Raw genomic sequence first — 112115 nt, 5'->3', positions numbered from 1 at the left:
ATTTCAAACATTGATCCTTGTTTTCAAGCCCCAACCTTTGTCACCTATGCTGTTACTCTCAGCCAATATCATCTCCAACGTCACAAACGAAACAACAGTTTTGCAGAAACTATTCCATATACCTGCTTCTCAACCCAAGCATTTCTATGAAATTTATCTGTATCTAGGTAAACTCTTATTTTTTCCCCCTCTTCTCAACTGAAGAGATTTCCCTCCTCTTGTCTAAGGATAACCCTTGTATCTATTCCGTAGATCTCACACACTTTGAATTTCTCAAAAATCTTGTTCCACCAATTATCCTTCCTCTTCCTTGCATTATCAACCTCTCCCTCTGAATGTGCTCTTTCCCCTCAAAAGTAATATCCCAAGTCACCCTAAACTCTGGTGATTATTCTGTGTCTTTCTCTAGGTACCATTATTAACTTTCGTTTTCCTCTTATAGCTAACTTTCCAAAAAGATAATGGCACACTGTCTGCATTACCTTCCTTGTATATTACTGGCATGGCTTCTGTTTTCTTGCATTCCACTGAAACTCCCCCTGCCAAGGTCACCAGTGATTTAGCTGCTGAATACAATGGGCACTCTCTTAATCACCCAGCACTATCAACCACTCCTTCCTCTTTAAATTTCTCCATGTTTGGATTCCTTGATTATCATTTAATCTTGGTTTTCACCTACTTTTCTGGCTCCTCCAATTTTCTTTTAGTCCCCTGTTTCATTAAGATATTGATATTCCCTATATTTTCAACATAGGTCCACCATCCTCTCTCTTTTAGCAAGCTCCACCATTCATATGACTTCATATAACACCCGAGGGCAATGCAATCTGTATTTCTAGCCCAGAGATTCAGATTTATATGGGCAACTGCCTATTAGATATCTCACCTGGATGTCCCACACACTTAACCAAATTCAACACATTTGAACATGTGTTCACCGCTCCCCAGACCCCAGTCCTAACTTCCACCAATTCTGCCCAATTGGTCTCTCCTCAATAATTAATATCTTGAGGAACAGAATCACAATTTCATTAAAAAATCTACATAACTTTTTTGACTTCTCTCTTTTTTGCATTTCTCACAGCCAGTCACCAGTTCAGTCAGACTCCTTCCCCAATATCTTTCAGATCTGTATCTTCTTCTCCATCCCTACTGGAAATGCTTTAGTCAAGCCATTATTTTTGGCCTGAACTGTGACCACAACTTCCCCACTGGCTTCCTGCTTCCAGTTGGCAAATGGATTAATCTTTCTACTGCACAAACAAGGTTATTTGGTTTTCCTATACTCAGGTCCTCAGTGGTTCTCCAAATAAAATGCAAACTCTTCAGGTTTGTAATCAAAGGTCTTCATGACATCTCCTATGCCTGTGTGGCCTGCCTCTTCTCTCCCTTATGTTCCAGCCGTACCAAACAAACAACTGTGCAGTAATAATCTGTAAATCCATGTAAATAAAGAATTTTCTTTTTTTCTTACTTTGCCTCTCCTTTAACTTCGCCATTTCCCTGCACTCCTGCTCTTCTCAGCCCTGGCCCAATGCCATGACCATTTCTATAAGCATTGCCATATGCGTATAGTTTCACTTTTTAATTGAGGCAGGCTTTTGATTAATGTGTAATAAGCCGAGTAAAAAAGCACCTTAATTTTGAAATAGGGGTAAGGAGCAAGGATCTACAGATAATTTGCCAAGGGAGGGCAGAGTTAGGATTGGGGTTTGGAATTGAAGTTGGAATATATTCACTATTCTTTCCTATTAGCCTAAATCTATCAGGTGTCTCTCCTCTAAATTATTCAAAGGTTTACTCTAATCCCCGTAAGACATATATATAATATATAATATTATATTCCTATGACACCCCTACATCACAGCTGACCAGGCAGGCATTATGATTCACATTTTATGTCAATGTTAAGGGGTTTTGCCTAACCATGGTTAGTGGTATGACTGAGGCAAGCACTGAGGCTCTGCTTCTTAAACTAGTCTTTGAGAATTCACGCTCTCTCCACAATGTCTCCTAGACCTCAGAGCTTACATATCTAGAGGCTGGATCTCTAATGGTAGAATTTCAGGCAGTGAAAGAAGTCTGAGGGACCAACCCCATATGCTTGCCATACCTGACTTCGTTACTTATACATGCAGCCCAGGACTCACTACCACAGCAAATGTGCTGTCACTTAGCTTCCCTTCTCCAAGCATTGTGTCTCTCCATGAGAATTTCCTTCCCAGCCTCTACAAACCCAAAGCAGCTACTTCTTCCAAAGCTCCTGAATCCTCCTGGGGGGAGCAAGGAGGGGGAAGCAGGCTCAACACCCGTGGCTCAGGAAGTTCGGAAGACTCTGGGGACAGCCCCAGGCATTTTCCTGCCACAGGAACTATTGGCATTCTGGCAGAGAGCAGGTAGATGGGGATTCATAAAGGTAGAAAGTCTCTCCTACTTAGAAACCCTCCCTACTCAGCCACTTTTTTTTATCAAACACAATTTTAGGATAATTAAAATCCAGGCTATTATTAAAGACCTTAATGATCATATACCATTTCCCTCTCCACAAAGAGATGCCTCTACTGTCTTCCCAATCCATCACTTTCAGCTAGCTTCCAGAAGTACCCTATCTGTTAATTCTTTCCTTGTTTTCTCCCCGTGAGAAAGGAACGTCTTGCATTCGACCCTCCCCATCTGTTACACACACATACACACACACCTCTCCTGTCCAGTCAGCCTGTGACTCCAGGCACTATCTCATCCCCACTCCTCATAGTCTCTGGAAAAGGAAGAAAATATCAGGTCCAGAAGAAAAGTGTGAGTTGTCCAGATCATTTAGCAAAGCAGACAGGGACATTTAAAAGAAAAAAAGAGCACTACTTATTTAAAGCTACCATGTGCATGGAGAGAAGTACTCACCTCATAGCCGTATCCCTTTATTTGCTGTGTCTATCCCTCAGTAGTTCTTGAGGAACACTGAGCAAAGGTGACAAGGCTGATGTAACCAGCTTCTGCCAGGATCGATTTATTGCCCTGTAAATTTGATGGCGATTGGAGGATAGGAGTGCATTTTCCAGCTAACCATAAAGGGCCCTTGCTTTCCCTGTGACTTAGAGAAAGCTCCATTTGTTAATAAAAGAGGAAGGTGGGGTTTTATTCTAATAGTTATGCTTCTTCTGTGTTCCTGTTCATATCCAATTACTTTGCTTGTCACACTACATTATACTTGCTTGTCTGTCCACGTAGCCTAAAGTGTTCAGGGAGCTGGCCATCTCCAGTCATACCTACAGCTCCTGTGCTTAGCACTCTGCCCAACGTAAACATACAGCTATTTGTTGAATAAGTAAATGAAAAAAGGAATAGCTCTTGCTTGGTTCACCCACATTGTTCCTTTTTCCATTTTGTCTCCCAAAGTTCTCTTGAGTAACTCAGCTTTCCATTAATTTAAATAAGCATTCCCACCAATTATTCTCAATAAAATAAGTACCATCAAACTAGACATTATATAATCTTGAAGTGGGAAGACACCTCTACTGGAAATTTGTCATGCTCTTTGACTTTTCGGCACCTTTAAAAAACTTCTAATATTTAAGGAACTTTCCACCCTGGGAATTCTGCCTCCCCACCCCCCTCCCCTAAGTAAGAGGTTAGAAATTCTCTTTCACAATCTCCCTTTCAGCCAAGGTAGAGGCCGGTGGTCTGTGCTCGGCCAATGAGATGTGCCTGTGGAATCCAGGATGGTAAAGAGGCACTGTTTCGGAGGCAGCAGGGACTGGGGACCTAGCAGCATCCTATGCTCAGTACTGGGAGTACAAGCTGCCAGACATGTGCTAAGGGCCATGGCAGTGGAACCTCCCACAAGGTAATCAGGCTGGTGTACCTAGCCACATAGCCTACAAACCTGACACTCTAGCCCTCCTGGAGTTTCAGTGAGTCACCAATATCTTTCAAGATTCATTTTTGTTCTTAAGCTAGCTAAAGTGTGTTACTTTTGTAATGAAATATAACTCACATGCCATGACATTCACCCTTGCAAAGTATACAGTTCAATGGTTTTTAGTATATTCACAGAGTTTTGCAATCATCACCACTAATTCCAGAACATTTTCATCATTCCAAAAGAAAGCCATCACTCATTCAAGGTCACTCCCCATTCTCCTCTCCCCAATCCCTGCAACCACTAATCCACTTCCTATCTTTATGGACTTGCCTATTCGGAACGTTTCATATAAATAGAATCATACAATATGCAGCCTTTTGTGTCTGACTTCTTCCACTTGGCATAATGTTTTCAAAATTCAACCATATTGTTGTAGGTATTAAGCACCCTCAGGTATCCGTGTTTTATTCTTTTTTATGGCCGGATGATATTCATTACATCAATACATTACATTTTGTTTATATACTCGTCAATTGATGTACATTTGGGTTGTTTCTACTTTTTTTGCTATTAGGAGCAATGCTGCTATGAACATGCATGTACAAGTTTTTGTGTGAACATATATTTTCAATTCTTTGGGGATACACCTCAGAGTGAAATTTCTGGATCATATGGTAACTCTATCTTTAACTTTATGAAGAATTGCATTTTCCAAAATGGTGGCAGGCAACATATTACGTTCCCACCAGCAATATATGAGGGTATACAGTTATGTATCCTATATATAACAATATATGAGGGTACACAGTTATATATCCTATATATAATAATATATGAGGGCATACAGTTATATATCCTATATATAACAATATATGAGGGCATGCAATCTTTCAATGGCATCCAAGATCCATAAGTAATATAGTAGCCATAATAGTCCATGTTTACTTTAAATGCTCAGTGAATGGCAAGCATACACACACACACACACACACACACACACACACACACACACACAGAGAAACTTGGTTTCTACTTCAGGAACTTCAGGAATGACATAAGCACCTTATCTTTTGCTCCAGTAAAAGAAAGCCTTTGTTAGAGGGAAAATGTACTCAGATCTCATTTCAAATTGGGACAATATCTTGGCAAAAGATAAAGAAAGGAGATTTATTACTACATAAGATCATTCTATTCTTTGTGAGATAATTTACCCTTAGCTCCCCACATCCCATGCTCACTTATGACATCATTCACATTTCAGTGCTAACTGACAATCCCAGCTATAATCTGTTTCCTAAAGTGCAGAAATTAGCTAACTTTGCCATCCCTTCTTGCTAACTAGCAACTGGAAGATTTTGCGTCACATGCTTGTGTTGACCAATGAAAAAGAGACATTCTGAAGAAAAGAAACAAGCATGCAACCCAGTATCTTCCAGTTGTTTATTAGTAAGAAGGCATGGTGAAGTTAGTTCTTGGCAGAATTTATAAAGTAATCAAAGCAAGCAGATGGTTGAATCATCAAGTCAGAAACCAAAAATATGCATGGCCCTTAACTTTCAAAGCACCATCCTCCAAGGCAAGATGCAAAGATCTCAATGATATTGCAGTAATGACAAGAAGGGAAAGGTACTGACACTTGGACCATATCTGCCAAGGCCAACACAACCTTGTCTTTGTAGGTATCTATGATAATTAATATTACAACAAGGATGCTTTTAATAAGAAAAGGAATAAATTTTCGTCCTCATAAAGGGTTTCAGATTATTTTTTTTTTTATTTTGGCATACCTACAAAGAGATAAAGTGAAATTATGTGGTCTTGGGGAGAGAGAATATCTCAAAAAGACTCCAACCTTTCCCGTAATAGCTGGCCAGGAGTTACAAGTGTAGGTCCATGTTACAAGGTCTGCTTCAAGGTAGCCACAGTGTATATGGCTCCGTGTGTAATTGTTCTTATTCTTTTCCCAAGTTTTTATTTAAATTCCAGTTGTTAATATATGTATAATATTAGTTTTGGGTGTACAATTAACTATTTTGATTTTTAATATGATAAATATCGATAAAACCCCATGAACAAAAGCTTTGGAATCCTCAAAAATTTTTAAGAGTATAAAGGCGTTCTGGAACCAAAATATTTGTGGAACTGCTGATTTGGTGTACTGATTTTCAGATGTCTTAATTAAATATGATGTATGAAATGTATATGATATATATACATTCCACATGAATAAAAAATTTAAGTGTATATATTATATAGACTTTTATATATTAAGCATATATGTATATGTATATTACATATATACTTAAAATTCTTTTTTAAATTTAAATTCAATTAGCCAACATATAGTACATCATTATATTTTGATATAGTGTTCAACAATTTGTTAGTTGCATATAATACCCAGTGCTCATCACATCACGTGCCCTCCTTAATGCCCACCACCCAGTTACCCCATCACCCCACCCACCTCCCTTTCCACAACCCTCAGTTTGTTTCCCAGAGTCAAGAGTTTCTCATGGTTTGTCTCCCTCTCTGATTTCTTCGCATTCAGTTTTCCCTCCCTTCCCCTATGATCCTCTGCGCTATTCCTTATATTCCACATGTGAGTGAAATCATGATGTAATTGTGTTTCTCTGATTGACTTATTTCACTTAGCATGATACCCTCCAATTCCATCCATGTAGATGTAAATGGTAGGTATTCATCCTTTCTGATGGCTGAGTAATATTCCATTGTATATATGAACCACATCTTTTTTTTTTTTTAAAGATTTTATTTATTTATTTGAGAGAGAGAGAGAAGGAGAGACAGTGAGAGAGTATAAGTGGGGAGGAGAGGAAGAAGAGGGCTCCCTACAGAGCAAGGAGCCTGATGCAGGGCTCAACCCCAGGATGCTGGGATCATGACCTAAGCCGAAGGCAGACGCTTAACCGACTGAGCCACCCAGGCACTCCATGAACCACATCTTTATCCATTCATCTGTTGAAGGACATCTCGGCTCCTTCCACAGTTTGGCTATTGTGGACATAGCTGCTATGAATATTGGGGTACAGGTGCCCCTTCTTTTCACTGCATCTGTATCTTTGGGGTAAATATCTAGTAGTGCAATTGCTGGGTTATAGGGTAGCTCTATTTTTAACTTCCTGAGGAACCTCCATACTGTTTTCCAGAGTGGCTATACCAGCTTGCATTCCCATCAACAGTGGAAGAGGGTTCCCCTTTCTTCATATCCTCACCAATATTTGTTGTTCCCTGCCTTGTTAATTTTAGCCATTCTAACTGGTATAAGGTGGTATCTCATTGTGGTTTTGATTTGTATTTCCCTGATGACAAGCGATGTGGAGCATTTTTTCATGTGTCTGTTGGCCATTTGTATGTTTTCTTTGGAGAAGTGTCTGTTCATGTCTTCTGCCCATTTCTTGACTGGATTATATGTTTTTTGGGTGTTGAGTTTGAAGTTCTTTATAGATCTTGGATACCAGCCCTTTACCTGTTATGTCATTTGCAAATATCTTCTCCCATTCTGTAGGTTGTCTTTAGTTTTGTTGACTGTTTCCCTTGTGGTGCAGAAGATTTTTATCTTGATGAAGTCACAATAGTTCATTTTTGCTTTTGTTTCCCTTGCCTTTAGAGACGTCTTACAAGAAGTTGCTGCAGCCAAGGTCAAAGAGGTTACTGCCTGTGTTCTTCTCTAGGATTTTGATGGATTCCTGTCTCACATTTGGGTCTTTCATCCATTCTGAGTTTATCTTTGTGTATGGTGTAAGAGAATGGTCCAGTCTCATTGGCAAAGAAATCAAACTCTCACTCTTCGCAGATAACATGATATTTTATGTGGAAAACCCAAAAGACTCCACCCCCAAATCGCCAGAACTCATACAGCAATTCACAATGTGGCAGGATACAAAATCAATGCACAGAAATCAGTGGCATTCCTATACACAAACAATGTGACTGAAGAAAGAGAAATTAAGGAATTGATCCCACTCACAATTGCACCAAAAACCATAAGATACCTAGGAATAAACCTAACCAAAGAGATAAAGGACCTGTATTCTAGAAACTACAAAACACTTATGAAAGAAATTGAGGAATACCTAGAAAGATGGAAAAACTTTCTATGCTCATGGATTGGAAGAATAAACATTGTTAAAATGCCTATGTTGCTCAGAGCAATCTACACATTCAAAGCAATCCTTATCAAAATACCACTGACATTTTTTGCAGAGCTGGAATAAACAATCCTAAAATTTGTATGGAATCAGAAAAGACCCCGGATAGCCAGGGAAATGTTGAAAAAGAAACCAAAGTTGGTGGCATCACAATGCCTGACTTCAAGCTATATTATAAAGCTGTGATCATCAAGACAGCATGGTACTGGCACAAAAACAGACACATAGATCAATGGAACAGAACAGAGAACCCAGAAATGGACCCTCAACTCTATGGTCAACTAACCTTCGACAAAGCAGGAAAGAATATCCAATGGAAAAATGACAGTCTCTGTATCTAAAATTCTTTATTCAAATAGAATTCCAGTATGTAACTGAGTAAATGACTGAAGCCAGGGTGGGGAGCTCAGATCCCTGCCAATCCGCCTTCTTCCCTCTCCCAGAGAGCACTGCAGAGCCCCTTTCCAGAGTTTGGATATCACAGCTTTACTCTGACACTAGAAGTTTGCAGATGAGGAGGCATGATCCCAGAGTGACAAAGTGACTTAACCAAGTCCCTGACCCTAAAGATTGCTTCTGAGTTCTTTTCATTCAAATGAAAGCAGCAGAAAATGCTCAACCAGTAGACCAAACATATGTGATGGGGTGAGGCAGGATGCAACCATATACTTAGAGGACAGCTCTGCTCAGAAAAAGAAACTAAGGGAGCCACATACCCAATTCCTTCACTGACACTCTTCCCAGAGCTGCTAAGAATCTTTTCAGTCTTACACGGAAAGTCTTCACGTCCATAAGAAACTGGCTGTTTAAAAGTCAAAAGGATGAATGAATTCAAGACAGGTGACTGACTGAGGCTTGGGAACTCTTAAAACTATTACAGCTACATAGGGACCCAGTCACTAAACTGAAGTCTGGGAAGCAGACATGCCTTAATCTAGGAATTCTTGAATTAGGATCCCCAGAACTCCAAGGAGTATAACTTAAGGAATCTGCAAATACTGATGGGAAAAATACCTCTTTGTTCACTAATTTCTAACTGAAATTTAGCATTTCTTAGATTATAAATGTAGATAGCAGAGCATAGTCATGTTAGCAGTACACATGAGTCTCTCAAAAATAGAATCACAGATATTTTCATATCACATTATGAAAACTATAGTAGATATCTCAAAATATTGTTTATGCTGATCATCAATGGAAATTATGACACTATGAAGCCCACTGCTAGATCTTAATTATTTAATGTGATCATTAAAAATGCCTCATGTGCTGGGTGTTATACGCAAACAATGAATCATGGAACACTACATCAAAAACTAATGATGTACTAGATGGTGACTACATAACATAATAAAAAAAAAAAAGCATGAGACTTAAAAAAAAGATATAGTAATAACAATAAAAAAATTAGAAAAAAGAAAAGAACATAGCAATGGTACAGAAAAAAAATGCCTCATGTGTTACTATATTAAATTTTTAAAATATTCATATAAATGTATTTTAATATAATCAGATTTATTTAAAATAGTATGCATTCCTGGTGTTTAAAAAAGAAAGAAAAAGACTTAGGGAAGTATATACACTTGTTTCCAATACACTCATTATTCAAGGAATACTAAAAGTAAATATGCATGTTGAACACTAATAAGTCATTTCTTTATCCCAAATCTTAACCATTTCAGGTTTTAACCAATCGTGATGCAAATTCTGTTTTTGCCAGGTGACATTTTATCAGACATTTTGCCAGTTGCTACAATGAGTAAAACAACCACCACCACCCAAGTACAGGCTTCCACAAACCTGAATCTTAAGAAAAACCCATGCCAGAGGTGTGAGAGAAAGGGTGGATAATCATAAATCTGATTGTTCCATCCGTGGGTTAGACTGCAAGAACTCTGATGCCAAAGACAACAAGACAAACTTACAAGGGTTTTCCCAACAAGATGCCTTAACCCCAAAGGTAGGTTACCCAGGGTAAAAATACCATAAAATTCAAAATCTCTTGTAAATTTGCTTGTTTTATTTTTCTCTGGCATTTAAGTTGCATGCGTTTGTGTGAACTATGGTTATACATGTTAGGCACAGAGCAAAGAAATAAGATTTACACATTTTGAAGCACACCACTGCAAAAATAAGTTACATTTTTTACATTCAAACTCCTTCCTTCAGTTTTGCCTGCTTCAATCTCATCCTCACCTCTATTCCCCTATTCTGTATTTCCCCACCTGTCTTCTTGCATTCACGTGAGTTGGCCCTTCTTGTCTCCTTCCCATGAGGCTACTATTCCTTAGATTTTTGTGTTTTCTTCTTACTTGTCATGATCATTTTTATCACCATCTTCTGTTTCCTCTCATCTTTCCTGCTAACCTTTCCTGTGTTTCCCTGCTTTCCCCTTATATCATGCTCTCAGCCTATTGCTCCCCTCTCCCTAAAACCAACTAGCAGATGTTCTTTCTGAATACTTTCTTGAGGCATTAGTCAACCCCAGGACCTGGAACTGTCCTGGCAAGCTTTTTCTTGTGTATTTAGCAAGAGTGGGGCCCATTCCCTGATTACACACCCACCCCCCACACACACACATACTCACACCCCTTCATCGTGGACCCAGTTCATCTTCAGTAGATATTATATGATGAGCCATCAGTACCATGTTCATCACACAGAGATAGGAAACCAACCCATCGATTTCTCACATTTCCCTATGGCCTATACCACAGGGCCAAGACACAGACAAAATATATGACAAAATTAACAAAATACTTTACCCATACTGAGCATGAATGAATTAACAACACACAATAATTTTATAAGCATAAGATATAAGTAGTTCCAAAGCTGTTTGTAATTAAGATCTTTCTCTAAAATTTCACAGAGTGCTTCTCCACGTTAGTGAAATGAAATTATGGAGGCTGATGTCTCTGCTGGTCATGTCAATGCTTAACACCTGTTGGGAACCAAAGGAAAAGGAGTGGGCATCTGGTGATTGAAATTTCCTGCACTCATGCAAATCAGATACAAGCCAAAGGTCCACATGCACTCTGCTACTTTCACAATTCATTGCCTAGCTGTAAGGGAGCCCTCAAGTTTTCAGGTGAGGAGGCTGTTTTTTGATTCCTTAGAGTACAAAGCTTGTTCAGTGATAGGGAAAAGACAACAGGCCCTAAATAATGCAATCGCAACCACTGCAGAGAAACAACTGCACAGAAAATTGGAGAAGATGTCTTCATTTCCAATCCTCAGAACTCTCCTTTGATTTCCTCCTTTTCCTGTTCCCCCATAGTGACTTGGTGATTGCCCAGTGAAAGTTCAACAGTTCAGCTTTTTTTCTAGGCAAATGCGTTCCATAAAGTGTCACTGCGGGTGCCATTACAACAGCTAGTGTGACAGTGCAGAAGTCGGTCAGCAACAAAATTGGGCAAAGTCCTTTAGGAGCTCTTGGTAAAGTTGGGGAAGTTGGTTGACAAGAAAGCCACAAATATGAGGAAACGAGTTAAAAAAAAAAATACATAACTGAAGGAGAACTTTTGTTTCAGGCCTTATAATCAGAAAGAATTATGAAAGAAGAACAGTCCAGGAAAAAGGGAGAAGCAAGCACACCCAGAAAGATCTGTTTACCACGAGGATAGGTGTTGGAAATGCCACACTGCATTGATCCCAAGGGGCAGGATTTTCCACATTTAACATCCATGAAATCAGAATGTGTCTTGCAGTCAACAGCCTTAGAATTACTGTGAGCCAAGCAGCATTCATGACAATTGCTATTGTCTGTGCATGCATGAACTTCATTGCTATTATTGGTATTATGAATGGATAGACTACAAACCACTTAAGGATTATTTTAGGAAAGAATAGGAATCCTGGCTGATAGTAAGATCAAAAAAGTGCTAGGATGAAAACTTGTATAAAGCATTTGCTACATTTGAGAAAATCCCATGATGCTAGGGAAAGAATTTTTATGAAATGATATATCACCAATGCCTCTGATAGCACAGAGGAAATACCTTCGCCCATTCATGCCACATATTTCTCTTTTAAATAATAATAAATAAAATAATTTATAATATTTACATAAAATTTTGAATAATAAAAGAAAAATCTGTGATACAAATTGGTTAAGGCATTTCTTTCTTTCTTAAAAAAAAGATTTTATTTATTTATTAGAGAGAGAGAGAGAGAGTGAGAGAGAGAGCACGAGCAGGGGGAGGGGGAGAGACAAAGGGAGAAGCAGACTCCTTGCTGTGCAGGGAGCCTGATGTGTGGCCTAGGACCCTGGGATCATAACCTGAGCAGATGCTTAACCCACTGAACCACCCAAGTGGTTTTTGAAATTATGGAGGCACTTCTAATATTTTTTCACATTCAGTCTACCTCATCTAAATTACTTTGATGCAGATTTATCAATGTTCATATGTCTCTACCCAATATTTTCCTCTGTATTATCACTAACATTGAAATGATATAAATCTTCATTTAAAGAAAGCTTGCAAAGCTCTCTGTGTGTTGAAAGTAGAAATTTTAAATGCTATGAAGCATTGTATCATACTTTGTAATCCTTTTTTCCTTCTTTGTGGCACATGGAATAATGGGGCAACTTTAACTGATGGTGTCATATTTGAGGAATATGGTAGTTTGAGCTGTTTGGGAAGTAGATCTCTGAGGCGAGGTGAAGGAGTAAAGACAAAGTTTTATATAAATTTGCAGACAAGAAAAAGCAAGGATCCAGACCCTCAATTCCAAATGATGATAAGTCAGGAATTTCCCTTCATCTCCATGCTGTCCACTGTTGGCACACTGAACACAGAGAGCTTCCTGAAGTGCTCTGCAGGAAAAGCTATCATTTGGAAGGGAGGTGGCCAGAAACTGCCCTAGCACTGGACCGGTAAATACCACTGGGACTTTTCACTGGTCACAAACCTGTGTCACAGGGTCGTTAGTGAAGTTTGGCGTTATCATCATGCTGCTCACAGAGATGCTGACACTGGAAATGGGAACACTGCCCACTCCCCAGATCTCAACGTAGCCCAGTTTCAGTGGGTTTGAATCAGTGATGTATTTGTTGAAAATTATATGACTCTGCATCATGTTCTATCAATTGGAGATAAAAAGAAACCAGAGGTGGGGGGGGAAACATAAACAAAATCCATTTAAATTTTCCCAAACTTTTTAGACACAAATGCAGATCATGAAGTCAGACAATATGAGAGTCACCATCTTGTGCACTTGAATAATGCAGACCATGATTTCATCCCTCTATCTCCTGCTTCCAACTATCATCCAATTTTGCATTGGCTAAGCACCGCCAGTGTCTCTAGACTCACCCTGAACTCTAAGGAGACAAAGAGTCTCAGGTATCAGGAACCTTCTGTTCTACATGTAGACATGTCACTGTGCAGACCATTCCAAGGCAACACACGAACAAGGGCTAGATAACATAAAAACAATCTGTCTGTCTGCACCTTGGTGAACTGGAAGAAATTACTGATGAAATATAAATTGGTTTAATCACAGAAAACTTCCAGAGAGCATACTAAATTTCCTTCTGAAGTCTACAGGAAGGGAAGGATGCAAATTAACAAGAAGGGCAGGGAAGGGATTCTCGGCGGTACTTTAGGCCCTTCCGATATCCAGCATCTAACTGAGCCAACAGAACTCTGTTCTCCCTTCATAGTATCAGTCACACTCACCTGGTTGGCAGAAAAGTTGGCCAGGTAATAGAGTCCTTTTCCATAAGTATCTGCAAACAAGCAACAAGGTAAGCGTGATCTGGAGCTGTGTTCTGAAATTCCAATTGCTTACTTGTTGAGAAAGTAGGGGTGATTTTTATTTTTCATTTCACTTTTCTTCTTTACAGAGTTTGGTGAGATCAGTCAGACTTTGCCCCCAAACTCCATTTACACAAAATGTTTGAAATGGGTGTGTACAGATGCATCTAACAGAGTCACCTCATAGAATGCATTTTCCTGACACCACGCTTAATCCGCTTCTCTTTCTCATGGTCTACCATTCCCAACATCTTCCTAGTCACCTCAGAACTTCTAGATTCCTACTGCTAGAGGCACACATATGTGCGCAAACGTGCATGTACACCCAAATCACAAACATCAACACTGGTGTCTTGGTCAGCTTATTTTGAGAGGTATGAGGCACCTTTTTTAAAGGCAATCTCCAGAGACCAAGGAAAACCATAGAAAAGACTTCTTTGTCCTTTATCCTTAATGTACGCCACAGGTTCAGGGAGAATATGAAGCTTGGCATGTCTAGCATAGGCATCCCCACCCTACCTCCTACCTTTGGGGCTTGCTCACTCTTCCCCATATTCTATCTCTTTCTAATTTGCTTACCACTCAAGCAGAGGGCATTGGCTATCCTCTAGAGCTGTGCTGTCCAAGATAGCAGCCACTAGCAATATGTATCTATTTAAATTACAATTAATTACAATTAAAAATTCAGTTTCTCAGATGTACTTGTCACATTTCAAATATGCGATAGTCACATAGGCCAATGGCTACCATATTGGGCAACGCAGATAGAGTCTATTTCCAACACTGCACTGGACAGCATCGGCTTAGACACAGCTAATGGAATGTAAGCCTTCCTCCCAAGAGTTTACCAGTTCCTGTAAACTCCTAGTGGAAAATCCCCTCAAATAAATAGCACAGATGACGGAGGCATTGCCTTTCTTATTGGGACAGTAAACCATGTGATTAGAGAATGTGCCCTTGAACATAAAGCATATGGAAGTATATCTCAGGTGGCTACTAAGAAACTTTCCCATTGGCTTCTGTGCTGCTGTCTCACACAGTGAATTAGTATAGCTGGGTAATGGTGAGAGATTCAGAGCTACGTTTCATTTGCATGAGGCATAAGGATCATATACAATAGGTATTGTGCACTTGAAATAACAAATGGCTATGTTTAAGAATGCAAAACTGTTTTAATGTGGAAAAGATAAAAAGCAGGCCTGTCCCTTAGTCAGTGGTATTGACACGAATCCAGGGCAACCCTACTCACCAATGCTTTGCCCATCATCCCAGAAGAGCCAGCCATTAGCAGTCCCCTCATCATCCAAGGCAACCTTGAAGCCTATGAATTTCTGACGGCTGCAATGAGGTTGGAAAGATCAATTAGCTAAAAACAAAACCACTACCACAAACCAAGGGTTTTCATAGAAACATAACGGAAGTGTTTCATGGTATAAAGACTGGGTACTAGGATTCAAGAGACTTGTGATCTAGTTCTAGTTCTGATTTCAGGTCAGGAATGAATGAATGAATGGATGAATGAATGAATTAGGAGAATTTTCCTTTAAGGCTCTACAGGTCTATAAGTGCTCTAAAAGTATTATAAGAAACTACAAGCAAACTCACTGGTTCTGTGAGAAAAATCTTGATGTGATCTTTCTTTTTTCACGACCTAATTTCCTAAGCACGTGTAGAGTGAGCTTTGTTTACAAATGTCCAAAGTTCTTTAGTTTTTAACTGAATTTTTTGAATCAAATGAGTATGGCTCTAAGAATTTTAGTTGGACGTCAGACAGACATGGATTTTAGTCCCTGCTCAACTACTTACGACCACTTGAAGACTCTTTGCTTGTCTGTGAAATGGGGATAATCATATTTACATCACAGAGTTTATTTTTCCCTTTTGTTAAGAAAAATAAATAATTTCCAAATAGAAACCTCCATATTAGTATAGTTCTAGGCACACAGCAAGCATTCACTTGATGTTAGCTATTATTAATTATTATATAGACTTAGGTCTAGAATTCTAAAGTCCTGTATGTGAGGAATCTCAGCCTCAAGCATCAATTGCAGTGCAGCTTACACAATTTTTCAGCAATGGTTTTCTTAGCAGAGTCAATTAAGATCCAGAGAGTCTTCTAAAACTAATATGAATTGAGTTGCTCCTTGTTTGACTTCCATTTCAAGTGTGATCAATTAGACCTATCATCTCACCCACTTAAATCTAAAATCTGTTAATAACTGTTCAAAGAGCGCAAAGTCTGAAAAAGTTTAAAACACAAACAAGCCAACAAACAAAAATCTGTAGTAAAATTCCTTTGGGGTCTGAGGGCTCTGCTTACAAATTGGCAGGCTTCATCAGGATCTGAGCTAACTGGCAGGTAAAGGAGAAGCCTTGTCCCTTGTCATTCACCTTAAGTGGGTGTTCTGTGCAGGCTCTTGCCAGGGCAGGATGTAGCCCCCACGGACATGAAGATTAATGTGGTCAAGAGGGGCCGCCAAGGACCTCCACTCTCCCCTTGCTCCAATGTCCACACCCTGTGGGCCAGAAGAAGGTAAGACAGGATGAGAACACACCTCACTGAACAACGCATTTACTAGACACCTTGTCCGCTCTTCTGGACTTGGTGCCCGTCCATGACCCCTCAGCACACAGCTGTTATTACACATCTCCATGCTCACTCAGCTACTGTGTGGACTCTCACGATGCTGCTACAACATCATGTCAGCACCCCTTGTCTTCTGGGGTTTCTACTGTACATACTACGTGAGATCGTAGTGTGGCTCTCAGCCCACCCTCATTCTACGTCCTGTTTCTGTGTCAGAGAGCAGTGCTGCAGGAGGTTGAGCAAGCCTTTTATTTATTCCTTGTTGCCTCGTGATACACACCCTGCAATGGCATTTCTAGACCTTCTCTCACTTTGTCTCTGCCCCGTCTCCTTTCACTGCCCCCATTCCCCACTCCCACCAACTTCACTAAAGCCTTGACTCCTACTTGACAGAAAGAATTAAAATGAGCTGACTTACTCTACAAATCCTTATCTTTAACTCACTACAACTTCCTTTATGTTTAACATCTTTATCTTGCCTCCTGTGTGACAGTTTCTAAGAAACCAGCCTTCCACATTTCTTCAACCCAAGGCAGGGCTTCCTAGCTCCAGCACTGTGGACATTTGGGACCAGATAATTCTTTGTCATGGGGGCTGTCCTGTGTTTTTGGGGTGCTCACCCACGCCTATCCCCTCGATGCCGGTAGCACCTCCCCCGGCCTTGCCCACCACATGTGACAACCAGAAAGTCTCCAGACATTGCCAAATGTCTCCTGGTAGGCTAAATTCACCCATTTGATAATCGCTACTTTAAAGGGAAGGAGGAAAGCTACCATAACATTCCTCTACTTTGGTCCCTTATGTTCATCTTGACCATAGTCTGCCTGTATGAACCGTAGGGGTGGGTGGTCAGAAGGAAGCCCAGTGACTGTTGCCACACTCCCTGGGGTGGACTCTGCTTCATGGGCCTGCCTCAGGACTCCAAAGTCTACAGGATTTAATAAAAATTCCAGCCCTACATCTCTGGCCTTCGGTTTTCTCACTGACAGCATGAGAAAATCCAATTATATGATCTCTAATGACATTTCACTCTGATATCTGATGAACACTGGACATTTCCTCCATTGATTATCCCACCTTCAGGTGAAACTCGACACATGTAAAACTGTCAAGTTATCTCCCTGCCAAATTCTTTATTTCTTTCAATGGTATTTCCATTCTACTACACGTTATGTAAATATGATGTGATTTTAATCTCATGATTTCATTTCTAATACTTGATTAATCACAAGCTTGTTTACTTTCCTTTAAATAGTTTCTGACCAGGCCAGTCTAACAAATTCCTGTTTAAATATCCATTAAGATATGACTGTAAGGTAAAAATCTCAAAGCAGCACTATTAAAATAAGAATAGATAACCCAAATGCCTTTGTAGGGGGGAATTTGCATCAACTGTATCATCATTGATTATGACTGAGAAGCACTGTTTTAAAAACCCAACATATGTTCTACACTGTAAACAAAGAAAATGGCCACAAGTAGATAAAAACTTCAATTCATACACATTGCCTGCTCTTAAGCTTCATAAAAATAGGTAATCAATAAGGTAAGTCAGACTAGTCCCAGGCCTCCCCCTCTCCCAAATAAAGTCTACAAACTGCAGTGCCCAGAATGACAGAAACGAGGGGGAATGGGGAGAAGACACTTCATAGCATACTCAAGCACATAGGCATGCCCGAGACAGGCAGAGAGCTCTAGAAGGAGCTGTAAACTGCTGGTTTTGCACCTTATTTGGAGAAATTAAGATTCAGCGCAGATGAAGACCCAGGCTTACTGAAGTAGACCCACTCTATAAAGCACATCAACCTGTCCTGCCTCAAGGCACCTGCTACTTCATAAAACAAGTGAGACCTAAGGGCCAAGCAATAAGGGGTGCCTCTTGCTTCTGCTGGTCAGATGAGCACAGGCGGGACAGTGTGGGGATGGGAATTCATAGCTACCAAGGCAGCTATGATAGGAGTCATGATCCTTGAGAAATGGGAACCACCAAGATAGGAGTCATACATTCTTCACCTATCCCTTCACTCGAGGCATTTGCTAATTCCCAAGTTCCATTGTACAAACAGCAAAAAAATTGTGCAAAAAGTGGTAGTATAAACTAAGTTGGACTTCCTTATGTTTTCTCCCCTGCTTTTCATCTCTGTTTTTTTGTTCTATTTTCTGGGTGGTTGCTATTATAATTTGTTTTTAAACAAAATTTTAAATTTCTGCATCATGCTTTTAATTTCCATGCTTTTAATTTTGTGAATATGCCTCTTTTATAGCATACTTTCTTGTTTTAAGTATAGCTTCTTATCTCTCTGAGGATATTAATTTTCTCGTTAAACTTTTAAGTAACGTAAGTATACAGCTCAGTACAATTTTACCGGTGAACGAACGCCAACGAGATCAAGAAGTGAATATTACCAGCCCCCCAGAAGACTCTCTCATTCTCTCTCATAATAATCACCACACTGAAGGCAGCTACTATTCTGCTATCACTTTTGCTGTTTTTGAACTTATATGTCATACACGTTTTAACTCTGTTGTTTCAGGCTACTTGCGCTCAATATTATGTTTGTGATGTTCATCATTTTTACTTGTGTAGCAATAGTTCAGTACTTACATTAATCTATAATATTAGTTTTAAAAAATAGAATACAATTTATTTATCTACTTTACTGTTGATGGACTGTCAGTGGGACTGGGTGCTGATCAAACCTTTTTGGAAAGCAATCTGGCTAATATCTGTCAAATGTTTAAATCCAAGAAATTCTACCAAAAAAGCTTATACAGAGATAAACATAAAATGGTGTTTCCTGCAGCCTTGTACCATGACATATAAAAAGAAAACAGGCAAACCTAAATCTTAAATGTCCATCACAGAAGTGGTTTGCTAAATGATTCTATACAATGGAATATAATACAGTTGCTAAAAAAAAAAAAAAAATGGGAAGAGCTTCAAGTTCAAAGAGTTCAAGTTCAAAGTTCTTGGATATACAAAGACCTTCAAGATATATTATTAAGTGAATTAACCAAGGAGCCTAATAGTATGTACAGCAAGATACTATTTGTGTAAATAAAAAAGAATACACATATGCTAATCTATGCACAAATTTTTATCAGCAAAAGTATATAACAGACTGCTAACAGGGACTGAGAGATAGGGAACATGGTGAATTTTATTTTCCTTTCCATTTTCCAATGCTTGTCCTTCTGGATTTTTACCAGAGGAGATAGCTCTACTTTTCTAATGTATTTTTGACACATTATATATCTTTCATGGTACCTTTCCAATCTTATATTCCCCCTGGTGTCTTCCATCCTTTAACCAGTACATCTGTATCTCTTCTTCTAAATTTTGACACCATGTTTTAATATTCCACAGTATTCCTTATACTGAATAATGAATTTGTTCCTTTTCACATGATCAGATGGTAGACTAGGTCTCATACTGTATTTATATCCTCTAGAACTAGAATTGGCAAACTTTATCTAAAAAGGACCAGATAGTAAATATTTTAGGCTTTGCAGGCCAGATGGCCTCTGGTGAAACTACTCCACTCTGCTGTTGTATTGTGAGCACAGTTGTTGTTAACAATAAGTAAACAAATGCTCATGACTGTGTTCCAATAAAACTTTATTTATAAAAAACATATGAATCAGATGTGGCTGTGGGTGATAGTTTGACAGCCTCTGTTCTTGTACAAAAATAGGTACCCAAACATGTGAAAATTAATCAAGGAGACACTACTCCACTAATCCCAACCACGGAATCTTCATTTCAATTTAACAGCAAGACTTAATTGTTTTCTAAATGGCTTGCTCCATCAACTTGAGGCTTCCTACGTGATTTTTTTTTCTTTCCTCCCTCAACCAAAGCTCTTCTGTTTAAAAACCATGTATAAAATCAGCAATCTCCAGGACACTTTTCTTTACAAGCCCTCTCACTTCCCTTTCTTTCATGCAGTGCACACAATTATGTACATAAGCATTAGTGTTCACGACATGCAGATATCAGCTCCAGGTTCGATGGCGTACTCTATGGGGAAACTGTCGCAGTATTCCAACACCCGGAGTTCAGAAAGGTAGCCTGCACCTGGGCCAGGATGGGACAAGAGTGAGACAAGTGAGGTGCCCAGGGGGCATAGTTTAAGGCAGTGTTCACTCTCAGGGTCATGCAAATGCCAGCTCAGGCCCAGGAAGGAGTACCTCTTTAAACTGCATGCCCAGGCACCTCACTTACTGCACCCTAGTGCTAACCCTGCTCCAGGGAATCTCAGTGTACTCAGAATCATTGACTGGGAGTGAATGGAGCAGTCAACGTGCAAATTCAGGAACAAGGCTAGGTAACTTAAAAACAGTTGGCTGCCCCCTCCTGGAAAGCTCTGGTTGGGAAGCACATAGCAGAGTTTTAACGAGAGCCTCCAGAGGACAGATCCAGCCCAGCAAAAATAAAAGGGGTGGGGGGATGGAAAGAAGAAGGTGCCAGGGAAGGACTCAGGGCTCCCTGAGACAGAGGAGGAACAAGATTTCCATTGTCCCTGTCTGGTTTTCACCTAATCCCATCGCAAACCCACTGACTGAAAGGGCCAGAGTATGCTCTGCTTCTTGTCCTCCTTTTCCTGTATTTCTCCTTTTCCTGTATTTCGAGTCCTCTGCTTTGCTCTCCTCAGAGACGTTGGAAGAGTAGGTTTGGTTATAGGGAGAGGAAACACCTCCTTTGATTCTTCCTCAAGAATCAAAGCCTGACTTGTGTCCCTATAAGAGTACATGGCCCTGAGGTTGCTTTGAAAGGCCCTGTTTGTCCAGCTGAGTCTCTGGGGCTCAGACTAGACTAGAATGTTCTAGGACAGAGAATGATGATTCGTCTTGCATTTCGAAATGCACTTGTGTTGCTCCGGCACACAAGGGTTGGGTCTCATACCTCCGAGTGCATTTTACACACCGCCTAAGACCAGGCTTACCTCAGGAGATTACATTTAACATCTCCTCCTGGAGCATCTGTGCTATAAAAGGAGATATTTAATAAAAAGACAGAGAGGAAAGGCCCCTCTACATATGAACTTACAGTCTCGTGAGGGATGATATGAACAAAAACTCTAGTTTACTATACAATTTCAAGTGTTTACTGGTGTTGCCATTATACGCCATTGTGAAAGATAAAAACGAACACATACATAACACTCACAGAATACGTTATTTTATAACAATTCTGTGAGGGAAGTGCTCTTATCCTACTTAGAGGTGAATAAACTAAAGCTATAAGATTAAAATGACTTGTCTAAGATCACACATCAAATGAGTTACAGTGCCAGAACCTGACCAGTGGTGTGTCAGATTTGGAAGACCGTGCACACTACCATTTTCCCAAGTTGTATAAATCATCAGAAAAACTTACCGTGTAGTAATCATACCAGCGGGCTCTAGGGAAATACGCAGTGACATTTCTGGCATTCTAAAATTAAACACAAACAAGGCTTGGGAGGTAGGCTCTTCTATCCAGGGCAGTGTAACCAATTTGTACAGTAAAAGAGTCAAAACAATAGTATCGGCCTTGGACCCACATGCTCATCTTTTTAGAGGCCAGCAATGTTAGGGAAGCCTTTCTTCCCTACCCTTTTGGCAAATGGAAGATTTGCCTACCCAAAAGTAACGGTTTCCCTAAAGCCCTTTGGGATCAGGACTTTGGGGGGAAAAAATCATCATTTGCTTATAGACTCACCCCCTCTCTAAAGAGACAGACTCAGGTTGGGTCTGGAGCAGAGGAAAATTTTGCAGATTTTATGGCGCCTGGTACCTCAGGGATTATGATTAGTGCAGTAAGTTTTGGAGAGGATGCAATTAGCTGGTATTTTAATCAGAAGCCTATACATCAACAGAAAAAGTGAAGAAATGGATTTTCCTGCATGAGAACATATTATAGAAGGAAGGGAAGTGCTAGCCAGAAACAAGATTATACACATTGGTATAAACAACCCTGTAAAATTTGTTTCTGACCCATACTCCTTATTTTAGTTAATAAAGAAATTATTCTATCTTGAAATATAAGGTTCTTTCCTTCTTGATTATCCTGCGAATCAGAATTTGTTATGCTGATTTTAAAGATGAGGGAGCAGAGGACCAGAGCACCTAAGTGACAGACTTCAGCTCAGAGGGAGAGGAAGAGACAGAAGTAGAGTAAGAGACCACATCTCAGGATCCCCAGCAGACCAGGACTCTTCTGCTACCTCTAGGCCCCGGGCCTCATAGCTCTAATTCTCTCTTCATCAGAGGCCTCCATACTCACAGGCTCCAGGACAGGGCTGACCAGGAAGGCTGGGCCCAGCAGAAACTGGCCGTCTACATCCCAGGTCACCCGGTCTGACAAAAATCTGTAAAGAGAAACCAAGGTACCACAATCAGGACCCCAACAGGGCCTGAGGCCCAGACCCTGAAAAAACTCCTCGAGTTCAGACCAAAGTCAGAAATCCAGCTGCATTCTAGGCTTTCCTTTAACTCTTTCCCTAGGTCTCCTTTAATCAGATACATACTTCCTTTCTGTCTGTCATGTTCTTCAAACCCCAGAAATGGTTGGATTTAGACATGTTCTCACCTATACATATCTTCATGTTTCTTAACCATGGCACGTTTTAAATGCGAGAATGGCCTTCAGCCCTCATCTCCATCCCTCACATCTGGCCTTGTTTTGTGACCTGAGCTGCTACAAAAGATCCGCAGCTCTTCATATGCCCAATTTAGAAAGAAAGTATTCCGTGCTATATTGTAATCACTTTGAATTTTTTTTCATTCAGTAGCCTTTTATCGAGGACCTAGGACATGACTGACGCTGTGCTAAAAGGAGTTATAACATATGGTCTGTGCCCAGAAAGCTTCTGGCAAAAGGCAATCATGTCTTTAATTTAATTTGGAAGTACTTCTTTTTTTCAAAAGCCATCACACAGAACGATATTATCCCTTAGTCATTGGGATCATAGCTAGACACTCACTCGTGGAAAAGAGGCCGCACAACAGTGCTGCCTTCCGTGTGGGCCATGTGCATCAGGGTGTAGAGATACGGCAACAGGGTGTATCTGGTCAGCAGCACACTTTTGGAGATATTCACAAACGCAGCATCCCAGGACACAGGGTCTTGTCTCTAAAGGAGAAAAGAAGAGTATTCAGAGCTTACCTCAGGGACCTGGAAACTTAAGGAAGTCACTGAATTCTTATTACAAATGAAGATCATGCATAGCTAAACCAGAGTTGATTATAAATGAGCCTGAGAATATTCTTAATATACTGAAAGTCACTCAAGCTTTCCCAAGACAGCTGATGAAATTTCTCCATAAGACATCCTTTTTGGGATATATTTGGTACAACACAGCCTAAACAAACAAAAGAATCTAAAGAACACTGAGGAATCTGGTTCACTGAAACATGAGAAACTTTCCATGTACCTGTTAGCCATGGGTATGTCTTCTTGGAAAAATGTCTATGTGGTTCATCTACCCATTTTTAAATCAGATTGTTTGTGGGTTTTTGCTATTGCTTTGAATGAGTGCCTTATATATTTTGGATATTAACTCCTTATCAGATATATATATATAGATAGATAGATAGATAGATAGATAGATAGATGATAGATAGATAGATAGATAGATAGATAGATAGATAGATAGATAGATAATTTGGTTTGCAAATATTTTCTCCCATTCCATAGGTTGCCTTTTCATTTTGTTAATAGTTCCTTTTTTTTATTATGTTCAATTAGCCAATTATAGTTAATTGTTTCTTTTGCTATGCAGAAGCTTTTGAGTTTGATGTAGTCCTACTGACTTATTTTTACTTTCGTTATTTGTGCTTCTGGTGTCATATCCAAAAAAATCATTGACAAGAACAATGTCAAGGGGCTTTTCCCCTGTTTTCCTCTAGAATTTTTACAGTTTCAAGTCCTACATTTAAATGACTAATCATTTTGAGTTAATTTTTGTGAGTGGTATAAGACGGGGCTCCCATTTCATTCTTTGGCATGTGATTATCCAGTTTCCCAACAGCATTTATTGAAGAGACTCTTCTCTCCATTGAGTATTCTTGGCTCCCTTGTCAAATGTTAGTTCATAGTAGATGCAAAGGTTTATTTCTGTGCTTTTGATTCTGTTCCATTGATCTATTTTTAGGCCACTAACATACTATTTTGATTACTATAACTTTGTAATATAGTTTGAAATCAGGAAGCATGATACCTCCAGCTTTGTTCTTCTTTCTCAGGATTGCCTTAGCTCTTTGGGGTTTTTTGTAGTTCCATATGAATTTTAGGATTGTTTTTTCTATTTCTGTGAAAAATGCTATTGGAATTTTGATAATGATTGCATTGAACCTTTAAATGGTTTGGGGGTAGTATGGACATTGTAACAATGTTAATTCTAATCCATGAACATGGAATATCTTTCCATTTGCTTGTGTATTCTTCAATTTCTTTCACGTTATGTCCTATAGTTTTCATCATATAGATCTTTCACCTCCTTGGTTAAATTTATTACTAAGTATCTTATTGATTTTTGATGCTACTATGAGTGGCATTGCTTTATTTCTTTTTCAGATATCTTGCTGTCAGTGTACAGAAACACAACTTATGCCTGTATGTTGATTTTTGTATTCTGCAACTTTACTGAATTGATTCAGTCTAGTAATTTTTTATGATATCTTTAGGATTTTCTATATGTAAGGTCATATGAACTGTAAACAGAGACAATTTTACTTCCTTTCTGATTTAAATGCCTTTCATTTCTTTTTCTTGCCTGACTGTTCTGGCTAGGACGTCCAGTACTATGTTAAACAGGAGTAGTGAGAGTGGGCACTTGTCTTACGTCTCATCTTAGAGGAAATACTTTCAAGTTTCCACCTTTGAGCATGATATTAGCTGTGGACTTGTCGCATATGGCCTTTATAATATTGAGGTACATTCTTTCTATCCTCAATTTGTTGAGAGTTTTCATCATGGAAGGAGGCTATGTTTTGTCAATTTTTTTTCTGCACATACAAGATTATCATATGATTTTTATCTTTCATTCTATTAATGTAGTGTACCACACTTATTTATTTGTGTATGTTGAATCATCCTCACATCTGAAGTCAAATCTCACTTGATCATGGTGTATGATTTTTTTCAATGTGTTGAATTTAGTGCTAATATTTTATTGCAAATTTTTGGATCTATATTCACAATATTCACAAGGGATCCTGATCTCTAGTTTCCTTGTAGGGTCCTTATTTGGCTTTAGTATCAGGGTAATACTGATCTTGTGAAATAAGCTTGGGAGTGCTCCCTCCCCTTCAATTTTTTGGAAGTGTTTAAGGAGGTCTTGGTGTTGATTCTTCTCAAATTTTTGGTACAATTCACCAGGGAAAACATCTGGTCCTGGGCTTTTCTTTGTTGGGGAATTTTTGATTACTAGTTCAATCTCCTTATTCAGTATTTATCTGTTAGACTTTTCTATTTCTTCATGTTTCAGTCTTGGTAGGTTGTATGTTCCTAGGAATTTCTTCATTTCTTCTAGGTTGTCCAATTTGTTAGTTTATAATTGTAGTCTCTTGTGATCCTTTGCATTTCTGTGGTATCGGTTCTAATGTCTCCCTTTTTCATTTATACTTTTCTTTATATGAGCCTTCTCTTTTTTTCCTTAGCAAATCTAACTAAAGGTTTGTTAATTTTGTTTATCTATTCAAAGAACCAGCTCTTAGTTTATTGATCTTTTCTGTTGTTTTTCTGGTCTCTACGTCATTTATTTCTCCTCTGATCTTTGTTATTTCCTTTCTTTTGCTTACTCTGGGCTTACTTTGTTCTTCTTTTGCTAGTTCCTTGAGGTGTAAGGTTGGGTTGTTTATTTGAGATCTTTTGTTCTTTCTCTCTTTTTTATAATGTAGGTGTTTATCACTATAAACTTCCCCTTAGAAATGCTTTCACTGCATCCCATAAGTTTTGGTATGTTGTGTTTCCATTTTTATCTGTTTCAAGATTTTTTTTTATTTTTCTCTCGATTTCATCTTTGACCCATTGGTTATTTAACTTCCACATATTTGTGAGTTTTCCAGTTTTCCTCCTATTATTGGTTTCCAGTTTCCAAAGAAGACATACAAATCTCCAAAAGCTACATGAAAAGATGCTCAACATCACTCATCATCAGGGAAATGCACATCAAAACCACAATGAGATATCACCTCACATCTATCAGAGAGCAGAACGGTGGTTATCAGGGGCTGGGGGATGGGAGAAATGGGGAAGTATCAGTCAAAGGGTACAAACTTCCAGTTACAAGATGAATATGTTCTGATAATCGAATGCACAGCATGGTGACTATAGTTAACAATACTATATTATATACTTGAAAGTTGCTAAAAGAGTAAATACTAAATGTTCTCACTACAAAAAAGGAATGGCAATTATGTGAGGTGACAGAGGTGTTAACTAATCCTGCTGTGGTAATCATTTCACAATTCATAAATGTATCAAATAAAAGAACAAGAAACATGTGGTTTGATGGTTTTGAAGATGTCACAGAGAATATAGCTCAAATTTGGAGGTTGTATTCCTAGTGACACAACACTTTTGAGCTATAAGCTAACATCCTACCCTGGTCCCAATGGTGTTGTGGTTCCTCGAAAAGGGGTAAAAGGCCCCCAGTTGCATCCAGCGAGCACACATCTCATATTCAGCATCTTGAAAGAACCCACAAATATCTGCTCCTGTCTGAAACGAGGTAGAATAAAACAAACCTGTTAGTGATTTCTGAAAGATGTCACTACATGCTTGGGGATTAGAAGTGACCCAAAAGACACTTACATAAGATATGCCAAAGAGGCTGAACTCCATCATGCCTGCAACGAGAACATAGCTGTGTCAGAGGCGGCCTTGTGATCTGCCTCCTCCTCCCTCAAGAATCCTTTATCGAGGGTCCTGATCCCCTTCCCACCAGAAGAGGCCCCTAAGGAGAAGCCCACACACCAATGATAGACTTCTTCAGCTGGTCCCAGGCAGCTGTGTTGTCGCCCAGCCAGTGGCCTCCCCAGCGGCCAGAAGAGGGGAACGTGGAGCGGGTGATGACAATGCCTCTCTGTCCCGTCACCTCCTGCACAGCTCTGGTTGGAAGGCAACAAGCAGGTGATTGGGGACAGATCAGGGGCGGAAAGGCCACAGAGCTTCTCCTCCCAGAGTTTCGGAGCCTAAGGCATGGCAACAAAATGTCTCCTGCATTATTTGGGGAAATATGGAAATCTGAGCCATAATGAAGTCCCCACTGACTGACCCTACGTGACAGAGATGATAGTAACAGTTATGCCTTAACCTAGTGTTTCACAGTGCTTTACAACGAACTTTGTAATAAACCTACTGGATCACCTAAAAATAATGACTAATCACTAAGTCTTACCACTTCTTTACTAAGTTTTTATATTTGGGGAGAAAGAAGGTGAATTTCTTTATAAGGCCTTCCTTAAGATAACTCTTATTATTCATTAAGCTCACAAAATGGGACAGCACTAATTCAGCAGAACATCAGTTGGCTCTCCAACAAGAAAGGAAGGAAGGAAGGAAGGAAGGAAGGAAGGAAGGAAGGAAGGAAAGAAAGAAAGAAAGAAAGAAAGGAAGGAAGAAAGAAAGGAAGAAAGAAAGAAAGAAAGAGAAAGAAAGAAAAGAAAAGAAAAAAAGGAAAGAAAGAAAGAAAAAAGAAAGAAAGAAAGAGAAAGAAAGGAGGGAGGGAGGGAGGAAGGAAAAAGAAAAGAAAAGAAAAGGAAGAGAAAAAGAAAAAGAAAGCCCAACAGAGATGAGTCACTTTTGAAATAAAAGAAAAAGATAGCCAGTCCTCCGCATTCCCTTCCCCTCTTGTAATTAATTATAGCATCAGCTGCACTGTGTGATCATTGCTTCTGTCTCTGTGTGTGTCTCCTCCACAAGGACTATCAGTCTCTCCCTAGCAGGACCATGTCTTACTTAAACCTGTCCTTCTTTTTTTTTTTTTTTTTTAAGATTTTATTTATTTATTTGTCAGAGAGAGAGAGAGCACAAGCAGGGGGAGTGGCAGGCAGAGGGAGAGGGAGAAGTAGGCTTCCTGCCAAGCAAGGAGCCTGACACAGGGTTTGATCCCAGGACCCTGGGATCATGACCTGAGCTGAAGGCAGATGCTTAACCGACTGAGCCACCCAGATGCCCCTAAATCTGTCCTAACACTGATCATGGAGCCTGGCTCCATGTTCATGTTTGCTTAATAAATAAGAATTGTGACATAGTTGTGATTAAAATCTTCTTAACCCTTGAGAGGGGGCATGAAAGGAAAAGCAGGGTTCCTTCATCAGTCACTGGCTGTCCCTGCAGGTCAGGTGGACCAGAGAAGGGAGAAGGTGACTCACTCGTAGGTGGGTCTGGTCTGGGCCCATCCGTACAGGCTGTGAACGTCGTAGTGCCGCACCCGCGAGCCATCTGGCAGGACCTGCTCACTCTCCATGCACAGGGTCTTGCTGCTCAGGCCCCTGTCCCTGGACTCCAAATCTGAGGAGAAAGATCTAGTGATGTAAATGCCATGCCTGATCCTGTTATCCCTGACCTCTCTTTAAGGGATTCGACACTGGATCTTAAGACTAATTTGACCCGTGCATGGGTCCCTCTCTTCTCCAGGGGCATGGGAATGTGCTCGGCTCTGAGCTGCAATGGAGCCCAAAGGTGTTTTCAACATCAAGTCCCCTGCAGGGTTCTCCAGGAGAAAGTGGGGGCGAGGGGAGGAAAACACAGTTGTCAAACACCTAACTATTTGACAGGATGCAGTCTAAGCGTTTTTCTTATAAATCATTTCATGTAATTCTTATCATAACTCTATAAAAGAGATAGCATTATCTCCCTTCACAATTAAAAAAAACAGATTTGGAAACATCAAGTAATCTATTGAAGGTCACACAATTCATAGTGAGTATAATTTCTGGAGCCAAGATATGAACACAAGTATAACACCAAAGTCCATTGACTCCATGATAAGGAGAAGCTGCTACTCTCCACCCACTGATGGCACAACAAATTCCTGTGGAGGAATTCACAGAGGCCTGAAGAATTAAGAAACTTAGTTCTAGAATCCTTTGGAGACATAACCACTGTTAAGTGTTTTCAGAACAAATTTGAGAAATTCACCCAACAGGGTCAGTAACTTATACACACTCAACTGGATAAAGTGCTTGATGTGTATTTGTCGTTGGCCCCCCTAAAACCACAGCACCAGTTAAGATGTGCAGGATAAACCCTGGCTGCTGGGCTCTTGTAGGGATCACTCCTCGTAGCCATGGTTCTGCCAACAGAGGAGATCGAGGGCTCTTACATGGCATATAGGGAGGGTGGTTCAGAGTGGCATCCTTGCAGCCTGGAGGAACTGCTCCATTCACAAAACTCGCTGGCTCATTCATATCCTAGAAATGTCAAACACAGATATATCTTACTTTTTCAAATCATTATCCTGCCAACTCAGAGACAAGGAAGTAATGAATAAATCATTCACCTTCCAGCAATCCCATAGATACCAGCCCAGGGAGACTCATCAGATCCAGCTGAGAATTGACTAGAGAGATCAATTAAGCCCGTGAGAATGACTGGCTAGAGGATTAAAAAAAAAAAAAAAAATTCTCCCTCAAGGTATGAGGCAAGGCTCAAGTCCGAGAAATTCTCAGTAATCACGTTGGTGTTTTACAGCAGGAACTTCAGGCAAGGTATAAGATATGAGGAGTATCAGGGATGTTCCACTTCTGACTGGAGGAATTGCAATCAGATGTGTCCAAAGTCTTTCTTGGATGATTATTATCCCTCTTGATTAAAGGTCATCATATATAAGCTTAGAAGATAGAAACACACCCACCCACAGACACAAACCCACACACTCACAATCCACATGCCATCAAATTTCAAGCTTCTCTCTGGATTCTGTGGATTGGTGTAGAGTTCTTGCAACTCCCTCTTCCACCACGTGGTAGTTGAGTTACGGAAAAAGTCGGGAAAGGCCACATAAGCTCGGTATAGCTGTAAAAATTAAATAGAGTTTATTGGTCCCCCCAAATTTTATTAGACAGCAAACAGACATTTCCTGAGAGCATAACTCATGCACACCCCTGTAATGCATGATGATAGATAATCCAAACAGAGCCTAAATAACGTTTGCGGCTTACTTGAACTATAATGAGTGCACAGAAGAGACATTAGCACAAGTTAGACATCTGCTTAGCATCTGGAAAGTATCCATGGACTGTCTTCCTCTTTGTATCAACATGAACGGTAGCAACCAACACCCTACACTCATTGTCTCACGCACTAGATGCTTAACTTTCAACCTCTGTCCTGCCATTTCCGAAGCTTGACTCAGAAACAAAGCAGGAGCCAGGGAGAGACTGCAGCTTGAAAGACATCAGATGGACTGTCAACAGGATGGAAGGCAATATCCAGGCGATCGTCTCCTGTCTCATTCCTACTGCGGAAAGGAGGTGAGGGCTGAGACATCTCACTAGTGTGCATGTGTTTTCTGTAGTTTCAGAAATCACTGGAAAACTGCACTTGTGTGTCAAGTCGCTTGGGAGGAGCTAAAGAGGAAGTTTTAATGCTGCCCCCTTCTCTTTGTCTTCCCCCAAATAATAAAAGCTGTGTCTTTATTTTAACCTGGATCCAAAGCTTAACTATATTATAAGGATTTTGAGAGCAAGGACCTTGTTTTATACTCTTTTGGTTGATCTTTGTACTCACCCACAGTGCTTAGCTTCACACCTGATGTGAAATAAATGCTCAGTGCATAATTGTGAATTCACACCTCGGGGCAGCAACAGCAAATATTTTTTAATTTCTATACAGCCCATGTTGCTTGTGATAGAAATTCATGGTCCTTTGTATGTCCCAGTAAATAGGTGCCTCTGTGTTCCTCAGTGCATTTTTTTTTAAAGATTTTATTTATTTATTTGACACAGAGAGAGAGAGCACAAGCAGGGGAAGAGGCAGAGGGAGAGGGAGAAACAGGCTCCCCGCTGAGCAGGGAGCCCGACGTGGGGGCTCGATCCCAGGACCCTGGGATCGTGACCTGAGTCGAAGGCAGACGTTTAACCAACTGAGCTACCCAGGCGCCCCTCCTCAGTGCATTTTAAGAGTTAAAGAGCTAAGTAATGCTAGTAGTGGGGGAAGGGAGCCTGGGGGAGGGAGGTAAGGAGGAGGGGGGACAACAGAAAGAGGACTTTGTTTAGGAAACCTCCAGTTCTTTTTTTTTTTTTAAGATTTTATTTGAGAGCGAGAGAGAGTGAGAGAGAGAGCACAAGCAGGGTGAGGGGCAGAGGGAGAAGCAGACTCCCCGCTGAGCAGGGAGCCCGATGTGGGCCTCGATCCCAGGACCCTGAGATCATGACCTGAGCTGAAGGCAGATGCTTAACCGACTGAGCCACCCAGGTGCCCTGGAAATCTCCAGTTCTTATACTCAGTAGACAAAAGGCAAGTAGGAACCCATATGTCCAGATAAAAGGCAAAAAAGGAACACAAAGAAGAAAACAGAAACAGAACAGAATGCAGGGATCCAGCTCACAGAGAAGTGAGGGGTAGTGAACCACATCACTGAGAATCTCTTAAAAGGGAGGCACCCCGAGATGCCTTTTTGCTAGAAAATAGATGTAGAAACATGGAACCAGAAGAAGAGAACCTTTCACCAGAAACAGAGCTCTAGCTCAGGCAGGTTAGAAACATAGTGTAGAGGAGGGAGACAGGATTAGGGTAAACAGAGTCAATACCAGCCATGCCTGAATCACAACCAAATCCCATATGGGATACAAGTGAGAAATTTGACCAACTCTAATTCATTAGCCTCACTGAAAGGTACTCTGATGGCTTTTACCCATGAAATACATGCTTTGCCATTCTCCCAGGCATTGGCTCTGCCTCACTGCTGTCTGTATTCAGCTCTTGCCTCGTTACTTCTGCCCTCACTTTCCTTGGGTCTCACCTCATGATGTACCCAACTGCATGTCTGGCCATAGGATCACTTATCACAACCCACTGTGTGCATGCTACCAAAATGCAATTCTTAGCCCCAACCCTAGACTTACTGAACTCAATCTGAGCTTCAGACTCAGCAATCTGCTTTCCACAGGCTGCCTGCTATTTGTTTGTTTGTTTGTTGTTTGTTTTATACTACCCTCAGCCAAGCCAGACCTGGATATCTGTAGCTTCATCCCCACCGGCCTTGTGAAGTGGGTCTTATTAATAAAAGTAGTCATAATTATTCCATCTACTGAGAATCTCTTATATACTATCAAATACATATCATGACTTCATTAGGGTGCCTTCATTAGAGTCTCTAATAAGAAACACAATTGGCATTTGGGGCAAGAGAATTCTTCATGGAACATCCCCTACAATCAGAACTATAAGTGTCCCTAGTCACTCTCCACTAAATGCCATTTGGTGCTCCCCTTGTAATAATCAAAACTGCCCCACAGATTTCCAAATGCCTTCAATGGCTGATGAACTGTAGGATAGCCAACCTCTTCATTACTAAAGTGGTCCCTTTCCCAGTAGGATTTAAAAGTCATGATATTGGCATTAAAAAAAGATACATAGACCAATGACACAGAATAGAAAGTCCAGAAAGAAATCTACACATATACCATCAATTAATCTTTGGCAAGCATGTCAAGAGCACACAGTGGGAAAACAATAGTCTCCTCAATAAATGGTGCGAGGAAAACTGGATATCCACATGCAAAGGAATGAAACTGAACCCTATCTTACACCACTCACAAAAAATTTTCAATCTGAATTAAAGACTTAATTTTTTTAAAGTTCTTTTTATTTATTCATTTTTTTACATAGGCTCCACACCCAGCATGGAGCCCAACGTGGGGCTTGAACTCACGACCCTGAGATCAAGACCTGAGCTGAGATCAAAAGTCAGATGCTTAAATGACTGAGCCACTCAGGCGCCCCAGGACTTAATTATAAGACCAGAAACCATAAGACTTCTAGAAGAAAACAGGCGAAAAGCTCCTTGACATTGGTCTTGGCAATGATTTTGGGGGAGAATCTGACACCACAAGCATAAGCAACAAAAGCAAAAATAAACAAGTGGGACTATATAGAACTAAAAATTAGCTTCTGCACAGCAGAGGAAATAATCAATGAAATGAAAAGGCCATCTAGGGAATGGGAGAAAATACTTGCAAACCATATATCTGATAAGAGATTAACTTCCAAAATACATAAGGAATTTATACAGTAGCAAAAAAACAAATAAACAGATTAAAAAGTTGACAAAGGATCTGAATAGATAAATTCCTAAAGAAAACATACAGATGGCCAACAGCTACAAGAAAAGGCACTCAACATCACTAATCATCAAGGAAATACAAATCAAAACCACAATGAAATATCATCTTACACCTATTAGGATAGCTTTTACCAAAAAGACAAGAGATAACAACTGTTGGTGAGGACAGGGACAAAAGGGAACCCTTGTGCACTGTTGGTGGTAATTTAAATTTGTATAGTCACATGGTAAAAAATATGGAGGGTCCTCAAAAAATTAAAAATAGAATTACCATGTGATCTAGCAATCCCACTTCTGGAAATATATACTGAATAAAATGAAATAAATATCTAAAGAGACATGGACACTCTCATGTTCATTGCATTATTCCCAACAGCCAAGATGTGGAAATAACCTAAGCATCTGTCAGTGGGTGAATGGGTAAACAAGATATGGCATACATACATACAATGAAATATTATTCAGCCATGAGAAAGAAGGAAATCCTGCCATTTGCAACAGCATACCTGAACTCAGAGGACATTATGCTAAATGAAAAAACTATACAGAGAAAAATAAATACTATATGATCTCACTTACATGTGGAATCTAAAAAAAAAAAAAAAGGTTTAACTCATAGAAACAGACAGCAGCATGGTGGTTACTGGGGGGTAAGGGAGTGGGGAAAATGAGGAGATGCTGGTCTAAGGGTATAAGCTTTTATTTTTAAGATGAATAAGTTCTGGAGATCTAATGTACAGCCTGGTGATTGTAGTTAAAAATACTGTATTGTATACGTAAAAGTTGCTATGATTGTAGATCTTAAGCATTCTTACCATACACCAACAAATGGTAAATATGTGAGGTGATGAATGTGTTAATTAACCTGATTGTGGTAATCATTTCATTATATATATATACATATATATATGTATGTATATATATGTGTGTATATATATATATGTGTATATGTATACATATATATATATGTATATATATATAAAATCACCACACTGTATAATTTAAATATGTACAATTTTATTTGTCAGTTATATTTCAATTGTGTTAGGGGAAAAATACTAAAAAAGAAAATGAATGAATCAATGAATGAACGAACAAATGAACATCAAGGAGACCCTGAACTTCTCTGGCCTGGCAGACTCCTGTGTCCATGTGGTCTGCCTGGACCAGCAAACTTCAAATAGTTTCCTGTGAGAAGCAACAGAGAGAAGAGGAAGCTAGATCCTCTCCCTTGAATCCTTACCTAAGATCCATTACAAGTAAGAAGTTGTTCCATGGAGAAAGCAAGTTTTAACATAAGGCTGGAAACTGGGAGGTAAGAGCAAATTAGAGCAACCCAAGGAAGGATGAGGGATTTATTTTTATTTTTTTTTAAAGATTTATTTATTTGAGAGAGAGAGAGCACAAGCAGGAGGGGCAGAGGAAGAGAGAATCTCAAGCAAACTGCATGGTGAGCACAGAGCCAGATGCAGGGCTCGATCTCATGACACTGAGATCACGACCTGAGCCAAACCAAGAGTTAGACACTTAGCCAACTGCACCACCCAGGTTCCCCAGGATGGGGGATTTATAAGAGTGAAGATGGAGAAGCCTGTCCATGGAAAACAGATGTACAGAGACAAAGATCCCATCACTAAAGACAGTGTTTAGAGACTATGTTTAAAAGGGATACTCAAGAACCACGATAAAAACAACAACAAATACACTCATTCAGGGAAAACGGTATTTCTTGGGAGGTAAAAATTTCATGGGCCTTTGGAATCCGACAGCCTTGGATTTGAAATCAACACTTGGTCACTAAAATCCCAGAGCAATAATTTAAGCTCTCTAAATCCTGGTTATGCTGAGGATAATAATCCCTGCCTCCCAATCGGGAGTAAATATTACATGTAAAGTGGTTGGCACACAGATGGACAGACAGGACATAATCCCACAGTGTGTTCCTCACGACACCCACACCCACGGCATGGGAATGCCCACTGTCCTGAGTATGGCTGCCCCTCCCCAGCAGCCCTGACTTCACCCACGTCCACAGCCCTTTACCTCCACTTGAGTCTCCCAGTCTAGAGACTGGTCTATAACGACATCAGGGAAATCAGGCCACACCTGTGGAGAGAAAACTATTCAAAAGCAATGCACTAGATAATTTATCTTAATTTATCTACTTCCTAAGAAACTATAAACCGCAGTCGTAGGTGGTAATACTTCGATTTTGATCTAGAAAAGTGGATCCCACAATGCACACACATACATACATACCCTAAAAATTCCTTAACTGTGTTGACAAATATTGATGGACAAAATGAGAACCTCTGATCTCCGAACCCAAATGGAAAAGGCCCCAAAACAACATACACAAACACACTAACAGTCACCCACCCCAGGCTGGGGATTAGTAGATCACCATTCCGGTCATACCTTTCCCCAGACAATGTCTCCACCATTTGGCGTCTTGATGAAGACATCATCCTCCACACCCCTAGTGAATGCAGGATAGGGCTGTGTCTCGTTACCAGAAATAGCTGGGTCCTGAAATCAAAGCACAGATCAGGTGAGAAGTACAAATCCAGAGAACAACTCGGGACAGAAAAAAAAGAACTCTTTAAACAGCACCAGCTTCCTCCTGAACCACAGTGCTTCTGTGAATCCTGGGAAATATACCTTTCTTACCAAACCTCAAATTCTCTGCTTGTAACATGGAAGGAAACACAATAGAAAGCTTTCTCCACCAAAGCCAATTCACTGTCCTCAACAAACTCCACCAATTCACAGAGGGACTAACCAGAATGAGGATGACCCGCATGCCATCAGCCTTCATGCGATTAATCAGAGCTGGAAATCCCATGAACTTGGGGCTGAGGGTGAAGTCCAGCTGCCGCTCCATGTAGTCGATATCCGAGTACTGCACATCCTGGAGGACCACAGAAGGAAAGTGAGTGGCTCCTGCTTGTAGAAGACCAGGTTCCAGGTGAGAACAAGCCTCCACGAACCAGTGGTGAATTTCAGAGGGCTTTCTTTTGACTTTTTCCAATCTTAGGTTTCAGGTATTAGATTTGGGGAAATTTTCAAATTTTCAGTCATAAAATAGAAAATAAAAACTAAATCAGCAAAAATAGGATGATAATGCCTATCTGGAAAGGCTGTTGGGAGGATAAATGAAAAGAGCAGATGAGAAAGTGCTTTGTGAAAGGCCAGTAGGAGTGACTGTGGTTACCTTGCCCAAGAGGCTGCCCCTGGGATCAGTGGTTCACTTTCAGAGAAAAGATTATAATGTAAACTCCCCAGCACTAATACAACTGGATGGATGGTAAATCTATCCTTTTTAAAAAAGCACCTGGGATTGCTTTAGAATATTCAGTCCTGGAGGTTATCAGATATAGCTTTCTTATTAAAAATGAAATATTGCATGCCATGCTTACCATTAATAGGAACAATTGTAAACAATAGAAAAATAAATAGAATAAAAATAAAATATGTAAGTTGTTCATGGGATCAATTCTCTGATTCTTGGGCCCCTCTTGCCCTCCAGTGAAGGACAGAATTTGTTTCCATATTTATTTCATCAGGAAACTGGTACCCAAGATCCCTATCTTCAACCTTAGCTCAAAGCTGAGGGAACACTGTACCAGCAAAGTGTTGGAACTGAGGTTATATCTGCACCTATGGTGATCTGACTAAATTAGGGCATTTTCTTTTCAATTAAGCAAAACTACTGTTTGGGCAACCTTTTATTCTTAAGATAACAAAGATGTTTTTGACCAAATGTTTTAAAGTTGCGTGGTTATAGGAACCGCCGCCCTCCAAGTCAAGCTAATCCAAATGCAGAGACAACTAGTGTAGGCCATGAGGTCCCAGGGCCAATCCACCACATACGGCGAACATACATAAGGGATCTGGGCAGCCACCATCTCATCATACAAGCTGGCAATCTCAGAGTCGTTCTGGTATCCGTAGCGACACAGCTGAAACCCCAAGGACCAGTAAGGAACCATCACTGGCCGACCAATCAGCTAGAAAATAGACAGAAAATTTAAGTCCTTAAAAAGGAGATTCTGGATTGAAATTGTCAACAAATTAATAAGAACATCTTTCCAGTGTCCCAAGTTGGATAATCAACAACTTCAAAAATGGAGAGAAACTGAGAGGATGCAGAACCACTGGGATACCTCAGAGAAAGCTTTCTGCTAGATCTTACCTCTTTGCCTAAGAATTTTGGAAAATCTGATTTTACTCTGATTCCTAGAGGCAGTCTAGCTTGCTGGTTCAGTGTTCAGAATCTAGAGGCAAAAGGCCTGGCTTACCATACAGGCTCCAATCTTGCTGGCTATGCAGCCTTGTGCAGAAGTTAAAAAACCCTTGTTCATCAGTTCCTTCACTTGTCAATCGGGGATACTAACAGTACTTGCTTCATTAGTGTTTTTTGTGAGGACTGAATGAGTTAATATATGTAAAATGATCAGTAACACGTAGTAAGTTATATACGTGTGTGTTGCTACTGCCAAAGTTAACTGTCATGACCACTATGACCACCATCACGACTAGCGCCATCACTATGACAACATCACCACCACCTCCCCCACCTGCCCTACCTCCACTACCACCTCCATCACATCCACCACCACCTGTACCACCATCTCCACCACCTCCACCACGACCATCTCCACCACAACCATCTCCACCACCACCTCCACCACCACCATCGCCTCCACCATCACCTCTACCGTCATGTCCACCACCACCATCACCTCCACCACCACCTCCCCAACCACCTCCACCACGACCTGCACCACCTCCACCACAACCATCTCCTGCCCCCCCACCACCACCTGTACCACCTCCACTACCCCCTCCATCACCTCCACCACTTCCACTACGACCATCTCCAGCACCATGATCACCTCCACCACCACATCCACCACTGGCAGCTCCATCACCTACCACCTCCACCACCTGCAATACATCACCAGCACCACCCTCCATCACTATCATTGCCACTGCCACCACCACCACTGGCACCACTACTACTTCTGCTATTCTGCAATGCTTTGAGAGGCTGCAAATTTAATGGTTATTGGGATATATTTCTTGCTCCTCATTTTATAGCCTATCTTCCAGAAGGATCAACAATTCCAGGTCTCATCTGAGAGTTATGCTAATAAATGGGGACTTGGGTACTCAGAACCTACTGTATGAATACTTGATAATCAGTCTAATTCCCCCCTACCTCAGTATACTGCTGAGTGACAAGCTCTGGAGTTGGCCCCAAGAACACATAAAAGTCCAGAATTCCTCCTATGGTGCGATATGTCAAGGCAGGCAGGGGCTGGAATGTCACATCTGAAAATATAGGAAAATACCAATCAAGCTGGAACCTTCAAGGTGAGGAATTACCTCTGAAATTCTTACCTTTTCCTTCTTCCTATACCTCTTTATTACGGAGTATTAAGAGAAAGTATTTTTACTATACCTACATAGAATTGAAGAAGTTAAGTGAAAGTCTACAGGGTGCTACCCCTGGACTTTTTTGCCATTGGGTTTATTGTTTTTTATAATATGTTCTGTCATTCTGTTCTTTTAAAATTATTACTATAACTTTCATTTTAGAATAGTTTAAGACTTAGAAGAAGTGGCAAAAATAGTACTAGAGTTCCGTTGTACATTTCACCCTGCTTCCCTCAATGACAACATCTTATATAACCATTGTACGTTGTCAAAACCAGGAAACTGACATTCATATAAAACTATTAAGTCAGGGATAGATCTGACTCTGATTCGACCAGTTTTTATATGCATGCTCCCCACCACCACCTCCTGATTTTCCATCCCCTTTCCAATACACCGTATAAACTTTCTTCACACCTTCATACCCCCAGAATGAGCACTCTTACCCATAGCTTCACCACTAATTCAAATTAAAAAGATGGCTCCCATTGGTTGACCTCCAGGATATTTGGGACTCACCTGGCCTTTCCCTTCTTACATCCCTTCTTACATGTTGCCAAATATGATTCACAAAAATAAGGGGAGTTGCTGGCATCATCTTACCCATGGCATTGCTGTTTAGCAGGAGCACCCCATGGGCACTTCCATCCTCCTCCAGTGCCATGTAGTAGGGGTGGACTCCATAGGAATTCTTCTTATACTGGGAGAATTGTAGGAGAAAAGTGGTAAGAGGTTAAAAGACATCTTTAAAGAAACTCCACAAAAAATGATTGACAAGGTATGTCCCGTCTTCTCTGTGCAATAAACTAAATACACAAAAAATAAAGGAGACTGAGCATTGGCACACTCATCTAAATGCGGAAATGTGACCATCTAAGGTGAGTCTGGGAAGACGAAGAATGGAGTGTACATAGTGCATAAAGAGAAGTAGACAGAGATCCCAGATGTTCTGTCCTTACCCCCGGGGGCTGGTCTCTGGAAAACATCCCCCATGTGTGCCAGTTCAAGTCTCTCCGAAAGGCTGTGTGCTCTGTTTCCCCAAAGCCATAGATGTACTGGGAGGGAAGGCGAGTGGAGATGCGGATGAACATGTCGTTGAAGGTAAAGCCAAGGAGCTGAGAGTCCCAACTGCAACACAAAAGGGTGTATTTGGAAAAGAAATGGGCTATCCTGTTGGCTTCAAGCAGCTGACTTTTCAAGGACAACAGGACTCTTGATTCCCTCTCCCACCCAGAGCCCTGTTAATCCTCCAGACAAACACAAAGTCTATTTGATTAAAATAATCTTAGTGCACCTGCTACCAGCCCAGGAGTGAGCCTTCATTCTTTTGGTTTCCTCTCTCACTGCTTCCCTTCAGTTCTTTTTCCCGGTCACCAGATCTAATCATTTTTCACATCTCGGGTGCTACCACTCCACACCAGCCCAGGGTTCCACTCTTGCTCCTCTATACGGTCCCTTTGCTACTTAACATCCAGAGCAATCCAACTACAATGTGCTCCAACCACAATGGGCATCCCCCCCCCCACCGCCATATGGCAGGTGTTGCTCCTGTTTCATGGCCTGTGCACTTCTTATTCCATCTGTCTGGAATGTTCTTCCCCTTCCCCCAAATCTCCACATGGGTGGATCCTTCTCATCCAAGTCCTATTTCAAATGTCACCTTCTCTGAGACACCTACTCTGACCATAGTATCAAAAGCAGTAAACTCCCCATAACTCTTGATTACCCTATTCTTTTTCCTACAGATCAGTTGTCACTACCTAAACTTCCTTATTTATATTTTAACTTAAGTTCTTTGTTATTGATCATTAATTTTTGCCATGAGAAGAGAGACCTCATCTTCTAGAACCCCCTAATATAGAGATAATATATACTAACCACCCCATAAACATTGGTACACATAAGTGCCTCAGTAGTTATTGCCAAGGGACTAAAGATTTCTTGTAAGAACAGGCCCCAAGGGAATAACGTATTCATAAATCTGGAAATGTATAGTGTGATGCTTTGAGCCCGGATATCTCCAAGGACAACGGACCCGGCAGTGCAGGGAACCATCAATTCCAAATCAGACTAGCCACCTACATCACAGTGCCTGTACTCTTCCGGCGAATTTCAATCCCAAATGGATTCTTCTTAATGAGGACATCGTAGAGTTGACTCTCAGAGGTGCTGGATGGAACTGTGGGTATGTTGAGAGGGATCGGGACTTCATACCGATTATTGTTAGGATCATAAATCTAGGGTGAGTGGGAAGAAAATTAGGAAAATATAGTATTTGAGAAACCTATATCCTTAGCAGCAACTTGGTATCTTTGACATGGAGGTTGAATGCTGTCTTTCTTTGTCTTCATTAAGCTCATGATACCAGGGATTTAGTTACCATATCAAAGAACAATGTTAGACTTGACATTTTGATCTGAGTCTGTCATATCTCATTTTTAAGGCCCCTATTACAGTTAACACATCCACTTTGACATTGGTGATATCTTGGAAAATCAGTATGGTATCAGTTTGGTACATATGAATATATTATTTATTACTTTATCTGTGGGTGTATGTGAATATCTGAAAGCTTCTCTGAATTGAAAAAAGTCAAAAAACATGAACTCTATTTGATTAAAATAATCATAGATGTCCTTGCTACAAATGGCATCTAAATTGATTCACCGAGTTCGTTCTCTACTCCTGCCTGATACTGTACTACAGACACTAGAGACACTAAATCAGATAAGACACGATCTCTGTTTTTAAGAAATTCACACACTAACGAGAGGTAAAAGAGGTACCCACAATACCTGGGTGATGATAAGCTCATGTACAACTACGTGGGAGTGTTGTGAGATTATAGAGAAGAAAATGCCCAACACAGTTTCTGGAAGACTGAGATGTCATGGGCAAAATACAGGCTGTGTGTTAAAACCTTTGCAGCTGTTAAGCAAGCACAGCAAGGAGGTGAAGTGAGTCCTGGTAAAGAAATAAATGCAAAGGCCCAGAGTATTAAAGCCAGGTCAGAAAGAGGCAAATGCTAGGGGGATAGCTACTGTGTGATCAGGAGGTAGAGGAGGAAAGGGTTGAAGCCAGAAATGCAAGCAAGTTCATTTAGTTCAAACTCACTAGGTGCCTACCACAGGCCAGTGCTATGGTGAGGATAGGAATATCAAAGAGCATCTTCCCTGCATTAGAAGATGTAAAAGGGCTCAGTCTAGGTTGATAGCAGTTTGTGATGAACCTTTTGGGCAATGCCCAATGTCTTTCATTTACTCTCTCAATAAATATCTGAGTGCTGTCTACCAGGCTCTGTGTCAGATTTCAGAAACACAAATATGAATAGAGAAATTCCTGTCTTTGAGAAACTTACAAGTTAGTAGAGAAATAGACATAAGAACAGCCTGTCACTAATCCTTAGATGTAATTAAAACATAGGAAAGAAAGAGATCACTACACTCTCGTGGCTATTTCTCAGCTATCCTAAATTCAGCATCCTAAACTGAACCCATCATCTTATTTTGCCCAAGCCCAAACCTTCCAATGTTTCCATTCCAGGTAACATCACCACCATCCATATAGAGACACACGACAGAAACATGGCAATCATCCTTGATGCCTCCCTCTCTCTCATCGCCTACTTGCAGTCATCACCAGATCCTATGATCCTACCTTCTCAATTCTCCCACCATCCTCCTCCTTTCTTATACCTGGTCTACACTTGGTTGCCCACATGGACAACCTAACTGGTAGCCTCCTAGCTGGCCTCTCCTTTTTCACTCTTGTCTTCCCAACCATTTTCTTTAGGGTAGACACAGTGATCTTTTCAAAATGCACATCAGAAGGGGCAGCACCAGTCAATCAATGGTCTCTCAGTGCCCCCAGGATAATGATCTAGTATACTGCGGCATGGTTAGCTCAGAGGAGCGCACTTATTTTAAGGTTCTGTGACCTCGACTAGCAAAAAGTAATGGAACTGCCAAGTGCCTAGTGGGCACTTGATACATATGTGTACTGCAAACACATACCTTAAACTGCAGCATGTCATTCTTATGGTAGGTCACACGCAGACGGAGGGAGGTCACAGGTACTGAGGGCAGAGCAGAGGCATAGACAGAAGACTTTAAAGAGATGGTCGCAGTGGCTCCCTGTGAGTCGCACTGAACATTGTCGACAGAGTACAGATCACTGACGAAAAAGCAAAACGGGACTCCAGGAGAAGTGGGTACCTGGAAAGGAAAGCTAAGGTCAGCTCAGCATGCGGTCCTAGAATGATCAAATATAAAGGGGCTAGAAAAGGCCATTTACAGGGAGATAAATCCAGGCCATCACTCGCTTCCTTATATATTCATCGGTAGTGACATAAGTTTAAATTTCTGGTCTCCTTGCAAAGTATTTGTAAAAAAAAAAAAAAAAAAAAGTCCCACTCCTGTCCCTATCTATTGTTTATATCCAGATACAAACTCAGGTTCCTTTGGAAGTCCTGCCTTTCTATGGGTTTTAGGTAGTGACACAGGTACTGGAGCTACGCTCATGAAACTGGTGGTTGAGTGGAGAGGGTTCCGAGGCACGCTAGCGTCGTCAGCACGGTTACCTCCCAGGCACAGCCACGGGCAGTACAGTTTTCTGCAGAAGCACCGCTCTCATCAGGGAAACAGTCTATTTTTTCTGCATCCCTTATCTTCAGGTCCCACTCCACCGTGTATGCTTCTCCCAGGATAAGATCAATTCCCGTGATAAGAGCAACCTGTAGGGATGGGCAAGTGACAAGGACATTTATCCCCAGGACAAAGGCCTTGCAAGATCTGAAACCTCTTTTAGGAAAGGAAATAGAAACCAGAGTAGACTCTCAACAATCCAAAGTGACACCCCACTGGAGCTTCTAGGAAGAGAGCTACGTGGAGAGAGGGGAAGAGCGCAAATGTGCCAACTCTATCAGAATCTTGTACGCCACGTTTGGAAGAGAATTAGGCCAAATAAAATCTTCTGTGATCACCCATTTTCTTTCTTTCCCTGACTCCCCTTCCTCTTCCTTATTTGGACAAGAAGGTCTTCTGTGTTTCCCCTTGTAGCATAACACACATGAGCTCACGGGGCCATCTGAAATCGAGCTTATGTTCTTGCCTTCCATTCCCTAGCCCATTGTCCTGCCTTGGTCTGGAGTGGTGGCAAGAACAGAGGAGTAAGAATCATGTGGCTTGGGTTCTCATCTTCATTCTGCTGGGGAAACTTAGCCAAATCATTTCAATTCTTTGGGTCTCAGTTTCATCAATAGCAAAAGTGGGGAGTTGGCAAAATCATTACATTTCCTTCCATTTCTAACATCCCAACCTCTTCATTTCTCCAAGACCAAAGCCTCAAAACCCAAAACCTTGCTTCTTTGAGTCCCACTAATTCAAATATTTAATATTTTCTATGTATTTTTATCTCTTCTTTAATTAGCAATTTCCATAGTGCAGGTCCTCATTTGCCCAGATTTACAAAATCACACTCTAGGGATAATCACCCCTTTTCCAGGGTCTTCTCAGTCTAAATTCACCTTAAACTTCCCTATTCTACAAATCTCATGCCCCAGAGCAATGCTTTCATAATGGCACAGCCTTGATTCAAGGATTCATAGGACACACTTTGAGAATCCAATCTTCTCACTTTGGCATTTAAGACCCTCCAAAACCTGACCACAAATTATTTGTCCAAACTGATCCCCTCCCTATTCTAGTTATAGAATACTCACAGACGAATGTCAGACTAGTCTCAATCCTTAGATCGGCTTATTCTGATATCTCAATCTTGCATGCTTTAGCTAGACAAATGCTCTTTCTAGGAAAATGGTGCCCTTTTGTGGAATGCTCTGCTAGTTGCCTGCCTTATATAAAAGTTCCCTTCTGACTCACTATTTCAGCTTAGAATATTAAAGTTCATGATTAAGAACTAAATTTTTAATCCATGTAACATAGCTGTGGCCATTAATAGGCAAGTGCAAGTCCACTGGGAGTTGCTGGCCCAGAGTCTCCTTCTTGATTTAAGGGGCTGCCCCTTCTCTGCACCTTTTCCTTCCTGCCTCCTCTTTTATTCTTCAGTAATAGGGCCACAGCAACTGGTATTAAGCTGTCACTTCCAGTCAACCCTGACAACCTTGAGCCACTGAACCAATGCTAGCAACTGACACTTTCTAAACTTGTTATTGCATGAAGAAAAAAATCCCAATTTGTTCAAAGTCCCATTTTGCTCAGTTTCCTATTACTTGTAGCTGAATGAATCTCTATCTGATATACCCTCATTCAAAGTCCAGCTTGAACCCTGACTTCTCCAATGGCTTTGCTCAGCTAGGCCATTAGGCTTTGGACATTAAATTAGATATAATGTCAGTTAACATTTCCTCTGTGTTGCTTTGGACTGCCTGTCCCCTTCCTGGTAGTTTCCTGTGTATAAATTGTGTCTCCCCACCACCCAAATTCAAGCATTGACATTTCCTTTGCTCTTATATTAATTAATTTAACAAATATTAATTGAGTTTGTTTTCATATATGCACCTTTCAAATGGCTTGCCCTTTGCTGTACACATAACTAACCATATAATGCAGTTGTCCTTTGAACAACATGGGTTTGAACTGCATGGGTCCACTTACATGCATCTTTTTTTCAATAAATACAGTACAGAACTGCAAATGTTTTCTCTTCCTAAGATTCTCTTAATAACATTTTCTTTTCTCTAGCTTGTTTTATTGTAAGAATACAGTACAGAATTCTTATGATATATAAAATACGTGTTAATCGACAGTTTACCCGTAAGGCTTCTGGTCAGTGGTAGGCTATTAATAGTTAAGATTTGGGGAGTCAAAAGTTATTTATGGATTTTTGATGGCATAGGGGGGTCAGTGTACCCCTTGCTGTTCAAGGGTCAACTGTATTTTATTTCTAACTTTATAATGTAGGTATCCTCAACTTATGCTATAAGGCAAAATGGCCAATGCAATCAATACAGCATTATAGGAGAATGCCAGATTTACTTATTTTCTCCAAATTTGGAAGATCTCTCACAAACATGCTGACCCAGCAGCTCCCAGTCCCAGATCATCTGGGGGGCCTGGAGTGAGGAGGATGGGGGAAAGGATTCCTCAAATGCTAAGATACCAGGGGAATAGATTACAACCTGCTCAGGAGCATCAGGTCTCATTACAACTGATGAAAAATGATTTTTTATCATTATCTAACCAAATAAGTAGCCATTAGCTAAGCTGAACAGATTTTTTGACTTGAAATATTTCTCTAAAATGTATGTGTTGGAGAGAAAGTCTATGTATCTGAACAGAGTAAAAAAAAAATGCACTTCAAAATTTTAATTAATAAGTATCCCATCTCCCACTTTGCCTTTCTAGCTTCAGTCAGCAGATTTCAGACTCACTTTCCCTCTAATCCTGTTCCCCACACTCCACACTTTGCTCTTCTGTCCCAGTCTCAATCCTCAGGTCCACTTATTCTGATATCTCAATCTTGCATGCTTTATCTAGACAAATGCTCTTTTGCTCTTTTGATTGATGGGCAAATGAGGGAATGAATAGATGAGAGAAATAGAAATAGATGAAAAGACCATTTTATCTTATTCCAGTTTCTCAGTAGCTCCCTGATCCATTCTAGCTCTGGCTTACCCCTTGCTTTTTTTTCTCTCCTAACCCTCTTAATTCCCCACCCCAGACCTCAGAGTGTGCCCTGGTCCTTCAGGAACCCATGCGACTTTGGCAAGAAGGAACACCGTAAGCTATGAATTCTTGGTAAACTATCTCAACAAAATTAATTTTTACCTGTAAGTTAGAATCATAAGTGACATTAGGAGAAATTTGACTTGGGAGACCATTGTGTTTCACAATAACATTGGTAGGTTCCTGGGTCCCAAGAATTTTAATCTCTTTAAATACTAAATTATTGGGGTCTTTGTAAGTTGACTGCAAAATCTTCACATCCAAGTAGTTCTGCAAAACAATTAAACACAAAGGTCTGCTGATTGGTTGTCAAGTCACTCAAATATTCTATCCTAGACCAGATACCCAAAACTGCTTTGAATGCCTCTTAGCTGTCTCTACTAACATGTGCTCAAGGAGTACCAACTTTTTTAATACTCTCCTGAGTGAAAAAGAGAGAAACACACACAGAGCAATTTTTTTAAACTGCATTTTAAAACACTGGCTACTTTGATTTAACTATATCATTGCCTCTTTTTACTAACATGGATGATTCAATTATTGGGAGTTAAGTTATAAACTGAAATGTGCCCAAGTAAGCACTGGTGATCTTTGGAAGTGCTGAATAACTATACTGTACACCTGAAACTAATATAACACTGCATGTTAATTAACTGGAATTAAAATAAAAACAAATAATAATAAAAAATAAAGTTCTTTTATCTTCAAAAAAAGGAAATGTGCTCATCTACAGTCATAAAGGCATATGAAGCTATAAATGTAATTACACACATATACAAACACACATGAGCTAATTGTCAGAGAAAAGCCCACACCTAAGATTCATAAAAATGTGCTACTTACTTGGGTGGCAGAAAACTCACAAAAGAGATAAACTTGATTGGCCACAGTATCTGAAAGTGTGAGAAAGGTGAGTCAGCCTCTGGCCTGCCCACCACAGAACAGATCACCACTTGGCTATAATGAAAGCTCCATCTTGAGAATGACAAGATTGTAGACAGAGTCTCCAAGGCCAGTCCACTCTTTTCCCTTTTCCTTCCTACCTTACCCTTGAAAAGATTCCCTTCCAAGTGCTTCCAAGGCACATGCCTCAAGTGAATCTATCTCCTAAGCTTGAGCCACAAGAGTTGTTAGTATATTGGAGCCAGGAAAATGTGCGAAGAAGCATGGCTGGATGTAGGCACACAAGAACACACTCTCACTCTGCCTCGCTGCCATGCTATGTGTTTCCTATCATCGACTTTTGTATTTTAGGCGAAGAGATCTACGGTGAATGGCAGGAACAGTCTTGAAAACATCTCTTTCAGATGCCTGTTGACAACAAAATGAGAGCCTGTCTATATTGCTTGTCTGATGGGAGCATTCTAAGAGGTAGAAACATGTTTTCCTTCCATCTGTGGTCCATCTACCACAAGCTGTGAACAGTGCAACCCAAACGAAAATTCTCTTGAGTGATTAGCCCTGCTGTGCCTGGTGAGATTTCTCCCCTGGCTGAATGACCAGTGGAAGTAACTCACAGACGCAGGCTGTCATAACAGTGCTCACCTTTAGTTTCCCCATCATCCCAGAAAAGTTCGCCTTTTGCTTCTTTGTTATCATCTAGGGCAATGATAAGACCAAGAGGGTTCCGGCGGCTGTGGGAAACAAGGTTTAGGAAGGAAACAAACACTTAAGACTCAAAGAACTTTGCCAAATGAGCTAGGAATGTTGCCATCAGATTTCTCTCCTTTTTTTTTTTTTTTTTTTTTTTTTTTTTTTGCACCAACCAAAACCGGTTTAAGAGAGAAAGAGCACACAAGCGGGAGGGGCAGAGGGAGAGAGATTGGGAGAATGCCAAGCAGACTCCTTGCTGAACACTGGCCCCCAACACGGGGCTCAACCCCACAAGCCTGAGGTCATGACCTGAGCCTAAACCAAGAGTTGGACGCTTAACCAACTACACCACCCAGGCGCCCCTGCCATCAGATTTCAAATGGGAAAGGTTACTAGCAGCAGATGGCTCGACTTTCCTCCAGGCACAAAAGCAAAATCAACAGGCTCATCTTTCTCTAGAATCAGTAACGTCACAGGAGACAGAAATACTGCGAACATTAGCAATAAACATCTACATAGGAAACAAGAATTTAAGTACCAGAATCATTGTAATTGCTACTATAAAAGTTGCTGAAGCAACTATTATTCAGAATACAGACAATTAGAAGAGAAAGACATTCTAGACAATAATTGGTTCAGCCTAATTTTAGAGTTTGTGCAGGGGAAGCCTTAACCATGGTTGGAGGGATATATTTTTTTTCCTGCCAAAGAAAGTGACTCCATTTTGACTCAGAAAGCAATAAAATACAATAAAGTCCATCTATTTAATGGCAACTTTCCTAATTTGATTATTTATTATTAGTTCATTTGGAGAGGAAAATAAAACACTATAGTTTTCTGCTTTATAACTTAAAATATGAAACACAAAACACAACTCAAAAAGGTGGTAAAGTAGATGGGCATAGAGAAAGAGAGAAAGAGCCATTTCACATGGAATCCCGCCTGGTGTCACTGCTCCCCGGACTCCCTCCTGGTTTCCTGCTCCCGTTGGTCTGTCACTGACCTCACACTTTCTGCTCAGCCCTCCATTGTGCCCTATGCAAGGCAGGTTCCATTATCAATCAAATCACCTGCTTTCACTTAATACACATGTATTAAGTAGCTCTTGTTTGTTAACAAGTCTAAGAGATACAAAGACAAATAGATCACAACTCTATCAATGACCTTAAATATTATAAGAAGGATTAAACATATTCACTGCATAATCAAGGCAGAAAGTAGGGTGACACAAAAGTTGAAAGACTTATAGGAGTCCAGAATGGCACTTCCAGCAGTGTGGCTGACTAAATATTCTGGGGGACACCAGGCACCCTGAAAGACCCACCCAACACATGATCCTTAAAGGTTGCTTAAGATGACCTCAAGTTGACAGCAGTCCTGATTTGCAACTGAAGAAAAAGGCAAATCCTCTCTGGAGGAATAAGACCCATGTTTGGATCCTTAAGATCACTACATTTGAAAAACAAAAACATTACTATTTAAATATGCAAGGTAATAAGCCAGCATGAGAGAAAGTTGGCAAAAACAATGAACGATAATTTGGATTCTCCAAAGGATTTTACATATAGAATTTTCAGATACAAGGTATAAAGTAACTATGATTGAAATACTTAAAAATATTAAGAAGGAAAGAAAAAAAATCAGCTAAGGCACAAAATAATATTTAACAGTATACTAAAAAGTATTAAAAGAAAGTTTGGAGTGGCATTACTCCCTCTGCTGGAAGGACTGAGGAAGCTTTCTTGCAGATGAAATTTTTAATTTGGAAAGTCATTAAGAATGTACCAGGCAAAGCATGTTGGAGAGGCTAATAAGTACAGAAGCCCAAATGCAGTCGAATAGATGGGTATGTCTGGGAACAGCAAGCTTTGGGGCATGGCTGGTCTGTAGGTGTGCATTCAGGTGTCTCAGGAGGCACAGTTTTTAACTTGCAACCAGACTGTGATTGGCCTGGAAACCATACTCATGAAAGAATTTGGACTTGGCGCAGGGGAGCAACAAGAAAAAAAATCTTCATTTTGGAAAGATAATTTTGGTATCAGTATGCAGAACATCCTGAAGTTGAACAATTAGATACAAAGAAACCATTTGGTGTTAGATGAAGAAGTGTTCTGCCTCGTTATCATAAAAAGTCTGTAATATGAAAAATTAAGGTAGTAAGGAAAGTTCAAAAGAAAAGAAAGATTTCTAACCTCCAAAGAACTCCCAGTCTATTAAAAACAAATAAGACTTTTAGCGACATATATAAATATATATGTCTTTAGTACAGATGGAGTCTAGAATTTCAGAATCAAAGAGTCATAAAGGAGAAATCAGTGATATGAGGGAGATTTGAAGTGAACAAGTAATTTTTGTACCCTGTTCTGCATCACAAGAAATAAATGGCTCACTGGGAGGAAAGGAATGGGAAATTGAGATTATAGGGTAATGGAAAGTGGACTCCCTCTCCCTAGAAATGAGAATGAATGAGTCAAGAGCATAGCACAATGGGTGGATGATCTGGCCAAGCAGGTAGGGTGATCAACAGACCCCATTTACCTGGAACTGAGACGTTTCCCAAGACACGAAACTGTCGGTGCTAAAACTGAAACAGTCCTGGGAAAACGAGGAAGGATGAGGACCCCAGCAGCCAGTGTGTTTTGAGGAGAAATGCAGGAGATTTAAGGAAGGACAGGGACTAAGTTATTTAAAAATCCATCTTGTAAATCACAACTTCCTCAGAAGAGGCTGAGAGAAATACAAGGGACAGAGTTTGACGGACACGCACACCCCAGTCCCCTTCCTCCCACACACCACGGAAAGCTTCAGCATCTTCTGCATGGGCAACAGATGGGAACGGAAATGACCAGCTTTGTCAGTAGCCTCCCCCTTGAAGGAAACTCCCAGCATACTCTACCTGGCCACTGTGGTGGTGGCTGGCTGTTGTGTGGGGAAGATGTGGCCTCCGCGAAGGTGAAGTCCGATTTTGTCTCCAGGAAGTTCCATCTCCACCCTTTGCTTCCTCCATCTCACTCGGGCCCCCTGATGCAAGCACACACGTCAAGCACCTTGGCAGGATGGCACATTCGCGCCCCCCTCTTACCCACGGGCTGAGTTATCTACAGCTATCCTTTTTCCACCCAGATGACTTAGTGTCTAGTCAGGCAATCAAATGAGAGGAAGGAAACAAATTAAGAACAACAGGTTCTGCCATTACTTGGGAGTTTGGGGGAGCGTTTACGCCATGCCGAGGCTATCTGACATATATTAGATGAACTGATAGTTTTAAACAAGTTAGCTGACTCCTGACCAATATTTGGTCCCTCCATTGGACCCTCCAATATTTGCCCTTATCCTACGTTGAATAAAGTATATAAAAGTGTTTTTTTCAGATCTCTTCATGACTGACATGAAGTGACTTAGGCACATTTTATCAACTGTGCTATGAAATGACAGAAAACAGCACAGAAACACTCCTTTGGATGTGGATAGATGTTCCTCTCTCCAGGGAGGCATCTTGTCTATGCAGCTGTGGTCTTGAGGAGTTTAAGAAAAGTCAAAGCTACTTACAGTCTCGTAATCGTACCAGACGGCATCGGGCATATACGCCATCACTTTCTCTGCGCCCTGAAATTAAAACAAAATATTGTTCTTCATGGCCCAGCCTCTGAAGGGGATAAAATGGATTTCTTAGCATTCCCAAAGGAGCTTCTTAACCATATACTGAGAGAGCATAAGTGGCCTTTCTTTTCTCTGTCATCAAATTGTGACTTTCTTCTAATAGGAATAATAGAAGCAATAACTTGGCAACCCAAAGGGAAATGCCAGTGGAAGCACATTAGGATTAATAATAATCTTGAAATACATGTTGTGGTAAAAGTTCCAGCTTTACATGAACTCCTGTAATCCTCCCAACTGTCCCCAGTGGCAGGTACTCTCATGATCTCACCTTTCCAGCTGAGGAACTCGCCCCAGGCCACACGGTACTAAGAGGCAGAGACAGCAATCAGACCCTGATTCCATCCATCCTTAGAGACACTGCCAGCCCCCTGCTCCATTCTGCCTCTACCTCAAGGAGCAAGAAGGATCTGCTAGGAGACTCTGATGACGAACAGGACCATTCCCAAACCCAGAACCACCAATAGTTGCTTCTACACTGATTGGGAACTTGGTCAAGAAAAAAAGACTCCTAAGTCACCCATCTCCAACTTCCCCAAACCTCAGCACACTGTCTTCAAGGCCATCTCAGCCATGGAGGCTGGACTCGGGCTTGGAATAAAGAGAAGATAAATGGTTCCAGGAAGAGAAGAGTTTGGAGGGTAGCAGGAACAGAAGCAGAGACCATCCGCGTGCCTTGGTGGGACACTTACCTCATCCAGAACCGGAGTGATGAGGAGGCCGGGGCCCCATAAAAACTGTTGGTGCACATCCCACGTACTGCTGTCCCCATAGAACCTGGAGATCAGAGACGTTCACTGTGATCCGGGCCAATGCTTCCTGACAACTCTCCCCTCAACTGTCCAAAACATGCAGACCGCCTGCCTGTGGTAACCCCCCAAATTATTCTGGGACACCTACTCAAGCCCAGCAGATGGGTCCACTTTCCCCAACCCATGCACTCTCATTTTCTTTCCCTGGTTGGACACAGGTGCCTATTCCAGGATATACGCTAGGCAGGGTCCAGATTGTAAGTCTGTTCACCATATGCCCCTTTAAATAAAATAAATAAAACAAGGAATACATCTTAAAACTTCAGCTGACTATCAAGAAGGAGCTGGATGCGATCATGACAAATAGCAGATAATTTAAAATTCTACTCTTTTCTCTTTTAGGGTATCTGCCTTTTAACAGGGAATTCCAGGAGATGGTAAGAATGGACTCCAAATAATGAATGTATAATAATAATAATAATAATAATAATAACGATAATAGCAGATACGTGCCTGAGAGCCTAGAATGTCAGATACCTAAGGGGGTTCACTGCATTTTGACATGGAAAACCTCTTAAGTGGCCTTTTTCAGGGTTAAGTTGGAGATGCTCATTGGCTGGCAGTAAAAATTCTGGGACTCTAGAAATCCTCTAATATTCTTATTCATCTGTAAATAACGAGTTCATCCTCGGGCTTGAACATAGTGCATCACAGAAGACACCATCCTGATCAAGCTATCAAATCCTTTAAACTAAGAATCAAGAAACAACGGATGAAAGAACTTAAATGATTTGTCTAAGACAGAAAGTTAGCTGGTGGCAGAACAAAGACCCCAAAGTCCCATGATTTTAGTCTTCTTCTATCCCCAAAAGAGAACAGGCTATACCACTTAAATATACCTCTAGAACACTATGGAGGCAGCAGTGGCCTTGCAAATACCAACTGAGTATCCCAGTTAAAAAAACATATAGATATCTGAATAACCACTTGAAGTGTCTCAATGTTCACTCTGATATTTGATGAAACAGTCCATGTCGCCAGTCACGTTCACAAAACCCTCTGGATGCGGTGAACTTACTCATGCAGAAGGGGCCTGGCCACTGTGTCCCCCCGGCTGTGGGCGCGGTAGAAGAGGGTGTAGAGGTAGGGTAATAGGGTGTAGCGGATGGTAAGGTAGTGCCTGGAGGAGTTCAACAGCAGAGAGTCAGCTCCAAAGGAGGCAGGATCCTGGGCCTGGGAGGAATAAGAGATTGCCACTGTGATCCGGCTATGAATGACAGAAGCATCTGGAGAACTCCAGACCCCATTCATCAGAACCGAGAGTTTCCTTCCTCAAAGACCTGAGGCCTAGGGTATAAACTCGGCCTCTGAGCAATACAGGTGGGCAGAGGGAGATCGCTTCACCAAGTAAATGTCATTCACCACTGGCAACTCATCCAGCCTCATTCACGCTAAGGACTGCTCTCTCAGGAGACTCCCATTTCAATCATTTTGAAGTACTTCCTCATCTGATTCTCACTACAAAATGAGCAATGTAGACAGAGTGTACAGACGTTTGATGAAAACCTTCACAGACTCTCCATCTCCTTGACCGCAGCAGTACCAAGAGCAGACTCTGTGACAGCAGAGCATTTTAATGGCATGTCAGAGGCCCTGGTTAATTGCAAATTAGCCTAAGTGAAGCGCCAGGTAGGAGGTTGGCTCGCTAGATGTCTTGGCGAGGATGCAGACGGATCCCGCTCTAATGTACGCCAAATTTGTTTTGATCATGTCTCCTGGGAGACTTACCTTGTAGCCTTGGCCATTGTGATTCCTGGAGAATGGATAAAATGCCCCCAGCTGCATCCACCGCCTACAGAGCTCCTCGGGGGCATCCAGTGCAAAGCCACATATGTCAGCACCCACCTGGAAGGACACACAGACAGAACGTATACCTCAATTCCATCCCGCCCCCTTTGCTTTCCATCAGGGACTTCCCAATTGCACTTTACCAAGTTTTACTGAGAAGGCTTATAGAGTGTGATCAGAATTGGGTCACATCACATGTTCACTCTTTTTTTTTTTTTAAGGGAGGGGCAGAGGGAGAGGGAGAGAGAATCTTAACCCAGGCTCCATGCCCAGCACACAACCTGACGTGGGGCTCCATCTCACAAACCTGAGATGATGACCTGAGCCGAAATCAAGAGTCAGATGCTTAACCAACTGAGCCATCTAGGCACCTCTCATGTCCACTCTTTACTGTCAGATGACTATGAGTAAGTTACTTTATCCTTCTGTGCCTCAGTTTCCTCATTTTGTTAAAGTGGGCATTAATTAGCTACACAGGGTTTTAGTAAATGACATAATGGAAATAAAACACTTGACATACAATAGCTTTTGTTTTTTAAAGATTTATTATTTATTTGAGTGAGACAGAGAGAGAGGTGGGGGGCGGGCAGAGGGAGAGGGAGAGAGAATCCCAAGCAGACTCCCTGCTGAGCATGGAGCCTGATGTGGGGTTCCATCCCACTACCCGAAGACCACGACCTGAGCTGAAACTAGGAGTCAAACACCCAACCAGCTGTGCCACCCAGGTGCCCTGACATACAACAGCTTTTTGACGGGTAGAACTAAAATTACTTCCAATATTATTTTGACCACCACTGACCAATCAGAATTAACTTTCCAAAGCCTAAATCTGATTCCATCAGTCATGTATTCAAACATCTCCAGGGTCTCCTCACAGCTTAGCTAGCAGCTCCTCAAAACCTGGTTCCAACCCACCTGTCCAGCATCACTTTCCACTCAAGTCCTACAAACCAATCCTTATAAACATATCAAATTCTCCCCCTTACTGCTTTACCTGTTTATTTCTCAATCTTAAAATGACTTCTCCATTGGTCTGATAAAATAAGTCCACTTTCCAAGGGTAAACTCAAGGGCAACCTATTCCGTGAAGTTTCTCCTGACTCCTTGCCCTGACTCCCTGTGTTCCTTGTAATCTTGTCAGAATTAAAAAGTCTCTTTCTCAGGATTTCCCTCAACATTTAATTTGTATATCCCCACTTGTCATAATTATTTGTTTATATATTTCATATATAAGGGGACAGAGAAGGTGTTTCTGTACTATATTTATGCTTTTCTCTCCCCTCATCATGCATACCTAGCTTAGTACCTCGCACATAGTAACAGCTCCATAAATATATACGCTGAATTTAAGTAAAAGATGTCAAACCCACCTCTAGGCACCTGGCAATGTTATGTTTTGTCATGTAGGTGCTGGATACATAGATGTGTTCAGCTCGTAAAATTCATCAACTATATACTTAAGTATATGTGTACTTTTTTGTGTGTATGTTATACTTTAATAGAAAAAAAATAGTCCAATGATAGCACTTCCAGGTTCCACTTTCTATCTTGGTAAGTCAGCACAGAAAAGAATGTTGTATCAGAGCTATACTGATGTAGATGAAGGCACTGTTCTCAAGACATTAAATCCCTGGGCCAGAAAGGGTAGGAGAGGTGAGCTTCATGCTCTGAGAATTTTCTAGAATGAGGCTTTCTGGGGATTGAGGTAGGGATGTGGACTCACCATTGGGATACCAAAAAGGTTGAATTCCAGCACACCAGGGATAGACCACCGAAGATCATTCCAGGTGGCTGCGTTGTCTCCTAACCAGTGGGCTGCAAACTTGCCAGATCCCGCAAAGGTAGAACGGGTTATAATGAAGCTTCTCTTATTAGGGGACACAGTCTTGACAGCTCTAGAAAGGGAGAGAAACTTAAGGAGTCAATGTGTGATCTCAGCATGTGTCAGCCCCCCAGATACAGTGACAATGCCAAGGATCATTGGCTTTTAACTCCCTCCTAGGAGGGTTAGAGCTGCTGTGGAATCAGATTGCACCATTAAATATGTTTCCATTTTATTTTGTTTTGTTTTAAGGTGTTTTATGTACATCATGAAATCCATAATTTCCAAAATTTTTAAAAGCAGCCTTGAAAAGGCTAGTAACTAGAGGTACACAATCTTTATAGAACGAAGGTGAAATTTAATTTTACATAGATGTATATACATTGATCTTTCACATTGTATGATTTTAAACATACACAAAAAGTGAATTTATGAACAGCCTTTTGGAGCTTAAAATCTTTTTGAGTAGGCATTTTAAATTTATAGATACATGTGTGTACTTTTATAAGTAACTATAAATATATATCATCTATATTTTTTAAAAGATTTATTTATTTATTTTGAGAGAGAGAGAGAGAACTAGTGGGAGGGGTAGAGGGAGAGAGAATCCCAAGCAGACTCTGCACTGAGTGCAGAGCCCGATGCAGGGCTCAATCTCACAACCCTGAGGTCATGACCTGAGTTGAAACCAAGAGTCGGATGCTTAACCGACTGTGCCACCCAGGCGCCCCATCTATATTTTTAAAATTATAAGTCTATATGTCTATTTTAAAACTTTTGCTCAGTAATTTTTAAAACAACTTTTAAGAAGGCTAAACTCACACCATGACTTTGCTAATGAATGAATGTGGTTTTGGTCTGGCTTCCTGCCGTCACTGCTACCGTAAGTACAGTAAATTCTCAGTACGTTTTCCTCACTGTAGAATTTGAGTCTATACACAAGGGTAGACACAGCACAGTAGAAGGATGCTGAGCCAGTATCCAAAACCCTGAGGCACATGAAGTCTATAAGTTACTTTACCCTCCATACTCCATACAGTGTGGCAGAGAGGAAAATACATGGGTTCCGGACTCATGCAAAAATGGTTTAAAATTTGCTTTTACAATGTATTAGCTGTTTGCCCTTGGTCAAGTTACTTCTCTTTATTTCTTCCAGCCTTCCATTCATTCATGTATTCATCCATTCTTTCATTTTATACATTCCACAAATATTTACCGGATTCCTTCTTCCCTATGTGCCAGGTAGTTTCTTCATTCATTCAGTAATAATAAACCTATTTATCTTGCAGAGTTCTTAAAAATTACACACTGGCACCTGGCATCTAACAAAGATCAATAATCTGGTCATGTATGAAGTCCACAGCAACAGTGGTCTTACTCTGCCGTGGCCATTGCCATGGAGTAGCCATACAGATTGTGGACGTCATACTGCCTGCCCCAGTGCTGGACTGCATCCATGCAGAGACTCTTGGAGAACAGGTACCCATCCAGGATTCCTGGGGCAAAGGAGGGAATCGGTCAATGAGAGCCTCAGATGCACATTCCCTGCTCCTGTCCTAGCCTATGGCGGAACCGGAAATGGTAGCACTCTAGGCAGGGTTTCTTGTGGCCATCCTGGAAATGATCACACAGCTTGCTCACTCTCAGAGGGTTTTATGTTGGGAGTAGTTTCTCTGATATATAAATAAACTGTGTTGCCCCATACACACTCTTTCACCCCAGGTGCTCATGTGGCTCAAGGTAGGCACTTGGAAACCAGAGGATCCAGTTAGACTTGACGTTTAATCTGAATTCTGCAAACTTAGCCAAATCATGTGGTCCGAGAATAGAAATAGTGGATGAAAGTGTAAATTAATTGTTTGCCCCTTTTTCCCACTGACCAAAGAGTAAAAAGGCTGCCTCCCCAATCTCTCTCATGCTACTATTCTTTTCTGCTCCCATCGTACCATTCTGACTCCAATCCAAATTACCTTTGCATCTTAACTACTGCGATAGTTTCTTAATGGCTTATTTACTTATGATCTATTGATCTCCGAATTCATACTGCACACTAACACCAGATTAATATTTCCAAAACCATTCGACTATCCTGGTTCCCTTACATTAAAACATAAATAGCTTCCATCACCAAAAGAATGAAGTATGAACTTTCGCCCCCCCCATGCAAATCCCTGGCCCATCTGCCCCAATTTCCTATTTTCTCACCAGAATGGAAGTCTTCATTAGATGCTATCATGTTAGCACCTTGTTCTTTCCTTAATCAAGATAAAATGTATCTGTGAGCCTCTAGCTTTCTTCAAACTACAATAAATGCTGTGAGTCCAGGGCTATACCCTGAGAGATGGTGTTGTTCAAAGTTCAATTGGAGCTCACTAGCATCATATTCACAGACTCTGACTTTAACCTTCAAGGCCATGGGTTCTGGGTTCTGGCTTCTTTTCATCCTACGTTTCCTGTCTGTTCTTCACATTCTTGATATCACTAGACTTTACCGTGATCCGAAGACCAAGCCCAGTTATATGGTCTCTCTCTGGTAAGCCCTGACCTCAGGGGATACACGCTAGGGAGTAATACCAACTAACCACTAGCCTCTGGTCTCTGCACTGAATGTTCTCTGGACCTTCTCCTGGAAATAGCTCAAACTGTCTGTAGAAAGACGAGTGGCCCCGTTTGAATTTATGCCTCATTTAGGAAAGCTTGGAGTGCTTTGATTTTCTTTCCTAATCTTCTGTATATATTACCCACATTTTCCTCTCCCTACGTACATTTATACACAAACTCCCTTGCCCGGTAGTTCATATCTATCCTTATGAATGTAAAATACCAAATATGCATTGCCACTTTAATTATCCACCACCAAGACTTACTAGGAGTGAATGGGGGATAATTTAGATTGCTCGTGGAACATCCTGAAACGGAACCATCAACGAAGTTGGAGATTTCATTCATATCCTATAAGACAAAGGGCAAAACTACTATGAAGGAAAAGAAATATGCCCCCTTATGTTGTACTGATGTTTGTCTCCTTTTTTGTTTTTTTAAGGAATCAGAGAAATGATTCCAGATATTTCTTCTTTAAAGAGGTTCTTATGCACATGGAGGGAAATAGATGTTCCTGTCTTCTCTACCCATTGAAGGTTCCACAGAGAAGGTTCTTAAAATCCCTTCAAAATGCTGTTATGTCTATAACCATGGGAAATAAAAAATTTTCAAAAACATTAGGTGAAAAAAGATCTTGATTTATATGATTCCATATATATCAACTTATACATCCTCTATATATCCAAATATAGCTATGAATGCACATATCTATCTATCTATCTAGATACATACATACACACGTACATACATACGTACATACATACATACAAATACACACATAGAGAGAGTGAGGGCGCGAGCCCATGCCAACAGCTGGGCAGGTGAGGGTTCTAGGAAGATATGTACCAAAATGTTGATGGGGTAGATGTCTTTGGCTGATAACATTTTAGAGGATTTTGCTTTTATCTTTTTAGCTCTCTGTATTGTTCAAATTTTCTACATTTCTCTTAAAAATAGAAAAAAGTTCAACTCTAGAGCTCCCTAAATTTTGCTGAACATCTGCTGCTTTGCATTTGTTTTCATTTGATATCATATGTGACATTTGTCCTTACCACCCCCACAGTTTTGTCATGCACCTGGGGACTTTGGTTCTGATCAATTTGTCCACCATGTCCAAAGGAAAGAACCCTGAACTGGTGATTGAAAAACCGTGTACTTTGTGGCAATGTAAAGCATATATGACCAATTTTTACTTCATTCAGCTTATTCATTTTTAAAAGAAGAGCTGGATTCAGAAAAAAAAAAATTTTTTTCTTATTTTATTTCCAGACCTAATGATCTGATTTAGATTCTAAGCTACGTGTTTCAATAAGATTATTTAACTAGTAAGATAGGGAATATCAGAATTACTGCCCTATGTGCTTTCTTCTCCTCCTCTTTCCACCACGTTCCTTGACTCAATGATATATACACAGTCTGAATATTAGTCACCAAATGTTCAGAGTATTAAGAACTCACAATCCAGATTCCATCAAACTCTACTTGGTTGTGGAAAAGCTCAAATTCCTTTGCCCACCAAACAGCACAATTGGGGTTGGTATAATCAGGAAACACAGTTTTTCCAGGCCAGACCTGCAGGAGAGAAAGAAAAACATTGATCAGAGTCAATTAAATGAATACAGAGCTAGATGGCTGGTGGTCTGGGGATGAGGGGACAGGGGCAAGTGTATCCCCAGCATGTATAAGGCATCTCAAAGTGTCAAGACAACTACATACACGCAAACACACACACACACACACACACACTCTGCCACAGCCCCGCCACCAGCCCTCAGGTCCCCCATTCAGTTACCTCCCCAATGAGTGGAGTCACCCCATCTGAAGCATTCACCCATATCTTCATGCCCGAACCCCTGTCATACGGGCCGTAGGGATTGCTGGGCGAAGAGTTGTTGGAGATGGCTGGATCCTAAGAAGAGGAAAAATACAGTGAAGCACCCAGCTTCAAGCTCGAGGCACAGAAAGGAGACTGGGAATTGGGGGGTGAAGGAGAGGGAGGTGGCTATAAAGACAAGGAAGAGCAAGCACCCGATGATCGGGGGGGTGGGGGAGGAGGATGGCACATACCACAATGATGACCAATTTCTGACTGTTATTGTGTAACTCCTTAACAAACTCAGGGAAACCTTTAAAATTGACTGGATCATAAGTGAAGTCCTTCCTCTCATCCATATAATCAATATCGGCATGCTGAACATCCTGAAAGCATACACAAACTCCACAATTTAGGGCTCCAGAATTTCCCTGTTCAAAAGACTCAGTCAAATCATCACTATTATTATCCACCATACACACTGGCTCCGTGCTGGGCTTGAAATGGAGTTCTTGATCAGTCTCTGGCAACTAAGTGCTCCTTTGCCAATAGTAATTTCAAAAACAGAGGACCAATTGTGTCCCTAAGGCCTGACCCCCACCCCTGGAATCAGGTTAACTACATCACCCGGCCTTGTCACCTGGCCCCCTCTGGCACTCAAAACCAATCTAACAAACAAACCACGACAATCAAAACAAATCACTAAGGCTATCAAAAACATATCTGTACCTAAATCCTACCCCATCCACAAACTGAAAGGGAGAAGAGATTGTCCCACGTCTCCCTCATTTTACTGCCCCACATTTTGTTTTGTTGCTTCTCTTCTTTTTTTTTTTAATTTTTCACTTTTTTATTTTATTTTATTATGTTATGTTAATCACCATACATTATGTCGTTAATTTGGGGTTTTTTTTATTATGTTATGTTAATCACCATACAGTACATCATTAGTTTTTGATGTAGTATTCCATGATTCATTGTTTGCATATAACACCCAGTGCTCCATTCAGTACATGCCCTCTTTAATACCCATCACCAGGCTAACCCATCCTCCCACACACCTCCTCTCTAGAACCCTGGTTTGTTTCTCAGAGTTGTTGCTTCTCTTCTAACTCAAGTTTTATTTGGCACTTATTTTTTCCTAATTCTACCTATATGAAAATAGTAGTGCCCAAAATGAAATTGACTCTTGCCCTAGGACCTATGTGTCTGCCTCTAAGGGAAAGGGGTAGGGAAGAGAAGAGGATTATTCCAGAGACTACTGGGCTTTTTCCTTTGCACCTCTTGAAAAACCTCACTCTCCATGATTGAACAGACAAATTCAAATTTAGCCATTCAAAATATTAAAATATTCTATTATTATATTTTTGCTCACTTAAACTAGGGAAAGAAATGTTTTGAGAACTCAAGTAAAAACACATTATATAAATGTAGTCAATACAGTAAGCATAAGAAAATTTTACTAAGAAAATGTTATAAGAAAAACAAAGACAAACAGATCATCTCTGAACCCCAAAATGGTGGTCTCTAAGTATCATTTCTTATTAAAAAGAACTAGTTCCTTAAAGGAATGGCCAGCACAGCAAAAAAGTCTAGCATTCTGAATATATAAAAATCTTTTTATTGTATATATTAAAAAAATAACTCAGGGGGAGAAATTATAAACAGTTGTTCCTATTCCCCAAGAAAATTCCTTTATTTCAGGAGGAGGTTTAAAGCCTTACTTACATAAGGGAGCCCTGCCGCACGGTTTCTCTCCACGACTTCCTTCATGCTATCTAGTGTTCCATAATCATAACGACTGAGATGAAATCCAAGTGCCCAGTATGAGGGAAGGGTTGGCCGTCCAATGAGCTGAAAAAAGTATGCAAAATGAAAGTTAGCAAATACTCGATTTTTAACAAAGCTTTGTAAGCATTGGTTTGCGGGCACAAGACAACTCCAATTTCCAACACACCATGTCATGAATGTTGGAATGTTAGTCTATTTTCCTAGCCCCTTTATAAATCATTGAGGGTGGGATCAATTTGTTGTAGCAGATTTATAATAGCTGCTTACAATAGCACATTTTTTATTATTATGTTATGTTAATTACCACACATTACATCATTAGTTTTTGATGTAGTGTTCCATGATTCATTGTTTGCGTATAACACCAGTGCTCCATGCAGTACGTGACTTTTAATACCCACCACCAGGCTAACCCATCCCCCCACCCCCCTCCCCTCTAGAACCCTCAGTTTGTTTCTCAGAGTCCATAGTCCCTCATGGTTCGTCTCCCCCTCCGATTTCCCCCCCTTCATTCTTCCCTTCCTGCTATCTTTTTCTTTTTTTTTTTTTTTTTAACATATAATGTATTATTTGTTTCAGAGGTACAGGTCTGTGATTCAACAGTCTTACACAATTCACAGCGCTCACCATAGCACATACCCTCCCCAATGACTATCACCCAGGCACCCCATCCCTCCGACCCCCCACGACTCCACCAACCCTCAGTTTGTTTCCTGAGATTAAGAGTTCCTCATATCAGTGAGGTCATATGATACATGTCTTTCTCTGATTGACTTATTTCGCTCAGCATAATACCCTCCAGTTCCATCACATTTTTGTGCCTTGCATCTGCATCTTAAATTTACTTTTCTTTGTGCTATTTAGGATTTATTTCCTCAGTCATAATCACGATATCATAAGTTTACCTCTAGATACTCTCGAACAACTTGCTCTGGAGTGTTTCCCAAAAACACATAGAAGTCGAGAATGCCCCCGATGGTGCGGTAAGTGACAGCTGGGGCGGGCTGGAAGGCAACCTCTTGCAAGATTTAAAAGTGGAAAAATAAAATAAAATAAAAATTAGAATTTACTCTAGAGTAATGACTACAAGGTTCTAGACCAAAGGATCGCCAATCATCTGAATATTAAGAAAGTGGATCTAACACCTCAAATTCTGTATACAAAGGGTCACATTCTGATGATCACGACATGTGAGAGGCAAAGCATTTGTTCTGTGACCGATTTTGATCACTGGTGCCTGGAGCATCTTCGCTCCCATGTCAGGACTCAGGCTTTCATGAAAAGGCAATCAGTTTCACGAAGGGGTCCAGACAAAGCCACTGTAGCACAGAAGTTATTTTAAGCTGAAGACATTTGAGTTTCTGAAATCCCTTCTCAACAAAAAGCAGGGCTTCCCAAAAGAACTCAGTTGTCATAAAGTCCCACCCCCGGAGCAAATCGAATCTTCTCCGAGACAATACATCGGCACCACCCCCAAACATTGTCACAAGAATATCTTATCCCCCAACTGTTCTCCTAAGGGCTCATTTATCTTTCCCAATGTTTCCCATGGGATCCCTTTCTCTCCCTCCCATTTGCGTATCAGGGTGGAATATAAGCCCCAAATTCTAACCACCCCTCTGAGAAGTTACTCTTCGCTGAGCACTCCTCTGTGTATCAATGCTGCACATGTAAATAACCTGTCTTTTCTCTTGCTAACCTATCTCTTGTCAGTTTGACTCACAGGGCCCCAAATACTGGACTGGTGAGGGCAGAGGAAAAGTGTTTCTTCTCTGACCATCACAACTACAGAACTCGTTGCTCCCACCTCACAGCCCATCATCATTGCAGGAATGTAACCCAATTAGACGCACTGAGGTACCAGCCTCAGTGAATCTCACATCAAGCAAAAGCCAAGCTAAAAAAAGTAAGAGATTATATTATAAACTCCATATGCCTCTAAGCCCCAGTCACAGTTCTCAGAGGTGAAGTCTCCCCATAGCCTTGGTTTGCATTTAGGAATAAAAGGTTTCAAGATCTACTGAAATGTACTCTTCGGTCATAAGAACAACTCACACAGAGTATCTAGGATCTTGGGACCTTTCTCTTTAAGCCTGATTCAACTTTTTTTCTGGTTCCTTCCAACACCCTGAAACTATGCAATCCTTGTACTATGTCAGTCAATTCTTAGACTATTAGGTATCTTAGAAGTATTTCAGGTCACCTAGAGTGAATCTCAATCTATAGTGAAGGATCAAAGATTTATTTTTTAAATGTCCAGTTCTTTGCAATCTGATATTTTCTGCAAAATAACATGAAAACAAATTGCTAGAAAAGGGTTCATACATGCACTTGGAAGCTACTGCAATGTTTACTTTCCATTTCTATACTCATCTTACTGTAGACCTGAAACAGTCTGTCAACCATCTGTGGGCCATGCTTTGAGCAGCTCTGATCCAGGCCATTGATTCTCAGTTGAGAAGAGGTAGGGATCAATATCCCATCAACCCTGGGAGATTCTAATATATCTCCTCTTCCCCTGTGGTGATTGATTCATTGCCACTGAGATCCATTGTTACTGGTGCAAGCAGAAAAAAAGTAGAGAATCATTGATCCAATCTAAACCTTCAAAGATGGGGAAGCTAGCTACTTTCTGGAATCCTATGATGTTACACTGTTTGGTCTTAAACAAATTGATCTTGCAGGGCATGACCCTTGCCACTCCACGTTGCCTTGCTACCTTTGGATTGTCTGAATGTAATATTCACTGCTCAGTTGTAGCTCCCTGGTTAGGCCCAGCTACTGTCATCATGAGGCCAAGGGCATTTGGCTGTTTCCTAGTAGATTTTATATCAAACCCTCTACTGGATGAAAGTCTAAAGAAGGAAAAGAACAAATTGGTAGAAACTGCCTCTGAGTAGATTACAGGAAAGGCTTAGTTGTTTTAACTCTACAATAGAAAATATTCCAAAAGAGGTAAACAGATTCAGGAAAATCATAAGCTAGGAGAGAAAGCCCTACTCATGGCTACCATATAACAACAGGTAATGAACTAGGGATGGGATAATCAGAGAACATGCAAGTCCCTGAGCTATGGCTCTGCCATTCTTAGACTCCATTCCTTTTATCATAGTGCTGAAAACTGCTCTTATGCATTTTTTCATGACTATTCCTTTAGTCTTTTACCCATGGCATTGCTGTTCATCAGAAACACTCCAAAGGACAATCCACTAGCATCTTCAAGACACAGGAAGAATGTCTGTGTACCATACAAGTTAGTTCCATCCTGCAGAAAGAAAATTAAAAATAAACTTACCATCTAATAATCTAAACCCCAAATGTCTAGAAATGACTTAAGAAATCAATGTTAATCATGTGAGTAACTGACAGGGAACTCCTGGTCAAAGATGACACAGATAAATCTTTAACATATCAAGTCTAGATTTGGTTGATGTCAACCAAGTGAATTAGTATTCTCTTATTGAATTGAGCCAGTTATGACCATTTATCTAGTAGAAATGTGAGAGCTTGTGATATCTGTCAAAATGTGGGAGAACAAGAATTTTGAAACTGTAGTTCAAAAAATCTCTTCTCTCAAAGAGGCTTAACCTAACCCCATCTGCAAAAGCTCCATCAGGCCTTAATATGAATCAGACATCTTTCTAATGTGCAACTAGAGGGAGCTCTATTCAGGATATCTTGGTCTTCCAGGCTTTCTAAAGTCTAGACTTTATACAACTTGAGCTGACCATCTAAGATTTTGGAACAGTAGTTCTCAACCTGGGGCTGCATCCACTCCAATTAAAACAGAATCCCTGGGGGTGGAAGCAGGCATTGATATTTTGTTAAATTTCTCCAGGTGATTCCAATGAGTAGTCATGTTTGAAATCACTGCTCTAGAACAGCATTTCCTAAAATTTGGTGTGCACAGAAATGAGATATGAATCTTAGTTAAATGCAGATTCTAATTCAAAGGAAGAAGGAGCCCACATTTCTCACATGGTGATACACATTTGAGTAGCAAAGGTCTCAGGCTCCTTATCAAATAATTCCCAGATGAACTTCTCTGACTCAACACCTTTTCTGTCTTTCTGATAGGCATATGGTAGAGTAAAGAGCATGGGCTTTCCATTACACAGGCCAGGGGTTAGATCCTATCTCTGTTACTTCAAACTTTTTTTTAAACATTGGGCTATTTCTGAGCCTCAATTTCTTACCTGTTAAATGGAGTCAATTATGCTTAATTTTTTAGGGTTCTTTTGGTAAATAGAGATCATGTATTAAAAGAATCACTTAATAAATTATTCCAATGATCTCCTTTATCCAGAAACTAGTTCTGCTTAATCAGGAACAAGATCTGTAGGTAATATTGCTGAGCCTAGGAAGTAACTCTGATTTAGATTTTCACAGTCAAAGCAATATAAAAACTAAAACAAAAACAAAATCAAACAAAATAATAACAACACTCTATTTCTTTTATTCTTTCACTGCCCCAAACATTATTCGTACAGGAATGAGCAAGACAGTATTTTAGTTGCTATTTTAGCCTATTTTGCTGACAAACCTGGTATAAGTTGGTGATTTATAAAGGTCAACCTAAAATATATGGAGATAATAACCCACCTATTGTGCAGAGTCAATATTAGTAATGTTTTCTCCACAACTAGTTAGTTCAAAAGGAAAATGAAATGAAGAATAGTTGGCATTTATTGAGCACTTTCTATGTGGCTCTTCTAGAGACTCTATATGGATAAATCCCTTTAATTCCCATCACAGCCCTATGAGGGAAGTATATTCCCCTTGTTTTATAGATGAGAAACTGAAGACTCATAGAGGTAACTCACCCAGAACCACATAACTGGTGTGTGGAATTCAAACCTAAACAGCCTCACCCTAGAATCTCACTCTTAACTATTATTCTGTACTGCTAGGAGTTATCTTCAAGAATGAGGATTACCTTCAGTGCAGAGGGGCCCATCCTAAAAACTTACCCCATTGGGGGTTGTGTCCCTGGCAAACATGGACCAGGTCTTCCACTTCATATCATGCCGGTACTGTTGGTGCACCTGTTCTCCCAGACCATACACGTTAGCACTGGGCAGTCGGGTGGAGAGCTGCAGGAACTGATCGGCAAACAAGAGGGGTCCAATGCCTGAGTCCAGCCTAAACTCCAATGCAAAATGCGAGGACAAGTGGGCAAGTAGAGTGGAGAAGACACAACCTTTTAGAAAAGTGTCCCTTACATTTTAATGACTCATATCCCTTGCTTTAAGTGGCCCCATTTGCCGTCTGGTGATGTTTTCCCATGGACACCAAGAGATCAGGGCTTTTTCCCTTAGATACTCTACTACATGGCCAAAATACTATTATTACGTTATAATAGATGTTCCGTAAATAGTTACTGGTGGATATGTGGTTAGATGAATGGAGGAAAGGGAAAAATAAGGCGGAAAAAATGATCACACAGTAATAAAAATGAAAGAAAAAAGGACCCAGCCCAGTGCCTGGCCCATAATAATGCTTAGTAATAACCACAACAACAACAAAAGAAGAAGCAGGAGGAGGAGGAGGAAAGAGGAAGGCAGAAGAAAGTATACATTTGGAGAGTCTGGTCACCAACAGTGGGCTCAAAACCTTCAGGAGCATTGTTGCAATGCATGCACCTTTCCTTAGGCTTGCAGACCTCCCTCCCCCATGCCCTTCCTACTCAGATCCCCAGACAGGTTTTCAAAACTTACAGAACACGATTATTACTTCTTCTGATCACTTTGATGCTAAATGGCTGTTCAGAGACCATAATTTCATAGGTCAAGGGAGAAGCAGCATCTCCTTTGAAGGGTTGCACATGTTCATGAGGTACTTCGTACCTGTCCTTGCTCTGGTCAGTTAGCTGCCCAGGACATGAAGGGAAAGAAAGCCAAAATGAAAACTCCTCAGTATTTCCAAAATGGAAACCTCCCTACCAACAGCAGTGCTTCCCAATGACTAGGCTCATGGTACTGAACTTAGGCACTGATCCAAATGGCATGATGTCCAAGGTAGACATATCCATTATATTACCAAATTCAAATGTTTAACACTTGGACAGAAGTTAGTTTTTTGGTATAAATAGACATTGTAAGTCTACAGAGATGAACTAGCTCTAGAATTTTCAAAGCTGTGATCATTCTTTTTTCTTTTCCCTCCTGACTACTTTTCACATGGTATCAGGGACAAATAAATAAAAGCCAAATTTCACCAGTTGACTCTATAATCTATATTCAGGAAATTATCACACTGAAGGAAGCCTACAGACGCCTTCAACATATAGGTACTAAGTAAGAATAATGTCCATAGAGAAAAATGCCTCTGTTAGCAACATTGTCAATCTTGAAGTAACTGCAGCCATCAGGTAGAGAACAAGCACTTTTCAAAAATATTTTTAAAGAATAAACAAACCACAACCTTAAAGTGGAAACGATTGGACGTCTGGTATTCTGCTGTGAGAAGGACATTGTTGACATCATTTCCAAATAAGGATGGAGAAGGCAACCTTTTCAACTGGGCTGTGAATCCTAGTATGTAGAGGGAAAAAGGTTTATATAGCTGGCTGTGTAAACTCGCAAGAAGTAGCCATATTTATGTCAAAGGGGCTGTGAAAAGCCTTTATTTCTCAAAAGAAGGGAAGAGATAGATGTCTACCCATCATTTGTTACTTTGGGCCAGATTGTAAAGCCAGGCACTGTCACTACCTTACCCATGCTTCTCGCTTACAAAGTCAGCTTGAAACCTCCCCCAAAAGGCTTAATTCTCATTCCATCAGTCCATCAGCCATTCTGCATTAACCACATACCCTTTACACTCTTAGACATTGAGATACACACACACACACACACACACACACACACACCACACACATATATACGTTGTTCCTCCTCAGTTATTTTCATTTTACATTACAGGTGATCATATATGCTGATGCCATCTCCCATTTTCTGTGATAAGCCAGGTGAGAATTGAGACCGTATTACAAAAGACCATCAGGCCAAGACCCTTGGAGGGCAGCATGCCTCTTCCTTTATGCTAAGAGCTTCCCCAAAGTAGTCACCTTCTATTATCTCCCAGAATGTTCATTATTATCCTCTGCATCTTGGGGTGGGAGAAAGAAGAGGAGACATTTAGTCCATGAACACTGACATTGACTAGCTAACTTTCATAAAAATGTTTATGAAATTGGAATTGTTTCCATATCATCAAAATCACATCGTATTAGAGTTGTAAGTAGTCTCAGAGGTTACTAAGTTCAAATCCCTCTCTTTAAAAGTTAGAAACTTGGGGACCAAAGACATCATGATGTTTGTACAAGGTTACCAAGGGACATAAAGTAGAGCCAGGAATAGACCATGTGTCCTAACTCCCAAGACTGGATTTTTTTCCTTGATGCCAAAATAGATCCTAGCCCTGGCTGAAGAACAGTGCCCACCTTCTGTCATAGATGGTGGTGTGTGATACTCTGCAGGCCACTAAGGCTTTCCTCTGCAGCAAACAGAGGGTCTGGAGCCCCCGCCTCATTGTCTGGCTTACCTGCATTTGTTTTGACAAGGTCACCCTCCATTTGATAACCATGACTTTTAGAATAGTAGCACCAGGGCACACTTATGGTCCCCTGAGGTCTCCAGCAGCACCCACGCTGATCACATGTGGCCTGAAATAAGAGATTAGTCGAATAATTCCATTTATTTGTAGAACATTATTATTTATAAATATATTTTGAGCTTGTGGTATCATTAACCCCATTTTATGATATTTAGAGAAACTGTGCTTTATCCCAGTCAATGCACAGCTTGTACTCAAAACTAATTTTTCTGCCCTATGTCCTACCCTGTTATTGTTATTTTATAATAATATAGGGACTGCAATGCAGTCCCATATCTGCCATCACAATAAAACTGGTAACTTTATTTAAATATCCTAAACTACAATATAGTTATATCACCAGTAACTTAAAATTACAAATGCAGCTTCACTTATATTGGTCTGGGTATTTAAAAAAAAAAAAAAGGACTTTGCTTTATTCAGAAGCTTTGAAATCAGGTCAGTTTTGACTTTCAAATATGTCTATTATGTGTGTATGTGTGACGTATATGTGATAGATACATACATATATACGCAGTCTCTCAACTTCTCCCAAAGCAGAAAGTAATTGTTCCTTGAAACCCAAAGAAATTCTAATTTTTAGTTAAGAAAGGTGCCCGCTTTATATCACAATTAACAACAGAATCGAGTGGAGATTAAAATGAACACAATCCCTTTCTCACGTCAACTAATTTATTTGGGAGGGGCACCAGGGTAACTACAAAAAAGTACAAAGAAACCTCTTCCTCTTGAGTGTGGACTAGACCTAGTGACTTGTAACGAACAGAATAAAGCAAAAATAATGGGATGTTGCTTCTAAGATTAGAGTACAGAAAGATTATGTCTCCTGTCTGGCTTGCTCTCTATCCCTTGCTCTACTAGAGCCCATGGCAAGGGACTAAGGGAGGTCTCTGGCCAGTGGCCTTCCAGGAACTGAGACTCTCATCCAACAATCCTGGAGGATCTCGATCCTGCTGACAATCATACGAATGAGCCTAAAAGGGATCATGCACAGTCCCAGCAGACGCCTTGATTGCAGTTTTCTAAAATACTTTGAGCCAAAATATACAGCTATATCAAAGCCAGATTTGTGACCATAAAAATATGTGAGAAAATTATGTTTGTTGTGTTAAGCCATGAAGTTTTGGGATAATCTATCACAAAGCAATAAATAACTACTACATCCTACTACATATTTTAGAGATGAAGAACCTGAGACAGGCAGAAGTTCACAGAGGTGAAATGACGGGCCAAATGTTACTCAGTTAGCTATTGGGAAGGCAAGCACCAAAACTTAGTTCTCTTGCTATCCACTGTCTTTTTCCTATACTCTGGGTTGAGTTTCGGTTAAGCACATTTTCAGGAGGACACGGCCTTGCTTTGCAAATGATAAGACAAAAAAAAAAAAAAAAATGGCTTAGGTATATGAACAATTGGATCTAAACACATGCTTATTTTTATGTGAATACTAATTTAAGGATGGAAAACTGTGTCCATCTGTGGACGACATGGCTGTGGGATTGGGCTGCACTGGGAAATCCACTTCAATCAACAGGTTTCGGGGTTTTTTTCCTTTCAAAACCCACTCAGATAAAACCTCGGTACATCAGGCAAAGAGAAAGGTGCTAAAAAAGGTGTTAAACAGATGGTTTCTGCATACTGCTCAGAGCTTAATAATTTCTTCATTGAACTGGAAGGGGCAAAGATCAAAGAGTGGCCAAAGCAGCCAGAAAAGTGAATAGTCTCTGTTGGCCAACTTGAAAATACCAGTTCCTGCAGTGGCCCTAAGCAGTCACGAGGAGTGGAAAGAGAAGCGTGGTGCACATAAACAGGAGAATAAAAAGATGTGAAACCTAGGAAAATCGCTGTAGAGAAAAGCCGTACAAAATGATGATGTGAACAGGACTGAAGGTGCATGAAGAGAAGAATTGGACCCAAGACACAAATGTCCCTTTAAGTTCAGGTGAGAATTTAAATTTAAGAGGAATTGCTGAAATAATATAGCATGAGTAACTTCCAATACAGTATTAAAAACTCAGGGGAAAAAATCCTCAATACAAAAAAACTAAGGAAAGAAGACACGGATATGGGGATGGGGTGGGGGGCAGGTAGGGAGCAGCATATAACGAAACAGAACATATGGGAAACACAAAATGAGACCTTAGAAAAAAATTTATCACGTCAATTATCACATGTCATCTGCCAATACTTTAGAGGTCACTATTCTAAAATCGTGGGAAGCACAGAGTTTAGTAGAGCTCCTGGCTCATGCTCAGAAGGCATTGATTTAATGGACAGATTGACGGAGCACACTGCCTCATTTCACTGACAAAGATTTGATAGTCCGCAAGGAAACAAGACTTAGCGATCAAATCACAGAGTTTTTCAGGAGCAAAGCCAGAACTAGAACCTTGTACTGGGGCTCCCCTAACACTCTGCTGCCCAAGGGCTACACTACCAGTTCAAGGCACAGAGCATAAACTTAAGTGTGTACGCAGGACCTGATAGCTCACCGCTCCTCCTAGCACTGTATCACGGCTCTTAACTAATGCTGTGTAAACACAGAGTAATTTTGAAGGTGGGGACTCATAATGATCTTTGCAAAATGCAATTTGCTTGCTGATATTCATAAAACTTGACCCATTAAACACTTATTGATAAGAAAACGGAATTTGCAAAAATATATCACAAGCCAATAAGTAAATAATAATTACCGAGTATGTCTGCTATAAAATATGACAAAATTTTCTGAATAAGAAATATGGTAACTTCTCAAATATCATCATAAAGATCATCATTAGTACTATTGTTAACCATAGAAAGGACTTACTGTAAACTGTTCTCAGCTTACCTATTCTACAAGTTAGTTAGGACATGCAGGTTTATTTTAAGCATGTAAACCTGCTCTCCCTTGTTTATATAATACATTCTTTTATTACTATTATGTTCAGTCAGCCAACATACAATACATTCCAATCCTGACAATCAATGAGTTTAAAATTACTGTCTACCAGCTCTTTCCTGAGCTGGGTATCTGGAATTGACTAAATCTCTCTGCTCCCAGCCATCAATGGGATCTTTCAACTCTGGAGTTGTGGGTAAAAGGTTCTGGGATTGTGGGTAGAAGGCCTTACAAGGAAGTAGAAACTGATATGCTCTTTCAGAATGGATAGGTTTTGGATAAGTATAGAGAGTTGTCTCTAAAATCTGTATGGAAGAATGGCCTATGTGCAGCTTGAGAGGCACAAAGGTTAAATAGGGTCTAAGATGACAGACTGAGTATTTGAACTTGACCCAATAAACAGTGATGAAGGCTATAAGTACTCAAGCTGGGTAGCAATACAATGAAAGTAAGATGTTCAAGAGGGCAGTTTCAATCCTGTGTGTAATGGAACAGGCAGGGAGAGATGGAATTCAGAAGAGGCACTGGGAATCTGTGGGAATAAGCCACCTGTGAGGTGGTGAAGGGCCAGCACGACCATGGTGAGAAGGGAAATGAAGTGCTTATTCTGGGAAACATTGTTAAGGAAAATGTTTAAAATACATGAAATATTGGCCAAAGGGCTTGAAGGAAAGAGGCAGGCAAGAGTTCTGCTGTTTCTGCCACTGAGATGAGAAGCATAACAGAAGTACGAACAGAATCTGATGGTTGAGGAGGAAAAGCAGATTTGATGAGGAGTGACAAGTTGAGGCGAGGTGATCATGGGACACCCACGTGAGATGCCCTGCAACCAGCTGCAAGCCTAAAACTAAAGATCAGGCTAGAGATTTTGATAACTGAGTCATCCTTTTTTTTTTCCCTGAGACTCATGGAAGAGACTCTTGGAGCTCATTCTCTCCCAAGATGTCTCTCAAGAGTATTCCATGTGGCTTTACAGATTCATAGGATTCCCTCCCATTGTTAGGAGTTAAAAACAATGGGATCTACAACAAAGAATTATCTGAAGGGAAATTTATACTGTTAGTTCTTTATAAGTAACCTTGGAGGAGAGGAAGAGATAGGAGTGATAAAATGGTACAGCAATGGCCTCAACACTGGAACATTCCACTAGCCTGGTATCATATTCATAATTTCTTCCCACTTCTCTACTCCACACAGCCATCTATGTCTCTTTAACATGTACATTATATAAATATATCATTATCCATAGACTCAGCCTCTCAACAACAGTCTGGGACAGCATATAGCACACAGGATATTTAAAACATGCACCAAAATGCCTAAGATATACCTTCTATGAAAAAACAGGCCATTGAAAGTACTCCCAGTGCATTTCTCTCTGGCTGAGCTAAAGAGGAGCAGGCCAATGAATGAATGTCAAGGGTCATAAATTAATTCGGTTGGTACAACATATAAAAAAAAGGAAAGTTCAGGGCGCCTGGGTGTCTCAGTTGGTTAAGCGACTGCCTTCGGCTCAGGTCATGATCCTGGAGTCCCAGGATCGAGTCCCGCATCAGGTTCCCTGCTCAGCAGGGAGTCTGCTTCTCCCTCTGATCCTCCCCCCTCTCATGCTCTCTCTCTATCCAATTCTCTCTCTCAAATAAATAAATAAATAAATAAAAAAGGAAAGTTCATTTACTGAACTATAATCTTAATACCACAAAAATTATAAAAGGTCTTATAATAAAACCCCAAAGAAACATTACTGACGCAATAATGACATCTGAACTTCAATAGTCAATATCAAGATGGGGTGTTGTAGGAGAATGAACAGACTGAGGATGCATTAGTCTTCTAGCTGGGCTTCCGAGCAATGGGGTTCCTAGCACACTTTGACAGGGGCAAGTGAATGGGTGTGGATCAACTTTCTGCAAATCTACATCCTGCCAAACATCCTGCTTGGGTGCAGGATATCTAGACCAAACATTCTGCTTAGGTGCAATATATCTAGACCACAACTTCCCTTTCCTATCAACAAAGCAGCACATTAATGGTCCTCTCTCATCAAGCTCTAATTTACCTTACCTCCTCAGGCATTATCTTCTCTCTGACATCCACCCTGTATCTTGGCCATATGGGACCATTTGATACGTCATGTGTGTGCCCCACAATTTCCTCACCCATCACTTTGTTTACAGACCTCTTCTATTTTGAATTCACTACTCAGCTGGACTTCAGTTGATGATCAAGAAATACTGCTGTAAATACCCAGATGTCTGCACTATCTTTAATCTGGTATTTTTATCTTCTTCCTTCCAAAACATGGCTCTTAAAACTTTGTCCTTATTTTAACATTAACAAAAGAAAGAACAAGAATTATATGATCCTCTCAATAGATGCAGAAAAAGCATTTGACAAAGTACACCATCCTTTCTTGATCAAAACTCTTCAGAGTATAGGCATAGAGGGTACATACCTCAATATCATAAAAGCCATCTATGAAAAACCTACAGCGAATATCATTCTCAATGGGGAAAAACTGAGAGCTTTCCCCCTAAGGTCAGGAACGCGGCAGGGATGTCCACTATCACCACTGCTATTCAACATAGTATTGGAAGTCCTAGCCACAGCAATCAGACAACAAAAAGAAATCAAAGGCATCCAAATCGGCAAAGAAGAAGTCAAACTCTCACTCTTTGCAGATGATATGATACTTTATGTGGAAAATCCCAAAGACTCCACCCCAAAACTGCTAGAACTCATACAGGAATTCAGTCAAGTGGCAGGATATAAAATCAATGCACAGAAGTCAGTGGCATTCGTATACACCAACAACAAGACAGAAGAAAGAGAAATTAAGGAGTCGATCCCATTTACAATTGCATCCAAAACCATAAGATACCTAGGAATAAATCTAACCAAAGAGGCAAAGGATCTGTACTCAGGAAACTATAAAATACTCATGAAAGAAATTGAGGAAGACACAAAGAAATGGAAAAACGTTCCATGCTCATGGATTGGAAGAACAAATATTGTGAAGATGTCAATGCTACCTAGAGCAATCTACACATTCAATGCAATCCCCATCAAAATACCATCCACTTTTTTCAAAGAAATGGAACAAATAATCCTAAAATTTGTATGGAACCAGAAAAGACCCCGCATAGCCAGAGGAATGTTGAAAAAGAAAAGCAAAGCTGGCGGCATCACAATTCCGGACTTCAAGCTCTACTACAAAGCTGTCATCATCAAGACAGTATGGTACTGGCACAAAAACAGGCACATAGATCAATGGAACAGAATAAAGAGCCCAGAAATGGACCCTCAACTCTATGGTCAACTAATCTTTGATAAAGCAGGAAAGAATGTCCAATGCAAAAAAGACAGTCACTTCAACAAATGGTGTTGGGAAAATTGGACAGCCACATGCAGAAGAATGAAACTGGACCATTTCCTTACACCACACACAAAGATAGACTCCAAATGGTTGAAAGACCTCAATGTGAGACAGGAGTCCATCCAAATCCTAAAGGAGAACACAGGCAGCAACCTCTTCGACCTCAGCCGCAGCAACTTCTTCCCAGAAACATCGCCAAAGGCAAGGGAAGCAAGGGCCAAAATGAACTATTGGGACTTCCTCAAGATAAAAAGCTTTTGCAAAGCAAAGGAAACAGTCAACAAAACCAAAAGACAACTGACAGAATGGGAGAAGATATTTGCAAATGACATATCAGATAAAGGGCTAGTATCCAAAATCTATAAAGAACTCATCAAACTCAACACCAAAAGAACAAAGAATCCAATCAAGAAATGGGCAGAAGACATGAACAGACATTTTTCCAAAGAAGACATCCAAATGGGCAACAGACACATGAAAAAGTGCTCAATATCACTTGGCATCAGGGAAATCCAAATCAAAACTTCAATGAGATACCACCTCACACCAGTCAGAATGGCTAAAATTAACAAGTCAGGAAATGACAGATGTTGGCGGGGATGCGGAGAAAGGGGAACCCTCCTACAGTGTTGGTGGGAATGCAAGCTGGTGCAGCCACTCTGGAAAACAGTATGGAGGTTCCTCAAAAAGTTGAAAATAGAGCTACCATATGATCCAGCAATTGCACTACTGGGTATTTACCCCAAAGATACAAAAGTAGGGATCCGAAAGGGTACGTGCACCCCGATGTTTATAGCAGCAATGTCCACAATAGCCAAACTGTGGAAAGAGCCAAGATGTCCATCAACAGATGAATGGATAAAGAAGATGTGGTATATATATATAATGGAATATTATGCAGCCATCAAAAGGAATGAGATCTTGCCATTTGCAACGACGTGGATGGAACTGGAGGGTATTATGCTGAGCAAAATAAGTCAAACAGAGAAAGACATGTATCATATGACCTCACTGATATGAGGAATTCTTAATCTCAGGAAACAAACTGAGGGTTGCTGGAGTGGGGGGTGGGGTGGGAAGGATGGGGTGACTGGGTGATAGACACTGGGGAGAGTATGTGCTCTGGTAAGCGCTGTGAATTGTGCAAGACTGTTGAATCTCAGATCTGTACCTCTGAAACAAATAATGCAATATATGTTAAGAAAGGGAAAAAAAAAAAGAAGAAGAAGAATGTAGCAGGAGGGGAAGAATGAAGGGGGGGAAATCGGAGGGGGAGACGAACCATGAGAGAGGATGGACTCTGAGAAACAAACTGAGGGTTCTAGAGGGGAGGGGTGTGGGAGGATGGGTTAGCATGGTGATGGGTATTGAGGAGGGCACGTTCTGCATGGAGTACTGGGTGTTATACACAAACAATGAATCATGGAACACTATATCTAAAACTAATGATGTAATGTATAGGGATTAACATAACAATAAAAAATTAAAAAAAAAAACTTTGTCCTTATTTTAAATAATGTTTTATGCATGTGTATTACTTTTCATTGTAGATCCTAGATAGCCTTTGGAAATCATGAAAGGAGAAAGGGAGACAGAGAAAAGGCAAGAAACAGAGGCAGTAACAGAGTCAGAGAGAACTAGTAACCAAGTAGTGTTGCCAGATAAAAGACAAATCCATTTTTAGTAGAAGTAAGTCCCAAATCTTGCATGGGACATTCTTATGCTAAAAACGTATTCATGATTTATCTGAAATTCATATTTAATTTAATCTGTCAACCCAAAGGAATTTTCTCACTCTTCCTCTCCCAAAGCTGCATTGACACACAAGCATGGATCCAGGATTCATTTGCCTGAGCCACAAAGAGCTGCAATGCAAACAGTTCTCCAGGAGTTATAAACAGAAAACAAACAAAACAACAGAAATTAACAACAACAACAAAAACTATCCAACAGCATAAACTCTTAAATGGAAACAGGATCCGTAATTCAAACCTTTGTTGGTGGCTGGTCGGGGATGCAGTTTATCCGTTCCACTTCACTTACTACTGGGCACATAGCAGGATCAGGGGTGGTACTTGCTGTCCCAGGATCGGGGGTAACTGTTGCCCCAGGATCTGGGATAATCCCAAAAACAAACATAAAATGACCATCAGACAGATCTAATATCACAAGCATTTAACATGATTGTCATAGTTCTCAACACCTCCAAGTATATGAAGTCAACTACCGATTGGGATTCACTTTAGAAAACCTCATTAGTTCTTGCTGACTGTACTTACCTCTGTGTATACTGAATCATCTCCTTCCACCACCAGCAAGGAGTTTGGCTCCACCATTAGATCAAAAGGTCACCACCAAGGTAAGAACCAAATCTACCTTCTCTAGTCCAGAGGTCAGCAAACTATAGCTCGTGGACCAACTCAGGTCACAGCCTGATTTTTAAATCAAGTATTGCTGGAGCACAGCCACACCCACTTTTTAATGTATTATCCATAGCTGTTTTTGTGCTACAATGGCAAAATTAATTAGTTATGACAGAGACCATATGGCCTGTCAAATCTGAAGTATTAAGTACCTGGTCCTTTACAGAAAAGTTTGCAGACTACTCTGATCCTTTACTTCCACCCCCAGCAGCTGGTTCACAATATGTTTGTGCACAGAACATGGGCGGTGTATGTTTTCTCAGTTGCAGTTGTTCCATGAACAGGCCTTCCCTCAACAAGGAACACTTCTGAGTGATGACATTCTTATGTAAATATAAAGTCTCATATGACAAAAATGTAAAGGAAGGCCACCAATCTAAAAATTGGCAGTTAGGATCTGCCCAAAGGCCTTGATTCAGATTTTAAAATCAGTCAAATGAAAGACACATTTATTGCATTCTAAAATAAGGAAGTGAGATTTCTTTAAGTCACTCTGCAATAAGTTAATAAGGACATTAAGAACAATGAGGCTTTTAATTAGTTTCATTTCTGTTCCAATTCAAAAGTGGTGGATTGAGAGAGCTCCATATTTGTGCCACTTTCTGCATAAGGGTTTTAGTTCCATCTTCAAAGTCATGGAATTTTAAGAGTTAAACAATCTTTGAGATTACTTGATCTAACTCCCCGCAAAAGTAAAAATTGTCAGGGCTGGGACAGAGGGAATGGGAGCAGAGAAGTCTTCTTCTAGCCACAGACTGACCCTTCATCACTTGGTTCATAGAAACTCTTCCTAGATGAACCAGGTAAGAAATCTGGGATAACTCAACACAATCTAGCCCCTCTTTCAGAATAAGACAGTTCAATAAACGTTTAATTAAATAACTCTGGTAGTTGTTACTTTTTTTTTTTTAAAGATTTTTTATTTTTTATTTGACAGAGAGAGAGAGAGCACAAGCAGGGGGAGCAGCAGGCAGAGGGAGAGGGAGAAGCAGGCTCCGTGCTCAGCAGGAAGCCCGATGCGGGGCTCGATCTCAGGACCCTGGGATCATGACGTGAGCCGAAGGCAAACGCCCAACCGTCTGAGCTACCCAGGTGCCCCTAGTTGTTACTTTTTAAAGAATCAGAACTTTGGCCTAAAATACTTTGATTATATACTTACTCGATTGCCTTGCATATAAGGGGTAATTGGTTAATAAAGGTTAATAATATTGTTAATGAAATGAGAATTATTCAATGCAATTCAGCAAATTTATTTCAAGGGTCAGTTGTGGAATCCTGCACTGTGCTAACTGGGAAATAAAAGTATCAGCTTAGGCCTACAGTGACTACCTAGTGAGCTGTCACAGTTCCAGTCAGGGGTTCACAGACACACATGTAATTCTCCCCTCCCCCATACACACACGCACTCACAACAATGGACAAGAGAACATCACGTCCCTGCCACTCATGAGGTTTCTGCTCTGGGAAGAGCAACACATGGTGGGTGAACGTCAGAGTTCCTTGTTACCTTGTGATTCCAAAGAATCTTTAGCTGAAAGCACAAACAGAGGAATAGTGATGATAAACACCATAAGCAGAAGAACACTGAGCATAAGCTCCAAAGTCGTGAAATCTTTCAACTTCTTTCTTGCCATCTGCAAATAAAGGAAAACAATTTTAGATTTGAGTTTTATTTAATTTATAGCTAGTAATTTTCGAATGGACAAGCTCAAATGTCACATAAGTAAAATGAATAACAATCCTTCATGTACATACCCATCAGCTGGATTAAAAAATTATCAACTCATGACCAATCTCATTTTTTCTTTATTCTACTTACTTCTCTCCCTAACCTTGGATTATTTTTTTTTTAAAGATGCTTTTGTTTTATTTTATTTTTTTTTAAAGATTTTATTTATTTATTTGACAGAGAAAGAGAGCACATGAGAGGGGGGAGGGTCAGAGGGAGAAGCAGACTCCCTGCTGAGCAGGGAGCCCGATGCGGGACTCGATCCCGGGACTCCAGGATCATGACCTGAGCCGAAGGCAGTCGCTTAACCAACTGAGCCACCCAGGCGCCCTAACCTTGGATTATTTTGAAGCAAATCTCAGATACCTTTTCATCTGAAAATATCGAAGTATCGGTGCACCTGACTGGCTCAGTCAGTACAGCAGGTGACTCTTGATCTCAGGATTGTGAGTTTGAGTCCCACGATGTAGATGTAGAGAGATTACTTTATTCTTTTTATTTAAATTCAATTATTCAACATATAGTACTTCATTAGTTTCAGATGCAGTGTTCAATAATTTACCAGTTGCATATAACACCCAGTGTTCATCACATCACGTGCCCTCATTAATGCCCATCACCCAGTTACCCCATCCTCCCACCCATCTCCCCTCCAGCAACGCTCAGTTTGTTTCCTAGAGTTAAGAGTCTTTCATGGTTTTTCTCCCCTCTGATGACTCCCCATTCAGTTTTCCCTCCTTTTCCCTATGATCCTCTGTGCTGTTTCCTATATTCCCCATATGAGTGAAACCACCTGATAATTGTCTTTCTCTGATTGATTTATTTTACTCAGCATAATACCTTCCAGTTCCATCATGTCAACGTAAATGGTAGGTATTCATCCTTTCCGATGGCTGAGTAATATTCCATAGTATATATATACCACGTTATACTTTAAAACTTTTTTTAATATTTCAGTATTAAAAAAGTAAACTTCATGAAAGCCAAACAAAATATTGTTAGAATAGCAAAAATATTTTTAAATAATTCCTTAATCATCAAATATCTAGTCAATGTTGAAATTTCTCTTATTGTCTGATAAATATTTTATAATTTGTTCTACTTTTATCAGGATGCAAGCAAGATTTATATATTATAATTGGTTTGTGTCTGTTAAGCTTTTGTTGTTGTTGTTGTTTAGAGAGAGAGAGCCCAGAGTGGGAGGAGGGGCAGAGAGAGAATAGAGAGAGAATCTTAAGCAGGCTCCATGCCCAGCACAGAGCCCAAGAGGGGGCTCAGTCTCACAACCCTGAGATCATGACCTGAGCCAAAATCAAGAGTTGGATGTTTAACTGACTGAGCCACTTACCCCTGGCTCAGGCACCCCTGTTAAGCTTTTTTTAATCAATAGGTTTGTTCTGTAGATTTCCCCATAATCTGGATTTTGTCAATTGCATCTGTGGATATACTTACATGTTTCTCTACCCGTATGTTTCCTGTAAATTTAATGATCAGATCTAGAGTTTTGACAGATGCAGGTTTGATGTGTATAGTTGGTATACAGTCTTCCAGCAGAAGACACATAAAATATGGCAGATTCTCCTTTTTTCATATTAATAGCCATTGGTGAGCATTTCTTAGGTCCATTATTCCATTAGTTGTGACAGTGATACTGTAATTCTACCATTCTTTATATGCTGGATGAAATATTACTATAGAGAGAAATTTCCCCTCATCTATTATTTGGATCATAAAGGTACAGTTCATATAGGAGAGGTAGGATAAATGTTTGACTCTATTTTCTGGGTTTCAAAATAAGGAGTTGTTGCCCTAGCATCCTCCAAAGAGGTCCAGTGAGAATATCTGTACAATATCTTTGTGAAGTTATGGATTTAAACACATCTTATCTGTTCTAATCCATTGATATTATTATTATTATTAATGCTCATTTTGCCTTATCTGTACTTGTGGGAGTCTCTTTAAGTTGGTTCCTGGTAGTCTTTGATAGTTTCCTTGCTCTCTGTTATAACATGATAACCCAGGCTCATTTTGCACATTTCCTGCCTCCAGTCTCAAATCAAACATCTCTAAGGAGGCTTTGTTTTTTTCAGTGGGAAAAATATTTAGAAACCACAGTTTCAATGAGATCTGGTGAATTCTACAACTAAAGGTACCTGATGGATCATCCTGACCAACTGGCTACCTTTGGAGTCCCAGGGACAATTGTCAATTAAAAAAAAAAAAATACAGAAATAACACATTTACCTAAGTTAGAATTGTTATAAATCCTAGCTGGGGATTAAAATATTTTGCCAAGAAGTTTAAATCAGATGTTCAGCAGTCATCTGCTGTCTCAACCTAAGTGAAACCAAATCTCTGGGGTTAAGGCTTGGATATCTGATTTATTTTATTTTATTTTATTATGTTATGTTAATCACCATACATTACATCATTAGTTTTTGATGTAGTGTTCCATGATTCATTGTTTGCGTATAACACCCAGTGCTTCATTCAATACATGCCCTCTTTAATACCCATCACCAGGCTAAGCCATCCCCCCACCCCACCCCCTCTAGAACCCTCAGTTTGTTTCTCAGAGTACATAGTCTCTCATGGTTCGTCTCCCCCCTCCGATTTCAACCCCTTCATTTAGCTTAATGATGCCACCATCATTTTCTTTGTGCTCTATGATGGGGAAAATGTTGGGAAGAACTCTACAATGCTTCAGTGGATGCCCCCTGGCAAGTGCTCTAAATGAGTATTTGCTGATTTGGAAGCAAGACTGACTGGAAACACCATCATGATATGCTCTGTGTCACAGATGCACTTCAGGGAACCTGGTCCTCTTTCCCAAGGAGTATGAGAGAGATGAAACAGGAAGTAGTATGCCTTCATCCCAGCAATCTCACCAGTAATCACAGGAGTCCAAGTGAGAAAAAGAAAAAGAAAAAAACTTGATATAAAAAATAATATAAATTAGAACACAGTTATTTATTTTACAAAAGGATCCAAGTCAAGATTTCTTTTAATCAACCATTTTTGAAGTATGAAGGAGAGGTAATCAATATCTCTAGGGTTTGGTTTGGTTTTTTTCAGAATCCACTTTCTGGAAAACAGTGCTCTTCACAGCCCCTTTATTAAGCCCAACCATAGCTAAACACTGGTTCACATCCCTCTGCTGTTCTGCCTTCCCCTACTCCTAGCTCAAGGCCCAGTGGTCTCTCTGAGCAGAACTGCCCCCAACTCCACTACAGACCCCTGTGAGATAGTCTCTGCTCTGCTATACCCAGCACAATGGTCATGTCTGTTTTTCTTTTTCCATTTTGTTACAGACTCATTTCATTTGGTACATCTTTATAAGACTGTCCATGGAAGTTTAGAAAAGAAAACAGGTGAAGTCCTATGATCTGTCTCCCATCTTGAATCTTTCTGGGTAGGTTTTAAAAGTTCCCCAGATGACTTTGATATTCAGTTCCCTCCATTCCTATTGGAAAATCGTTTTGGGAATTTTGAGTTCATCAGTGGATTTAATAATATTGCATGACACTATCCTGTAGGGTGGGAGTGGAAATGGCAGGTGTAAATTGAGGACAGTGAAAAATAGGACAAATACTAAGTAGGAGACAGTAACAACTAAAACCAAATAACATATTTGGAAGGAGTAGTAGTGGATGGGTGGCCCCTTGTGAAATTATCAAGCCCATCAAAGCACCCCTCCCAGCACCTCCAGTATGTCAATCCACCCTCTGTGCTCCCAGCTCATTTGTGGTCAAATGGATAAGTTTTTTAAGGCTTTTTCCCAAAAGGCATATCTACTTCCATAGGTTTGCAATACCCCTTTTCTCTCTCAAATTGTGAGCTCCCGAGGTATAAAAATTATGCCTGCTTCTTTTTATTTCCTTCCTAAGTATCTACTAGTAGAATCTGTATAATCAATAATTATTGATCAATAATATTTTACTCCCTGGTCGATTACTGTGCTAAACATTTCATTAGTAATTTCCTGCTGCATCTTATCCCCAAGCTCTCCTTCTCAGAACAGAGAGCTTGCTAAATAGGGCACAAAAAGACTTGCACTTGACTCCCTGCCCTACCATTTCTTGCTGTGGTAGCCAAAAGAATTTTCCTAATACTCATAAGTCTTGGTTTTCTTATCTGTAAAAATGAAACTAACAATACCTATTGTATTACCTATCATCACCTTCTTATTGTGAAAATCAAATAAGAATATTTTTTTAAGATTTATTTATTTACTTGAGAGAGTAAGAGCTCACGTGCGTGAGCAAGTGAGGGAAGGGGCAGAGGGAGAGAAGCAGCCTCCCCACTGAGGGCAGAGCCCAACACAGGGCTCAATCTCACACCCCCGAGATCATGACCTGAGCTGAAATCAAGAGTCAGACGCTCAACCAACCGAGCCACCCAGGCGCCCCTCAAATAAAAACACTTTAAATTACAAGGCATTACATGCCATTGCATATGATCCTCATGACAACCCCACATTATTTACTGCTACACCCCACTTTCAGATGAGAAAATTAAGATTTCAGCAAGGTCAAAAAACTTGCCTGGTGTCACACCGCTGATAAGAAGCAAAGCCACAATTTCAACACCTGGCCCTTGGACTCCACAGCCAAAACTTTCAACCATTACTCTGTATTCTATGTTATAATGTCCCATATTGTACATCAGCTTAGGCTTTTTGTGAGATTGTGGTTTTATTGGATAGTATCTGGCTCATTAACCAAGTACTCAGAAGCGTGGTCCATGGCTAAGCACTTGGATGCATTATTTCCATTAGTCCTCACAACCACCTTATGAGGAGGGACTGTTGTTATCCCCATTCTACAAATAGTTAACTGGGCGTGATAGAAGCTGGGGTGCCCACGGTCCAGCGCTCAGAGCCAAGCTTCCAACCAGGCAGTGTGAATCCAAAGCCAGCTTCCACAATGTGATGCAAACACAGGAAACTTCTCTATTTATGAATAATTAAGGCTGCTAAATTAAGACAAGGTAGGATGTATAGGAGATGTCTGTGTCCTTCCAGAGACAACCATGGGATTGGAAGGCTTTTGGAAAGAAAAGGAAACAAATATTCAGCAACAGTTCAGTCCCCACAGCACCTGGTAGATTCAAAAGTGCTTTTGTAGGCATCCATAGAAGTCATTTAGCTTTTAGCTTATGGCCCACGGCACTGTGTTAAATTCTCTGTGAGACCAAAGAGAATGAGCTGCTGATGCATACTTTCCATGTTTATTCATCATCTAGTTATCAATGTTCTGTCTTTGGGCAGAGTAATAAATAAACTGTATAAACTGCAATCAGTTTATTTATTACTTATCAATTATATATTAAGCTCCCACAATGTGCCAAGCACTCTTCTAGGAGCTGGTTCTACAACAAACAAAACATAAAAATTCTTGCCGTCATGGGACTTATGTTCTCATAGTTAGAAAAAAGACACAATAAACAAAATAAGTACATCTGTGATGGGTTGATTGTGGTAAGTACTATGGAAAAAAATAAATAAATGGGGTGGGGGGATGAGGAATGTGGGGGTGAGGGATGCACTTTCAATTAGACTGGTCAGGGCAAAGCTCACTTGGAAGGTTCAAATTATTTCTGTACATAAACTGTGCTGACTCCAACAGTAATTTTTTCCTCTTGAATTAAAATGGTGGGGCGCCTGGGTGGCTCAGTCGTTAAGTGTCTGCCTTCGACTCAGGTCATGATCCCAGGGTCCTGGGATCGAGCCCCGCATCGGGCTCCCTGCACCGCGGGGAGCCTGCTTCTCCCTCTCCCACTCCCCCTGCTTGTGTTACCTCTCTCGCTGTGTCTCTGTCAAATAAATAAATAAAAAATCTTTAAAAATAAATAAATAAAATGGTTATATGAATAGTTACCAAAGGGCATTTTCCTGGTACTGTTAGAACTGTTTAGGCAAAAAGGATAGATAAATCAGGTAGCAGCCCAAATTATTGAAACAGCTATCTGAATTAATTTAGAAAAACTGGATAATCAATCATCATATTTTCTAAATATAATGTCTGTATTTGCATAGGATCATATGATCAGTGTCTGACTTGCATATGATGATCTAAGCCTTTCTTCTAAAAATCCTTTGATAACATAAGGCAAGAGATCTAGTGGAAAAGAGAGGGTTAGTTTTACAGAGACTGGGAATAACTCGCAAGAAGGAGTCCAGCAAGTCATGCTACTCCTCAGAAATCCTGGGCAAAACTTACTGGGTTGGTTCATTGTCTCCCACCTACTGTCTAACCCCTCCAGGCCTCAGTTTCCTCCCCTGAACCACAAAGGGATCATCTCTAGAAGACAGCTATGGATGACTGTGAGCCCAACACCAGGGTGAGCAAAGGCTTCCTCATCACCTTCTGCAGCTAACTCCCGAAGTAACTTTAAATGGAAAATTTCTTCTTCTAAGTCCATCTACTCATGAGTATTCCATGCTTATGGAGCAGTTTGTAAAGTAAATTTATTAGCTCATCGAAACTCATTTGCAAGGGAATGGTTAACAACAAAAAAATCCCTGACTTCATGTGTAAATGTGAGTGAAACAGTGATGAGCTATCATAAAACCGGACTACAGGATAGAGTGTCCTTCCACTTCATTTGGTCTCTCATACACTTTGGCCCTACCCAGCACAACAAACCAAAGACCCACCCCCACTCCCACCCCATGGCTCCCCCTTTTGCATCACCACCACTCCTTAAACCCCTATTTCCTGAATTGTCTGAATTTTTTTAACAAAACTAAGAAACAAAAACAAAACAAACAAACAAAAACCCCAAAGACCCCCTTCCCTCTCACTCCCTCCCTGCCCAGCACATGGGTACTCACTGTTCTGTAACATGACATCCGAGCAATAGCCAGTTTGGAGAGTAGGAGGTCCCTTTGCCACATGAAAGCTACTATTCAGACCCTTGGTAGCCTATTCGAATGAGACCATGGCATTGATCTTGGTCTCCTTCTCTTTCCCCAACAGAAACTCTTCCTTTCCACCTCAGTGCCAGAAAATGCCCACTTGTATCTAGATAGACTTTAGCAACTAGTGAGGACCCAACTTCCTTTAAGTTTTACCAGAGAGGGGCCAGCAACAAGCCACTGCCTTCCCCCTTCCCCTGGGCACTTCAGGTCTATTTCACACATGAGGGCCAGTCCAGGTCCTGCACCTTTCCCTGCACACCCTCCTCCTCAGACTCCACCTGAACTCTCTCCCATGCCCCACAGCCCCCGGCACCCAATGCGTGCACACACCTGAGACTCTTCCCTAGAAAATAATTCTTTATCTGATCACCCAACTCATAGGGCTAGTAATAGATTTCTCAATTTCCTGACCACAGTGGATTCTCTAATTACTACCCGCAATCACAACCCCACATACTTTCAGAAGGAATGTGCCCACAGGTTCTATTCTAACCCCTCTGCCTCCCTTCTCCCACCTCACCTCTGAATCAGAAAGAATTGCTACCCTGAATATTAACTCTTTCATTATCCTCCCCATCGCACACACACAAAGGTTTAGCTACAGCTGGGCTTATAGACCCAGCCTTGGTATAGAGGCGTGAGCACACACACACCAAAAAATAAATGAATTGAATCTTGTTTTATGTGTATATTTGTGAAATTATGTGTGCTGTTGTTTAGTTTTGTGTTTAACCAATTTCAAGGACATTCTACTAATGGAGATCGGCGCCAGTCCACACACACTTGCGCACACAAATCTACAGCCATAAATGAACACCCGGTTCACAAACATACCTCACCACCTCCTGCCGCTGTCCCCGCTCTCACTGAAGGATGGACTAGGAAGCAAAGCAAGGAGCACAGTCCACAGAGGGCAGCCACAGCCCTGGCAAGCTGTTACCATGTTATCGTTAATGGGTTTCAAATGCAAATGACTGCCCGGATTTCATTCTCCAGATCAGATCTGCTAGTTAATTAGTAATCATGGTCTTCTTCCGAGAATATCCCTAAGAACCTGGAGAAGGAAGTGACCATCCTGACTCCCTCTGACCCCTCCAGGTGCTGAATGTACCTTCAGCAGTGATCACACTCAGGTGCCTGGCAAAGGAACACAGACTGACTCAAGGTGTAGATGATAAAGAGCAAAAAATAAACCATCCCAGGGTCCCGTTGACATTTACTAGCACAATCTGCTGGTTTGTGTTTGAAGGAAATAATTTTGAAAATATTTTCAGAGTAGTTTTCTTCTTTCCTTGTCTCTAGGAGAGCGGTCCCCAAGCGTTTTTGTGTGGTGGAGACCCTTTGGCAGTCTGGTGCCTCTTATGGACCTCTCTTAGAATTACATTTTTAGGGGCGCCTGGGTGGCTCAGTCGTTAAGCGTCTGCCTTCGGCTCAGGTCTCGATCTCAGGGTCCTGGGATCCAGCCCCACGTCAGGCTCCCTGCTCAGCGAGGAGCCTGCTTCTCCCTCTCCCTCTGCTGGACCCCCTGCTTGTGTGTGTGTCTGTCTGTCTGTCTCTCTCTGTCAAATAAATAAATAAAAATCTAAAAAAAAAAAAAAATTACATTTTTAAATGCATGAGACAAAATACTTAAGGATACAAAAGACCCTGAAACTAATAATACATTGCATGTTAATTAACTGAATTTAAATAAAAAATTTTTTAAAGATTTAAAAAGGATACAGAGGAAACTAATTCCAATGAATTAGTTACCAGAATATTTTTAATTGCAACATAGTAATGCATGTGTTTCTTTAGTGATGTATTAGCCAACAAATCTAGCAACAGGTCTAACAGCTCCTGCAATCTCGAAATAGTAATAAGTGGAAATAGTATCTTGAGATTATCTTCAAAATATGATACAAAAGTAACCGTGGCTTCTCTTGGAACCAAATTCTTAGGTACTTCTAACACTCCTGAGGTTTGTGATCTCACTTTATACTTAAAAGACAGGCCACATTTCAGCTGGATTTTAGCAAAGAAAAAATACATATATCTTGTCCCTTGCAAGTTCACTTGCTTTCTGTCTTCTGTGTCTACTTGGGAGCCATGGAGGCCGTGCAGATATCAGAACCAGCAACGTGATGACAATACGTCCTCCTCCCCGCTCCCTAGATATCACCCTTACTTAGACTTTCATGACCCCCTGTCCCTGCTTCCAACCCCTGAAAACACAACTCTGACCACTTCTTTAACACAAGTCAATTCAATATATAGGTGTATGTGTACTATAAGCAAGCATTGTCAGAAAAGCAATAACAGCAACATCTACGGCGTGCTTCCTACGGCCTGTGCATTAGGCTAAATGACTCACGTGCATGATTCCATTTCCTCCTCATCACCACACTGTGAGGTAGCAACCGTCACCCCCATTTCGCAGACTAGAAACCCTGGACACAAAAAGCAACTTGCCCGAGCGAGGTTCTGTAACTAGGAAGAGGTGAAACCAGAATGCAAACTCAGGCAGTGTGGTGAAACCTGCACTTGAACATGAATGTGAGCGGTGCTTCTATAACCTCATGTTCAAGAGAAGGTAGAAGTGCAGTGACTGCCATGCAGAAGACAAGATGGCACTGACTAATGCAAAGACCACAACTGGGAGGGACAAGAAAGAAACCAAAGGCATGGATAGATGGGAGTGGGCAGAGAAGAAGGAAAGACATTGTGAGCCAAGGGATCAGCATACGCAAGGCTCAGAGGTTAGAGAGAATGCGATCTGTTTTAGAAACTGCAGTGAAAAGATAGAGACAAGGGAGATGGTTGTGGGAAAGTCAGGGACACTTTTGGCAAAGCACACTGGAGGCCCATCGTGGAGACTCTAGCCAACAGGGAACCATCACAGATAAGAAACTGCCCAGAGCAGTCATAAGTGTGAAATCGATTTCTGAGCTCTCTGCCCAGGACTCAGAATGCTGGAGTATCTGTCTCTTTAATTCTTTAATCAGAATATTTAGTCTCCCCACACCTCCACACAGAACAAGTGCCAATCAGTAGGGAACTCTGGAAGCTGTACAAGCTGTCTGTCCATTGGAGTGATACAAAAGTGGGGCACTCTGCCACCCTGAGATCTCCATAGGCAGCCCCTAAAGATCAAGAGAGCAGTGCATCACCTCGCCAGTACTGATGAGAACATCTGCTGACCTTCCCTAAACAACGCTTGATTCTGGCTTCTGTTCTAAACCCGGAAACAGCCACAGTCTGTTTTTCGGGAAAAATCTCAAATTCTTCTTTCTCGTGAAGGCTGTTTTATCATTCTTGATTCTACCATTCCAATATTTTTTTCATTATTCACCAAAAAGCTTGGCTCACTGCCGTTTCTGCATATTCGGCGCAGCCTCCACCTGAAATGTCTATGTCCTCTGTCTTCCTATGTAAACCCCTCTCTTATTGCAAAGCCAAGTTTAAACTCACTTTGCCATGAAATTTCTCTAAACACTCAATTAATGTTGATGCTTCCCCTTTTCTGAACTACTAAAGTAACAGTACTTTCAAGAAGATATGGTTCTACTTTATAGATGTGCATAAAAGTTCTCCGAGGACTGCTAGCCACTCATCAAGTCCCTGCTGGCTGAGTTCCCTCAAATGCTCCAGCAGGGCCAGACCCAGGTGAGGAGCCCTTTCTGACTGCTGAGCTGAGAGGGGCTGGCTGAGCACCAGTGTGTGTCTCCATCCTCTTAGCACTGAACACATTATTGGATTTTCCCTTCCTGGAATAAAATTCTACAGAAAACAAGATGCACATCTGCTTGTATTCTACTGGTGGTAGACTCCAGGTGGATAAGATAACCCTGACGGTATCCTCTATAGCCTATTAATCTGAAACAGTTGAATACAATGTTGGAATCAAGATAAGGCATCTCTTGGAGATGTGTTTCCATGCGAAACCTTCAGGTGGTGGTTTATGATCCCCCATTTGGTGTCATAGAAAGAGCATGGTGTTTGGAATCAAACTAGCCTGGGCTTGAACATCAGAGTCTCTACTTACTTGCTACAGACTTGGGCAGTCATTTAAATTTTCTGAAGCTTAGTTGCCTTCTCTGTAAATTAGAGATGATAATATGCACGACATAATATTATTTGGAGCCCAAGCTGAGATAGTAAGTGCCTGACATCCAGGGTCAGTTTTCCAGGCTCTCCCTAACTGGTCTTTTCTGAAAATAAAGTCAAATAAAACCCAGCAAGCAGTGGCACTGGCTTAAATTCTGTTTAGAACTCTTCCTCTTATTCATCAACCACCTGGAAGAGCCTCACTAGAGGGTGGGGCTGGAGGCAGTGAACTCTTTCCTGCATAGACCACTGACAGACAGCAGAGAGCAGTTTGCCTGCCACACCGAACTGATTCCCCAGGCCAGTGGGGGAAAGCCAGCTCTAGCCCAGAACCTTGTTCTGCAGGACAACACCCTCCCCTGCACGCACACATGCGCACAAGCACACTAAGGCACTCACACTCATAAGCTACATGCCATCTACACCCTTCCTGTCACAAATCACCTCTCACAGTCGCCACAACCCACAAACTTTTAAGTTGTACCTCTTTCTTCTTATTGCAGCTGAGTTGTTTTCCTTCTTTTGTTCCAAGTGTAAGCTCTTCACAACAGAGGCTACCTGGAAAGGGGAAAGAGGAGGTGCTTGGGGTAGGAGTAATTTCTCTGTCCAGAAGCGTTCAGAGGAAAGGTTGGGGGTGGGAGGGGGAATACGATCTACCCGTACTGAGCATTACAGCATTTCCTTCCCTGGGGAAATATCTATTATTCAGCAATTTGACGCTGCCCTGCGTCCCTTCCTACCTCTTACCCCACAGACAGCAACTCGTGCACACACAGGTGTGGGTCCACGGAGAGAGTTCTTGGGGATAATACATTACCTAGTATTCACGTGTCAGTCATAAAGCATCAATTGCATCACACTTTGTAGCTCTCAGAGCACTTTAACCTGTACTATTTCCTTAATCACTTCTCATAGGGCAGGTATTTTATCCCCAGGTAAAAATGAGGAAACAGAAACTAAGAAAGATGACTTGCTTTATAAAGGTCACTTGAGTCTTTTAATTTCTTTTTTTTTAATATTTATTTATTTATTTTATTATGTTATGTTAATCACCATACATTACATCATTAGTTTTTGATGTAGTGTTCCATGATTCATTGTTTGCATATAACAACCAGTGCTCCATTCAATACGTGCCCTCTTTAATACCCATCACCAGGCTAACCCATCCCCCCACCCCCTCCCCTCTAGAACTCTCAGATTGTTTCTCAGAGTCCATAGTCTCTCATGGTTCGTCTCCCCCTCTGAATCTCCCCCTTCATTTTTCCCTTCCTGCTATCTTTTTCTTTTTTTTTCTTTAACATATAATGTATTATTTGTTTCAGAGGTACAGGTCTGTGATTCAACAGTCTTACACAATTCACAGCACTCACCATAGCACATACCCTCCCCAATGTCTATCACCCAGGCACCCCATCCCTCCCACCCCCTACCACTCCAGCAACCCTCAGTTTGTTTCCTGAGATTAAGAATTCCTCATATCAGTGAGGTCATATGATACATGTCTTTCTCTGTTTGACTTATTTCGCTCAGCATAATACCCTCCAGTTCCATCCATGTCATTGCAAATGGCAGGATTTCATCCTTTTGATGGCTGCATAATATTCCATTGTATATATATACCACTTCTTTATCCATTCATCTGTTGATGGACATCTTGGCTCTTTCCATAGTTTGGCTATTGTGGACATTGCTGCTATAAACATCGGGGTGCACATACCCCTTCGGATCCCTATATTTGTATCTTTGCGGTAAATACCCAGTAGTGCAATTGCTGGGTTATATGGTAGCTCTATTTTCAACTTTTTGAGGAACCTCCATACTGTTTTCCAGAGTGGCTGCACTAGCTTGCATTCCCACCAACACTGTAGGAGGGTTCCCCTTTCTCCGCATACCTGCCAACATCTGTCATTTCCTGACTTGTTAATTTTAGCCATTCTGACTGGTGTGAGGTGGTATCTCATTGAGGTTTTGATTTGGATTTCCCTGATGCCAAGTGATGTTGAGCACTTTTTCATGTGTCTGTTGGCCATTTGGATGTCTTCTTTGGGAAAATGTCTGTTCATGTCTTCTGCCCATTTCTTGATTGGATCATTTGTTCTTTGGGTGTTGAGCTTAAGAAGTTCTTTATAGATTTTGGATACTAGCCCTTTATCTGATATGTCATTTGCAAATATCTTCTCCCATTCTGTCCGTTGTCTTTTGGTTTTGTTGACTGTTTCTTTTGCTGTGCAAAAGCTTTTTATCTTGATGAAGTCCCAATAGTTCATTTTTGCCCTTGTTTCCCTTGCCTTTGGCAATGTTTCTAGGAGAAGTTCCTGCAGCTGAGGTTGAAGAGGTTGCTGCCTGTGTTCTCCTTTAGGATTTTGATGGACTCCTGTCTCACACTGAGGTCTTTCAACCATTTGGAGTCTATTTTTGTGTGTGGTGTAAGGAAATGGTCCAGTTTCATTCCTCTGCATGTGGCTGTCCAATTTTCCCAACACCATTTGTTGAAGAGACTGTCTTTTTTCCATTGGACATTCTTTCCTGCTTTGTCGAAGATTAGTTGACCATCGAGTTAAGGATCCATTTCTGGGCTCTCTATTCTGTTCCATTGATTTATGTGTCTGTTTTTGTGCCAGTACCATACTGTCTTGATGATGACAGCTTTGTAATAGAGCTTGAAGTCCGGAATTGTGATGCCACCAGCTTTGCTTTTCTTTTTCAACATTCCTCTGGCTATTCAGGGTCTTTTCTGGTTCCATACAAATTTTAGGATTATTTGTTCTATTTCTTTGAAAAAAGTGGATGGTATTTTGATGGGGATTGCATTGAATGTGTAGATTGCTCTAATTAGCATTGACATCTTCACAATATTTGTTCTTCTAATCCATGAGCATGGAACGTTTTTCCATTTCTTTGTGTCTTCCTCAATTTCTTTCATGAGTATTTTATAGTTTTCAGAGTACAGATTCTTTGCCTCTTTGGTTTGATTTATTCCTAGGTATCTTATGGTTTTGGGTGCAATTGTAAATGGGATCGACTCCTTAATTTCTCTTTCTTCTGTCTTGTTGTCGGTGTATAGGAACGCCACTGAAATAAAAATGGGAGGAAAACTTCCAAACTCGTTTTATGAGGCCACCATTACCTTGATCTCAAAACCAGACAAAGACCCCATCAAAAAGGAGAATTACAGACCAATATCCTTGATTAACATAGATGCAAAAATTCTCACCAAAATACTAGCCAATAGAATCCAACAGTACATTAAAAGGATTATTCACCACGACCAAGTGGGATTTATCCCTGGGCTGCAAGGTTGGTTCAACATCTGCAAATCAATCAATGTGATACAATACATTAGTAAAAGAAAGAATAAGAACCATATGATCCTCTCAATAGATGCAGAAAAAGCATTTGACAAAGTACAGCATCCTTTCTGATCAAAACTCTTCAGAGTATAGGGATCGAGGGTACATACCTCAAGATCATAAAAGCCGTCTATGAAAAACCCACAGCGAATATCATTCTCAATGGGGAAAAACTGAGAGCTTTCCCCCTAAGGTCAGGAACACGGCAGGGATGTCCACTATCACCACTGCTTTTCAACATAGTACTAGAAGTCCTAGCCACAGCAATCAGACAACAAAAAGAAATCAAAGGCATCCAAATTGGCAAAGAAGAAGTCAAACTCTCACTCTTTGCAGATGATATGATACTTTATGTGGAAAACCCAAAAGACTCCACCCCAAAACTGCTAGAACTCATACAGGAATTCAGTAAAGTGGCAGGATATAAAATCAATGCACAGAAATCGAGTCATTTAATTTCAATAGAGTAGTCCGATGTTCACGGAGTCTGAGTCGGTAAATAATTAAGTAAATACAGAATTTCTTTTTCAGATGAAATATTCCTTCATTCAATCAGCCAATTCCAAGTTCCTCTCTAACACGTCTCCCAAAGTGGACACTCTCAGATCCCATCAGTTATCAAACTCTACCACTCTCACCTTACAGCTGGCCACTTCTCTTTCAGCCCATATCTTGAACTAGATTCCCATGGTCTCCACCATGGTTCCCCTGCCCAATGCCTGGAGAACACCTTTCCACTCCTGTAAGGGAGCCCAGCATAACCCTGACCCACTGGTCCCAGGTGACTGAACCAACCCGGTCCAGTCAGATTCTCTCTCCCAGAGATTAGGATTTGGAACACATAGTCTGAATCATATTGCACCGGGTGCTAAGTCTGTGGGTCATGTCATGTTATTGAGAGAGAAATTAAAGCTTTGCTGAAAAAACTTGTTTACCCAAAAGAGGATGGAATAGGCATATAGAATGTAGCAGAAATGAGAGACCACTCAATCCAAAGCAGAGACTCGCTGCCAGTATTTTTGCTATTTCTGCGAAGGCCAAGGTGCAACTGAATTTCATCTGATACTCATGCACCTTCACCAAAATACTATCACTACTATTACTACCACCACCTCTTCTGAGACTAACCACCACCACCACCACCACCACCATCATCATTCTTTCTTCCAGTTTCTGTGCATTTCCATGCCTGGCAACCAGTCTCTGCGAGCCCTGCTACCACAGGCTCTTGGTTTTCTCCCTTTGTTCAGAGTAAATACCTTCACCAAAAATCTCTAACCACTCCCGTCGAACATATCTTTCTACTTTGTTTTGCTGGTTTTTACACCCCCTTGTAATAATCATGGGACCTTCAAATCCCCACAGAGTCTCTCTGAATTGTTTGTCATCTGCATAGAAGTGTACTTTTTAGATCAGGATATACGTAACCTAGGGTTATGTGGTGACCTGCTGAGAGGTACATCACACATTTTCTTTTTTTTTTTTTTTTTAAGATTTTATTTATTTATTTGACAGAGAGAGAGTTAGCGAGAGCAGGAACACAAGCAGGGGGAGTGGGAGAGGGAGAAGCAGGCTTCCCACCAAGCAGGGAGCCCGATGCAGGGCTCGATCCCAGGACCCTGGGATCATGACCTGAGCCGAGGGAAGACGCTTAACGACTGACCCACCCAGGCGCCCAGATCACACATTTTCTTGGAAATTCCATTTTAGTCCAAGATCATTAGAGAAGAATAAGTAATTTGGATCAATATTTTGAATGATGAAAAATGTGACAGTATAAAGTAATAGCATGCAAATTTACAAACTTTTCAACATGAAATACTAAATTTTACAGAAATTTTCCCCTGTGATAAGACGCTAATCTTATCCCCACCCAAGGGGAAAACATGTGAAAAGAATGCCACAGAAAACATCTTAAAGGCACTGACAATATCTTAGAGCCATGAACAGACTCTCTCTCTCACTGCTGCCCTCTCTCTGGCTCAGCCTCTCTCCCTATGTGCTTCCCTCTCTATTCTGCTCTCTGGGAATCAGCATATCCACAGGATCTCCCTGTCTCTGCTGGATAGAGAACCCTCAAGGTGCCAAGGCTGCCCAGTGTTCTCCTACTTTATTGCGTCACAGAGAAACAGAACAGGACTGGTCCTCATCTAATGTCTTACAGCTCTATCAGCTTTTACTGAAAACCTCCTCTTCCTTAATTCATTTTAGTGGACAAAATGAAGCCTAAGAAGGGTCCCAGAGATCCCTCTAAAGGAATCCCTTTCCACAGCTCCCTGATGAGGGAAGTGATCTTACGTATGTCCTTGAATCACCAGATTCCACACTGATACCAGATTCTATGTCTGGACCTGGGATGAACACCTAACCCAAAGACAGCAAGTCCTTATTTCAACCAGCCTCTTATGGAGTAGCTCACTGTGTGATCACAAGACAACTTAGATTCTCTGAGTATGAGACACAGAGAGAATTTGCAGCAGGATCAATTAGTAGTAAGAGCAAATTGTAAAGAGAGAGAATCAGAAATAAGAGCTGTAGCGAGACAATCTTGAACCTCCTCTCCCCATACCAGTACCACTCTGCCCACATCCTTCTGACAACCATGAGTGGACAAAATAGACTTGAAATGCAGGAAGCAGAGACATCCTTCCTTTTATTTCCTCTCTTGCACTTCCTGTTTTCTGCCTCTCCATGACAAGCATACCCAGACAGAGTCCAGGCTGTCCTTGCCTCCGTTCCACTTCCATGCTTAGGTGGGCAAATAGATTCCCAGGGCCCTTCTTGCAGGCGGGTTATCAGCTAGTAATGGCATTCACCTTTCAGTAATGGTGGCCCAAGCCTTGTGACTTAAAACCATAAAGAGAAGACCTTTCTCACAGAAGGAGAAGCCTGGAACAGAGTAGTTGCTGGCGTGACTTCAAGTACTCAAAAAATTCAGGGTGAGAGCTTTGCAATTCTCTTGGCTTTTCCCTCATAGGCGGAGCTCTAACTGTAACATTCAAGTGTTGGCTGGCACAGAAAGAAGAAAAGGCAGCAAGGGTTTTCTAAAATAGTCTACCCAATAACTTCTTGTGTTCCAAATGCCGCTCCTATCTATATGAAAGATGAGAAATGCAGTTTATTTTTAGATGGGAATATTGACATTCCCAATAACACAGGGCTTCTATTGGTAATCAAGAGTGTAGGTAATTAGCAATATCCACCATGAACAGAGTGGCAAGCTGGATGTGTGGACTCTGCCTAAGTCAACTGTGTGCTCCAATCCAACTTGCACTACACACAGCTCTGCCTTGGGACTCTTCAGGTGCTGGTCTAGCTTTTAATAAAGCAATACACCCCCTACACCCTCATTCCACTGCTGTTCTCATGTAATAGGAGTGACTGGCAGAGCTGGGTTTGGGAATTCCCGGAGCTCTTGGCTATGTGCCGTCTAAAAGCATTAACAACAGTCTTTAATTTCTAACGACAGTCTGAATCTCACTATGGTGGAGCAGTCAAGTGAATGGCAATTAATTCTCCATGCTAAGATGACATGGGTACTGAGTAAAGTGCCAGTGCCCGAGCCATGCTCCAGACTCAGGTGTGGCTCCTGCTGGGATCCTGGGAAATCCCTAATGCCCTTTTATCCCAGGGGTTCTCAAATGTTTGTGTGCATTAGAATCACTTGAATGGCTTGTCAAAACACAGATCGCTGGGGTCCACCTTCAGAGATTTGGTTCAAAAGTTCTAAGTAAGGCCCAAAAGTTTGCATCTCCCACAATTCTCTGCTGATGCTGACCTCCCTGGTCTGGTGTAATTTATAGTAAACTTGCATTACTGGAGATCTCCCAAATGAATCTTTACTCCTTGCAGCCAAAAGAAGCTGCTTAATATACCCTTTGAGTTCAGACAGAAGCCCATAGGACCAGATCGAGGACAAGATCTAATGACAAACACCATATCCCTCAGAACCCTGCCTACACTCTGGCGGCTCCAGTTGTTACTGGGTCAAATTTCACTAGTTCTTTCTTCCCTTAGGATGAGTACTTTCCTGAATGACTACGCAGTAGGTTATTTAATCTTTAATCTTCAGTGCAGAAAACACATTTGAATTCCAGGAGTGAATTCATCTACATTCAAGCAGGGCCTACACACACATTCATAAGAAAGCACAAGTGATCATATCACTGCCTTGGATTTAAAGCGAATGACCAAATAAATGAACAAAAATCTAGTTGTATGTCATGTACCACGAGGAGCAAAGAATGAGTAATATATAATCCCTGCTTTTGGATAACTCAGTGTAATTGGGGATACACACTTGCAAACCAATACATATTTTGATCAATATGGTAAGTGCTATGATAGTGGTATGGACAAAATTGTGGTGTGGAAGCAAAGAAGATGTAGGAAGTCTATGGGAGGGAATCAAAGAAGGCCTCAGCCCAGATCTACTCGAAGAAATTCTGAGGAATTTCATTTATACTTATATTTATACATTGCTAATCGCTATGTTAACCTCCTGAGTAGATGGACATTTTCTTTCAGTCATCTTAACCGAGCCTACAGAGATTCCTCCCACCCCTTTCCCTGCCAGAATAGTACTTTCCTGAGATATGAACCCACCAGACTCAACTTTTCTATCTTTCCTGAGAATGGGATGATAGTTCATCCCTCCCCTCGACCTCTACCTCTACCCTGAGGTAGTTCACAAGGACTCAACTGCCACCACCCAAAATAAACCCATTCAAATAGGACTCAGGTTGGAAAGAACGTTACCAGGCATTTTACCCAAATAAGGATATCCATTACACCCCACTCTACAGATTGGTAGCTAGATTTAGAGGAAAGAACATCAAACATGAAATCAGAATATCTGGAATTAGAAACCCAACTTCTCACTTAGTATTTTCGTTATCCTGGCAGAGATATTAAACTATTTCACCTTCCTGAAACTCCACTTTGTCAATAAAATGGAAGTAGCATTATGGTCTTTACAGGAACTGTGAGCTTAAGGGATATTTATCCTACTATAAAGTAGTAAGTGGAGTCTACAATTTCAATTTTGTAAAATACGGAGCCACATTTTCCCAAGATTAAGTAATTGTCTGGGCTGAGCCTGCCCAGTAAGCAGGTCAGGAATTCCAGGTCTCACAGTGGTCTGGCGCCCTCTGGTGGGAACTGTTAAATAATGCTAGGAGGATTCTGGGTCCCAAGCTGGTTTGAACTTCTGGGGAAATGGCAGTGATTATAGGACTCTTCCAGTTTGTTGGGGCCCATTTCTTTGTCCAATTATCTGGGAACATTGGAGATATGGGGACTCATCCTCAGCCTCCACACTTCCTGAAAGTAGGTTACCCCTTGACCAACATCTCCCCATCACCCCCCACCATACCCCTAATAACCACCATTCTACTCTCTGCTTCATGAATTCAACTTTCTAGAGTCCATATAAGAGTAGGATCATGCAGTATTTTTCTTGCTGTGACTGGATTCTTTCACTTCACATAATGTCCTCCAGGTTCATCCATATTGTTGCAAATGGCAGGATCTCCTTTTTTAAGGCTGAATGATATTCCATTATATGTATATGCCACAATTTCTTTATCCATTCATCCATTGACAGACGCTTAGGTTGTTTCCATATCTCAGCTACTGGGAATAATGCTGCAATGAACATGGGAGTGCAGATACCTCTTCGAGGTCCTGGCTTCATTTCCATTGGCTATATATCCAGAAGAGTGATTACTAGATGATACAGTGGTCCTATAATTAACATTTACTGATCAGACATCATGTTCCAAGCACAACACCAAGCATGCTGTATGTGCCAATTCAGGTAATCCTCCCAATCCTCTGAGGTAGATGTTATTTTGATGGTCATCTCCATTTCATATGAGATAAATATAGAAGATTCAAACATTTGCCAAGGTCACACAGAGAAGTGGCAGAGCCAGGCCTCAACCTTAGAGACCCTGGTTCCAGAGGCCCCTGATTCCAGAGGCTCTGAACACAGAGCCACCCTTCCTCTAGGTGCTCTATGGAACTGTGAGCTCACTCACAGGAGCATACTGCCCAGAGCGAGACTGTGAAAAGTTAGCAAAAATGGCCAATGAGGCACGAGGCTGAGCAAGCAGAGGAGCAGAGGTAGAAAAGCTCCACCTCTGAGAGGAAATGTTACCATAGGACAGATTGCAAACCACCCACTCAAATTCTCTTTTCCTTTCCCCATCATTCACTCCACAAAATGAGTGAATGACTGGATGAAGCATGAAAGACAACAATAAAAGAACTGGAAAAGTTAAAGCATTTGTAAGAGTGAAAAAAAAAGCACCAGATCAGGCAGAAATGTTATAAAACAACAACCGGTCTCTAAATGATCAGCTCTCCAAATCTCCATTGAGTAACTAGCCTGAATTTTTACAGAGCTTGCAGAAGGGATCATAAAATCAGCTCAGATTCCTTTAGAGATCAAGGAGAATTAGAGATGCCAGAAAGCCCAAGCACATCAAATATTTGGAAATGTTTAAAAGGGGAGAGAGCTAGACTTCAGAAATTACAGCCAAGTATGTTAGAGTATGTTATATGTTAGGATATAATGCCTTGGAATGTTAAAAACTCCTAGATATAATCCACAGGGATGCTATAGACTAGTAAATGTTTCATTTGTGGACATTTCATTCATTCAAAAATTATTTCTTGGGTCCCTGCTGTGTGTCTTCATGAAGCCTGTATTTTTAGTGGGGGATAGGTATAGGCAATGAATAACTGAACATACACAGGAATATAGACTAGGGTAACTATGATTACAAGCATCCGCGATGTGGGTAAGGGATGCCAGTCATAGGATGATCAGAAAGGTCCCTCCGATAAGGTAACTTGTGAGAAGAAAGTGGGACACCTGAGTATGTATGGGAAAAGTAATTTGGGCAATGGGAAGGGCAAGCACACCAGTCCTGAGGTGGGAGCATGTGTGGTGAGTTCACAGAACATGAAAGAGGCCCATATGGCTGGTATGGAGTGAAGGAGGAAGCAAGTATCATGGACAACATCTAAGAAGGGACAGAGGACCTGATTAGGTATGTAAGGACTTTGCTTTTATGGTGAGAGAAATGAGAGGCCCCGAAAGGCTTGAACAGAGCAATGACATGATCTTAGTGATACTTTAGCAGGATCACTATTGTTGCTTTGCCGAAAATGGGGTAAGGCAGTGGGGAGTGGAAAGCAGAGTGAGCAGTTAAAAAGCTTCTGCAATAATCTGGGCCAGATCACCCCCTACCGCCTCCCTTCATGGCAGGTGCTGGCGTTGTTCATGGTAATGCTCCTCTTGCCAGCACAGTGCTTGGCATAATGATGATGCTTGAATGAAATCTTTAGCAAGGGCAGTCTTAACTCATGTGCTGATGCCAGGGGAGGAACCATGCATTCATCCACATTAAAAACAAAGTCTATGATAAAAGTCATGCCTCAGAGGTGATAGAAGAAGGCATGCAAATGGAAAGAGGCACCATTTCAAACCTTAGTTCATCAAGAAGATATGCTTTGCCTGCTGCCAGTTCCCTTCAAACCCATAAGCAAATCCCGCTCCCTTCTCCTACCATGCAGGTCCAGATGGGCATGCAAAACCGGACTTAGAAAACTGAGACCCTGTCTTGTTTGCATCCATGATGCTGTCCAACTGTGATCTTATCCTTCTGAGTCTCAGCCTCACCCAGCTTTTCCTGCATGGACTGCTGTTTCTGGATGCCATCAGCTTATATACTTCCAGCGGCCCTCTGAGGAGGCTGCTGTACGGACACACCTAGGTTTATTCAAAGCTTCTGCATCACCCAAGAGAAAGAACCATCATTCCTCTGCTCTTACAATGAGCCCTAGTGTGTATCCAAGAGATATTCCAAAGCAACAATATCCCTATTGTAATTTTGCTGTCAGAAATTTTTACGCATTCACTGTGGGATAGATCTAGAGCAAGAGCCTGATGCCTTGTGAAGGAGAGGTCCTGGCTTATAATGTACACTGACCCTTCTCTGCTGGGTGGTATGTTGAGCCTTAGATTAACCAAGTGAGAAGAGACATCATATTGACCCTGACTCCTGTCATAACTGTGTCCTATGAAGTCAAGAGTGCATTTCTATTCCTTTCAGCCCTGGAGTTTGCAGTGGGGATCCTGACAAATGCCTTCATTTTCTTTATGAATTTTTGGGACGTGGTGAGGAGGCAGCCACTGAGCAACTGTGATCTTATCCTTCTGAGTCTCAGCCTCACCCAGCTTTTCCTGCATGGGCTGCTGTTTCTGGATGCCATCCAGCTTATATACTTCCAGCGGATGAAGGACCCATTGAGCCTCAGCTACCAGACCATCATCATGCTCTGGATGATCACAAACCAAGCTGGGCTCTGGCTCACCACCTGTCTCAGTCTTCTCTACTGCTCCAAGATTATCTGTTTCTCTCACACCACCCTGCTCTGCTTGGCAAGCTGGGTCTCCAGGAAGGTCCCCCAGATGCTCCTGGGTGCCATGCTTTTCTCTTCCATCTGCACTCTCCTCTGTTTGGGGGACTTTTTTAGTAAACCTGGCTTTGCATTCACAACTATGCTATTCATGAATAATACAGAACTCAATCTGCAAATTGCAAAACTCAATTTCTATCATTCCTTCATCTTCTGCACCCTGGAGTCCATTCCTCCTTTCTTACTTTTTCTGGTTTCTTCTGGGGTGCTTACTGTCTCTCTGAGGAGGCACACGAGGATAATGAAAGCCAAAACCAAGGACTCCCGTGACCCCAGCCTGGAGGCCCATATCAAAGTACTCAGATCTCTTGTCTCCTCTCTCTGCTTCTATGTGGTGTCATTCTGTGTTGCCCTCATTTCAGTGCCTTTCCTGATGCTCTGGCACAAGATCAGGGTAATGATCTGTGTAGGGATCCTAGCAGCTTGTCCCTCAATACATGCAGCAATCCTGATCTCAAGCAATGCCAAGCTAAGGAGTGCTGTGGAGACCATTCTACTCTGGGTTCAGAGCAGCCTAAAGGTAAGGGCAGACCACAGGGAGGATCCCAGAATTCCAGATCTATGTTGAGAGCAGACACGAAATGAGCTCTTCACGAATATGCCTCTGATAGTTCATAAAGCCTTCAGAAACCTATTCCAGTTTCTTCTGTAGACATAAGCGAGAGTCTCTCCACTTTGTGTCAATGAACTCACCCATAGTAGAATAAAATCATTAAAGCTCTATCTGTGGCCTATGCAAGAATGACATGCATGGGTTCTTCAAGTTTGTTTTGAAAAAGAATGAAATAGGTGAGGTACTCATTGTAAATGCTTTGTATACTATAGTTTATTCATGCTTGGTATAAAACAAACCATGAGAAATCCCCTCTTATGAAATACTATCTAAACCCCAAGATAACATGATTGGCTTTTCACATGACTGCTAAACCTGTTTCTTAAAAAAGGCGCTAGCTTAATATTAGAAAATATTCACTACTATGGCAATTACATAACCCTCTTCAACTCCACAAATTTCATGGATATGAAAAGACAGACTTGGAAGATCAAGTGTCATCACTTCAGCTTCAAGAGGTACTAAATTAAAACTCCTACACAAACCAGAGAATAGGGGTCATTTAGTCTGAAAATACGCAGATTGAGAAATGTGCACTCAACCTGCTTTATAGTAGGGGTAAAGAGAGGTAGATATTTGCTCAGTGGGTGCCCGGGATACCAGCGCTGGTGTGTGCCTTCTGGCTCTGCTCTATTTGCCCCTGAACACAGTGCTTTGCCTGGTACCAAGCATTGGAACCTACCAAAATAGCCTCACTGGAAACCATGTTTGTAGAGATTTGGCATTTTCTGCCTGCCAGGAAGGCTCTCCTCAAATCAAATCCTACAACACTCCGGAGAGAAAAAGATATACGAGACATATAAATCTTGACAGCCTTCAAAAGCATGGCAGGTCACGCACAGAGGCTTGTAGCTCTGGCAGCTCTGGGAACTGCTGAGCAATGGCTTCCTCCTCTCTGGCACCCAATTCCTCCTCCCAGTTGTCCAAACCAACTAACCTCTTGTCCCCTCTGCTGGCTACACAATTTGTAACTTCATCTGGTTTTCTTTCCTTGGTGGACACCGAAGTTGTCCTAGGTTTCCCTCCAAGGCAGGGGTCCCCACACTTGGCTGCACATTAAAATCACCTGGGTAGCTTTTAAAAATCTCAATGCCCAGGCCACATACCAGGCCAATTCCATCAGATCTTTAGAGGTAGAACCCAGGAATCATTTTAAAGCATTCCAGGTAATTCCAGGGTGCAGTCAGTGTTGAGAAACTCTGTTCCAGATGCCGTTTTTCTTGAGCTGGATGATGTCAGACCCTCCTGTGGAACTGTATTGTGGCCTTTAAAAAAAAAAAAAAGATCTTATTTATTCATTCATTCATTCATTCATTTTTTTATTTAAGAGAGAGAGAGCTTGCATGAGCAGAAGGAGGGGAAAAGGGGGAGGGAGTGGGACAAGTCAACTCCACACTGAACAAGGAGACCAACATGGTGGTCGATCTCATAACCCTGAGATCCTGACCTGAGCCAAAACCAAGAAGCTTAACCTATTGAGCCACCCAGGCACCCTGTATTGTGCCCTTTTAACTCCACTTTCCCCTAGAGTACTTGGGAGGAATATAAGCATAAAGAAAATAATAGAGAACATCCCTTCTTATTTTTCTTTCTTTCTTTTTGTATAAATTCTCTCTGAACTGGGCTCCATTACCTCTTACTCCTCTCCATGGCTTTGTTTTTAACATTATATTTTGATATAATTTCAAATTTATAGAAGAGTTGCAAGAATTCCATATACCCTTTACCCACATTCACTCATTATTTATGTTTTGCCCCATTTCTCTTTCCACTCCCCCACACAGATACCTCCAGTTCCAATCCAATAATACACGGTTCACTTTACTTTTCCTTTTTACACACTTGTAAATCCCTTCTCTAGCCATGAGAAATATATTCCACATATGCTTAATAATTTGCTCATTTGCTTATGCCTAGAATACAGAGAATATGGTTTTGAAATTTCTATCCTATAGCACTGCCAAAGGCAAAAGGACTAACTAGAATTCAATATTTGTTTATAGTATTTTTCATGTTTAGGTAAAATTTACAAACAGCAAAAAGCAAAGATGCTAAATGTACAACCGTGTACAATGTGAAGTTTGATAAATGATATATGCATGTACCCAACACCCCAAATAAGTTGTACAATATTTCATCAGCACAGAAAGATCCAGTATTCTCTTCCAGTCAATCCCCATCCACTATGGGCAACCACTATACTAATTTCTTCCCATAGATTAGTTTTCCCTGTTCTTGTATAAATCCTGTAATTACTCCTTTGTTTCTGCTACTTTTGCTCAACATAATGTCTTTGAGATTCATCCTTTTTTTTTATTATGTTATGTTAAACACCATACATTACATCATTAGTTTTTGATGTAGTGTTCCATGATTCATTGTTTGCATATAACACCCAGCGCTCCATTCAATACGTGCCCTCTTTAATACCCATCACCAGGCTAACCCATCCCCCCACCTCCCTCCCCTCTAGAACCCTGTTTGTTCCTCAGAGTCCATAGGCTCTCATGGTTCGTCTCCCCCTCTGATTTCCCCCCCTTCATTTTACCCTTCCTACTATGTTCTTTTTTTTCAGATATAATGTATTATTTGTTTCAGAGGTACAGGTCTGTGATTCAACAGTCTTACACAATTCACAGTGCTCACCATAGCACATACACCCCCCAGTGTCCATCACCCAGCCACCCCATCCCTGCCATCCCCCACCACTCCAGCAACCCTGTTTGTTTCCTGAGATTAAGAATTCCTCATATCAGTGAGATCATATGATACATGTCTTTCTCTGATTGACTTATTTCGCTCAGCATAATACCCTCCAGTTCCATCCACGTCATTGCAAATGACAAGAGTTCATTCCTTTTGATGGCTGCATAATATTCCATTGTGTGTGTTTGTGTGTGTGTGTGTGTGTGTGTGTGTGTATACACACATACCACATCTTCTTTATCCATTCATCTGTTGATGGACATCTTGGCTCTTTCCATAGTTTGGCTATTGTGGACATTGCTGCTATAAACATCGGGGTGCAAGTACCCCTTTGGATCCCTACATTTGTATCTTTGTGGTAAATACCCAGTAGTGCAATTGCTGGGTTGTATGGTAGCTCTATTTTCAACTTTTTGAGGAACCTCCGTACTGTTTTCCAGAGTGGCTGCACCAGCTTGCATTCCCACCAACACTGTAGGAGGGTTCCCCGTTCTCCGCATCCCTGCCAACATCTGTCATTTCCTGACTTGTTAATTTAAGCCATTCTGACTGGTGTGAGGTGGTATCTCATTGAAGTTTTGATTTGGATTTCCCTGATGCCGAGCGATGTTGAGCACTTTTTCATGTGTCTGTTGGCCATTTGGATGTCTTCTTTGGGAAAATGTCTGTTCATGTCTTCTGCCCATTTCTTGATTGGATTCTTTGTTCTTTGGGTGTTGAGTTTGATAAGCTCTTTATAGATTTTGGATACTAGCCCTTTATCTGATATGTCATTTGCAAATATCTTCTCCCATTCTGTCGGTTGTCTTTTGGTTTTGTTGACTGTTTCCTTTGCTTTGCAAAAGCTTTTTATCTTGAGGAAGTCCCAATAGTTCATTTTTGCCCTTGCTTCCCTTGCCTTTGGTGATGTTTCTAGGAGGAAGTTGCTGTGGCTGAGGTCGAAGAGGTTGCTGCCTGTGTTCTCCTTTAGGATTTGGATGGACTCCTGTCTCACATTGAGGTCTTTCAACCATTTGGAGTCTATTTTTGTGTGTGGTGTAAGGAAATGGTCCAGTTTCATTCCTCTGCATGTGGCTGTCCAATTTTCCCAACACCATTTGTTGAAGTGACTGTCTTTTTTCCATTGGACATTCTTTCCTGCTTTGTCAAAGATTAGTTGACCATAGAGTTGAGGGTCCATTTCTGGGCTCTCTATTCTGTTCCATTGTCTATGTGTCTGTTTTTGTGCCTGTACTATACTGTCTTGATGATAACAGCTTTGTAATAGAGCTTGAAGTCCAGATTTGTGATGCCACCAGCTTTGCTTTTCTTTTTCAACATTCCTCTGGCTATTTGGGGTCTTTTCTTGTTCCATACAAATTTTAGGATTATTTGTTCCATTTCTTTGAAAAAAATTGATGGTATTTTGATAGGGATTGCATTAAATGTGTAGATTGCTCTAGGTAGCATTGACATCTTCACAATATTTGTTCTTCCAATCCATGAGCATGGAACGTTTTTCCATTTCTTTGTGTCTTCCTCAATTTCTTTCATGAGTATTTTATAGTTTTCTGAGTACAGTACAGTAGTTTTCTTTGCCTCTTTGGTTTGATTTATTCCTAGGTATCTTATGGTTTTGGGTGCAATTGTAAATGGGATCGACTCCTTAATTTCTCTTTCTTCTGTCTTGTTGTTGGTGTATAGGAATGCCACTGACTTTTGTGCATGGATTTTATATCCTGCCACTTTACTGAATTCCTGTACGAGTTCTAGCAGTTTTGGGGTGGAGTCTTTTGGGTTTTCCACATAAAGTATCATATCCTTTTTTTTATTTTAATCTTGGGTTTTCCACATAAAGTATCATCTGCAAAGAGTGAGAGTTTGACTTCTTTGCCAATTTGGATGCCTTTTATTTCTTTTTGTTGTCTGATTGCTGTGGCTAGGACTTCTAGTACTATGTTGAATAGCAGTGGTGATAGTGGACATCCCTGCCGTGTTCCTGACCTTAGGGGGAAAGCTCTCAGTTTTTCCCCATTGAGAATGATATTTGCTGTGGGTTTTTCATAGATGGCTTTTATGATATTGAGGTATGTACCCTCTATGCCTATACTCTGAAGAGTTTTGATCAAGAAAGGATGCTGTATTTTGTCAAATGCTTTTTCTGCATCTATTGAGAGGATCATATGGTTCTTGCTCTTTCTTTTATTAATGTATTGTATCACATTGATTGATTTGCGGATGTTGAACCAACCCTGCAGCCCAGGGATAAATCCCACTTGGTCGTGGTGAATAATACTTTTAATGTACTGTTGGATCCTATTGGCTAGTATTTTGGTGAGAATTTTTGCATCCACGTTCATCAAGGATATTGGTCTGTAATTCTCCTTTTTGACAGGGTCTTTGTCTGGTTTTGAGATCAAGGTAATGGTGGCCTCATAAAACGAGTTTGCAAGTTTTCCTTCCATTTCTATTTTTTGGAACAGTTTCAGAAGAATAGGTATTAATTCTTCCTGAAATGTTTGGTAGAATTCCCCTGGGAGGCCATCTGGCCCTGGGCTCTTGTTTGTTGGGAGATTTTTGATGACTGCTTCAGTTTCCTTAGTGGTTATAGGTCTGTTCAGGTTTTCTATTTCTTCCTGGTTCAGTTTTGGTAGTTGATACATCTCTAGGAATGCATCCATTTCTTCCAGGTTATCTAATTTGCTGGCATAGAGTTGCTCATAATATGTTCTTATAATTGTTTGTATTTCTTTGGTGTTGGTTGTGATCTCTCCTCTTTCATTCATGATTTTGTTGATTTGGGTCATTTCTCTTTTCTTTTTGATAAGTCTGGCCAAGGGTTTATCAATCTTGTTAGTTCTTTCAAAGAACCAGCTCCTAGTTTCGTTGACCTGTTCTACTATTCTTTTGGTTTCTATTTCATTGATTTCTGCTCTGATCTTTATTATTTCTCTTCTCCTGCTGGGTTTAGGCTTTATTTGCTGTTCTTTCCACAGCTCCTTTAGGTGTAGGGTTAGGCTGTGTATTTGAGACCTTTCTCGTTCTTGAGAAAGGCTTGTATGGCTATATACTTTCTTCTTAGGACTGCCTTTGCTGTATCCCAAAGATTTCGAACAGTTGTGTTTTCATTTTCATTTGTTTCCATGAATTTTTTTAATTCTTCTTTAATTTCCTGGTTGACCCATTCATTCTTTAGTAGGATGCTCTTTAGCCTCCATGTATTTGAGTTCTTTCCAACTTTCCTCTTGTGATTGAGTTGTAGTTTCAAAGCATTGTGGTCCGAAAATACGCAGGGAATGATCCCAATCTTTTGGTACCATTTGAGACCTGATTTGTGACCTGGGATGTGATCTATTCTGGAGAATATTCCATGGGCACTAGAGAAGAATGTGTATTCTGTTGCTTTGGAATGGAATGTTCTGAATATATCTGTGAAGTCCATTTGGTCCAGTGTGTCATTTAAAGTCTTTATTTCCTTGTTGCTCTTTTGCTTAGATGATCTGTCCATTTCAGTGAGGGGGGTGTTAAAGTCCCCCACTATTATTGTATTGTTGTCGATGTGTTTCTTTGCTTTTGTTATTAATTGCCTTATATAATTGGCTGCTCCCATGTTAGGGGCATAGATATTTACAATTGTTAGATCTTCTTGTTGGAGAGACCCTTTAAGTATGATATAGTGTCCTTCCTCATCTCTTATTATACTCTTTGGTTTAAAATCTAACTTGTCTGATATAAGGATTGCCACCCCAGCTTTCTTTTGGTGTCCATTAGCATGGTAAATTGTTTTCCATCCCCTCACTTTCAATCTGGGGGTGTCTTTGGGTCTAAAATGAGTCTCTTGCAGACACATATCGATGGGTCTTGTTTTTTGATCCAATCTGATACCCTGGTCTTTTGATTGGGGCATTTAGCCCATTTACATTCAGGGTAACTATTGAAAGATATGAATTTAGTGCCATTATATTGCCTGTAAGGTGACTGTTACTGTATATTGTCTGTGTTCCTTTCTGGGCTATGTTACTTTTAGGCTCTCTCTTTGCTTAGAGGACCCCTTTCAATATTTCTTGTAGGGCTGGTTTTGCGTTTGCAAATTCCTTTAGTTTTTGTTTGTCCTGGAAGCTTTTTATCTCTCCTTCTATTTTCAATGACAGCCTAACTGGATATAGTGTTCTTGGCTGCATATTTTTCTCATTTAGTGCTCTGAATATATCATGCCAGTCCTTTCTGGCCTGCCAGGTCTCTGTGAATAGGTCTGTCGCCAAACTAATGTTTCTACCATTGTAGGTTACAGACCTCTTGTCCCGAGCTGCTTTCAGGATTTTCTCTTTGTCTCTGAAACTCGTAAGTTTTACTATTAAATGTCAGGGTGTTGACCTATTTTTATTGATTTTGAGGGGAGTTCTCTGTGCCTCCTGGATTTTGATGCCTGTTTCCTTCCTCAAATTAGGGAAGTTCTCTGCTATAATTTGCTCCAATATACCTTCTGCCCCCTCTCTCTTTCTTCTTCTTCTGGGATTCCAATTATTCTAATATTGTTTCATCTTATGGTATCACTTACCTCTCGAGTTCTCCCCTCATGATCCAGTAGTTGTTTATCTCTCTTTTTCTCAGCTTCTTTATTTTCCATCATTTGGTCTTCTATATCACTAATTCTGTCTTCTGCCTCATTTATCCTAGCAGTTAGAGCCTCCATTTTTTATTGTACCTCATTAATAGCCTTTTTGATTTACTTGGTTAGATTTTAGTTCTTTTATTTCTCCAGAGAGGGTTTCTCTAATATCTTCCATGCTTTTTTCAAGCCCAGCTAGTATCTTTATAATCATCATTCTGAACTCTAGTTCCAACATCTTACTAATGTCCGTATTGATTAGGTCCCTGGCTCAGTACTGCCTCTTGTTCCTTTTTTTTTTGAGGTGATTTTTTCCGTCTTGTCATTTTGTCCAGAGGAGAATAGATGAATGAGAGAACAAAATGCTAACAGGGTAACAATGACCCCAGAAAAATATACGCTAAACAAGTCAGAAGAGACCTGAAACCAGGAGGAAAGAAAGGGAAAGAAAAAGATTAAAATAAAAAAAAGGATATGATCAAATATGATCAGGCTGGTGCATAGATCAGTGCCACACACTAGATTTTGGGCGTATTTTGGTCTGTTAGAACAAACTGCCTCCCAAAATTTTAAAGAAAGAAAAGCTTATATATGTACAAAAATAAGGGTAAATACGATGAAGGGATGGAATATGACTGTAAAGATTAAAATTATAAAAGATTTTATAAAAG

The 112115-nt window shown here is 40.8% G+C and overlaps 2 protein-coding genes across 2 annotated transcripts; one reads left to right on the top strand and one right to left on the bottom strand.

Annotated features, from left to right (window-relative positions):
* Positions 1-7669: 7669 nt before the first annotated feature.
* Positions 7670-92355, bottom strand: MGAM (maltase-glucoamylase). Its single transcript, XM_036086589.2, has 48 exons — positions 92179-92355; positions 80465-80591; positions 78527-78648; positions 70206-70326; positions 69087-69196; positions 68381-68532; positions 67634-67805; positions 65829-65928; positions 63569-63681; positions 62601-62726; positions 61127-61258; positions 60852-60968; positions 60518-60631; positions 59326-59410; positions 57837-57954; positions 56360-56531; positions 54577-54693; positions 53867-54021; positions 52729-52813; positions 51929-51985; positions 51276-51400; positions 48332-48420; positions 47630-47679; positions 46889-47056; positions 43681-43833; positions 43115-43315; positions 41184-41338; positions 40061-40229; positions 39705-39801; positions 38884-38996; positions 37544-37669; positions 36442-36570; positions 36078-36188; positions 35703-35765; positions 30254-30388; positions 29697-29784; positions 28744-28882; positions 27344-27477; positions 27182-27216; positions 26972-27088; positions 23349-23497; positions 22649-22733; positions 21761-21817; positions 16185-16309; positions 15043-15131; positions 13716-13765; positions 12946-13116; positions 7670-10975 (listed from the first exon to the last, which is right to left on the bottom strand). The coding sequence occupies exons 2-48, from the start codon at positions 80589-80591 to the stop codon at positions 10898-10900; spliced, it is 5496 nt and encodes a 1831-aa protein (XP_035942482.2). The 5' UTR covers positions 92179-92355; the 3' UTR covers positions 7670-10897.
* Positions 92356-101847: 9492 nt separating this feature from the next.
* On the top strand, positions 101848-104105 carry TAS2R38 (taste 2 receptor member 38). The gene is made up of 2 exons (XM_036086537.2): positions 101848-101853; positions 103080-104105. The coding sequence occupies exons 1-2, from the start codon at positions 101848-101850 to the stop codon at positions 104103-104105; spliced, it is 1032 nt and encodes a 343-aa protein (XP_035942430.1).
* The last annotated feature ends 8010 nt before the right edge of the window (positions 104106-112115 follow it).

This window comes from Halichoerus grypus, chromosome 12 (assembly GCF_964656455.1).
Source record: "Halichoerus grypus chromosome 12, mHalGry1.hap1.1, whole genome shotgun sequence".
Taxonomy (NCBI): Eukaryota; Metazoa; Chordata; class Mammalia; order Carnivora; family Phocidae; genus Halichoerus; species Halichoerus grypus.
This window is presented reverse-complemented; position numbering and strand designations above follow the sequence as displayed.

Excerpts from the sequence above, each read along its gene's own strand:
- MGAM (XM_036086589.2), bottom strand. The coding sequence starts at position 80,591 with ATGGCAAGAAAGAAGTTGAAAGATTTCACGACTTTGGAGCTTATGCTC. Across the intron at positions 43,316-43,680 it reads CCCGTGGCTGTGCCTGGGAG|GTACCCACTTCTCCTGGAGT; the intron begins GTAACCGTGCTG and ends TTTCCTTTCCAG. Across the intron at positions 16,310-21,760 it reads GCTGGTATGATTACTACACG|GGTGTGGACATTGGAGCAAG; the intron begins GTAAGTTTTTCT and ends TCTGGCCCACAG.